This window comes from Pinus tabuliformis, chromosome 9 (genome assembly GCF_031772625.1).
Source record: "Pinus tabuliformis cultivar Carrire ecotype Pingquan chromosome 9, CPIR1, whole genome shotgun sequence".
In the NCBI taxonomy this organism is placed as follows: Eukaryota; Viridiplantae; Streptophyta; class Pinopsida; order Pinales; family Pinaceae; genus Pinus; species Pinus tabuliformis.
Window position 1 is genome coordinate 55,504,664 of NC_142307.1, and position 144,179 is coordinate 55,648,842.

The window sequence follows — 144,179 nt, forward strand, 5'->3', positions numbered from 1 at the left end:
TGTTCGCTATTAGCCAATTCCAGTCCTGCTTTCTGTAAGAGGATGGTTTAAGCCAAAAACCAAGATATTTGAACGGCTGCTCCATATTACAGGTGCAAATAGTTAATATTATATCTTTTTAATATTAAAATATACTTTGAATTATCTTAATATTGTCTATTTTAAAATAAGGTTTCCATAATTTTAATTTAATTATTAATGGTTATTAGGTAAATGATAGGGATTTACTTTACCACAGAATATTTTAAAATATAGATAATACTATATACAAACCAAATGTTAAGATTTATCTTCAAAATAGTTATGTCATTTTAATTAAATTGACCAATTAAAAAAATATCATATGAAGTGATTTATAGTTTTTTTGGATATGTAGTATTGATAAACCACTTCACTGACCCATAGTATTGTAACAAAATCTATTTACAAATTAAAATCTTCACAATAAAGTAAGAGTAAATCTCCATAATTAATAATATTGTTCTTTATATTTTCAAATATATAATTTCAAATACATATTTTTAACTTATTTACTAAAATATACTTCATCATATATTTCATATTATAATTTTTAAATTTTAACAATATGAAATTTATAAAATAGATTTTAAATTTTAACCATATATATTTTTTTAAATTAGTTCAATTGAATTTGTAAGTTGGTGAATTTTTCAATCGCTTCGACTAACGAAGGTCGTTAGACCATCATGGCTACTTCGTAAGCGAATATCGAATATAAATGTGGATGGTCTTTTGTGATATTATAATAAAGTGCTCATGGATGGTCTTTTCCTTTGTATTCTCTATGTCTATTTTCTATGTGTGTTGTATATTTTTGTGTAATATTGTATATAGTTTTCTATGTGTGTTGTATATTTTTGTGGAATATTTTATATAATGTTGGGTAAGGATAAGAGTAATAGCATTGATTTTCAAACTTATAAATTACGATAATTCCTGTAAAACAATAACAAGTTTTTCACAAAAATTTGAAACTTTTATTATTTAGAATCAGTTAATTATAATTGATTATAGTTGACATATTAGTATTTGTACCAATTATATTTGCATTATCAATATTTGATTATAGTTGACATATCGTCACTAATTGATATTATTTGATTATAGTTGACAAATCATCACTAATCATTAATTGCAATGTAAATTCTAAGTAATATTCTCCTAGATTTACACAAAGACTTTTCTGTGATGACACTTTGTCCAATTGAATGTTAACAACTACAATTAAAATGACAATAGTAAATTCAAAATCTCTAAGTTGTGTTTGCATTACATATAATTTATTCAAAGTTTGACTTTCAGAGACAACATTCTATTAGTGCGGGAAACCTACAAGTAGGTTTTAACATAAATTTTTTTTTTTTTTTATAATTATTAACCTCTTTGAATTTATTGTGTATTTTTTAAAATACATTATCCTAGGAATGAAATTTGGAAAACTTTAAAACTAATAAATTTTGTTTGCGAAACTATTCTTGCATTACTTTAAGTGATGTTTGCCAACTATTCTTAAATTACATACAAGTTCATTTAAGGAAGTTGTAGAGAGGTTACCAAGGGCCAAGCTATTGCATCCATTGTGGTCGTGTTGTAGAAGATGACCTACACTTGTTTTTGTTATGTCCCTTTTCCATTGTTGTATGGGAGGAAGTTGCTATCCTCCTCAAAATCCATGTACACGTGGATAGAGCCTCTATATTCTCTTGTCTCTAATTTTGGTCTTCACAACTGAAAGCATATAGAATCATCCCTCTATATGTCTTCTAGGGGAATTTTGCACTCGAGGAATGCCTACATATTTGAAAATGAACCCCCTAATATCTTGGTCACTTACCTCAAGATTGTTGTTTTCTTCAATGAAATTGGCCCATGGACCCTTAGGTTGTAGCGCCGATCTGATTCATTCAAGGATCTGGGGGATTCACTCCCTATATTCTTCTTCGATGGAGCCTCTACTGATTGTAGATGTGGATGTGGGGTCTCCATAAATCTTTGCCTTGAACGTTCATTTCATTTCTTTTGGCATGGTGGGAGCGGTACTTGTTGCAGGGCAGAGGTGGTTGCATTGTGGGGAGCCCTCCAATGTGCAATTTGGCTCGCAATTGATGGGATTAAGATTGTAGGGGATTCTAGGACTGTAATTGAAAGGGTTCAGGGGAAGGATTCTCTTCAAGTCCCATCTCTCCACCAATGGATGGAAAATATCTCGGCCTTGTTACCTGCTTTTAGAGACATGTTCTTCCTTCATGTGTTCCGGGAGAAGAATATGGAGGCGGGTGCTCTTTCTAAGTGTGGGATATCTTTACAGTCTAGTATGATTTTCTTTGAGCCCCTCATTGATGGAGTGATTAGAGAAGTTGGATATTTTGTGCACTAACTGGGTTGTCTTCTTACTTTTTTTCTAATAGGCTCTACCTGTTGTGCCTCTGTGAGGCATATGGAGTTTACATTGTAATTTGTTGTCATGCTATGAGGTACTCGACAGTTTTCCTCTGTTTTTTTATCCACACAGGTGACTATTAGTTCGTAGATCTGTTTCTTTTTTTCCATGACTACGCAATGAAATATGGAGTCAACCATCTAAATTTTCACATTAATATGTAACTCCCTCTTTTAATTAATCAATGAAGGTAGTCTATTTTTTTTTCGATTGAAAAAAAAAAGTTCATTTAAGGAATGAAAGAATCCTTGGAAGGGGGTGATAGAATGTAGGAATTGATAAACGCGTAGTGAAAGAGTTGGTTATTGCTTGATGCTCAGTACTCGTGAATCTCCCATTGCTCAAAACCTACCCATTTACACAAACAATTAGAAGCTATATTTATGAACACCATCACATTTTAAAAGGCCCAATGAGATTAGATAGAGTGGTTGTGCCTTGCAACATGAGGAATAGTGTTGTTAACTCTGCAGTGTATTTTCTTGCAGTATCTCTCTAACAATTTAACGAGTTACATGGTTCATATGAGTTTGGACACTTATTTTACCAAGAGAAGGGCAGGGCTCCAAGAATGCAGTGAAACACGTGAATTCGACTAGAGAAAATGACATATAATAACATTTTTCATGCTATTAAAAGCCTTTGCCCCTTATGAAACCGTGGTAAAACTTTTTCCCCTTAAGAAACCACGGTAGCAGAAACAGGGTATGCCGCTTATGAGAGCCTATTATAGCTTTTGTCCTTTACGAAATCATGATAACAGAAATAAGCTTTAATTGCTTGTTAACATCAATAATTAAGTTTTTCAAAGAGGAAAAACATAAAACAAGGGAAAAAAGAACAATATTATATAGTTAATTCAAAGCCTATCGTTACTTCAATTTGTTAATTTAAAGGTTCTCGTTACTTCAATTTGTTAATTTAAAGTTTCTCGTTACTTCAGTCATATTCTTAATAATGAGTTTTTTTTTTGAATTATGTTAAGAGTTTTTTTATAGTCAAGTATAGGGTGATGTTGTAGTGATGTAAATGTTTGTTTGTAAACATTTACATGTTCGCTAAATTAACAGATAAAAACAATATGGAAGAGATGTAATGTACTTAAATGAGTGTAAACATTTAATTCTTGACTCAATAAAAAAATATTTCAAACATTATAGGAGTCCATATTAAATTTAGAATTCCATAGAGAAATTCTTTATATATATATATATATATATATATATATATATATATATATATATATATTTCCTACCATAATTTAAGAAAGTCTTTCCACGAAAATAGATAGGATTCATATATAATTAAGCATAATATCTACCTATTATTATTTGTGCATTTCTTAACACACAAATAGATGATTGCTTCACTTAACATCTATTTTAACAATAAAAAATTCATATGTAAAATACATATAGAATAAAATAATGATTATGGATTACTTACAAATTTATATTGTTTTCAGTAGGTGGGAAAACTTAAACTCAGTTGTCAAACCAGCAGTGGGGACAACCATCTCTAGCTGCTAATGCAGGTTGAGTCGTCACTATTATTCAAGGAAAACCAAGCTACCCGAAATAGCTCGTTGGTGTTCCATAAGGGGAAGAGTTTCACTACTCCTAGATGCCTTTGGGTCTTGGGTCGTTAACCTGTTATATTAATGCACTATATAATGATTATTTTATAACTATTAATATATTTAATATAAATTAGATATTCACACATGATATTAAATTTGATACCTTACTTCTATTAAATTATTTAAATGAGATAAGATATAGTTAAAATGTGTGGATTACGTTACCTATAGGCTGTAGGTTTTTCAAGCCAAGGGTTCATGACTTCCTCCAAAGGTTGAGAAGGGTGTGTTAGATATTCCCTATAGTTAAATACTTTATCTTTGCTCATATTGAAGTTGTATAAACCCCAGTTAATTTCTTTTGGTCTACTCTACTTTACGTTTGCTCGCATTGAAGTTGTAGAAACCCGATTCAATTGGTTTGGGTCCACTGAGTAGATGCATGCTCGGTCTTCCATAGGCATTTCAAAAAAAAATTGGCAATCTTTATCATGTTTTCCATGACTATTTCAAGCATTCCAAGGTTCACTATCAATATTAGGAACTATCAATTAAAAAATTTATGCAATTGTACTTAAATTTTGATAATTCACACTAAATTCTATATTCATATCAAATAATGTTACATATAAATACATTTAGTATTGTCTCAAGGTAGGTAGACTATCTTGGACACACAATCACTTGGTTGAGAGAATATCTCAATTAGGCACCAATCTAAGAACATACTCCTTTACATAGTAAGAGTCACAACTAAGACAAGTAGGAATTAAATTTCCATGTCACCCCCTTAATGACTACTTTTTTGAATCTCAATATGAAAAGTCTAGTTGTGGTCAAACATGACAAGATAATATGTTGACGTCCACATAAAGGAACAACCATACATCAGAATGCATGGATGCCCACCGCTGCAACCGCTAGTCTACTATGATATCCTTTGTATACATGGTTATGTCATCCATTATCTACATACATGTCCCTGTACCTGTAAATCTACCTCCATCATCATCATGGGTTTTATCGGATTACCCTCAACCATGCCCACAAGGGCTCTCAACCACCAAGGCTCAACACAGCCATGAAGGCTCAATTCAGCCACCAAGGCTCACCACAAACCCAACTCAAATAGGTCGAGGGTTTTCACGTCTCACCCTTAACCATGCCAAGGGTTTTATCAATTGGCTCTAAACCATACCTACAGGAATCCTTGTCCACTTCACTCTCACAAGTGGTTTTTGGCTTACCACAAACTAACACTACAAAGTGGTTTCTGACTTACCACAAACCTACAAGTGGTTTCTGGCTTACCACAAACCTACACTTACATAGTGGTTTCTGGATAACAACAAACCTATAATTACAAAGTGGTTTTAAGATAACCACAAACTTTATGGGGGTACACATGCATCATCAGGCTTACATTACACACTCCAATTCTTGGAGTTACGAGGTACATACATTATAAAGACCACTACAAAATATCCTAGACTTTCTTACTAGTAAATGTATGTCACATATAATACACCATGAATCTATTCCACAAACTAACACTATTTCACACAAACTTTCACTTGTTTGTCCATCATCCTTTAATCGCTATTGTTTCTCCTTTAATTCATCTTTTGAAATTATTCACATCTTGGGCATATTTGTCTTTGTCAATTAAATCTTGGAACTCCATGCTTAACGTGTCAATATTTGTTAGAGTCACGAATTCTAACAAAATAACTTTACCTAAATTGAGTTAGCTAGGATCAATAATTTTATCCATGATTCCAAGACATAAAAAATAAAATTTTTGATTAACAAAACATTAAATTTCTCAATCTCTACCCACATTTGAATTTAAACAAATATTTGAAAAGCTTCATTTTTTCTTTCTCCATGCTCTCCGCACTAGTCGACGACTCTGCAATCACTTCTCAAATCCACACCGAGGCAATAATCTTATCAGTCTCCATGTGCCCCATGAATTGAGGCAAAAAAAATGGATGATGAATCCCACACAGTATTTCTTTGACTATTGTTGACCCCCAAGTGACATGTTTTGCAACTGAACGATGTCTATGTAGGCTATCTACACCACCGCAGATCAACTAACAACATCATTTACTTAAAACAATGATCACGCCATCCACTGTTCCACTGATAGTGTCTCCACATGGGAGACGTATTGATGCAGCCCAGGCAGCCCCTAGGCCACTCCTACCAGGATCTTTCTTTCACTATGCATGCAAACGCTGATGTAATCTTCCGATTTAAAAAAACCGTGCTTGAATTTTACACACACAGCTATGATAACCATATTCGTTTACACAAAACGCTTTTCCCAAGGGAAACATGTTGAAAATAACCATGCTTGAATGTATATATAGATACTTTCCTTTCCTTACCCTACACCGGCTTGTATGGATATATGCGCTGGTTAAAGTCTGTCTTCTAACCAAAACTCGAGGGTATATTTAGATTTGATTTACTTTAAACAAAATATAAACCAAATATGGCATCAAAATACCTGCATCCCGCTCACCATCGATAAGGTGTATACATAACTCGCATATATACCTCTGCCTCTGTTGTCCAGGTTCGGTCAACGTACACAGGCCACATAAATTGCAGTCCCAACCAAGAACTGACTTATATAATTCACCGTCCATCGGTTATATATTCGTTTCTGAGTTCTGAACCTCGTCCTTGCTTTGGTATGGTGCTGGCCCTTGTATCAATCACCAACAACAAACTGATCTCTTTGTGGCTCGACAGTTCCTCTTTTGCGCCGGTGACAAGTATCTATCCTCTGAACCGATGCTATAGATATAGCTCTGCATATAAATAACTTTGTTCACCATGCGGGTTTCGGTCAGCGCTGTCTGTATATAGTATATATTTTCTCTCTGCCGCTATAATTCGACTGTCACACAAGTCTTTAACACTGATCAGAGTGGTTAAGCCCTCAACCTCGATGCGATAGCACGCTGGAAAAACGCCAATCCACCCGAGTACCATACAACGGTTTCGCCTAGGTTGTAATTTGACACATACCAATACGCTTCCTTCTTACCAGCGCCTCATACAATTTAATATTATATAACATGCATACAAATTTCGCCGATGGATATACAACCCGGACAATGCATAATTGCGCATAGGAAAACAAAACCCATTATCACTTCATGCAAATTCAGTGTAGTCTTAGAATCTTAGAATCAGATATACGCAAACATATCCATATCACTTGAGTTCAATTAGCCATAATTACATAAACAAACAATCAGTTATATTCATGGCCAGATATGCACATCTATGGCCCTTTACAAACTACCCGAAGGCTTCCAAGGAGAACCCTTCCTTACTTCTCACACTCACTCCTCACTCTTCCTTCTTCTTCCACAATGCCTTTGAGGCTTCTTAATTTATTAAACTTAGCATGCTCTAAAAATCCTAACTAAAGCTCATGCAATGCATACATATGGCAAAAGCATCTTTTTGACTTTTATTCCATCTTTTTCCTATTCTAAAATAGAAAAGCTATCCTTATCTCTTAAAGTCCATATCCACTCCTTTATGCCTAAAAGCTCTCCTAGTTTTATTTGAAAATATCTAATTAACTAATGCATGACCCCTATTTCTATTATTTACAATAATTTCCCTTTTTGGCTGGATGCTCCCGCATCATACTCCCAAGGTAGAAAAATTCATGATCTCCTGATCATGTGTTCAGCTTTATGTTTGCCTGGATCCCATATCTTGTACTGCATTTTTGCATTTTCCGCTGCTTCTGTCTGTTGTTCTTCTCCAGGTCTCCACACTTTATGCTGCCTTGCTGCACTAGCTGTACTCTTGCAATCTTCTGTTGTCTTCTTGCTGCTTCTACTACTTCTTTTCTTTGCTGATGTCTTTTTCTGAGACACTGTCAGCATGATTCTTCTGATTAATTCAATTTCCTTGTCCAATAAATCTTCAAGCTGCTGATTTCTTGCCTCTATGCTGCTCTTTGTTCTGACTGCCACCCGATCATCCACCCTCTCTTGTTTTCTAGAACAGAGAACTTCTTTTTCCTTTAACTGACTGTTCAGCTGAGTCAAATGTTTCTCAGCACCGGCGACATTTCCTGCATTCACAAAACACATGTTAAAATTAAAATCACAAGGCATCAGTGCCTTACTTTCCTCTGCCAGTATCTCAGTATGTTATTCCATCCCAATCAGCACATCAGTATGCCGATTTGCCTTCACCATGAGACTGTTAACTAGTCCTTCCTTCTTACCATCTTCAGCTTTATGAATTTCATTCCCAAAGATTCTCTTCCCTTGTTTCTCCATCCAATCAGTCCTCTGTCTCTCCAACTCTCTTCTTTGGAGATCTAGTTTCCTATACAATTCAACAACTTCATTAGGAGTAGACCTTGGAAATTTCACAGGATTTTCTATACCTCCACTAGTTTTTGACCAATCATCAGCTGGTCCTTCTCTTTCTGCCTCAACATCCTGATTAGACTCCTTCTTCTCCATCTGCTTCTGAGATCTTGCTAACTCATTATCGATCTGAACAGCTTTCAGGTTCAATTCTTCTTGCACAAACTCTAAAGTTTGTTTATCTTCCTGTTCTGTACCTGCAAACATGCACAACTCATTAGTTTTTAAATCATGAGACTTTTCAGTCTTGACTGCTTCCTTCAACATTTTCCTTTTAATATATCTGCATGTGGGAATTTCAAACTCCAACTCTGGCGCAAGAACTCTAAGTCCCTTTTTCAACAAGGCAATCACAATTTGCTTCAACCTTCTCTGCAACTGTCGCCAAATCACTCTCTTTCCCTTCAGTGGAAAGATCCATTTTCCATTTTGATCTTTCTGCTCTTGCAACCATTCTTCCAGTACCTGCAATTGTACCTTCATTACTGCAATCTCTCTTTCTCGAACTCCTGCAGTCATCTCATTTCTTTGTCTTTCACCTGCAAACATCCACAAATTGTCAGATTTAAAAATATATGACCCTTTGGTCTTACTTGAAGTTTCAGTCTTCAAGCCTTCATCATCACTATCTCCCAGAAATTCTCCTTGTTCTGGTTCACAAATGTATTCTTCCATTTCAACTTCCTCTGGACTCATCTTCTTGCCATTTACCTTGGCATCCTCTTTCTTCTGTCCTCTACCGTGGCTTTTTCCTGAACCTCTGCTATGACTATCAGTAGTCATCTTCCTCGCCATGAGTTCCTCACCTATGAGTTGCATGAAGCCTCTGCCACAGCAAGATCTCTTGCTGCCATTTACTTGACCAATCCTTCCCTCCGGATCTGGTCTTTTGGTAATCATTGGTCCTCTACTGGAACCTTTCAAGCATTCTCCACTACTCTTTCAGGCTTCTCCCATCTGCAACTTTCTTCAACCTCTGTTGATTCTCCTTTGCAACAAGCCTCTGCAACAGCTAGTCCTCCTGGCTGCAATATTACCTCACTAAGCTTCTCCTTACTTAGTCTTTTGGTAAGCATGGTCCTTTGTCTAGAACCTTCTCCTGAGCAACACCTTTGCTCCCTCTAGGCTTCTGCAATCTCCTTCTCTCTCCTGAGAACACTTCAGTTGTCCTCTTTATCCAATTCCTTATTGGACTCTTTAGGTTCACTGCCACTTTTCTGCAACCATAAACTTCAATTACAAATTTCAAATCAGAAAATAATCTCACCTCTTAAGACCTTGCATGATCTTGTCTTCTGTCTTCTTCTGCTATCCTATTCACTTGTGGAGTTTTCATATTAGAAAAAAAATCATTTATCACACTTTCAAAGAAACACACTTCAGTTTTCAACTTCACTCATGAAAAAACAAACTTTCTTCAACAAAGTAAACCTGGCTCTGATGCCACCTGATGCAGCCCAGGCGGCCCCTAGGCCACTCCTACCAGGATCTTTCTTTCACTATGCATGTAAACGCTGATGTAATCTTCCGATTAAAAAAAACCGTGCTTGAATTTTATACACACGGCTATGATAACCATATTCGTTTACACACAACACTTTTCCCAAGGGAAACATGTTGAAAATAACCATGCTTGAATGTATATATAGATACTTTCCTTTCCTTACCCTACACTGGCTTGTATGGATATATGCGCTGGTTAAAGTCTGTCTTCTAACCAAAACTCGAGGGTATATTTAGATTTGATTTACTTTAAACAAAATATAAACCAAATATGGCATCAAAATACCTGCATCCCGCTCACCATCGATAAGGTGTATACATAACTCGCATATATACCTCTGCCTCTGTTGTCCAGGTTCGGTCAACGCACACAGGCCACATAAATTGCAGTCCCAACCAAGAACTGACTTATATAATTCACCGTCCACCAGTTATATATTCGTTTCTGAGTTCTGAACCTCGTCCTTGCTTTGGTATGGCGCTAGCCCTTGTATCAATCGCCAACAACAAACTAATCTCTTTGTGGCTCGACAGTTCCTCTTTTGCGCCAGCGACAAGTATCTATCCTCTGAACCGATGCTATAGATATAGCTCTGCATATAAATAACTCTGTTCACCATGCGAGTTTCGGTCAGCGCTGTTTATACAACTATAGCAGTCCCATTATATAACTATTGCAATCTTGAATTAAATCTTTAATAGCTATAACGCCCGTTCACTTGCCACGCTGGTCGAAACAGCAAATAGCTCCCACTTTCAAACGACGCCCTTCGAATCAAACCTGCGCAGACATTAGCTATATCCGCAGGTAGTTCTCCCTCCAATCGACGCTATATAACTCTTCTTGCCGCAAGCGAAGTTACCGAGCATCACGTTCCAAATCTTACTAGCGTGCCACATTCACACTCAATTCAGATTTCGTCGATCTCATCCCTCTTACAATAACAGTGTGGTAACAGATGGCAATTCTTGAACGCAACAACCGCCTCAGCAAACTAGTTATAGGTTGGTTTTGTGGCGAGGTTCTAATTAACGTTGAAGGCTATATATATCTCGGACAACCACGGTGGTAGTTAGAGCTCCATGTCTGCGCGCAGGCCTGAGTCCGCGTTTCAAGTGAGAGATAACCGGTGAGACCGGATTCTCAAATACGCAAGTCCACAATACGATCCTCCATATAAACAACAACAACAGTTATATGCTACTTCAAGGAATAGCAACAGTTCCACAATATACGCATGATTTCAAGCAATTCAATGTTATATGATGCCGAATTCTGCCACATGTGCAGAGCCCAATCTTAGCATTTGTAAAGCACAATTTTAAAATTATGTGTCCTCAAACACAGAACCATATCTTGGAAAACTCAAACATGCTACAGAACTGAATTCAACATATATTCACATAAAACAAGCATACACACAGAACTTTACATTCGTGGCCAGATCTACAATCTATGGCCCTTTTACAAACTGCCCGAAGGCTTCCAAGGAGAACCCTTCCTTACTTCTCACACTCACTCCTCACTCTTCCTTCTTCTTCCACAATGCCTTTGAGGCTTCTTAATTTATTAAACTTAGCATGCTCTAAAAATCCTAACTAAAGCTCATGCAATGCATACATATGGCAAAAGCATCTTTTTGACTTTTATTCCATCTTTTTCCTATTCTAAAATAGAAAAGCTATCCTTATCTCTTAAAGTCCATATCCACTCCTTTATGCCTAAAAGCTCTCCTAGTTTTATTTGAAAATATCTAATTAACTAATGCATGACCCCTATTTCTATTATTTACAATAATTTCCCTTTTTGGCTGGATGCTCCAGCATCACATATACCATGCTCGATATTCCTTTTTACTTCAAAAATGTAGGCTCACATAGTCTACATACTACATAAAAACGAGAAAATTTAGAAACCAATGAATTTGGCACAGATAACAGTGCCCTTTTTGCTAGATCCACACACAGATCGATGGCTATTCAACGTGAATATGATGGCTACAATTAGAACTCTTCACATCTCTTCATTTCATACCATCTAGAATTCTTTTATCCACTCATTTGCTAGATATCAACCTGCAGTCATGTTTTATGGCTTAATCATAGCAAAGAAAGACACTTCTCGAGCTGAAACACCCACACAGTCAATGCATATATAATGTATGAAACATTACATCTCATAATTCGATCGCCCTGCAACTGCAACAAGAATGGATTGTAGGCACACCAGAGGGACAGTGTAAGACAATCATCAGTACGGGTCTTGGGAAAGTGCATCCAACGCTACTGTGTGGAATCAAATGCTTCCCATCAATCTAGATTGCAGGCCAAAACTAGTGCACCATAATCCAATATCGATGATTGAGCACCATGCCTTGTGTTCGTCGACGAATTTCTCAACACCTCTCTAAGCAGGGAACAACATCTCTTATCCCACTAATTCATGGGTTTCACCAAAAAACTCAACCCAAAGACCTTTCCACTAACTCTCCACGACATATTTATAACCTCACCACATAGGTGCAATGAACAAAAGAAGAAACTCCACCTATGCCTCTTATTTCCTTCTATCTGACTAGATTCACCACTCGGCCACCATAAATTGGCCCTCCAAACGCTACACCCTGCATGTTTCTTTACACATTGGAAACATTGTATGTTTCCTCATTTCTTAGTGGTAACAACTTTACACACATCAAAATATTTACACTGCTGTGCTTTTTTCCATTGGTTTGCCCAATGCGTCTTGACATGATCTCTCTCTAGATGATTGGTTCTTCAACGTAACATTCTATAACAGTCAATTCAGGCTTCTACATCTTAGGCTTCAACATTTCGGTGATTTTCATAGACCTACAAATGTGTACCCTTCTTATAAAAATTAATAAGCATTCAAATGATGGATAAACATATACATGGGACCACAATTTGAAGAATTGAAATATCAAGAAATCGAAGGAAAAAAACATGGAGCTAGGGTTTATTCTGCGCGAGAAGGTGATTCTGGATGTGGCCGCCATTTTCGGTTCTTTGGAGGGCTCGAAGAGAGGAGAAGAAGCCCCTGGTTCATGGAGGAAATGGTTGGACTAGGCTGTGGCGGCTCCTCCTCCCGAACCATAGAAAATTTTAGGGGCGAATGTTCGCCCTTTGGCGAAATTAAGGGGTTTTAAATTTTTAGTGGGCAAATATTTTGTATCATAGCACATTTTTACAAATCACCTCAAATAGCCCACCTTATTTTAATGGAGACGGTAAAAGAGGTAAATTTAGCCCTTGAAACTAGGAGTTACAACCTTCCATTCGCCCATTTTCAAGAATAGGTTTTATTTAAGTGAATCCTATGGGCCAAATACCATATTTATAAAAGAGGTATGGTAAATTAATAAAAATATAGATAAATGAGAGGTATGGTAAATAAATAAAACATTTTTTATATTTACTCCATAAGTCACCTTATATACATGCAAGGGTGTAAACAAATAAAAATATAAGTAAAGTGGAGGTATGGTAAATAAATAAAACGTCTTTTTATACTTACTCAAAAGGTATGGTAAATAAATAAAAATATAAATAAACTAGACGTATGATAAATAAATAAAAACTATTTTTATATTTAGTCCATAACCCTTGTTCTATTTATGAAGTCTCAAGAAAGAGGTTTTATTTAAGTGAATCCTATGGGCCAAATACCATATTTGTAAAAGAGGTATGGTAAATTAATAAAAATATAAATAAACAAGAGGTATAAAACATTTTTTTTATATTTACTCCATAAGTCACCTTATATTTACGAACACTCAAAAAATGCGTTATATTTAGGTGAAACCTATGGGCAAAATACTATGGGACAAATACCATGGACTAGATTGTTATTAATACCATGCAAAAAAACATTATTAACCCTAATATTAGTATTAATAAAAATAAAAATGGCACATGGTATTGACCCATGGTATTCACCAAAATGGCACATGGTATTGACCCATGGTATTCACCTGGAATGTAGCCTATTTAAATGGGGGAATTAAACCAACATAGATCCATCTTTACTCTGGATCTACTAACCCCCGAGAGGTATCAAATATCGTGATATGCAAACTAGTATAGAGTGAAAAAATATTTGATCCCTCTCGGGGCTTGGTGGATCAAGAGTAAAAATGGATGTTGTAATTTAATGTATGTTAAACATTTTACCTTGGTTAAAATAAAAAATAAAATAAAATTCAACTATTAATTTTATTAATTTTTATAAATTGCTAATAGTAATTTTTAAGCTCCAGGTTTATGATAACCCATGGTATTGACCCATGGTAATACCATGGTATTCATGTGAGCATAGAGTCTTTAAGGGGGAAATTCTATCATCTTAGATCCATCTTAATTCTGGGTCTTCCAAGTGCTCAGAGGGATAAATAGATTTCATCCCCCTAAGAGTTGTAGATGTGGAGTTAAGATGGATATAGGTTGGTTTTTATGATAATGAAGATATTAAATAGACTTAGGAAATTATATTGTGAAAACATCTTAAGGTGAATGGTTAAAGCATAGACATTGGACAAGTATATTTGTATACTTCTGTTTTAAACTGAAACAAATCCAGGGCTAAAAGGAATGGATTGATTGCACTAGTCATCCTTCTATAACTTTCCAACATATGCTGGAGTAAACAGATTGTAATTTGGGTAATTTTTCTAACTGAAAACAGGAACATACTTGTGTATTGGCAGGGTGGTTACGAGGTCCCTAGAAGTGATGAATTTGAATTTTTCTTGGTTTTATATATAGTATTAGGTTTTTTCTCATGCTTTCTGTGAATGAAACGAGTGAATTTTATCCTACACCCACTAGTTTATCGATATGTAATTTCAGTAATTTTGATTTCAAAAGGCATTTTAAAGAAATGCAATGATTTCATTTGTGTATTCAATAAACACAATATTCTAATGGAATCTACATTTGTGGTTTACCTATATAGATTCCATGGAGAAGTGTTAGTGGTGTGACATCAATTGTCCTCAAGCAGAAGCTTTAGATTTACTCTTTTTGGAAGAAAATACTTTCTTCCAACATTTTTGAGTTCCATGAAAGATTTGAAAGTCCTAATAGTATTCAATTATGGGTTCAAGAGAGACATAGTATTCAATCTTGGGTTAAAGAGATCCGCATTGAATGATCTATCGGCCTTATCTTCACTTAGTTTAAGACTATTCACTTGGAGAGCCTGCATGTGCCCCCACTTCAAGAGCATAGTAAAGTCATGTAGAACTTAGAGAAGCTATCTTTAAGCTTTTAGTGAAGAATGGAAAAATGTCTGGGTTCAATAACAACCAGTCGAGCATTAAGCTTCCAATAATGCTAGATTTTAACCTGGAGCACTTTTGTGATTTGGAGGAGATGCCCCCTCGTATTTGTGACACATCTTCAGTTGTGAATTGGACTATTACTAACTGTAATTTCCTTCGAAAGTTACTGTTGGCTCCCTATATTACTAGTGATTACCCCATTACTATTGTAGTTATACCCCTTATTAATGTTGTTGTGCCCCTATTGCCCCCATATTGTTATTACTGTGCCCAATAGAATCCCTCTATTGTTATTTTTGTGGCTTTATATTATTATTGTTAGGTCGGCTGGATTATATTGTGACTCCTTAGACTCCTATATATAGAAAGGAGGTTTTGTCATTTGAATCATCAAAGAATTATTCATTTATGTAATGTAAAGGAGGTTGCCCCCTCGAAGAGGCTGAATTCTAAGGCGTTGATCTATCTTTTCTATCTTTTCTTGAGTTGGTTTCATAACATTTGGTATCAGAGCTTTGGATTCTAGGGTTTCGCTACTCCAAACAGGTCATCGTGGCATTTTCACTATAAATTTTTTTCTGCGATGTTTCAGAAGTTGCAAAAAAAACCCATTTGAGAAGAAATCGCGCTGAACCTCGGGTCTGAATTTTAGAGCTTTTCGCGCTATATTTGCGGAGATATGATCTGAGGAAGTTGGTCTTTTTGCAGACTCCTGAATTACATTCAAAACAGGTGACCTAGGGAAAATCATCATAACTTTTTCTCTATGGATCAGATTGAAATTTCATAAGAAGGTACAGAAAGAGGGTGGACTATAGTTTCTGGTATGCATTTTTCAGATCCAAAGGTCGAAACAGTGACGCGTGGCACATCATACAAGTTCGCTCTACTGAACTAGTCTATAATCAAGTCACTGTGGGATATTTCACATAACTCTTCCTTGGAAAATCCAATTTGGGTCAGACTTGTGGCATTGGAAAGAGGACACAGATGCTACTTGCAGCTTGTATAGAGTTCCAATCGAACTCGCATCAATACCAGTGCTGAACCATCTTGCAGGTATCCTTCTCGAACATTACACGGAAAGAGGACACAAAGGGCTACTGCAGGTCACAAATTCTGAACTAGATGATCAAAAAGTATAGAGATACATTAGAGGAAATATCGAGCTCCTACAAAGTGAAAAAAGGTGTGTAGATTTTCTTAAATTTTTGCTTAAGCTTGGTTTGAAAATTTATTTTGAAGGAATTCAAAGGGCATAATAGAGCATTATTATCGGTAACTGATGCCCCGAGGAAAGAAATGCAAACACCTAGAAAGGAACCTGAAAGCTCTAGCATGACTCATGAAGAAGAAGAAGAAATGCTATATGATATATCAAAATTACAAGAACAAGTGCAACAAGTGTCACTTGCACAAAAAGAAACAGAATCTAAGATGGATGGTTTACAGAAAGATGTAGAAGCTAAGATGGATGGTTTAAATAAAGGCGTAGAACCTAAGATGAGTGGCATGGAAGCTAAGGTGAATGGCATGGATGCTAAAATTGATGGCATGGATGATAAGATGGAAGAATTGAAGATAAATATGAATAAGTTGCTACAAGAAATGGTCACTAAGGGTGAAAGGGTGTAAAGGAAACTCATGATGAGAACAAAAGAAATGTTAATCATGATTCCATAGACTCTAATGTTGGATCGAAGACTCACCATGTTCCAAAAATCGATATGAGGAAGTTTGATGGCAAGGATCCCACCACATGGATATTACAGATGGAGCAATTCTTCGATCTCAATAATGTGCAAAACACACAAAAGGTACATATGGAAACTTTATATTTGGAACCAAATCAGTTTGTATGGTATCAATGGCTTTGCTCTCGTAAACAATTTATCACTTGGGCAATTTTTATGGAAGAATTGATAGCACATTATGAGGATACAAAAAGAAACACTTTTTTTAGCCAATTGATAAGTCTCAAACAAAAGGGTTCAATAATGGAGCACATTGAGGAGTTCCAAAAATTGAACATAAGGGTAAAAGATATTCCAGAGGAGCATAGGATTGATGTGTTCATAGGGTCTTTAAAGGATAATATCCAACATGATGTTCGCCTTTGGGAACCTGATTCATTGGAGAAGGCATTCAGGTTAGCAAGAAAAATGGAAAGCAAAATTATGGCAACCAGGAAGCATACCACTCACAACTATAAAGATGGAAGTTTTGTTGCCCCTAGTCTTCCACAACCTATAAGGTTGACACCACAACAATTGGAAGAAAAAAGAGAAAAAGGGCTTTGTTACAGTTGTGATAGCAAATACACTAAAGGTCATAAGTGTGCTGAGAAGAAATTATTCTACATAGATTGTGAAGAGGAAGAAGAAAAGGAGCAAGAAAGGTCAAAAGAAGAGGATATACTCCAGGAACAAAGCCTAGATGAAGAACAAATAAATCCGACCATATCTTGTAATGCATTGGCAGGAATTACCACTCCTCAAACCATCAAGATAGAAGGACAAATCAAGAAGAAAAAGGTAATAGTGTTGATTGATTCAGGAAGCACCCACAATTTTATTCATTGTAAGGTAGCAAAAGAATTGAATTGCTTCCTATATCCAGCACCAGAGTGTCAAGTGATGATTGCAAATGGAGGAACAATAAATTGCTCTGGAAAGTGCCATAATATCAAGCTATCCATGGGAGAATATGTATTGACTAGCCCAATGCTTTCCATTCCAATGGGAGGTGCTGATGTTGTACTAGGAGTCCAATGGCTACAATCCTTGGGTACAATAGCTTTTAATTTTCAAGAACTTTTCATCAAATTTTCTACGGAAGGAAAGGAAGTTGAATTAAGGGGTATTGCAGGGAAACCAGGAAAGATAATCAGCTCTAATGGTATGACAAAGCTTTTAAAAAAGGAGCAAAGAGGTGTAATTGCACAATTATGTTCGCTAGATGTTTCCACATCGGAATCATCTATTTCTCCAGATCTCCAAAAAGTCCTGGACAATCATTCCAAGGTATTTGAGACTCCCAAAGGTCTCCCACCTATGCATGATCATGATCATGCTATTCATCTGATTCCAGGAAGTGTTCCTCCAAACATCAGGCCGTACAGATATCCCTATGTCCAAAAGAGTGAAATTGAACGTATGGTTGCAGAAATGCTAGAGGCTGGTATAATTCAACCAAGTCAAAGTTCTTTCTCTGCTCCAGTAGTATTGGTGCACAAGAAGGATGGATCATGGCGCATGTGTCCGGATTATAGGGAGCTCAACAAGCTCACTATTAAAGATAAGTTCCCCATTCCTGTCATTGATGAATTACTGGATGAATTGCATGGATCAATTTACTTCACCAAGTTGGATCTTCGTTCAGGATATCATCAAATCAGAATGAAGACTGAAGACATTCTGAAAACAACATTTAGAACTCATGAGGGTCATTATGAATTTTTGGTCATGCCTTTTGGCCTTACCAATGCACCTTCAACATTTCAAGGTTTGATGAATTCAATTTTCAAACCATTCCTTAGAAAATTTGTGTTAGTATTTTTTGATGATATACTAATCTACAGCAAGTCTTGGAAGGATCATGTTGAACATGTTGACAGGGTGCTACAACTATTGGAGGAGAAACAATTATATGCAAAAAGATCCAAATGTTTCTTTGGAGTCCAGGAGGTGGAATATCTGGGTCATATTGTATCTCATGAAGGAGTTAAGGTAGACCCTAGCAAAATTAAAGCCATTAAGGAATGGAAAATCCCCACATCCATAAAGCATCTGCGAGGATTTCTCAGGTTGACAGGGTATTATCGCAAGTTTGTTAAGAATTATGGGAGAATAGCAGCACCTCTAACAACATTATTGAAGAAAGATGCATTTTCATGGACTCCGGAAGCAACAAAGGCCTTTGAACATCTTAAAGAGGCAATGTGCCAAGCACCGGTCTTAGCTACACCAGACTTCACAAAAACCTTTATTGTGGAATGTGATGCTTCAGGAAATGGAATTGGTGCTGTTCTAATGCAAGATGAAAGACCCATTGCTTTTGAAAGTCGTCCAATCAAGGGAAAGTTTTTAAGCAAAGCTATTTATGAGAAGGAAATGTTGGCAATACTCCATGCACTTAAGAAATGGCGACCCTACCTAATGGGAAGACACTTCAAGGTAAAAACGGATCATGATAGCCTTAAATACTTTTTAGAACAAAGATTATCCTCTGAAGAGCAACAAAAGTGGGTCACAAAGATGTTGGGTTATGACTTTGAAATCATCTACAAAAAAGGGAAGCAAAATGTGGTGGCAGATGCACTCTCAAGAAAGGATGAGGATGTGGAAGCATTGTTGTGTGCCATTTCTATTATCCAACCAGATTGGATAAATGAAGCAAGGGAGGAATGGAAGAATGACGAAGAAGTGTGGGCACTTATTCGAAAGTTACAACAAGATTCCAGTACGTCTGATACATTTAGCTGGAAAAATGATTCATTATGGTACAAAGATCGCTTATACCTCTGTAAGAATTCCCAGCTAAAACAAAAGATTCTTATGGAATTGCACACTTCTCCCTTAGGAGGGCACTCAGGATTTTTAAAAACTTACCACAGGGTTAAGAAGGAATTTTTTTGGGATGGCCTTAAATCAGATATTCAAAAGTTTGTGGCGGAATGTTTGGTTTGCCAACAAAATAAAGTTGAAACAATTAAGACACCGGGTCTATTACAACCTTTATCCATTCCAAGCCAACGTTGGGAGGAGGTTTCAATGGATTTTATCACAGGTTTACCCAAGTCTGAGGGAAAGAGTGTCATCATGGTGGTAGTTGACAGACTTACCAAGTATGCACACTTTTGTGCATTATCACATCCATTTAAAGCCAGTACAGTTTCTACTGCATTTATGGAAACAATTCAAAAGCTACATGGAAACCCAAAGATTATTGTAAGTGACAGAGATCCCATTTTCACTGGAAATTTTTGGACAAAATTATTTTCTTGTCTTGGTACTCAGTTAGCTCATAGCTCATCTTATCATCCTCAATCTGATGGGCAAACTGAGATAGTAAACAAATGTTTGGAAGGATATCTTCGTTGTTTTGTATCTGATAAACAGACACAATGGGTCAAATGGTTGCCTCTGGCTGAATGGTGGTATAACACTTCCTTCCATACAACAACAAAAATGACCCCATGGCACTTTATGGGTATCAACCACCATCCATCACATCATATTTAAGAGAAAATTCTAAGGTTCAGGCAGTGGAACATCACATCGAACATCAACAACAAGTCCTCCAACTCTTAAAGGATAACCTCGTGTTGGCACATAATAGAATGAAACAACAGGCAGATCAACATCACAGTGAAAGAAGTTTTGATGTAGGTGATTGGGTATTCCTACGGCTACAACCATATAAGCAAATGTCCCTCAAGCAAGCTAAGAAGGATAATAAATTATCACCAAAGTATTATGGTCCATACAAGGTGTTGCAAAAGATTGGTACTATGGCATACAAATTGGAGCTTCCTGCAGCTTCTCGATTGCACCCAGTTTTCCATGTTTCATGTTTAAAGAAGGTTATAGGCGACAAGCTCCCAGTTCAAACAATATTGCCAGAACTTGACGAGGAAGGAAAAATTATATTGGAACCGGAAGCAGTCACAGAAACAAGAACTCGACAGCTACGAAATCTATCAATTTCAGAGTATCTTATCAAGTGGAAGAACTTATCCGCTGAAGATTCCACATGGGATGATGAGAATTTTATGCAGAAGTATCCAGAACTACTCAAGCATTGAGGACAACACTTTTTTGAAGGAGAGGGGCATGTTGGGTCCCTATATTACTAGTGATTACCCCATTACTATTGTAGTTATACCCCTTATTAATATTGTTGTGCCCCTATTGCCCCCATATTGTTATTACTATGCCCCATAGAATCCCTCTATTGTTATTTTTGTGGCTTTATATTATTATTGTTAGGTCGGCTGGATTATATTGTGACTCCTTAGACTCCTATATATAGAAAGGAGGTTTTGTCATTTGAATCATCAAAGAATTGTTCATTTATGTAATATAAAGGAGGTTGCCCCTCGAAGAGGCTGAATTCTAAGGCGTTGATCTATCTTTTCTATCTTTTCTTGAGTTGGTTTCATAACAATTACCTGATGACTTGGGGAACCTCAACTCTTTAAGAATGTTAAGGAAGGAAAGAAAGTACATTATGCTAAGTTCTCTTATGCTTTTCAAGTTTTTCTTGGATATCTACAACGTTTCAGGTAAGAAAGTACATTTTGTTAATGAAAATTTGTCTTGATAGAAAGGCCCAATTTCAAATTCTAATGCTTTCAAAAAACATTGTATAACTGTAATGTTTCTAAAAGGAAAGCATATTTTTTCAATTTAAGTATCATGATCCCATATTCCAACTTATTTTTCAGTAACCCATTAGGATTTGTAGCTTTGAATAAATCCATGTCTTTTGATAAGATCCTCTTCCAAATTAGAACAGAGTTTCCTTTTGGCAATAACCACATACAATGTCTTGATTTTGTTATTGAGAAAATAGAGGCTGTGAAACAAGCTTGTGCCATACAAGGACTTGATTCATTGATTATGTATCAATTATGGATCTTGATGTAACAATGTCTTGATTTTGTTGCTTGAAAATAGAGGTTACGCTTTACTATTTCACAGAATTTCTTACAATATTTCCATAAGTATTGATTTGTAATCTCAGTCATTGAGGGATGACAGTAATGACAAAGGTAATATTCCATGGTTTGAAGTTACCCTCTTAGTAAATTTTTAAATATATCACCACAATTTAACTGTTAGTTAAAGGAATTTCATTTGATTTGTAAACAATTATTGCTTGATTTATAGATTTTCATTTTTTCCCTTTTTTATTTTTTTCTTAGATTTGGTATGAGATATCTTCCAATATTTGGGTTCCCTAGTTTCCCCACCATAGCTATGAGGTTCAGATGCTATCATTAAATATTCTCAGAATGTTACAACTTTTCTAGTAAGTGTACTTTGAAACATTGTTGTTGCTTTTCCATGGTGTTAATGCAAATAAGCACTACAACTAGTGTCGTTATTTAGATTGAGTGTCTAAATCTAGGTGGTCTTGTAATGATGGAGTGATTGTTTTCTAGCTACTAAGGCCATATGCGTTTTTATCTCTTGTGTTGTCCTCAGATATTCAAATTCAGAATAAGAATTGAGGTCTCGTTTCCACTGTAGATTGCAGTCAGTTTCTTGAACATAATATATAGTAGATTATATTTTACTAATCAACTGTGGAAGTGATCCCTCGCAGGAAAGGAAATTCAAAGTGAATTTGATTTCACATTGATTTTTCAAAACATCCACATAGGAAAGGAGATTCAAAGTGACATTGATTTCACAGTGATTTGTCAAAATGGAGGCAAGAGAAAAGGAAACTTTGTATTCAACAATGCTCTTAATTTCATATGTACATGCACAGACATATTAGTAGAAAATATTGAAGGGTTGCCTAAGTAATATTTTCCATTCCACTATATTCTTTACATCTTGTAAATAAATAACTTGGAACAATTCATTACACTATTTGCTATTCTTTATTAATCAGTGGTTAAGATTTTGATATTGAACTGGCTAAGATTTTTGTTCCTTCTGTGAAATTGCGTGTTCTATAATGCTTCTTTTCCATTCACTATGTATAGCATATAAAGTGTGTCTAATGGAGTAGGAAGATTGGAAAGTCTTGTGATCCTTGAACTATGTTACAAGGCAGAAACCCAATGGGTCAGGGTAGGTGCATCCCCACAAAGGGGTCACAAATACCAAAGTTGTTATTGGCTAGTGCCTTGAGCTAGAAAATTTCCTTTACCCTTGTATTAACAGTGAATCCAGAGAGGATTCTAATATTATCTTTATAAGATTTATATTAGTTAAGATTGATGACTAAAATTCATGAGACATGAGCTAGGATGTCCTTGCAAGGTGGTTGTTGATTACTGGAAGCTATGATGACCATTATGTCAAGCTAGGTGGTCACACTCCCTTGATCATGAGCACGATTGTGATCAAGATGGAATACTTCATAGTCTGGATTGATTGTTTAGTAGTGATAATTAGTGGGCTCATTCACAAAAGCTTCTATTTCACTAATCCTTTTTATAGAGTTGTCAGATTCAATTTCCAAAGGTTTTAATTACACTATAGAGTTGAGTTCTGAGAGAGTTGTGATTCACAATGTTAAGTATAGCAACTATGGCACTTGAATGAAGACAAGCATAGTAGATGTATCAGACTCTGTTATAAGCTTACCTGCATATTATAAGGGACTTGGTTGGCTTTTTTATAATTTTATAAACAAGTTCCATTTCGTGGAAATGTGAAAAAAATAGTGATATTGCCACCATGTGGCTCTTGTCATATATGGTTTTATACTTTTTCAAAAACTTCTCTAAGAGTTCACAATGCTAAGATTCACTAGGACCTTACACAGTTTTATTATTTAGTGAAAGACTCACCAAGATCTTACAAGATTTTATAATTGAGTAAAATATTCGCCATGCCTAGTGAGAGATTCACCAAAAAATTATATATACATATTATATTATTGATAAAATCACCTTCCATTTTTCCTATATACCATGGAGATTCGCCCATTTATTATACATATAAATTTAGGGGGGGTTCTTAAAATTTTCCCTGTCCCGAACTACCCCAAAGGCTTGTCATGGACTGTAGCAGCTGGAAGTCCTGGAATCACTTCTCGCTACCCCAGATGGGCTCGGCTCCCCGGTAGATGACGCAGACTCCTCTACTTAGGTGTTTTTGTTCTCAGGTTGTGGACCTAGCTAGGGTTTTGCTTGGCGACTGCCTAGGTTGACTACTCAACATGTTTCAAAGTCTCGCCTTCCTAGAAGGCATTTCCTTCGTCCTCCAGGTGGTTTCTACAACTACTGGGATTGCAGTTTGCCTGATTCAAAGCCCTCCCATGTACAAGCCGGGGTCCCCCTTGTTGCTGCTGACCTGTTGGAGCCAGATAGCAGGGGTCTGATCCAAAATACTCTATTCTTTCCGATACTCAGTGACTCATGATCTCCCCCCTAATGCACAGACAATAGGCAATATGCAGGAAGCTGGCTCCTCATCCTCGGTAAACCCTTCCCATTTTCAAATTTATATAAATTCGCCAAAATGGCCTTCCCTGACAATCTAGATTAGTGTTGCAAACAATGTTCTTTCCCTGAAACATTCTGTTTCACAGAAAGCTGGATATCCAACAAACTTACAAAATTTAATTTATGGAGGCAGAGCCTTACAGGATTTTAAGCAACTGCAGAATTATGATAGCCATCTGGCATCCACCATTGTCCTCAACCTAAGATTAAGTGGGGGATAGGGACCGTAATACATCCCTTTATGGATGGGAAGGTTTATGGAAGCAATCCTTTGAAATTTACAGAAGTAAAATCGAACCAAACATTTAGAGGCCCCTCGTTTAAACATATTCTCCAGGGAAAAGATTAGCGACAGAAAAAAACAACAGGAAGGTTCGGCCACCAACCCATACATAATGGAGCTAATGAACTCAACTTCGGAATTACATATAGATGATTCTGAAGTGGATGTGAGTTGTGCCTCTTTCGCATCACAAGCCATCATCTGCCAATTTAACTATTTTTGGCCAAAACCAGAGGAACTTTTTCACTGGATTTTGAGCAACTGGTCCCTCAATTGTGAAATACATCTTTTCTCAAAAGTTTTTTTTATTATAAAACTCCCTTCTCCTACTGCCAGAGACTATATTCTGCAGGAAGGGCCATGGTTCTGGGGATCGACTGGTCTTTTCGTCACCCCATGGTTCCCAGATTTTGATGCAAACACCATGGTTATTTCTAGAATGCCGGTGTGGATTCGCCTGCACAACCTACCTCTTGATTTCTGGAATAAACACATTCTCTCTGGTATAGGGAACAACATTAGGAAATATCTCAAAATGGATTCCCAAAGGTTGGAAGAAAGGATCTACACCTTTGCTAGGCTCTGTGTGGATGTGGACCTCAAAAAAGGTTTTTTGGATCGTGTTCATCTAATCCACAAGTAGATGAACTCGACTCAGAACCTAGATTACAAAAACACAGCCTTCATATGTAGAATCTGCAAACAAACTGGGAATCTTCAAAACATATGCCCAAAAGCAAGAAAAACAATGTCAGAAGGAAGAAAAATGGGAAACAACGGAAAGGATAAAACTTCTTCCCATCCCAACAAGAAATGGAGGAAGAAAAGGCTGAGGTGGACCTCCCTTTCCCTGGGAACAACTAGACATCACAAGCACCAGAAAAATAGGAAGAGTTCGATCAGGTACCCAAGGAAACTCAGGAAAATCAAGCACCAGAATCCTAGGGGGAACAAGAACCCATGGAATCACAACCAATAGTGATGTCAGAATCATTAGAACCAAGTGGGTACAAGAGGATACACTTGTCAGACACTTCAGACTCAAATAAAGACATCCACAAACCTAATGAGTCTCGGCTTGCTCTGGTCACTACCACTCAGCCGCAGGGGGGATGGCGCAAGGTTGAGAAGAAAAAAGGGAGGAAAATGTAGTTTTCTTCCCATTGTATATTAGTTTGTTTTTATTTTGATGCTCTTGCTTACCATTAACCATCGTCTGGTGTTGTTTGGTTATCGCTAGTACAACTTGTGATTTTATTTTTCTATATTAATAAAATTATGCTTTTTTCATTGGAAAAAAAGATGGATAAACATATACACTCTCAACAACAAACACACTTCCTTTCTATTTCCCTGGGCCCAGGAGAGGCCAAGGCCCACGCCCATACGGGCTCTGATACCAACTTAAAATTTGATAATGCACACTAAATTATATATTCATATCAAATAATGTTACGTATAAATACATTTAGTATTGGCTCAAGATAGGTAGACTATCTTGGAAACACAATCACTTGGTTGAGAGAATATCTCAACCACACACCAATCTAGGAACATACTTCTTTACACAGTGAGAGAGACAACTAAGACAAGTAGGAATTAAATTTCCAAGTATTGTTCAGGCTAACGAGCTATATTAAATAATAATAATCACATTTTTAAAATAATTGCATTGATTGCATATATTAAATGTCTTTATGTATATGTTCTAGGTTCGATAGTTTTTCCGGATTAAATTTGGAAGAAATCTATTAAAATTATATGTTCGATTGTGAACTTTGCACAATTTGAGTATTCTAAAAATCTTTTGGATGATAAATCTATTTATACAATAAAAACTAACTTTTAATTTAAAACAAATAAAAAAATGACTAAAAAATATTTTGCGAAATTCCAACCAAACACTCTTAAACATAAAACAATTAAATAACTATATTAAATTAATGTAGAATTATTTTATTTAAAAATATATATATATATTACAAACTTATTAATATTTAAAATATTGATAAATTATATCTAATATCTTATTATTATAGTAAATCTTATAGATAAGAATATAAAGGAGAGCATAACCTTTAGTATGACTTGCTAATAGGAAAGAAACTATGCATTAGTATTTTAAGTGTATGTCTAAAGTCATATTAAAAACAAAAAGAGTTGATGAACAAGTCTATCCTATGTATATACTTTGATGGTGTCTTGCATAAAAGTATTTTTAAAAGAGAATCAGAAATAATTTCATATCTTTTTGTTTTATAATGTGTTTTTACGAAGAAGTTCAAAAATATTGTAAACCTATTTATGAATTGATTTTTAATTATTTAATAATTATATAAAGAAATTTTAATTAAAATTTTCATTCACAATTTTTATTTAATAATATACCATTTTAAATAATAATAATTTTAAATATAAAAATAAGATAATGGATGGAATTTCAAATGATAGATTGAGATATATCCATCGTTTAAAATCATTTGAATCAATTCACTCATGAACCTTGATTTCAATATTACTTTTTAAATGATATAACTATTGTTTCTTTGTCATTGAAATAACAAATTTAGTTTTGTTATTATAATGTTTTGTTTTATATATATATATATTTTTTTTGATGTTTTAAAATTTTTATGAATAATCTTTTTAATATATATATTATTATATTATATTTATTTCAATCTTACTTTTGAATGATGTAATTGTTTTCAATGTTAATTTTATATTATAATTAATTAATTTATATATATATATATAGGCTCAAGAGGGGCCAAGGCCTACGCCCATACGATATATATATATATATATATATATATATATATATATATATATATATATATCCCTGGGCCTAGGAGGGGCCAAGGCCTAGGCCCATATGGTTCTGATACGAACTTAAAATTTGCTAATGCACACTAAATTCTACATTCATATCAAATAATGTTACATATAAATACATTTAGTATTGGCTCAAGATAGGTAGACTATCTTCGACACACAATCACTTGGTTGAGTCAACCACACACCAATCTAGGAATAGTCTCTTTTACATAGTAAGAGTCACAACTGAGACAAGTAGGAATTAAATTTCCAAGTATTGTTCAGGCTGACGAGCTGTATTAAATAATAATAATCAAAATTTTTAAATTAATTCAATTAATTGCATATATTATATGTATTATGTATATGTTCTAGGTTTGGGAGGATTTAAATTTGACAGAAATTTGTTAAAATTATATGTTCGATTGTGAACTTTGCACAATTTGAGTACTCTAAAAATCTTTTGGGATGTTAAATCTATTTCTACAATAAAAACTAACTTTTAATTTAAAACAAATAAAAAAACTCACTAAAAAATATTTTGCTAAATTCTAACCAAACACTCTTAAACATAAAACAATTAAATAACTATATTAAATTAACATAAAATTATTTTATTTAAAAATATATATTATTTTTATTAAATAACTATATAAAATTATTAACATAACATTTTAGTTAAATTTGTGAGGTGATTTATAGTGTTTATTGTTTTAAGTTGATTTTTTAATTTCAAACATAATTAATTATGGAATATTTTTCAAGTTTATATTCTTTAAATTTTAATTATAAAAATCCTTGAATATTTAATATTATATTTTTTTAATATTAAAATATATTTTGAATTGTGTTTATTTTAAAATAAGGCTTTCATTATTTTAATTTAATTATTGATAGCTATTAGGTGAATAGTAGGGATTTACTTTATTATGGAATATTTTAAAGTATTTATAGTACTATATACAAACCAAATACTAAGATTTATCTCCAAAATAGTTATGTCATTTTAATTAAACTGATTGATTGAAATAATGTCATCTAAAGTGATTAATGATTTTTTGGGCATGTGGTCGATAAGCCATGTCATTGGCCCATGGTATTGTAACAAAGTCTCTTTACAAATTAAAAATCTTCATAATAAAGTGGGGGTAAATCTCCATGGTTAATAATCTTGTTCTTTGTTTTTCCAAATAAACATATATTTAACTTATACACTAGCACATACTTCATTATATATTTCATGTTGTTAAAATTTAAAAATCATAAAATTTAATTTAATGATAATTTTAATTTAAAATGTTATTATTATTATTATTTTGGTCAAGTAAGAGTCGAACCTTCAATTAACCAAACAAAGATTACATATTGTACATGTCTTTACAAGTGTAAAGACCAACAAAAGATAGACAGGTTGAAAAAACAACAAATAACCAGGTTAACAGAACCCAAAACCTTACATACATAACCACAAAAGCTCCCTGGGCAAAAGTCCTAAATGAACAAACTGCTGCTCACTCCGTAATTCTCCTTCAAGTCTTACTACTCAATCTCCCCAAATCTTATCCATATAACCCCACCGTTGATCTACCTTTCAATTAGACGGTATATACTCACTCCGATCAACCGAGAACTACCAAGATCCACCGTCAATCTAGCCTTCGATCGGACGGTAGATACTCACTTCGATCAACCGTGAACTCCCAAGATCCACCGTCAAGCTAACCTTAATCAGACGATAGATACTCACTCTGATCAACCGAGTTGCACGTTGATCCTGCGTCGTTGATCTAAACCCTTTTTATCTGACGGTCCACAAGATATCACTTCAGAAACATACGCGGTAATTATCCGCTATCTGGACCCGATCTAGATTATAGCCTTGGTCTAAAAAGATATCGGGTCTACTCAACCCCTTAACCTCCGATCAAAATTGAACCTGATATCCATTCGATATTGAAGGCCATCAAAACCTATGGTCTATGGCCCTTCAACAAGCACACTGTTTAACACGTCCTCAACTTCCATAGTTGGCTAAGGCGAAAGTATTTACGATAGGATTGATAGTTACGAATCACACCAACACTTCATCCAGGTTCTAGGACTTCCGTGCTTGCCCACACCCACTAGTCTCCCTCTTGCTTATTTTCCATGATCTGGAAGTACCCCCTGTCTTTTTCCACCTGTGTATAACAACTGTCCCTTAATTTGCTAGAGGGTATAGAATCCATGTCGTAGCAGATATAACTCTCCTTGCACATCACGCCTTCATTCGCCAGACGATCAGCTAAAAAAATTTCTTTCCTTCGCACATGAACAAAATTGATGGTTCTTAGGGTTCACAAGTAGAAATGAATATGCTAAAAGACCTGCGAGAGCCTCCAGTGTTTCGACACTTTTCCAGGTGTCGTTCCATTACACATTTTCTTGGCCGCATTAATGACCAATTCTGAGTCAGCTTCAATGATGGCATTGTGTAAATTTAACTCAATCAGGCTTTCCAGGCACTGTTCTAAGGCCATTAGCTCCGCCATGTTATTAGTGGCAGTCCCCAGATGACTATGGAAGATATCCTTTATGCTCCCTATTCATCCCTTATGACACCTCCAAAACCAGCCATCCCTGGGTTGCCCTTAGAGGCCCCGTCTATATTGATCTTCAAAAATCCATGAGGAGGAGGCTGCCAGAAATCTTTACCAGTAGTTGTTTTACTCCCTCCCTTAACAGTTCCAAGGGGAACTAGAGAGTGGAGATCCAACTGCCTCAGAATGCGAGCCTCCTGGGCCAAAGGGGGGTCCTCAGGAATTTTCCACATAAGGGCTCTTACTGTATCTTTGATCTGTCTTAGAATTTTGGCAATGATATTCTGGGTCGAGCCTGTTTTGTTCTTGAAAATCCTGCCATTGTGTTCTTTCCAAACATCCCATATAATAAAGCCCAGAAGTAGAGTCCAAGCCTTGTTAATGATTTCATTACTGAAGAAGTCTTTCCTCCAATTCTTCAAGGTGTTGGTGATGCTGAGTCTGTCTTTGTCAGTTTTCCTAAAGACTGAGGTTGCCCAATCCCACAAGGTAGAGGTGAAGGGGTAGAGGTTTAGTAAATGCTCCATCATTTCTTCCTGTAAGCCACATAGATGGCATTTGGATGGGCCAAAAAAACCCCTTTTCAGAGGATTCTAAAAAGTGAGAATTTTCTTTTGGTGCACTAACCACATGAATAACTTGACTTTCATCCACTGCAAGTTCCTCCAAAGGTTATTCCAAACCTGTTCAGGGTTTGGATAATCAAAACCTATGGCCATGCATTTAGCTTCTTTGAGGTTAAAGTTTCCTTCAGTGTTTCGATCCCATTTCAGTTGGTCAAATGAGGAAGACACTAAAATCTTCCTCTTCTCCAAGTCAAGAGCAAGGAAGACTGTCTGGGCTTTCAAAGGGCTCTCTTCATTGTATCCATGATTCTTCCACATTCGCCATTTTTCATTATCCCTTTCCTGATCCCAAAAGTCACTTACCATGCGTAAACCTTATTATTGGTATCATTTTTGAGAGCAGTTAGTTCTTCTCTAAATAAATTTGGTTCCTGTTGCCAGTTATCCTCCCAAAATCAAGCAAGGTTACCAGCTCTGATCTCCCAAAAACTATGCTTCTCGACAATGCCTCTATTCTCCCAAGCAAGGTTCTAAATGTGGGAGCCCTTGATGAGCCCCGACATTCTGATATGATCCCTTTGCTTCCAATTACTTGCATATTTCTTCTTCCAAAGCTTGGCCCAAGGAGTTGTCAATTTCTTGAGCCACCTCCACCATAATTTTTCTCTCGAAACTCTGCTTAGGATTTCAGGGTCATGAAGCCCCAAACCTCCATGGGCCTTAGGTTTGCAGAGCTTTTCCCATGCTACTAGTGCCCACTTCTTTTTCTCTTCCCCATTGCCCCAAAGAAAATATCTTTGAGTACTTCTGTTTGTTGTATGACCCATTTGGGAGCAGGGAGAGCTGAAAGCATGAATATGGGTATAGCCTGCTGGGAAACCTTAGTAAGCACAAGGCGTCGTGCCAAGTTCAAAGACTTGCAGGTCCATTTCCTAAAGTTTATTAGTGACTGGTTCCCACACTCCCTTACTCCGAGATTTTTCAGTAAGAGGCATTCCAAGGTACTTGGAAGGTAATTCAGCCCTTTGAAACCCAAGAATTCTGGTGAGGTTCCTCTGAATAACAATGTCAGTATTGAAAAAAAAACCTTTGATTTGTCAAGGCTTAGCTTTGTACCAACTGCCATAGCAAAGTCATTTAGTATTTGTTTGAAAGCTCTGGCTTCCTTGACCGTAGGAATTCCCTGCAGCATTGTACCATCCACAAAATATTGATAAGTGGATACATCCCCATCTGGGGTAAGTTTCAGACCCTGGATTCTTCCTTCAGTATTTTCCATTTTGATCACTCTTCCTAGTCCTTCCATCATGAGAACAAAGAGGAAGGGGGAGAGTGGATCCCCTTATCTGAGATCCGTAGAGGCAATAAAGGTTCTAGATGGAGAGCCATTAAGCAAAATTGAGAAGCTGGCCGTGGATACAAGGGCCATAACCCATCTTATCCAGCTGTGGTTGAAGCCATAAGCTCTTAGCACCTCCTAGATGTATGCCCAACTTAGCTTATCATACGCTTTCGCCAGGTCCAGTTGCATGATCATACCAGCTTGCTTCTTGCTCTTAGAGAGTGTACCACCTCGTGAGCTTGTATGATGTTGTTGAGAATTTGTCTTCCTTCCACAAAACGAGTTTGTTCCTCTGAAACAAGATCCAAAAGAAGAGGCTTGAGTTTGTTAGCAATCACTTTGGAGATAATTTTGTACACCACATTGCATAAGGCTATGGGTCTGAATCTGTCCGGTGTCATAGCTTTTTCCTGCTTTGGAATCAAAGCTATGAAAGAGGCATTAAGAGCTTTCAAAACAGTTTTGGATCTCCTAGAGTCTTCCACAACTTCAAGGATATCTTGTTTGACAGTTTTCCAGCAAGCTTTGAAGAAATCCACATTGAAACCATCAGGGCCCAGAGCTTTCCCATTTTGCATCTCATTGATAACTTTACTAACCTCCTCCTCTGACACTGGCTTGTTAAGATTGTGGTTGTCTTCCCTGGTTACAAGCTTAGGAATGAACTTTGTGAATTTGTTGATGAACTGTGATCTGTCAACGTGAGGCTCCTCTGCTATGCTAAGGAAGTGTTGCACTAGGACAGATTCTATTTTTATGTGAGAGACAAGCTCTTTCCCTTGAGAATCTTTAAGCTTGGAAATTCTGTTATGGGATCTGTGATCCAAGGTTGATCTATGAAAAAACTTTGTGTTTCTTTCTCCTTCTCTAATCCACTGCACCCTCGATTTCTGTCTCCATAAAATCTCCTCTTGCATACACCGATCTTCCCATTCGTTCTGAAGAGAGTCAGCCTGAATTTTCCTTTCCTCAATAAAACCCTATGAGATGTTGATCTGATTAATCTCCTGGATTTTCTACTCAACTTATTTTTTGGATTTAAAAATATTTCCAAACTCTTGTTTGTTCCAATATTTAAGCCTTGATTTGATGTGTTTGAGCCTCTGCTATAGTATGAACATTTTGGTGCCTTGAACGGGCCTTTCTTCCATCCACCATTTGTCAATATTTTTGGTGAAATCAAGGTGAGAGAGCTAGATATTTTCAAACCTGAAAGGTTTGTTCCTCAGTGTTCCCATAAAAGAAGCTTCTAGGTGCACAGGCCAATGGTCCGAGCCTCCAAAGGGAAGTAATAAAGCTGACATATCAAGGCCTGCGATAAGGAGTTCCTCTAATATTATGAATCTGTCAAACTTAGATGCGACCTGAGAAGCCCCTCCTCTCTTATTATTCCAAGTAAAAATGCCATTTGTTGTTTCTGTGTCCACTAGCCCCATGTTATTCATGAAGTTCTAGAAGGCAATGGAGTCCCTGCCTAGTTTTCTTATACCACTTTTTTTCTTTGTAAGAGATCTGATCATATTGAAATCCCCTACCAGAATCCAGGGGATATCATGATATCTCTCCCTAAGTTCCTCAAGGGAGGTGAGAAGCTTTAGTTTGTCTTCTAATTTTTGAGGGCCATAGACGTTAGTGATCATGTAGATCTCCTTATCCCCCAATGGTTGAATCACCATCGATAGATAATTCCTAGAAGCTTCAGCATCTAGGATTCCAAGTTTTTGAGGATCCCATAGAGTGAGAATCCTCCCCGCCGAGTTATCTACTTTAACCTCTAGATACTCATACTTGATTAACCACTTACTGTGTATCTATCTGATCTTGTCCATCCAACATTTTTTTCCTAAATAAAAATCATATCTGATTTTTCTTCTTTTATTTGACTGCTAAGATTTCTTTGTTTCCTTCTACTTCTTAGACCCCTTATGTTCCAGGTTGTAAGCTTCATTAAGAAAGGTTTGTAAAGGATTAACTAGTAATATCCTTCATCTTACCTGAGTTAATCATAATTTTCTTACATTCGGACAACAGCTTGTTCTATTTTTTCCTTCCGCTTTTCCTACCCAGGTTCTTTGAATAAGTCATCGGTGTATCCTCCATCATTTTCACTCCCCTATTCTCCTAGATGTCATGGTTTCTTTTGACTCCAGAGCACTTGGTTTGTGCTCTCCAGAGGAAGAGCTATTGAACCCTGTCAAAATCCTCTTTAGGCAGATAGTCAACCCCTTTGGTGATTCCCTGTTCCAGAAAATTTTCTAGATCTAAATTCTCTCTCTCTAGAATCTCCTGCAGTTCATGGTCTTCCGTTCCTACCTCACTAGGGGTCATCTCATGGTCCCTACTGAGCTCCATCATGCTTGGCACATCATCCATTTGTTTTTTGTTTTCTGGTATATCCTCCATGTTAGCATCCCTTTCCTTCTCATTGGGATTATTCTCCGATACCTAGTTTGTCCCATTGATTTCTACTTCTTCTTCTAAGATCTTGAAACTATTGTGGTTTGATTGTCTGTCTTCAGTGCCTTTCTTTTGGTACCTCTTACCTCCTCTCCCTTTACCCCCAACCTTAGTAAAACCTTCGGGATCCTTGCCCGTAGGGGCTTTCGTGTTGTTTTCCAGCTTGTTCAATGGGCAGTCCCTATATAGGTGCCCATGTTCATGGCACTTACGGCACCTGAACGGGACATGTTCATAATCTACCGCCTACACCCATTCCTTGTCATACACTTCCAAAATGATTGCATCTGACAGTACACCAGATAAGTCCATTTCCACACATATCTGGGCAAAGGAGGTGTATTTTCCTCTTAGAGTATTATCTGAGATTTTTATAAAATGCCCTAGCTTGTTACTGATAGCCTTCAGAGACTCCGACAGTGAATAATCTAAAGGAATGGAGTAGAGTCTTATCCATACCGACACCGAGGTGAAAGTTTCTCATTCTGGGACAAAGTTCATTACCCATGGTCTCATGTAAAGACCTGCAGATGCGTAAAAATAGGGTCCTCCCTCGAACACTCTGTCTTTGTCCTCTAAGCTTGTGAACACTGCCGTGAAGAAACCCTTGGACCCTAGGTGAAGGTCTATTTTCCCCTTTGGTTTCCAGTGGTTCCTTATCCATGCTTGCAATGCCTTCTCCATCGGCCAGATCCCCATAAATTTACAAATAACAACATATTCCACCATGTGTTCTCTGTGCAGCTACAGCGCTGGGTCACTTAAGACGACTCGAGGAATAGTGGTCACCTTGGCTTTACATGTCCCTGATGTATTCATGGAAGAAACTTTCTGACTGCTACCCTCTGTCCTCTTCTCCTTACCAGCTTCCTCCTGGTTCTCTTCCTGTTCTTGAGGTCCGATGGTTTCTGATTTTTCTTTATTCGTAACCTCTGTTGCCACCTCCACTGGTTTCTTGAAACAATGGGATCCAACTCCCTTGTTTCTGTCCGCAACCACTTGACTGTGGGAGGGAGCAGACCTCCCTCCTCCATGCCCCACCATGGTAACGAGCTACACAAACCCTAAAGCAAAACCCTTAACCCCTTCTTCTCTCTTTCTTCCTCATTCTGCACAGATATAATAGTTCACGTGCATGTAGCATTATTATTATTATTATTATTATTATTATTATTATATGATTTTTAAAATTTTAACAACATAAGATATATTAAAAAATAAGTGTTTTCCTATGGTGAAATAAATTTATATTCTTTAAATTTCAACTATAAAAATTTACAAATAATTAATATTATATTTTTATACTTTTCTATGGCAGGTTATATTGTTTTTGTTTTTAGTCAAAAACAATTGACTTTCAATTAGTTTTGGAATTCTTAAATAGTTTTTGTAAAGTCCTTTAAAGTTTTGAAAAAAATAAATATTAAACTTAATATTTTGAAAATTAAATAAAGATTTTGAAATGTTTTAAATTTAATTTTCTATTTTTTTGTTGGTTTATATAGATGAAGTGGTGACACGTGCACATATTCCCATTATGAGTAGTTCCCCTAATATTTCTAACCTTACTTGTTAATCTTTGTTTTGCTACATTATGTGTATTTCCCCTCATATTTCTAAGCCCCCCTCTAGCAAAGGCAGACCAAGTAAAATTACCCTAGAGAGTCTTTATGAGTACATTGAATCTTTAGAAAGACGAAGAGAAGAAAGAGAAAACCATTTTAAACTAGAAATAACTACAATGCTAAAGTAAAATTACCCTAGAGAGTCTTTATGAGTACATTGAATCTTTAGAAAGACGAAGAGAAGAAAGAGAAAATCATTTTAAACTAGAATTGACTACAATGCTCGACAACAACCACAAATCATTAGAAAATAAAATAATCGCACTAGAAATTTAACTTCAAGGAATAAAAGGTAAAATTCAAGAAATAGAACATAGTAAACGAGCAATGGTTAAAGAAAATGACACCTTGAAAAGCGAGATTAAAAATCTAAAAGATTAACTACATAATAAGTCAACCCTAAATAACATAGAGAATAAGCTAGATATTAAACCCATAAAAGAGGAAATTAATAAACTAATTGTACTCGACCATGAGCATCACAGACATGCCTTAAACCGAGAATAAACTAGATATTAAACCCATAAAAGAGGAAATTAATAAACTAACTGTACTCGACCATGAGCATCACAAAAGGGCCTTCAACCTTACAATTACTAGTATAGAAGAACAAAACAATGAAGACACATTAGAAATAGTTAAAGAACAATTAAAAACAAAATCTCAAATTCAAACAATTAATTTCATGAATAAAGGTAGGAAAGATACTTGAGCATAAACATAGACTAATCTATGTCAAGGTTAGTTGTAATGAACATAAATTAGATATACTCAGGAAATCCCCAAGCCTAAAAGGAACAAGAATCTTTATAAATGAAGATCTCATTCCAGAAGACCAAGTTGAACTTAGGAAAGAAGTCCAAAAGGTCAAGGAGGCAAGAAAGATAGGGAAATGGGCAATCATTAGGAATAGGAAAGTTATTATTAGAGATAAAGTCTCAAGAATGAGTGATAAATAGGGACATGCATCACTTCAGATCCTCTTCTAGAATTGTCGTGGTTTTCCATGTAAAGGTCCTATGTTCAGTTGGATCCTGAGTGATATTGATCTTATTCTTTTAGTTGAAACTTGGGAGCATGACAAATCTAGGGTCCCTCACCTTGACGATTTCACTCTTTGGTCGGCTTGGAATAAGAAATCCTCTCGGAGAGGTTTTGGTGGTATAGCATGCTATATAAGGAACATTGTTTCCTCTCACATCCAACTTCATAAAATCGACCCCTTTAATCAATACATTTGGATCGAGATCTCTGATTCTACAGCTAATAAGATCTTTCTTTCAATATCTTATTTCTCTCAATTAAGTCTACATCCTTGAAGAAAAACAACTTGGATAAGAATTTTCCTTTCAGTACCTTAGAAAAAGACATCTACAACCTAAAGATTGAAGGTAATATCCTTTTTCTTGGGGACTTTAATGCTAGAAGTGATACTAACAAAGATACCATATTAAGTAACAACTCTAACCCCAACCCCTTGTGGCTCGATGAAGATAGTAACTTAGCTAATAAATTCAAGAGAAACTCCGAAGACATAATCGAGAACTTATTTAGCACTGAGCTCCTAAAATTTTGTAGTTCCCAAGACCTAATCATCTGTAATGATATTAACAAGTGGCCTCTCTTTGGTCAAATGAACCGTTTCCATGCGCTGGTTAGCAGTGTCATGGATTATGCGATTTCCAACACCCTTGTCTTCAACTATATTACAAACTTTGAGCTACTTAATGGGTTCGAGCCTGACTCTGGCCACAAACCCCTGTCTCTATCCCTCAATCTTGTTATGCATACCACCCACATGCAAGAGACCAGTGATAGTAAAAGACATACACTTCAATAGAAGTAATGTCGACCTTTTCTTAAGGGATTTAGAAAGGGATTTAGGCTCCTTGGCTTATAATAGAAACATTGATAAAATTTATTACCATTTTACTACTACCCTTTCCACTACCATTAGCAAGTTCTCTAATGAGACATCATATAAGCATAATAATAGAACATTCAATCCTTGGTATGACAAAGACTGTAAAATTTCTAGGAAAACGATTAGAGAAGCTCCTAATGAAATCACTAAGTGTTACACTAAAATTTGTCACCATGACTATTTGCAGTTAGTATGGCTCTATCAACTGTCATACTATCCTCCTTGGCAAGCCTCATACCTCTGCTCTCCATGTCAAACTTCAAGAAAGAGAGAAAGTCATTAAAAATCTATATATCTCTGGGTACGCAGTTTCTCTTAGCCTTACCTGCGTGTACGCACTCCAAATTCACAATACCTGCGTACTTGTACGCTCTGTATGTAAAGCAATGGGTGCGTACTCCTGTAAAGGTCAAAAGGCGCAAGTTTCACTCCAAAAAAGTTACTTGTGGTAATTTCTAGAGCATTCTAGAAGCTTGTTTGACGTGTATGAAGCGCCTCCAGATGGTTCATGTATCCCTACCAAAGAGGAACTTATCCCATCAAGAGGGGAGCTATACCATCCAAAGAGGGGCTTAGCCCATCGATGGTGGACCTGAATAACTTCCTCTAGAGCACTATAAATACAGGCATTGGGCCAGAGGGAGGGGAGGTTGAAAGCTGAACATTCCTAAGGGTAGATGCTGCTGGAATTAGGACTCCCTTGTAAAGCTTGAGAGGAGAGATTCCGATCCTTTCCTAGCCTTATTTGAGAGTGGGTGAGCTGATCAAAGTAAAGGAAAACTCTTGTTGGACCCTAGGAGGGACTTTCACAACACCAAGGCTCAGGTTGTAATGGTTCCTTTTGTTACCTTTTAATGCAAATGAACTTGTTTTTCTCAACAGATTGTTATTCATGGTTTGTTTCATACACTCCTTGGTCTATATGATAGATATGTATTGTTTTATGAGTTTATCAGGTGCTATTTAATCTTTTGGCTTGTTAGTGAATGCAGGTTTCGAAGAGAAGGAGGAGCTCATCCGGATCGGCGAGGCTGGACTACTACAAAGCGTTGGACTAAAGGTATGTTAAAGAGAAAGGTATTTGCAATGCATGTTTAGAGAAAGGTAGCTTTATTTGTCTTGTTTGTCACTAGAAAGCTTTTGCTTCTAGGGAGGTCGGTTGTGTCCGCACTAACGACTCTTTCCGCATGACAAAATGGTGACTCCACTAGGGAATCCATTGATGTGAATGTTTTTTCCTTTGTATGAACTTTTGATCTGAGAAAAGTCGTTTGTTTTCTGGTTTTTGGCTGTTTGACTGTGTATTTGGGTGGGAAAGCTTAGGGTTAAATTAGATTTTATTTTTCTTGGTTTTGCTAGAAGTACGCAGCCTCTACGTTAAGCACAGTGCGTACTTGTACGCACTGCAGCTTTGTGCACAGAGCGTGGCCGCACCTGTGCAAACAGGCTGCCTGCGTACCCCTGTCAAAAGCATAGAAAATTTCAATTTTTTCTTTTTTATCTTTTAGATTTTGTTTATAGCTTGTTCTTGCTGCCCAGATCCACTGGTTACCTGTCAGAAACTTTCCTTGGTTAATTTCATTGGCATTCCTACTTTAAGCTTTCATTAATTGGGTGTTTTGAGTCTCTTTTTTGAGAAATTCTTAATTTGATTTCCTTTGGTCATTACTTGGAGGTTTGTCTCAGTCTTTTCACAATTTTGCATCTTTTTGCTTTTGTAATCGCCTTTGAGTGTTTTTAGTTTTTGATCTTTGGAACTCTCACCCAATTTTCTCGACTTGCACTTGATTGGTTCTTAGATTACATTAGAATCATCTTGTGTTTGAGAATTCTCTTGCATAGATCACATTTGCATAATTAGAATTCTCATTTTCAGAATATTATTGAAAAATGTGCATAGATTACATTTGCATACTTTTCAAGTGAATTGTGCATAGATTACAATTGCATAGTTTACATTCTGAAAAATCAATCGTAGATTTAGATCAGTTTTCTTTGATTTGAATTTGCACAAAAATAAAAATAAAAAAATGGTTTGGAATTGATTTGCATTAGTTTTTCTTGATAAAATTAGTGCATTAGAGAATTTGTTATATTTTCTCTTAGTAATCAATTTTTTGCATTGTTGGAAGTGAATGGAAACTCTCTCCTTACTTTAGTTAGGATTCATCGAATTGAAAAGATTACATTATCATATTCGATTGCATTCAGTTGAGTTGGGTCATAACACCATTGGTTTCATATCCATTTACCCCTTTGAGTAATAACAGCCTTAATAACACAGCGCTTAATTAAAATTCATCTAGTAATTTTTACATTTCTAGGGCTCTGAAACACCAATATAGATTAGGCTAGTGTCTTAGAGTAGGAGAGTAATTAACTCTCCAAGACAGTAAAACCAAACAAGTAGCTCATCTTGTGGTAGGATAAATCCAGCTGTTACATTTATGCTCTGGGAAAGCTCCTCTTAAAGGAGAAGCACGAGACCGTGTCCGAACCAGTGACGGGATCACTCCTCCTTCATTGGGAAAGACACCAGATACGCACGTACTACAAACGGTAAACCTCGGATTATTGTCGAGGAGCTTGGGGTCACTTGTCGGTAAACCTTGGATTATTGTCAAGGAGCCGGCAAGGGGATTGAGCTTGTTACTCTGCCCTTGCATGCTATCGGGTCGTAGACTGTTCCCCCAGGTGTTTTTGTTGCTGTTGGTGACCTTAGTGACCATTATCTTTAGGGTTCTACCCAAGGTGATGGTGGAGGGAAGATCCCACTGTACCTGGAGCAGACGTTGGCTAGACTCACTTGGATTTTCTGGGGGGTTCACCTCACTCGAGACGGTTAAAGTGGAGGGACTTGATCCAGTCTATTCATTAAGCAGGTTGTCGGGGTAACTGTTCCACCCGCCACTTCTGTACTGAATTCTGTGATGTTGGATTTCATCACCAACTAGTGTTTTCGGTCCGGAAGGCTATTGTTTGTGTGTGGTTTGACTCCTAGATTTGATAGCGCGTGTTAATTTGTTTGTTTTTACTTTTAGAGACCATAGGTGTGAATTGTGAATTTTAATTGTTAGGTGTGAATTGTGAATTGTTAATTTTAGTTTTAAAAATTGTTAATAAAATTCACTGAAGTTGAATATAATGGCAAATGTTCCGGAATTTACCAACCTAGGAACCCCTCCTAACGAGAATCCTAGTACTTTTCCTTACTTTGGAAATGTTGTTCCTCCTGATATGGCTACTTTGTCATTACCTGGATTTACAATAGGTTTACCGATATGGTTATTTTCAACTTCGTTGGCCCAAAATACTCCAATTGTTCTATCTCAACCGGATGCTTCACCTCAACAGAGTTCACCATCTCAACATCACCAACCTTCTGTTGACCCTTTACCTTCTTCGCCTAATTTTTCTTCCTCCATTTCTTCCTCTTCGCCTGGTAAAAGCCTTGATGCTAGTAACCAGGAGGCTAAGCATAAGAAGAAAGGGAAGAAGAATAAGAAGAAGAAGAAGAAGCAAGATAAGAAAGAAGTCAACCAACCAACCATGGTTGTAGTGTTAGTTGTGTTGAGGAAAGTTCCGACATGCATCGTAAACCCAAATACCCTTGCAGGCTTTGTAAGGGTGACCACTTCCTTGTCAATTGTCCTGGTATTCCCAAGGTCTTGGAAGTATGGTCAGCTAAATCTCATCAACTTTCCATTGATCCATCAACCAGTGATAGTCAGGTTCCTGGGAAAAGGGGTAAAGTTAGGTTTCCTTGTAAGTTATGCAAAGGGAGTCATCAAACTCACATTTTCCCTCACATGGATGAAGCCTCAACATTGTTGGAAAACCTTACTGTTCCACAGCAAGAATTTCCAACTGGTTACCGTAAACTTTCTCCCAACCTACCGTCCACTGATGGAGTGATTGGTCTAAATTCAAGTACAGTCGATCACACTCTCCCATTGGAGAGTGAAACTCATGTCACTCAGGTTGATGATCCATTAGTTGATCAAGTGGTCGATTCAATTTCACATTCGGTTGATCCCACTTTCCATTTAGAGAGTGAACTTCATACCGCTCAGATTCTTCTTGTTACATCAGATTCTTCTATGCTGGGGGGCATTTCACCTGTTTCTACAGAACCCCCTCAAAGTACTGAGGTCTTTTCCTTTGATTGGAATATACTGACAGAACCTCGTCTTCCTTCCTCCATCCCTTTCCAAATCATTGTCAAGGCTGGTGGTAGGGACATACATCGTACTCAGGTAGATGAAGGTGCTTCTGTTAGTATTTTATCCTCAACTGTTTGGAAAGCTTTGGGTTCCCCTCAGCTTGCGCTTATTACGCAGAATCTGAAAGCTTTTAACAAGACCATTAGTGAACCTTTAGGGATCCTTCCTAAGTTTTCTATTACCTTGGAAGGTAAAACTGTCTGTATTGATCTTATGGTAGTTCGAGGCCCCTTGGATTTCAATTTACTCCTTGGGCGAGACTATGTTTATGCAATGAAAGCTATCGTATCGACACTCTTTCGCGTGATGTCTTTCCCTCACAATGGCAGTATTGTGACTGTAGACCAGCTTTCGTTCCCTAGTCTTGTCTCAACTACCAATAATATGACACCCCTAAATGTTCCTGATTCTAAAGTGGTAGCTACCCTGCCACGGGTTAATTATGTGGCAACTGGTCCCATGTTTTCAGTTACCGATGTAAGTGAGCCTCTCACTGTTTGCTCAGCTTCCTTTGCTTTAGATCCGGTAATTGACATGGAAAACTCTATGGGATTACTTGAACACGATGTTCTTATCCCTTTTGAGTCCCTTGACATGTGTTCCTTCCAGAGAAGTATTCTTCCTTCTGATGAAGACCTTTTGGAAGCCATGATCAAGGTGTGTCCATTGACATGTCATTCCTCCAGTTGGAAGCCATGATCAGTGATCGCGAGGATGGTTCTGTTCCTGTGTCAACCTCGTTAAAAAATGAAACAGGGCGTGTGAGGATAGTTTGTTCCCGTCTCAACCTCGTTAAAAAATGAAACTGGATGCTGCGAGGATAGTTTTGTCCTGTATCAACCTCGTTAAAAAATGAAATAGGCTGGTATGAGGACAGTTCTTTTCCTGTGTCAACCTCGTTAAAAAATGAATCAGTTGGTGTGAGGATGGTTTGTTCCCGTCTCAACCTCATTAAAAAATGAAACTGGATGTAGTGAGGAAAGTTCCTTTTACTGTGTCAACCTCGTTAAAAAATGAATCAGTGAGTGCGAGGATAGTTTTGTCCTGTATCAACCTCGTTAAAAAATGAAATAGGCTGGTATGAGGACAGTTCTTTTCCTGTGTCAACCTCGTTAAAAAATGAATCAGTTGGTGTGAGGATGGTTTGTTCCCGTCTCAACCTCATTAAAAAATGAAATTGGATGTAGTGAGGAAAGTTCCTTTTACTATGTCAACCTCGTTAAAAAATGAATCAGTGAGTACGAGGATAGTTTTTTCCTGTATCAACCTCATTAGAAAATGAACCAGGCTAGCATGAGGATAGTTCTTTTACTGAGTCAACCTCATTAAAAAATGAATCAGGTAGATTTTAGGATATGTAGGTAGATTGTAGAAAGTAGGGTTTTGAGGATAGTTCCTGTTACTGAGTCAACCTCGTTAAAAAATGAATCGGGTATGAGGATAGTTCTTTTCTTGTGTCAACCTCCTTAAAAATGAAACAACTCCCTTTTCAAGTTAAATATTGAAAGTAAACCTTCATTCCATCCATCTGGTTGAATGCAATGAAGCCTGGGGGGCATGTACCTCACTTTGCATCATTATACTGGGGGCATGCGAACTTTTTGAGCATATTTCCTTATCTTGTGTCAAGCTCGTTAAAAAATGAAACAAGGGTAGGTTAAGTAGGTAGTTTGTAGAGAGTAGTCTTGAGCATAGTTCCTTGTCTTGTGTCAAGCTCATTAAAAAATGAAACAAGGATTTTCGAGCATAGTTCCTTGTCTTGTGTCAAGCTCGTTAAAAAATAAATCAAAGTTTTTAGAATAAAGTTTTTGTTAAGTAGTTTGTAGAGAGTAGTTATGAGCATAGTTCCTTATCTTGTGTCAAGCTCGTTTAAAAAATGAAACAAGGGTTTTGAGGATAGTTCTTTTCCTGTGTCAGCCTCACTAAAAAATGAAACAACTCCCACGAGTCTTTCTAAGATCTTGAAAGTAAAGCTTCATTCCATCCACCTCATTGAATGCAATGAAGCTTGGGGGGCATGTACCTCGTTTTGCATCATTATGCTGGGGCATGTGAACTTATAACAAGCATAGTTTTTCGTTTCAAGCTTGCGTAAACATGAAACCGAATCCGAGCATAGTTCTTTTCCTGTGTCAAGCTCGTTAAAAAATGAAACAAATCCTCCTCTACTTGAGTCGAGAGTTTGACTAGATCTCATAAATGTTAAGTTGTATATTTAGGTTAGTTATTTCAGTTTTTTGCATAATTTTCTTACAGTTTTAGGTCGAGTCTTTCAAATGATCTCATAACTCAACCTTCATTTCATCCAATTGATTGAATGAAATGAAGCTGGGGGCGTGTGCTCTAGCAGTTATGCTTAGGGGGCATCAAGCATAGTTTTCTCTCTGTTTCAAGCTTGTGCAAAAATGAAACTACTTTGAAGCATAGTTTTTCTCTGTTTCAAGCTTTTGTAAAAATGAAACCTATCTCGAGTCAATTTTGGTTATTTTCAAGACTCGTTAAACTCATGAAAATCCCAAGATTATTTTGCTATTTTTCATTCTCGTAAAACAAATGAAAATGCCGAGTTCTTTCCATCTTTTCCTGCTCGTAAATTAAATTGAAAGTCGGCCATATGAGTACATTTTTATCATTTTTTCGAACTCGTTAAAACTTACGAAAAAGTGAAACCTTGGAGTTATCTTTTAAGCCCTTTTCAGACTCCTAAAACATGAAAAGATTGCCGAGTGTTTCTTTTACACTCATTAAAACGGAATTAAAAGACGGTCCCCTTATAGCCCTTTTCTGACCATAAAAACAGGAAAAGATTGCCGGATTTTTGTCGTTTCAAATTCGATACTGGAAATAAAACGACGTGTCCTTGATCGCTTTTTACTTTTCAGGTCAAAGACACTAATCATGAGAGTACTCCTTGGTCGCAAGACTAAGCGGTTCTCTCAAGTATTATTTTATACTTTTTCGGGCTTGGGAGACACAACTTTACGAAAAAGTTCAACCTGGAGTCTTCTTAAGTTTTTTCAGACTCTCTAAAAATGAAAAATGCCGAGTTTCTCCTATACTGGACTCGTTAAAATTTCACAGTAAAGGACCTGTTCGATTACAAACAGGAACGGACCACTCCTTCTTAGGTTCGAATCAAAACTAATTTGGACTCATCCGAAGGATGAGCTTATAATCAAGCATATGTTATCCTCCTCAAGCTTGTAAAAAATAAAGAGGTACTTGCCAGAAATGGTGGGGGAAAAGAGAGGAAAATGAGCCCATTTGTCTCAGAAGAAGCCTTATTACCAGTCTTGAACACGACACTTTTCATTCACCTGGGTTGGGAAATCCTTTGCCTCACAGTTGATCAAACCAAATTGAAAGTCTTCAGCCAGGTATTAACTTTGGGTCAAATGTCACCAAGCCATCTGTCGTGTCGTTATGTGTTCAATAGGTCTCTGCAATAAACATTCATCTGCAAAATACTCGTCATCCATTTTGACCATCCCTGAGTCAGTCCTTACAGCTACATTTCTTCAACTTGATCTATGATTTCGTGTTGTGGGCTTACCTGCAACGGGTCGCTTTCTATCGACATCAGCACATTATCTAGAAAGATGACCTAGGAATCGTCAGTACCTTGAAGTCTGCATGCATCAATGGCAGATTTCTCGTCTTTGACGACAGTTTACATCATTGACTTTCGATCGAAGGATTCCATGAAATGTTCGACATCAACTCATTCATTCACATCTCATGGATTGTACTGGGTACTTTGAGAACCATTGACATCACTGGTGGTCTCTCTCACGCTTGTTAACAGTTTACATCATTGACTGGTAATCAAGTGGTTTCTACCATGTTCGACATCAACTCATTTTATTCGCATGGATAGAATCGTACCTGTTCAGGAAGTAGAAATGAAGACCCTGGATCTAGTTTCCACCATCCAGGCTGCGAGGAGTTTTGTATTCATTATACAATAGACTAATCATAAACAGATGGCTGCATCCATACTGTGTCTACAAAATTCTATGATTATGATGTACTGCAGAATCATTCCTGTATCAGAGCAGTAGATAGTCAATTAGTTAAAGTTTTCAATCTGAGTATGGGAATGCCTACCTCAGTGATGATATGACCATATATATGTATTTTGTGTTGAATACTTGCAGGTTCCGACTGGGCTCTCCACAAGATAATCCTTGAAATGATAAAGTACTTCACCCTTCCTAGATGATATGAAACCCTTATCTACTACAGGCTTCGCACTTTAGGGGGCAATCTGTTACACTAAAATTTGTCACCATGACTATTTTCAGTTAGTATGGCTCCATCAACTGTCATACTATCCTCCTTGGCAAGCCTCATACCTCTGCTCTCCATGTCAAACTTCAAGAAAGAGAGAAAGTCATTAAAAATCTATATATCTCTGGGTACGTAGTTTCTCTTAGCCTTACCTGCGTGTACACACTCCAAATTCACAATACCTGCGTACTTGTACACTCTGTATGTAAAGCAATGGGTGCGTACTCCTGTAAAGGTCAAAAGGCGCAAGTTTCACTCCAAAAAAGTTACTTGTGGTCATTTCTAGAGCATTCTAGAAGCTTGTTTGACGTGTATGAAGCGCCTCCAGATGGTTCATGTATCCCTACCAAAGAGGAACTTATCCCATCAAGAGGGGAGCTATCCCATCCAAAGAGGGGCTTATCCCATTAATGGTGGACCTGAATAACTTCCTCTAGAGCACTATAAATACAGGCATTGGCCCAGAGGGAGGGGAGGTTGAAAGCTGAACATTCCTAAGGGTAGATGCTGCTGGAATTAGGACTCCCTTGTAAAGCTTGAGAGGAGAGATTCCCATCCTTTCCTAGCCTTATTCGAGAGTGGGTGAGCTGATCAAAGTAAAGGAAAACTCTTGCTGGACCCTAGGAGAGACTTGCACAACACCAAGGCTCAGGTTGTAATGGTTCCTTTTGTTACCTTTTAATGCAAATGAACTTGTTTTTCTCAACAGATTGTTATTCATGGTTTGTTTCATATACTCCTTGGTCTATATGATAGATATGTATTGTTTTATGAGTTTATCAGGTGCTATTTAATCTTTTGGCTTGTTAGTGAATGCAGGTTTCGAAGAGAAGGAGGAGCTCATCCAGATCGGCGAGGCTGGACTACTACAAAGCGTTGGACTAAAGGTATGTTAAAGATCCCCTGATTACTTGTATTTGCAATGCATGTTTAGATAAAGGTAGCTTTATTTGTCTTGTTTGTCACTAGAAAGCTTTTGCTTCTAGGGAGGTCGGTTGTGTCCGCACTAACGACTCTTTCCGCATGACACTAAGCTTAAGAATATAAGTATATACAAATATCTCATCAAGAGGAAGAAGAGGTCATATATTAATAAGAGACAAGAACATCTTCTCCACCTTTCTAAACTTGTTCCAAGAAAGTTCTAGCGGATTTTTTCGTAAAACGAAAGTTAATCATTCTATCCCCTTAGAAAATTGGGATAACTATCTTAAGAAGTTTTATGACTCTCCCGACACCATAGGTACCGTTGTAAACACTCCTACTAAAGAGGATGTATTTTCTCTAGAGGACGTTGAGTCTAGGGCTAATAAGCTCGCTAATGGGAAAGCTAAAGATATTGAAGGATATCAAGCTGAGATATTGAAAATGGGAAGATCTATCCTCATTCCTCATCTCGATAAGCTTCTCAATTTGGTTGTATAGCATGGATTCCCTCATCTTTGGACACAAAGCCTTATTGTGCCAATTTTTAAATATGGGGACAAAAGAGTTCCCTATAAATTCAAGACCATTATGATTAGCCACATCCTAGCTAAGCTATATGGGCTCATTCTTGAAACTAAGTTTAGCCTTTAGCTTGAAAATCATGGTAAAAGAGCTAAAGGACAAATTGGTTTTAGGAGGCATCACTCGATTATTGACCATCTTATCACTCTAAATATCATTGCAGAGGAATGCCGGAATAGTAAATATGATCTCTTTTGTTGTTTTGTGGACTTTAGAAAATCTTTTGACACTGTTCCTCAGGATAAGATTTGGAGAGACTTGAAGAGATCACGGTCCCTCCTAAACTAAGGATTGTTTTGATCCACCTCTACGAGACTGTCATTGCCAAGCTTAAGACCAACAGAGGGTGGTCTCAAGACATTAAATGTAATATCAGAGTTAAGCAAGGGTGTCCCCTATCCCCTACCCTTTTTGTCATATACATTGATAAGCTAGAGGAGTGTCTAGATACTACAGGGTGCAAGGGCACTGAGCTTGTTGGTATAATCTTTACTCTTCTCCTTTATGTTGATGATATTGTTCTTCTTGAAAAATTCCACGATGACATCAACAAGCAACTTAAGACTCTTCATGTATACTGCTCATGGATGTGTATGACGGTTAATACTGATGTTGGCTTGTTGGGGCCTGACCCAAGTTCGGAAATGATTTAGCCAAACAAATCCCGTTACTACTGGCTCTTTCTGCAACAATCCGCGGAGCGTGAACTGAGGTCTCACCCGAAGTAGTATGGGAGGGTGCTAGAACCATGTTTCCGCACCCTGGGGATGTCTGATGGGTAAAGTGGTTCGCGGTTCGACCCTGCGCGTACGTCGCTATGCACGCTTACTCGTACCTCGCAGCCTTGGATCCTGCCTTCGCGCAACCCTTTTCGGGGGCCAAGCAATGTTATTATCCAAATCCTTACTAGTAGCCTGATATTAGTTGATTAACTTATCTTATTTGTACGCTTTTAGTTAGACTTAATAGTATTCACAATTCATATAAGTGCGTGTAGTAAATAAACAGTATAATTGCAATTTAAGATCAAACATTTAATCACTCAGAATAGATGCACAGAGTTTGTAATAGAACCTTTATTTATTAATCCTTTCTCCAGTTACATACTCAACTCTACCCTGCGCACTCAGCTGAGCGTCGACTCTACTCGGCCTTTGCGCACTCAGTTGTGGAGCCTCTTCCTACTACTATGACCCAACACGCACTTAGACTCTTCTTCTATGCTTCACTATCTCATTCTATCCATTCTATTCCATCCTAATCTGATTGTCCTTACAGCTTAGAGCCCCGCTCTTAGACCATGGGTAGGCTGGTATTACGTTCAAACTTAGGGCAGACAACCCTATGACTCTAACATACATTCTGTGCCTGCAATTCGCGGGGCTTTACAGTAATATTACTCAAAACTTGGGCTTTGAGCCCCAAAACATGCTATGGGGAGATTCCATGCCCAACAGGCCCCCAACACAAATATCATGACTCGCCCTCGAGTCACTCTGTCGACGCGACGATCTTGGCACTGAGTACCTCCAACTGTTCTCATATGGTGTTGATGTCTGTAGCGCATTGAGCTGGTGCTTGCTGAACGTATTGCATCCTTTGTTCTTAGACCTCCATGGCCGACACGCTTTCCTGCATCTGCGCATGCATCCCCTGAATGTCCGTGAGTTTCTCTTCAATATTCACCGTGATTGTGAAGGCCTCGTTAATCCATGGTTGAACACGTGCTTTGAGAACTGCTTCCTTATGGGGCACAGCATCCACCTGCTTCTTTAATGCCTTGGCTTGCTGCATCCTCGCAAGTCGTTGAGTGAGGACTACTATCTGCGCAGTCCCTTTGATGTTGTCGTATTGTTGCTCGAGTTTGCATGCCTCCATCTCTATCCACTAGATGTTGGGATCCTCCTACAAAGTCGTGAGGACCTCTATTTCCTGTTCCAACATATTCGTATAGTCGTGCACTGCACCTCCAATATCTTCCAACCCTGCTGCAATAGCATTGGCGCACTGTTCTCTGATTTCCAGGGGAGTTGAAGGTTGCACCTTCAACCGCAGCTTAGCAATCTGGAGATTCAGATCCAGCTGCACCCTTGTCGTCTCTTCTCTCGCATCGTGGATTCCACTTGCCAAACTGTGGATCTGCACTTCTATCGGTAGATCTGTTGCGATGGCTAGCTCTGGGACGCATCGGTAAGCGTCATCTACCGTGTGCACCAAATGTTGATTCTGTGACATCAACTCGTCGCGCTGCAATTTGAGTTGTTCAATGTTAATTTTATGCTTGCTAAGAACCTGTATCGCACGACTCTCCCTGGCCCGCAGCTCTGCCGTTATCCCATCCTATAAGTGATATAGCGTTTCCTAAGGAAGGGTAGCTAGGTTAAGGCCAATGTCTTTCATCATGTTAGGTGACATCCGATCCATCGCATTGGACGACACTAGAGTTCCCTTTGGCAAAATTATTGTGTTTTCCATCCTTGCCTGTAACATTTATTTTGCTGCTGAATTTCTTGCTACAACGTGTGTTGACAAGGTGCCTTCCTGAGGTGGCCGCACCTGTAACTCCTGCAACTGCACCCTGAGGGCCCCCAACACAGTCTGATGCTCCTGCATGAACTCCTGAAGCACTTCACCTGTGACATCATGAACAATCTCGCCGATGTCATGGAGATCACCTTCGGTTAAGGTGATCGGGTCAATGGCCAACTTCGAGGCCTTGATATTCTTTCTTGGGCCCAATATCTTTGTGATGTGCAGCCTCTTTAATTGTGTGGACGCGGTCCCTGGGTCCGTGCTCCCTTCTGTTGTTTCTGTTTCTTCTAGCTCCTGCCCTGAGGACGTTGCTTGGCCCTGATCTTCCTATGTTGTTGCTACCTTTGCTGCCTACACTGCTACTATTGCTTCTGTGGCCTTCTTCCGCTCCGTGGCTTTCTGTGTCACTTCGCGCACTGCCCTTACCTCAGCTACTACTTTTTTTTTCTACCTCTTCTCTGCTAATTGAGTGATGCGCAGCTTAGCATCATCCTTTTTCTTCTGGGTTGTTGCCTTCTCTAGTTCTGCCAAGTTTGGAGTGCGCCATTCAGAAGGCCATGTCTCCAAGATAGTAAAAATTGTGACGTCAGTGGCTGCAAATGGTAGCTTCGTCCACTGCTTTGCTAGATCCTTTTACACCCTGATATAGATCTTGTGCATATCATCTTTGAAGTTTTCAAAATTCTGTAGACTATTGTACACCATAGGTGTCAAGCGTGACCTCCTATTGATCCACATCCGAATGCTCGCTTCCATGAGCAGCCAAAAAATTTTGATGTCGCGAATCCGTTTCGTGTCCTTGGTGGCCTGGAGTGAAGCATACTTTGCAGCCTTTGGTAACTCTCTGTGAATGTTGGGGAATTGACTACCCTCCGGTAGTTCTCCTGCTACTAGAAATATGGATAATAGAAACCACCCGTAGTGGAAGGTCTTACCTTGCTCCCGGGCTTCGTGAATAGTTTATCAAAAATTCCTCACAGAGGAATTCGGCCCAGTTGAACTAGACCCCCTTTGCGCACTGCTCGACCAGTGCGACCACTAACGTCGATACCTCATCAGCACGACACTTTCTCATAATTTTTTCAGCCAGGAGTTGGGTCACTACGTGCACCCCTTTGTTGTTGTTGTTGGAGATAACGTAGCCCCTCTTCTTCTTCTCCAGCTTATATTTCGCCTTCATGGCTTCCGCGAGAGCCAAATCACTACCTTTTCTGGCTATAGTCATGGGGTCTCCTCTAGCCATAGATACCCATCATGCACCAGGCAGAGCAGCTGCTTGATGATGAAAATGGTGATGGGTGCGCAGTAGAAATGTGGTATCCATAACAAGTGTAGCAACCTGGCCTTTTCCGCATTGCGCAGCCATTTCTGTGGCTCCAATGTGATCACCGCCCCCTCGGTGTTCTGCTCTATTAAGTTCCCAGTCTCTAGGTGTGGGAACTTCTCGCTATCAGCGAGGTCCCAATCTTCAAATTTCATGGTTGGTACGCGGCCTATGTGCGTGCCCTCAAATACAATGTTGTCTGGGAGGAGTATGGTGTGCAGTGAGCTTTTTGTTTCGTCCAAGTTCTTTGGTACTTTCGTTTTCCCTTTCCACAGAGCGACATATGCTGGCAGTTTTGTTGCAAAGCACAATGATTGGATATCCTCCTCCACTTCTTCTTCTTCTTCCACTATGGTAATCAAGGCCTGTAAGTCTTCTTCTTCCTCATTTGTTTCTATTGTGGGTACTTTCCCCTTCTCTTCCATGGATAACTTGTTGTGTCGCGGATGCCTCAGGGACATGCATACTGGACCGATTGCCTATTTATCCTTCTTGGGCCTCAGTGTTCGCGGTGATTTGGGGATTTCTGTTACCACCCCAGCACCTTTAGGAACATCCTCCATCATTTGGGTCTGCGCGGCCTTGTAGATGGTTACTTCTTCAATTCCCAACCCATCCTCAGTGGTTGTCATCATCTCTAGATGGTATTCTATCTTTCGCAAACTCAGGGGCTTAATGATCGCTCGGCTCTCAATGCTTTGCGCTTTGCTCAAATGCTCAATTCTCAAATGACTAAGTGTTGCTCACTAGCCAGCCCTTCGAGTTTTATAGTTCCCTTCAAATTCGAATTCGACCGTTCCCCCCACTTTTAGGCCATTAATGCTTTCTTGGCGACAAATTTTCCCAAATCTTGCCCATAACTCACATCTTAATTTCCCACCGCCTACTCCATTTGGCCTCAAATCAAACATCCCATCATGAATAGTGACACCAATGGTCACTTCCCAACCAACCCGCGTGGTAGCGTAGCCTTCCATGCACAGTCACGAACACTTTGATGTTCTAATTCTGTGCGCATCTCCAATATCACACAACTCCCAGGAAGAATATTTTATAGTCCCGTGCTCCCTTTCAACTGCCTGGAGTACTAAGACTATTCTTCCTATGGCCAGTCAGGTGGTTGCACCACCCGGGCAGGGCTCCATCTCGTCCTTCACTATGGTTCATGGAGAATCCTCATCTTTGATAGTGGTGATTGGCACTGTGCACTTTATTACTTGCAATGCGCTACCCTGGTCACTACGTTTGGCGATATGTGGTCCAAGCCAAGGCAACAGACTAACCAGTTCACGACAATAGTCCTCCAACTTTTCAATATGATCATATGCACCCTGCCTTTCCATCCTTGGTTTTTCGACAAGAAATGTTTCCTTTATTTTGTTTTCCAGCTTCTTGACCTATACGTCCATTAAAGCGGTTTTCTCCCTTAGCCGTACCTGATTTTTTCCAAGTTCACGAAGTCTAAAGTTTCCTTGTTAGATTACTTCCTCAAGTCTTATATGTTTTGTTTCCCGTAGCTATGTGATTTCTTTATTTCAGTCTGCGTGGACCGTCATATCTACGGGTGTTGTTATGCACAGACTTGAATTCGCATGCTCCACCGGGATTTCGATCCCTACTTCATACTTCAGCTTCGGAAGTGCTTGCGTGGTCAAAGTTTTTTACATGGTACTATAATACCATACAACCACCAGTACACGCAAGTCCCAGTCAATGCATCTCACATGGTGGACCTGTTGATGCCCCGAAAATCGTTGTATCAACATTGGGGGATAACCACCCGGTCCGGACCTTAGTACAGCTCCTTTTCCGTTTGGAATGGTGGCTCCGACTGGGGATAATGGGACCAGTTTCCCAGAAATGGATAAACGGAATGAATGATTGGTTGATTAATCTAATGATAGGTGAATAACTTGATCTATTGGCGAAATAAAAGAACTACTACTAATCCCGGGAAATATTGTACTCTTAAAGTGTAGCGCTTGATGATCTATATTTATAAACAGGCATGTAGACGACTCTATTCAATAAATATGGACTTTTATTCATTCAAGAATTACTTTGCTTAAATAGTTAAACAAAGGGATCAGCGCAATGTTGCTACACTTTATATATCATCGATACATATATGATCAAAGGAAAGGCATTCCATACACATCCAATAGTGGAAAACATACAGAAATGCTGTTAAAACACATACATATATGCGATAATAGCAAATGTAATCAAATAACAATTCATATGAAAAGAATGAATTCAGACATAGATAATAGTACCATATGAGCTGCTAGACACTCCCAATATCAATCGCTACTTGAGATTCTTCCTTCAACGCAGAAATACTTTCAAACAAAGACAGTAGTGCACAATTGCATAAAAGCTTCCTTGTCAAAATTAGAATAACTGGTCCAGTTTCATAAAAGAATATGGCTGAAGCACAATAGTGCAACTTCAGTCTTTAAGTCAAGTACAAAACTTTACGACCCTTTCCAAAACAATGAAAGGGTCTATAAATACTTAATTAATCTAACTATCTAAGAAACTGAAATCCTACTTAATTGGTATCAATTGATTTTGATCCTATTTTCTTCAGCAATCTGGCAGTCGGCGGCATGAATCATCAAGTAGGCTGTTTACCTTTAAATCTAAGCTGACTTATCGCAAGCATCGGCTCCACTTCGGGTGGTCTGTTGAGGCGAGAGCTGAGTTGTGCGGCATAGGTGGCATCCTGAATATCGGGGATAATATACCCGATTGCATCCGTAAGGCACTTGAGGGCGGCTCTCTGTGTGTGTGGTTTTACCAAGAAGAACCAATAGGTGTCCCAGGTTAAACTGTTAATTCCAGCAATTAATCTCCCCTTTTCCTCTAGATCTGGATAACATGATTTCTCCAATGTTTTCATCGCTGTCAATTTTCCTGGTGTGCATTGGGAAATCATGTTTGATAAGTAGAGAGTGTTATTGACTAATTCAACTACATTGCTTGAAGTTGATTTTCATCTTGAAACTGCCCTCTCTGCTTTCATTAACTGGGACTGCCATTCTGTAAAGAGTATATCTTTATGTGACTCTAAAATTCTGGGTAAATTCACCGCTTGTCCTTGATCAGTATCTTGCCAGTCGAGAAATGCAACTATCGTTTCTTCAGCTTGATCTAATTCAGTCCTAGCCTTATCTACTTTATTACTTATGGATGCCGCTAATTCACATAGTGGCTCTGCCTGGGCGATTTGTTGACATAGAAGCTTAATTTGGGCTACCAATGCAGTATTTATCTGTAGTGCTTCTACTCTGAATTCAGCTACTTGTGGAACGCCCTTTGTCTTTTCAAGCTGTGCTGATAGTTGAGCGATTTGCTCATCTTTTGATTTCATCATTTTCTCATTCGTTGCCTTCAATTGCGCCAAGGCCTCTGACAATTCTTTCTGCTTTTGGATTGTGCTGTGGTCAATCCTTTGTTTTTCTGCCTGCAATTGTTGAGTTAGTTGACTGTTTAATTGCTGCTGTATCAACAATTGCTGCTCTGCCTACTCTGCTTTTTGCTTTGCTTCAGTCAGCTGTGCCTGTAATAAGAAAATTTCCTGGTCCTTTGTTTTCAGTAAAAGACTCACCTACGATGCCTTATCTATTGTTGCCGCCGAATATGCTCCAGCATATTGTGACAATTTTGTCAGGTCATCAGAGGGGTCAAATTCCTCCTTCCAAACCACATTGCCCGTGACCGTCTGTTCTGGGAAAAGGGAAGGTTGATCAGTCCTTCTTCTTTTCCTTTGTCGTTTTACTATAGCTTTATGCCTTGGGCTGTAGAAGACATCCAAGGGAGGAATCTCTTCTACCTGCAAAATGATTTGATCGGAGGGGTCCTTTGGTATTATCTCTACTTCTTTTGAAATGGGTGGGCCGTTGGTTCCACTTAGAACCTGTGGTGAAATGGTTTCCTGTGTGTCTATTGCCTTCAAAGTTTCAGTGTCCTTTGAACATTCCAGACCACTGATAATAGAATCAAATTGCTACCATTCCTGGAGCAATTTTGGGTCAATATGAGTATCCACGTTTACTTCAGTGGTGGTCTGTTTCTGCTCTTTCATCTGGGTCTCTTCCCGCACTTTCTCCTGCTCTGTAGTCTGAGTTTCCTCCTGTGGCTTTTCTGGTTCTATTGTTGTAACCGGAGGCTCCTTTGACTGTTGTCGTTCAGGCTCGCTTGTCGATGTTGTTGGGGTTGTTGCTAATAGATCTAGAGGCAGAGTTTGCAACCTCTGTTCTCTAAGTCTGTTAAATTCAACCAACCCTTCATCTTGATATTTCATTCTGGCAAATGCCTTAACCTGCATTATTGACTCAGCGGAGGAGAACAGGTCATCAAACATATCTTCTTTATGATCAAATTTTGACAATTTGGCATGTTCTAGTGCATTATAGGCAACTTTGCTGGGATCAAATTGCCTATTAGGGAGAGTTGCTAGAGTTAATGATTTAATCTTTGTAGCTTCTTTTTCTGCATGTTTGAGATCATGCAAGGTATAGACACCGCATCTCAAAGGAAAAGAGGGCCAGCCCTGCTTCTTATTTTTCTTGAGAGTCTGTGTAACACTCTCAGCAATGATCTGGTAAGCGATTTCCCTTGCCAACAGTTTATCAGGTATGTATAAAGGGAGGACGTGAGGTTCGGCTTGGATACTGAAAACTCTTATATAAGTGAACTTCTCCTCCCCGAACCATCTCCCTACTGTTGTTAAATCAATCCCAGCTTGGTAGGAAATCTTGGGAGCAGGTTTATCAAAAATAGAATAATGAATAGGCAACATAAAGCCATTGAAGACTTGGTATAAATGGTGCTTATATGTTGTGGGGAAAAATGCCTATGCAGGACGATCCTATCCACCTAAGGTGTGACAGTGCCTTAGCAACAAACAGAGACATCTATTCTAGTATTCTTCCTTTATGAATTAAGAATGAAGAGAGATGGATGGACTAACCGGTGTCTTTCGTTTGTCCCTCGATACGGCTTCTCTTCTCTTGGAGAGTTCCCAGCTACTTGCCTTCTTGCTCGCCCAGCTTCAAGAGGTTTCTGCAAGATCACAAGAAGAGAACACTACACAAGACATGGATTCATATTCATAACTAGTTCAGGATTAGAAATAAACTAAACATACTAATGCAATCATACATCAAAAATACATCAGTATATATGAGAAACCAAGATAGCTTTATTGATGAATAACAAGGTTCAGGAAGAGATACAACCCAGAGGGCTCCAATCCAGCATCTCCTTCCCAGCAAATGGAATTCCTATCTTCACCCCCTTCAAAGCATTAAGCACCCAATGATTCCAAACTCAAACCAACAACAATTCTTTGCAATAACAAAACTCCAGCCTCTAGATCTCATGGAGGAGAGATCCATATATAGATGTTTGGAGAGAGGATGAGTCAGCTTGAGATCTGACTAGTGTCCTCTCCCTCTATCAGTTCTTGATTCCACTTGGAGGTTCTTGCTTCCACTTGGAGATTTGGAACCTCTTACTCATCACCAGTCGAATTCCCTGAGGCAAGTGTCATTTTGGAAGCTTCCTAGGTTCTGACACCTTGAGAAATGAACTTGCCACATGTCCACTCTCACTCAGCGCAGGTAGCCAGTGTTTCCTTTGACATTCAGTGCAGGTATCCAGTGTTGGCTTTGACATTCAGTGCAAATAGCTAGTGGAGCCATTGAAATGATCCTGAATTGACTTGTTTTTGAGCAGTTTCTGGTGGAGAACTTCTGTGAATTGCTATGGTTTGTTAGCCTTGTTCCTCTAGGGGTAGGAACAACATGTTTAGGGACTTTGGATCCCTTAGATTATGGACATTTCATGCTCAATGTTGTAAGGCACAAAAATGTCTATAACAGTTGCCCCCTAAAGTATGAGGCCGATTATCGGGTGAAATGCTTTATCAGGGGGATCCAAAGTTCATCCAATGCTGGGAGGAGACCTGTAATAAGATACAGTACAATACATTATTTTTGATACTGCTTTCATGATCTAGCCGAGGCAGGCATTCCCATGCTCAGCTTTATAAATTCATTTTCCTGTACATAGAACAAACAATCGTCTGATGGTAGACTGATAATTTTGATGAAATTATCATCCTTTGAGTAGGATGATTATCTGCTACAATGATGTACATGTCAATGTCTTTATCTTTCCTGAATATATATCGCAGCCCGGATGGATGAAACTAGATCCGGGGTCTTCAAACTCATTCGATCTTCACTCTAAGTACAAGTCGATCCATGTGAGAAATGTTCTGAAGTCGAACATGGAAAGACATCGCTTGATTACCGGTCAATGATGTAAACCATTAACAAGCGCGAGAGGAATCACCAATAATGATAATGACCCTCAAGGTACTGCAGTACAATTTACGTGGTGTGAATAAAGGACTTGGCGTCGAACACCACGCAAACTCTTTCGGTCGAAGGTCATTGATGTATACCTGTCGCCGTAAGTGAGAAACTTGCCATTGAGGCATGCAAGCTTCAAAGTACTGAAGGGGTTGTTCCTAGATCAACTTCTTGGATAATGAGCTGATGTCAGCTGATGTCGACAAGAAGCGATCCGTCAAAGGAGGGCCTTAATGAATCCCACATCAATGACACGGAACGGAGCTAATGATTTTGATGGAGGTGAAAACGATCTGTGACATATGATTCAGGGTGGCGGTCATGAAAGGATGAAGGATAATGTATGGCAGTGGATGGGACACGGTTGAATTTTCTGAACGACTTCTCTTGAACATATGGCGACACTAATGCGATGGATTGGTAGCATTACCCCAACTATGGATGGTATGGCGAGACCATGGATGTGACCGGTGAATGAAACAACCCAACCCGATTGTGGTACGGAGGAAAAGTGTCATGTTCAAGAGCGACTTGCTACCATCAAAGTTTTCTTGAGTTCTCCCAATTTTTCCCCAGTCATTGCTGACCAGTACCTCTTTATTTTTGTCAAGCTTGAGGAGGATAACATATGCTTGTTCTATAACCTACCCTTCGGGCAAGCCCATCGCTATATTTTAACGAGCCTAGCGATAGTGAAACGCGTTCTCGTCTAAAGACAAGTTTGTCGCTATTTAATGATTTTAACGAGTCTAACGACAAGGATAACTCGGTCCTTTTCATCTTTAGAGAGTCTGAAAAGGTACATAAAGTTAACTCCAAAAGTCCTTTTTCGTCATCTAATCCCTTAAGTCCGAAAAAGTATTAAACAATACAGAAGGGATGAGTTTTCGATAGTTTTAATGAGCCGAATAAAACAAGCGCTCGATCTTTTTGTGCAATAATCCCTCAGGTCCAAAAAGATTAAAATCTATAGGAGGGATAGCACTTCATGTCCCTTTAACGAGCTGGAAGGCCAAGGACTCGGCGATCTTTTCATATTTTACGAGTCAGTTGAAAAGAGCTTAAAGAAGACTCGTCTTTTGAGGAACGAGTGATAAACAGGGTTAGCAGCTGATTCCAGGTACAGGTTGGAATTTTCCAATCACGGAAGTGTCACAAGGATGGCTAGGTGAAATCACTCTTCGCAGCTGTTCCTCAAAATGGGTAAACAATCATATGGAGGTGAACGATCGGCCAATGGAAAAGTGGAGGTGATGGTGCAAACACGACCAAGGCTTTAATGGCTGATGATATTACATTCACAGTGGTTATTTACCATTAAGGTTCATTTTTTATTTTAAAATGAGATTAAATGCTGGTGGAAACACTTGCTCATTGCTTATGTTTATTTTTTAACGAGCATGAAGTCCGCGTTAAAATTGCTCGGATCTTGCGTTTATTTTTTAACGAGCATGAACTTTGTGCTAAAACTGCTCGATTATACCAGTCATATGATAAGAGTGTCTCATTGAAGATGCTATTTTTTAGGGAGCTTAGATCTTACGTAAGCTTTGCTCCGGATCCTTTCGTTATGCAAGTTCGGAAATGACTAATCCTACGAGTTTAAAGGGTTAGACCTACAGGTTTAAAGGGAGGACCTAAAAATCTAAAAAATAAATAGCCACCCCTTGTTTGCACTCCAAAAGGTTTGCATGCCCCCAGGCATAAAGTACGATTTCAAGGTTACCTCTACTTCATTTCCGTAAAAACATTCATTTCACCAAGAGAGGCCTACCTCTTTCAGGTTACCCAAAGATTGTCTCGTTAATATTTCAAACAAAACACTTCCTCGGCAATGTCTACCGAAGTGGACAAAGGTGAGCGACGTAGCTCGCCAACTCACATAACTTTGACAAAAGAATCTTATTCTAGAATAACCCTCTTCCTAGACGGACGGGGTACAGACTAGTCATATTCTCCTGCGGAAACCTACTCTATACCCAAAGTTTTCCTACCAAAGCAGACCAGGACGCATGCCCCCTGGGTTCCAGTCATATCCTCCCAGATTACTCGCGCTCATCGGGAGGACGGACCGTGGGTTGAGACACTTCTTGTGTGAAGAGACCATTTAGGGATGGTATATTACTATTTTCGATGCGTGATCCGGGAAATGAAAGTTGGTCCACGAGCTTGACCATTCTTCCTTCGTGCGGAAAACACATTACTCTAAAGAGTGAGGAGACGAGGGCCCCCATGCAATATATATAGTCTCGTCCAAGGAGTAGGTTATAATCCAAGGGTCCTTGAACAACCATCACGTTCATTTGAACAGTCTTCCCTTTCAATGTTATGGGCACATTGGGGAGGATCCCTAAAGGTCGACTGGTTCCTTTATCAAAGCCTGATAGATTTCTCGTTTCAGGAAAAAGCACTGGCGAACCAAGCACTTTCCAAGCAATAGAGGAAAGGAAACTCACAGATGCCCCCTCATCAATGATAGTGCCAGCCATTACCATTCTATATATTTGAACGATAATTCTGAATGGTATGCTTGCTGGCAACCGGGGTCTGCCTAGTTGGTTCCAGTCGAACGAGACAACTAGGTTGCTTGGTGGTGGGACCGAATAGACAACCGGGTATGACTCTGACGAAGTTCCTTCCTGCGATAAAGGAATGGGCAAATTGCCCCCTTGTTCGTCGGAGTCTGTGTTGATGAAGAGAATTTGGACGGTGTCGTCTTTATTCTCCTCTGTGATGGTAGCATTCGAAGATAGAGCCTCTGAAGGCAAAACCGGGTCAACTGCCGCCTCAACCTTTTGACTTTCATCAGGTCTGGATTCAGACGGTTCATCTTCAATGATAGGTGCCTCGGCTGACCACCTGGGCGGGCCAGCTGGGTTCTCAACTAGTGAAGGACTTGGCAGGAGTTTTTGATATCCAGGAGGAAGTTGCGCTCGTAAAATCGGGCGATCTTCCAGAACTCTTTTAGCCTCGTCTAAGAAGGGACAATGGTGGATGGCATGGTCGCCTTCACAGAGTTTGCAGGGAAATCTAGCTTTCCCTCTCTGTCCTGGGACTTCACTTTCACTAGTCGACAGTGAGCTGTCAACATGGCTATCAGAGGTCGACGCTACCGAATTGTGCAAACAGGGAGACCAGTCCCTTAGTATCCGAGGGATGTAGGGACAATCTCTGTGGAAGTGGTCTCCCTTGCATATGACACATGGTGATTTAGGCCTGGTCAGTGCTGTGTGTGGATTTTTGTCAGACGACACTTGTTTGCCCCCAGTCGCTTTTGGCTCCTTCTTCTTCTTCTCTTTCTTCTTCTTTTCCTTCTTCTCCTTAGGAACTTGGTTTCTTGTTTTACCAGTTCCGTCAAGCGAAGAGGAAGGAGGAGAGGAAGAATTAGATGAAGTGGAAGGCTGGTGGGCAACTCTGGTCTGATCTAACTGTTGACTCGATTGTTAAGGAATAGTGGTGTTCTGAACGACATTGGTTGAAAAGAGCCAGACCGGAAGGCCAATTGTCAGTCCTGGAAGTGACAATGTGGCCATATGGGGCGCACCAACATCTCCCCAAGAGGAGAAGGGACTAGGATTTCCACCAAGGGGAATTCCTTGGTTGGTGTGCTCCATTTTTTCAACCTAAAGATCAACGCAGGAATAGGGGTGATTGTTCCGTTTAAAATAATTTTTTAATGACGCTTAGACACAACTTGCTTTTTCAGTTTTAAAGAGTCGAGAAAAAGCTAAAGATGACTCTAGTCTCCTTCGATGTTTTAACGAGCCCGAAGTGAAAAATGCTCGGATGGACTTTTTCTGTTATAGAGTCTGAAAAAGGCCAAAAGAAACTGCTCTGGAGTTCTAGGCAGAGGGTGTGCCAAACTTTTCGCAAAACCGCAGAATACTTTTTAGGGTACGGCCGGTCGATCTTCCTGAATGCTGTGTTCAGTGCATTGCGATCAGTAGGGCAGCCGACACGGCTTCCTAAGGATAAAGGTTTTATGCCTATAGGGGTCTCCCAATATATACACGACGGTACGTGGGAGCACAATCCGTACTGGCGCTATCGTCCCTCAGGAGGAATCACCCACCATCCACGAGATCGACAGTCACCAGGCTTTACGACGCCCGAACATGTCTCTAGCCTAGACCTCTATGTTGTGCGTTATGTTGCAAAGCGTTGTTAAGTTCATTCAATTTATTTTAGGTTGATCTTTTTAAAGTTTTCCTTTCAAGGTTCACCACGAGATGTATGATACAATTCCTAAATGTAGTCTAAAGATGATAAGAAAGCTTTATATCTTTTCAACTTTGAAAATCCTAGCTACTAAGGGAAAAGAAAGACACCATCTTTTCTCAAAGAGCAATCAGCACACTCTAATGCACTTTTCCTAAATCAAACATGCAAACTATCAAGATGCAAATGCACAATGCAGGTGTTTGTTTTCCGCTTTCTTAGTATTGATGCCTACAAAGAAAGCTTTTTGCACAACTTTGAATTTGCTTTTAAATGACAAATACAAACAAGTTCACTTTTTCGAAATCAGAAAGGGTAGAAGAGATTACAACACTTAACGATTTTCGAAATAAACTCTTGTTTCAACACTTTAAAAGAGACAAACTCAAACCAAAAGCAAGAATGAATGTATAACCAACTGTAAACAGCCAATGAACTCTCTCCCAAGATCACAATCAACAGATCTGAATCAAAGGCTACAGGATGACTATTTCACTCGTGCAAAGGAAGACTGCAAATGATGCCACAAACACATAAAAACACTCACAGTCTTTTTGTACAAAAGGAGGCGGAATCTAAGCAGAGAAAAGGAGTTATCAGACCGGTACCTATGCTGGTTACAGGCTGCAAAAATCAGAGATCAAAACAAGGAAAAACAGAGCAGAGGACCCCAGCTGCACAAGGGCAAACTGGTTCAACGCAACCTCAACACAGGGGTTTTGACATTCAGTGCAGGTAGCCTTCACGGGACCTGCGTTGAAATGCAGAATCCCTTCACTGGATCTGCGCTGAAGGAGAAACTCTCGTTTCTCACTGGTTCTGGGTCACAGATTGCTATTTAATCTACTGTTTCAGGCCAAATAAAAGCAACAAGCAAGGTACAATCAAAGGGATGCTTTGAGGGAGTACTAAGATCTATCACAAAGGATCATCAAATCATTTGTGAGTCCATTGTTCAGATCATAGACAAGTCCAGTGATTGGATCAAAGCAGCAACTGTCTACTTTGCATCCGGGAATAGCAGATGCAGTTTGATTGTTGCTGTCAAGTCTATGAAACAAACAATGATAGAAACACAAATAAAATGACTAAACAAATCTCCCCAGCGGAGTCGCCAATTTGTTGTGGGGAAAAATGCCTATGCAAGATGATCCTATCCACCTAAGGTGTGACAGTGCCTTAGCAACAAACAGAGACAGCTATTCTAGTATTCTTCCTTTATGAATTAAGAATGAAGAGAGATGGATGGACTAACCGGTGTCTTCCGTTTGTCCCTCGATCCGGCTTCTCTTCTCTTGGAGAGTTCCCAGCTACTTGCCTTCTCGCTCGCCCAGCTTCAAGAGGTTTATGCAAGATCACAAGAAGAGAACACTACACAAGACATGGATTCATATTCATAACTAGTTCAGGATTAGAAATAAACTAAACATACTAATGCAATCATACATCAAAAATACATCAGTATATAGGAGAAACCAAGATAGCTTTATTGATGAATAACAAGGTTCAGGAAGAGATACAACCCAGAGGGCTCCAATCCAGCATCTCCTTCCCAGCAAATGGAATTCGTATCTTCACCCCCTTCAAAGCATTAAGCACCCAATGATTCCAATCTCAAACCAACAACAATTCTTTGCAATAACAAAATTCCAGCCTCTAGATCTCATGGAGGAGAGATCCATATATAGATGTTTGGAGAGAGGATGAGTCAACTTGATATCTGACTAGTGTCCTCTCCCTTTGTCAGTTCTTGATTCCACTTGGAGGTTCTTGCTTCCACTTGGAGATTTGGAACCTCTTACTCATCACCAATCGAATTCCCTGAGGCAAGTGTCATTTTGGAAGCTTCATGGGTTCTGACACCTTGAGAAATGAACTTGCCACATGTCCACTCTCGCTTAGCGCAGGTAGCCAGTGTTGCCTTTGACATTCAGCGCAGGTAGCCAGTGTTGGCTTTGACATTTAGCACAAACAGCTAGTGGAGCCACTGAAATGATCCTGAATTGACTTGTTTTTGAGCAGTTTCTGGTGGAGAACTTCTGTGAATTGCTGTGGTTTGTTAGCCTTGTTCCTCTAGGGGTAGGAACAACATGTTTAGGGACTTTGGATCCCTTAGATTATGGACATTTCATGCTCAATGCTGTAAGGCACAAAAATTTCTATAACATTATAAGAGGATTTCCATAATTTCTGATGGTATATGTGAATAGGCATGGGGTCTTGTGGTGTCCACCTCCAGCCGAGCACAGGAAATTCAGAATTAAAACACAAGGTATCTAAAATATAGGCACTGTAATAGAATGGGGGAATTAGCCTTTCAGTAATGCGGGTCTTATTCCTAAACTCAAGAACAGCTGTAGCTAGTTTATCTGAGAGAATAGTGGCCCAATCCATTATTTCACTGTTGCATGCCGCTTCCATCAAGGGAACCATTTCTATAGTGAAATTAGAAGAGTCGTGCAATCCCCACAATCTACACATCATTATTCCAGCATAACAATAAGGAGAACATAGGGAATCAACCGAGTACTTACCGGAAGACTCATGTTTGTGTTTTGCTGGATTTTGTCTCCAATCCCGGATGGGCTCGGATTCCACTTCATTCTCTTTTCGGAATTTCTCCAAAAATGCCTTGTTATACTTCTTCTCTGGCTCAGGAAAATGATACATTTGCCTTAAATCATCAGCCTTGAATGACCCGAAAATTCTCCCGTCTCTGGTGCAGAAGGTTCTGTCCATGATCGGGATTTCCTCAATTGCCCATCGCACTACATCTGTATATGGGAGAATTTTCTCCCGAGCTGCTATCCGATGAAGGAAGGAGTCAGCCAAGTCTTTTAAAGTACCCTCAGATTTCCTAGTTGAATCTGCAGAAGCTTGTACTGTTGTCACTTTAGGTTCTTCGACTTCAATCAGATTGTAGGTACTCTGCCAAGTAGTTCTGCCGAGGCCAGAACATGTAGTATCAGAAATCAATCCTTTCTTTTTGTTTGTGGGATCAGCGACAGCTTGTCCTGTGGCTGGCGCAACGGAAGCGACTGTGGTTTTCTTAGATTTCTTCCCCATTCTGCTTGAGTTTTCTTCTTTGGATGAATTCTGCACAGAAGTGAAAATGAACGTAACACAGAGAATTGGCAATGAAAACCCAATATGAGAAAGATAAATTGATCAATGCGTAATGAGGAATTAGCTTTTAAAATGGCCGCGAATACAATCTATAGGAAGATTTCAGGACTTATTATTACATTAAATGGCCGTTTAAACCTGCCAATCCTTTAAATGCCCATCATATCATTAATCGGCCGAATGATTCGTTTAAGCGTGCCTTGGATGTTTTGGCGGTTAAGCGCAGGTAAATCACCGTTCGACAGATCGAGCTTTTAATATGAATTGATCGTAATATCCCTTTGTCTTAACGGCTTTTTTGAAATCTGTGCTTTTGGCTTTATCGCAATCGGGCGTCGGGAAAACTTAACTCCTTATGTTGACACTTTTTGAAATCCCCGATCGCCGATAGCGATATCGCATCGCATCGGGAGTATGGGCGCTATATAAACATATGGATAGCATACCGCCGATAGCCGATAGCGAAATCGCATCGCATCGGGGTGAATGGCCTGGGGCGCTTTAAGAATGTGCATAGAACATTGCCGATAGCCGATAGCGATATCGCATCGGCGAAAACCAATGTGCCATTTACTTATGCTCCTTATGTCATTGCGATATGCGATCTTGCGATCGCTTTATCGCAATGATAAAAGATTGATTATTTGTATAAATATGATCAAAATGGGTTTTTCAAAAGGTTTTTATAATGTTTTTCATTTTGTTTTCGGATCTTTTTAACAATACAATATTGATACCAATCAAAACTAAAAGGGACCCATTTCATATGATAGTTTTTCAAAAGAAATAATGATAAGAAATGGGGGGTTGTTGTAAAGCACAACAATTGGCGATTCACTGGAAGAAACAGTTATCTCTGAAAAGTATAGAAATACTTAAACTTTTTCAAAATAGAATTCTCATTAAAGGAAAAATTCTAATATAACTAGGTATATTTGCATTCTAAATAAAATAAAACTATCTTTGCTAATTCCCTCTCTTGTTTAAAATTAGATACATTCTAAGTTCTAAATTGGTGTTTATTGGTTTATAATGATAAAACAGAGAACCTTTCCAAATCAACTTTTAGAATTGACTCCTTTGTCATAGGTAGAGCCTCTGCTGCCAGCAAACATTCATAGTTTCGACAGGGATACCTTTAAACCATATTATTGTCCATGGTCCCATCCACTTAAGAGTGCGATTAACAAAATGAATTCAAAACATGTTTTCACATTTTGTATTTCCTTTCATTTTCTGTTATTGCTCAGATAAAAAGCCATTGTCCTGGAACCACCCTTCAATTTCTTTCTTCGTTGGATTCCAGTGACATGACATTAGACATCCCTTATGCTGATCCCGGTCCCGACAACAGAACGATTTGTTGGCTTGTTGGGGCCTAACCCAGGTTCGAAGATGATTTAGCCAAACAAATCCCGATACTACTGGCCCTTTTAGCAAAAGTCTATGGAGCACATACTGAGGTCTCACCTGAAGTAGTATGGGAGGGTGCTAAAACCAAGTTTTCGCACCCTAGGGATGTCTGATGGGTTCAAGTGGTCCGTGGTTCGACCTTGCGTATACGTCACTACACGCACTTACCCATACCTCACAGATTGGGATGTTGCCTTCACGCAGCCCTACTCAGGGCCGAATAGTGTTATTACCCAAATCCTTACTAGTAGCCCGATATTAGTTGATTAACTTAGCTTATTTGTACACTTTCAGTTACACTTAATAGTATTCACAATTCATATAAGTGCACGCAGTAAATAAACAGTATAATTGCAATTTAAGATCAAACATGTAATAACTCAGAATAGATGCATAGAATTTGTAACAGAACCTTTCTTTATTAATCCTTTTTCTAGTTACAGACTCAAATCTACCCTGTGCACTCAGCTGCAGGGGTCTTCGCACTCAGCTGCGGACTCTACTAGGCCTATGCACACTCAGCCTCAGAGCCTTTTCCTACTACTACAACCCAAGACACACTTAGACTCTTCTTCTATGCTTCGCTATCTCATTCTATCCATTCTATTCTATCATGATCTGATTGTCCTTACAACTTAGAGCCTCGCTCTTATTTATACAATCCCATGGTCCGTGGACCATGGGTAGGCCGACAATACATTCAAACTTAGGGCGGACAGCCCTATGACTCTAACATAAATTCCGCACCCACAATTCAGGGGGCTTTACAATAATATTACTAAAAACTTGGGCTTTGAGCCCCAAAACATGCTGTGGGGGATTCCATGCCCAACAACTGACAAGACTAAAGTCATGATCATTAAATCCAAAAAGAGAACCCATGGTAGTTTCGTTTATGATAACTATTTCTTAGATAAGGTTTCTTCTTATGAATATTTAGGTATTGACTTTCCTCATCATCTCAAATGGAATTATAGCATCGAGAACAAGATTATTGGAGGCTGGAAAGCTTATTATGAGCTTGAAAACAATTGTAAGTCGGTTGATATTTGCATGTGGAGTAAAAAGAGGTTCCTCTTTGAGGCTCTCGTCACCCCTATTGTCTTATATGGATGTGAAGTTTGGGGTTGTAGTATATCCAGAGAGTCATGGAGAAAGATTAAAATGATTCAAAATCAATTAATCACATATAGCCTAAAGATCAAGGGAAATACTCCCGATCCTACCCTCTTGATCGAAGTTGGTTTGTCCCCCATTGAAAGTAAAACTATGTTTAGATATCTTATATATAAGAAGAATCTTTACAACATGGACCCCAAGAGGTTCCCGAAAATTGCTTCTAACTCTAGTCAAAACCCCCACCTTCACCTCAAGCACGGGTGGCATAAGGATGCCCAATCTTGGCTCGACCATTCGGGGATTAAATAGGAGATCATCATGGCAAGCAAGGACAGTGTCAAATATGCCATTACCTCCAATTGTAAGGACAATCTATGTGATCATAAGGAGATGGAGGGTAAAAGGAAGCTAATATACTATAAGGAGGTGATCAACCCCACCCTTGATAACCATAATTATCTCTATGTGTTAACCAACACTAATAAAATAATGAAAATCACTAGGATAAGAACTCATTCTCATGAGTTTCGAAGTGAAACTGGGTGGTGGTCTACTCCTAAGACGCCCTGGGAAGATAGAATTTGTCAGATTTACGATACTAAGAAGGTGGAATATGAAAAGCACTTTCTTTTAGACTGGTCGACTCTTACTCACATCTACTCTCAATTCCCTAACATATTCGACACTTCCAACCTTCTTGACTTAATAAGAGAGTGCAACTATAGTGATCATGGAGCACTTATTTCCCTTCTCTTTGATCATAGAAACAAAATTTTGAAGAATCGCAACTAAATTCTTTTTCTATTCTTGAGGTATGTGTTGAAGCCTCGAAATTTAGTGCAACAACATGGGGGATAACCACTCGGTTGGGGAATTGAATATCGTCCCATTTCCAGTTGGAATGGTGGTTCCAACTGGTTTAACTAGGCCCAGATACCTTTTCCCTATTTCTATTGGTTTAAGATGTTTCTTTAGTTACCAATAGGGAGGGACATTGGATCGATTCTTCTTGTTGATTAGGAAAGAGAATGACCCTTAAGCTATTTTAAGGGAACAACTTAACCACTCTAAGGTTTTGCCTTTTGATAAGAGGACTTCTAAAATGCAAGATTTTATGATAACACATGCAAGACTAAATCTACAATGTGATTAATCTAACCTATCTCGATTGAAGGAAATGAAAATCCTTCTCTCAATTGTGAGCCAGTTAACTTAACGAGAAAATAAGCTTTAAATAATTTTAATTAAGATGGAGGAATTAAATCAAGGAGATATCTCACAAGATTTAATTCCTCATTATCATAAATATTAACAATTAAACACTTAGTAAATAGTTATATAAGAGCCTATTGAAAACATACCCAATTCCTTATTTATCATATGCATAAGAACTACAAATATTCATGGTGAATTACTGAATTAGTTCAAATAAGACATCATGTATACAAGCAAACAATTATTATCCTAAATCGTAAGATAGCTTACCGATAAAAAATTATAACTATTTGTTCCTATGCAAACTTCAGTTTTCATATTACATCTAAAATTAAGCATGTAGAATAGTCTAAGCAGACTTTTAAATGAATTAACGTCCAAATTTAAAATTAGTGCATGAATCCAATTATTAACTCATACATTTGAAATATAAATTGAAAGACTGACATAAGAATTTATTTCAATTAAATTTTGTAAACAATAGTTCTAAACATCATTAACTGAAATAATCCTTTATTAATAAATGAAATCAAATTACAGATCCTCATAGTATGGCAATAGTGCACAATCCTATGGGGCATGTAATCAATCTCTGCTTGCAGAAAACGTCTCCTCCTTACAACAGTAGTGCATGATAAACGAGAGTTTCTTTACCAACAGATATAATACATAGCTACAACATTATGAGCTTTCTTCCCTGGATTCGTATCCTTTTCTCATGTATACTCATGCTCCTTTTATAGACCTTTTAAGTTTGTTTGGCTTCCTTGATTCCATGCTCAAAATCTTGCCTTCTCCATGTGCAATCCAAAATCCACTCCATCAAATACTAATTATATCTAAAATAAAATTTGAAAACTAAAAATTAAAATTAAAATCCAAAATAATCAAACTAAAACTAATTAAAATCTAATTAATAATACAATTAAACTAAGTCTATAAGTTCCCGCCTTACCAACCATCAGTATTATACTAAGGCTGACTCAAAATGCAATATTATTTTATTTTAAGTTAAGTTTTTAAGACATAAAAGTTAATGCAAGGTGATATATATATTTTTTATTTTTATTTTTATTGGTATTCTTTACACTACGCATTAATTTCTACTAAATAACTAACCCATGGTAATATTAAACTTCTTATTAAAGCTACAAGGTCATGGTTCGTCAAGATCCAAAACTTACAACCATAAGTCTAAAATCACATTTAAATGATAGAGTCTTTAGTGGGATAAATAATATCAATCTTTACAAACCACAATTTCCAATAAGCTAATTGTTCATTCTATTGCAATTAAAAGTGTTTAAGAGTGACTAATTTGATTTTGTTCTAGATAATATGTCTATAGATTCTTTGGTAAAACAAAGGAAAGAAAAACAAGATAATTCAAATTCTAAAGGAGTGGTTTCCAATGATTGTGAATTCATATGTGAGTTAAAAATTACAACAATTCACCTACCCAATTTTCCTTCCATGGATTTTTAATTCAATGGAATCATCATGCTTATTCTTTGAGATATTTCCCAAAAAACACCTTGGTTGGAAATCCTAAATTCACTTAGTCATATTTATAGACAATTCATAGATGTAATTAGCTACAACCATTGAAGCATTATGTCAAACAATTTCCAAGCATGAAATGTACAACCATTGAGGCATTTTGTCAAACACTTACAACCATAGCCCTTAAGGTGATTTCACCACAATTAACTAACATGAATATAAGATTACATACCTTCCTTTTCACTGTCAGTAATGCCATTAAGTGAACTTAATACATAAGTAGAACTGTCATCCATCTTCATCGCTGCATATACAAAAATTTAAGCACATAAATCACTATAAATATTTAAGAATTTTTAAAAATAGCTCCCAGCGATGTAGCTACAACCATTGGAGAATTTTGAACAATGGTTAGCAATCACAAAACAAGTTGCTAACTATTAAACTATCAAACAAGCAGTCACAAGTTATTTAAACTATCAATGTATTAACCATTGAGAATTTAATATAATAATTCTGAGTTTATATAACAAGCTGGTTTCATAAATAGAGATTACCAGGTAAATCACAACTACAAAAAAACAACAAAACAAACCACGAAGCAGCAGTAGAAAATCTGTAAAATATAGCAGATTAAAGAACTAGATTCTAAAACTCTGTTTTTTGAAATCAAAGTTGGGGTGACATGGCCAAAAGGTACAGATACCCCATGAAGTGAAAATGAATCAAAACCAAAATGCCCAATAACGTGATTATTTAAAACCACAACCAAAAAAAAAATCATACTATCTCATTTATCACTCTTGTAAAACATATAATGTGAAAACTTATCTATAGCTGTAAAAAGAGAAGGAAAAACCAAATTTATGTTATTAATATCTTTTCATAAAACTCATGGTAGCCTGAACGCTTCAGCCATTAAGACATGATATCAATCAACTTGCAATGAAACTGTGCACAAAAAAAAAACATACATAAAATAAACTAGAGTTATTGCAAAATTCCTTCAACATTTAGTGTGCAGCATTTGATATACATCTAAGTTTCAGTCAACAACCAAATAACAATGAACCATGTAATGAACTACAAAAAAAACACAATATAATGTTGTCAACATACCTAGCAATGAATTTATACAACTCAAAAAAATGGGAGTATGATCCAGCTTCAATGAGAGTATGCTCCAACTCCAATATCCTTACCAACTCATTGTGAACCACCCAGTTTTCCTCCCAACCATATCCAGGAGAACTTCTCCCCATGGAACCCCCGAGCTGCAAAAGTTCACAAGCCAACAATAAAGAGACTTGCAAGGCAAACTAAGGAAGCAAATTTTCACTTCCTCTCAATACAACTCATGGCCAACCTCAACAGCTAGAGATCTTGGGATTTTAGTAAGAATTTCATATTTATTTTGGAAGCAATTGGCTACTCTACGTATCTCTCCATCTCACTATTTTCCTCAAGTCTCTTCCACTCTTGGCATCATAATCCACACACCCAAGTGAGAATATATGAGACCCATATATAGGAGGAGCAACCAATTCTTGTCATAAAGGAGGAGTAATGTGCATGCATTGTATTCCATTTAGAGGAGTGTAACTTACGCCATTAAAGAGAGTGTAACATATGCATTAAAGAGAGTGTAAGAGGAATATTTTATGACATATTTTTAATGAGTGAAAAGGAATATGACATTCTTTGATGAGTGCATAAAATAGAGTGCAATGTATTATTTAAAAGAGAGAGAGAGTGTTACATAGAGTCATGAGAGTCATGAAGGAGAGGTGTGAATTGATTGAGGATATGAAGTCCTTGTAATTCTTTTTAAATAACAATATCGTAGTCTCATAAAAAGATAATAATAATAATAATAATAATAATAATAATAATATTGAGGATTCAATCAAGATTGACCTATTAAGATTGATTAATGATAAGTTAAGTCATTTTTCTTCAACTCCGCTTGATTACCAATTTATGCAAGGTGATTTATTATTTTTGGAAAGTCGTGTTTGAGACGCTGGACATGCCTTTCTATTTTTAGAAATTCATTCTAGAATTGTGAGAATGGAATTTTATTTAAGGAAATTCATCCATGAGTGGTATTTTTCTTCTGGACAATAGGGATTCCACACCCCTATTTCATGCATCTCCATGCCTTAGTAGATTGAGGACTCCGTGCCCTGATCTACTCCAAAGATCCAAGATTCAACAACTTGATCTTTTTAAATATCCAGGACTCCGTGCCCTAAATATACAAGACTCCACGTCTTTATCTTTCTTGGATTTAGTATTCCACGCCCTAAGTTCCATGCCCTCTCATCTACTGTGCTTTGGAACTCTGTGTTTCTCCTTATGGTATTGATTGTGCGATTTTACCCATCTAATGATTCATTGGTAAGGCCTTGTTCAAAGAGCTGCAAACATTACAATCTCATATACCAAAGGAATCAAATGAATTTCATAATGAAATTAACTTAATCACATTTTACCCAAAATGGTGCATGGCTTCCACAATCATTTTGGTTTTGAAGAAATGACTTCCACATTCATTCATAATTGAACATCCTTGTTGGAAAATGACTAGGTACCCTACCACATATTGCTTAGTACAATATTAGACATATATAATCACACAAATCATGTATCATCTGTTAGCCACCTATATCAATAGGTTTCATATTTCATGATTGGTTTCAAAGGTCCAAATATGCTCTGCTTTGATAATGCAAAGATCCCATATTTTTCATAAGGAGACAAGGTATGTATATATCTTGATAAGGATTCAATTTTGATGGATGGTCCAACAGCCTAATCTGGACCATGTCATGTTTTAAATTTTCAGTTGTAGAATAGAGAAAGAAGTTTGTCCAAACAGTTTAATCTTGGCAGACAACTAGCTTAGGTAGAGAAGAAAAGGTTCCCAACAGCTTAATCTGGGACCTTGGAAGAAATAAGGGCAGAAGTAGATAGAGAAACAAAAGAAAAAGCCAAGGAAAAGAAAAGGCAAGCAAGGGTCTGCAAGTCCAAGTGCACCCTCCAAGAAGAAATAAAAAATGCTAGGCAAGTAGCTGGGTAAGTAGTTGGGGTTGCAGAAAGGTTATCTTTACCATTACAGATGTGTGAATTATGTTTTCCAAGGCAAAATCTATCAATGGACAAGGTGTTCATCTTCATCAAGTTACAGCAAGGAGCATGACTAACCTCCCTCTCCCCCTTCATTTCATTGCTAACATCCCCTCTTCAGCTAAGATCCATGGAAGAAGATCATGGTTTCATGGTGGTTCTTGTTCCTTTATAAACCACATTTCCTGTGTAAACTTCTTTTCATTTTGATCTACTCTCTAAACTAAGTGAGTTTCAAACAAACTTAGTGATATCCCCCTCATTTGCCCCCTTCATCCACATTAACCCCTAATTCTACTATATAACTCCCCTATCTTACCCTTTTCCCTAATAGTATTAACACCATGGTGTATAAACCCCCAAATTTTTATAAATACCCCTCCCCTTGGCATTATAGCCATATGTTCTCTGAAAAGGGATCAAAATGACATCTGGTCACTTTGATGAACCTATGCCATCTCTCTCTCCCTTGCTACAGGTCAATCTACTCATTATACCCCTCATTTGCAGAAAAAATCATGTAAAAACCCATTTTACCCATAAAACCCTGTGAAAATGTGAAAAATGCCCAAAAACCCACTTTTTCCGCCTAAACCAAAGTCGGGCGCGTATATTTGATTTTTCAAAAATACGTTTAAAAAACATTACAAACGCCTAGACCGTGACCTTTTCCGCCTGGCGCGTTTTTCAAAAAATATCATATTTTATTTAAACCCGCCCGTCCGTATCCACCGGTCAAGTCACTCACCCGTCCGCCGTTGGATCGGGCCCATCAGATCCGACGGCCCACAGCGATATCGGGTCGGACCCGACGTCCCCCCGTTACCACCCGAGAAGATGACGAAGGGGTACGTCAGGCCTGTGCCACGCGTCCCCTTCTCGCTCTCTCGGGTCAGAGTCTGACACTAACCGTGCCGTATTTAAGCCGCCCCGAGAGACCGTGACGGTTACAGCACTTAACCGTAACCGCCACGGCCCTAGCCGCCTGATAGTTGGCCCACCTCAGCGCCACGTCAACTCCACGTCACCTCGCCTATGCCATTTCCTCCGTCCTTTGTCCACCCCTCCGCCAACGTGGCTGCCACCTCATCGTCCCCCATGGATCAATGAGAACCCGCCACGTCACCCGATGACGTCAGCTGACGTCATCCGACCCTGACCCACCAATGACGTCATGCTGACGACATCACAAAAAGGCGCCAAATTTGGGAAAAAGTCTATATTATGGCCAAAATTTGCGCTTCTACGTTCTTTTCGCTCTATTTTTTCTTGCTCTGTTGCATGCCGTTCGCGTCCAATTCCTCGCCAACCTGCTAAAATCAACTAGGCGACCTCAAGAGTACCATTCTTGCCTGCTCATACAACCTCTGTTCGCTGTTCTACCAGGTATTTTTCGTCATTTTCCTCCGTACGCCTGCAGTTGTCTATAAAATCTCACAGGAAGCTTAAAAGGACATTAAACTCATAATTCACCGGTGAATTCCTCTACAGAACCTCTGTTTTCAACCACCACCTCGAAAAACACTAGCTGAGCCTTAAAATTCCCAAATTTTGTCAAAACAATTGAGAAATGCTCGCGCAATCGTGAGGCAGTAGTTATATCCTTTAAAAACTTGCTACAAGTGACAGAGGGAGGCCTGACAGTATTGCAGCCCCAATTCAAACAAAATTTCACTTGCTCTTGGATTAATTCCCCTCTGATACCTGTAACTCACCTGCATTGTGATAAATCACCCCTGAACTGGTTTGCCTACTTCAAACAGTTCAATTACAGCTTAGAAGACTTAAAAACACCATGGAGACACCAATTGCACTCAATATCAAACCACTGAATGCCCCTCAAAGAGAATTGGAGTGGAAAGCATTAGGAGATGTGGATTACCAGATGATGGAGTGGTTTAGAATGGGTTCTAAATATAACATTCATATGCTCAATGAACTAAAAGCCCATCACCTCAGTGGAGCTGACATCCTGGGAATTTGGGACTCCAATCTACCCATATATAACCTTCCTCAGGCTATCCCTTTGCCTGAATTCATTTACAGATGTCAGGAGTGATATGACCCCTGTCAAAGAGCTGTTTTGAGCCCCACTGGCTCAATCCTATTTCAAATTACCCCTGAGAGCATCAATGAGATGCTACACTTCCACACAACAAAGTCATTGGCCCATCTCTCCATGGAGCACCTAATAAGGAAGGGAACTAAGCTGGCAGATGATCAGATCATCAAAATCAATCAGCTGTTTGTCACACCAACCTCTGAAACCATCAGAACTCCTCCCATTGGATATGAATACTTAAATGATTTGGGCAAAATGATGGTGGATTTGATCAGTTATGTCCTGGGGTTCAGGGGAGTGGAGGATGTGGATGACAGTATAATGGCAATGCTGTCCATATTTTCACCTGGAAGGGCTCCTGCCATTCACTATGACTATGCCACATATATTGCAGACAGGATCCATGAGCAGCTAATAAATCTGCCAAGGGAAAGATTATTTAGGTATGCCTCATACATCTACCATTTGTTTCTGTTCTACCAATCAGATAGCTTCCCACTCCTCTTGAAGAAAGTGAATGCCCAGGGGAGTCCAAGATCAGTTGTCTTCTGGACATCAGTTTTCCACTGCAGCTCAGTGTCACCATATACATATAATGAGTTTGTAGATTTATTCATTCACCCAGCTTTGACACTATTGTATGGTGTCCCTCCTCCAAGATTGACTGATGATATGAGGAGAGTTCTCCATCTGTCTAAGAAATACAGCATTGGTGATTGGTACTTCTACCAACACCACACAGTGATCAGGATATCTGGCTGTGTGTTAAAGCCATATAGATTGCCCAAGTATGTCCCAATGAGACTGTTTGCCTTGGAGTATTTCAGGCAATTCGGAAATGCTGACTGCCATCACTTTGAAAGCAAGAATAAGAAAGTACAGCTGAAGATAAGGAGCCAGCTGGGACCTTTCCTTTACAATAAAAGAGAGGAGGGATGGAAAGAGGCAGACAGAACCCTAGAGGGCCTCAGATTACAAACCAATTTTTCTTGGGTACCCTATGACCCTAATCACTTCATTTCACTGAGAAGAATCAAATATAAACTAGGAACCTATGCACATGTGAGGCAGCCCGAGATTGAGCAGTATGCTAACACACTGAGATGGGCAGAGGGCACCTTAGAAGAGGAATTTAGTGAAGAAGAGTTGTTAGAAAAGGAAGCCAGAAATATTCAAAAGAATGCTGATCTGGAAAATTGTGTACAGGTTCCCCTCACATACAGAAGGCAACTTGGGACAGCAACTTCCTCATCAACAACACAGCAGGCTGCCGAGGATATTACACACAGCAAGGGCAAAGAAAAGCAGGTGGAACAACCACCTCCTTTAACAGAAGAACAGGTAGAAACATTGCTGCAAGAACAGCAAGAAGAGATGGAAAAGCAAGCAGAAGGGCTGCAGCAAGAACAGCCAGGGCAGCAAGAGCAGCAGCATCAAGAGCAACAAAGGCAGGAGCAACCTGCCCAGCAAGAAAAGACAGTGGAAAATCCTAAAACCACTGAGCAAATAGTGCCTCCAAGGCAAGATATTACAGCTGAGGCATCAATCCTCCAGACCCCTCAGAGGGAGGATACATTCATCCTTAGGAAAAGAGACAGGGAGACTCCCCCCACAGCATCAACAACTCATGGGGAGAAAAGGCAAAGAATAAACCCCTTCTCTGAAGAAGAAATGCCAATGGGGCAGTCCTTTGGCATAGTTCCACCTAGCAGGGAAACATCAGCTAGTTCCTTCCAACAGGAACAAGATAGGACATTGGGAGGAGAGGTCAGCTCCTCAAGGCAGCAAAAGGAAGGTGGACTTGGCATTAAGCAACAGTTCATCGAAATCAAAAGGAGAAATGAGCCTATCAGGATACAGCTGTACAATCATCTGCTGAACATGGCTCCTACAAATCAACAAAGGCTCATGTCTGCCTTTGATCTACAAGAAGGCAAAATGATCATGAGTCATTTTATGCCAACAGCACTTCAGCCACAATCTGCTTCAGATTATCTCAGGACTAACCTGGAAGTCCTTGCTAAAGACATCCACCCGATGGACAAGATTGAACTACACAAACAAACGGGTGAGATGGTCTATGCTTCATTAGCAGACCAAACCTTAGACAATTACAGGCTACATAATAGCCTTAATAATACAGCTGCCCAGTTGGAATTGGAGAAGGCATCATCCCAGGCAAAAGACAACAGAATAAGGACCTTAGAGGACATTATTATAGAGATTGGGCATGATCCCAAAGATATCAAAGGCATACAAGAGATCCTGAAATTGAGGGATGCAGATTTGGCAGCTTTAAGAAGGAAAATCAAACTCCCAGCCACTATTCACCCTCAGACTGACGATGTAGCCCAACAAAGACATGATGAACGGGCAAACACTCTGCTGGTAACCCTGTACAAGCAGCTAATGCAAACACAGGAAAAGCTAGGAGAGGCAGAAGCAGCACGGGCAGCATTACAGGCCACCTTGGCACAAAGAGAAGAAGGGCAGACTTCCCAACCTCCTCCTGAAACTATCAATTTGGAAGAAGATGCCACTACTACTGCTCCTCCTTCTCAATAAACAGAAGCAACAGCACCGACTACATCAACAGCTTCACCAACAACAGAGCAGACTCATAGTCTGGATATGCAGAAGCTGCAAACTGAAATACAAGTCCTGGAAGCTCAAATGAAAGAGCTCAATGAAGTCAAAGAATCTCTAGCCAGTGTGAATGACAAGTATGATAAAAGCAAAAGAAATGTGGCTGAGAAAGAAAGGGATGTCAAAACTTTAAAGAGAAGAATAACAGAGCTGGAAAAGGAGCTCACACTGGACAAGGTAACTGCTGAATTAAAAACTGTGCTGTGGGCCAATATTGGCCAATCTATTACTGACCAATGGCAGTATATAGAGACCATCCACGAGCAATTAGAGCTCATTCCAAGAGCACGAGCAGAAATTCACAAAGCAAGGGCTACTCTAGGCAGCACGCCTGAAGTAGCAACAAGGATGATCAATGTGCTCAACCACAAAACAAGCAGTCAGTTGGCTGCCATAAGCATATCTAACAGAACTGAGCACATCCAGTCGATCAAAAGGGTTCTCACACTCAAGAATTTGGTACAGACATTAGACAGAAGAACCCAAGACATGCAGACCGAGGTAAACAAATTTATGGAGAAGTTTCAGGTGTTGGAAAGCAGAGGGCTCCCTGGTTTACTGAACAACGCAGGGAGATTATACACCCATGACCAATATGCCAAAAGGGTCAACACCTTTGCCACCAGCCAGATCAATGAAAGGCCCAGCAGCTCAGAGGAAACAGGGCCAGCTACAGGACAGACTATCTACAACAAGGTAGAAAGTCTATTTTTCATAATGAATGAGATCAATCATCTTTTTGATGCAGCTCCCAACTTTTTCAAGTACACAGAAGCAGAAGAGACCATGGGTGCAATCCTAAGGCATCAGTTACCTACTCAAGAATGGTGGACCAATGCTATACAAACTATTTTGTGAACAGCGTGCCATTCAGCAACTTTTTGCTCATATGAAAGGTAAAAACTTCCATACACAGGACAGCTGCAAAGGGATCAGCATACAGTCAAGATTAAAAGCTGAGCCAACTCAGCAGAGATTTCGGCCAAAAGGAAAAATAAAAGCTACAGGTGTCCAGGCCGAAAATCTACAGCAACGCAGCTCCAAGAACGCATTATCACAGCAGTTATGCAGGTCACTCCAACCGACTTAGTAGCCTCCAAAGGCTAAAAATATCTTCTGACAAAGCATAAAGACACATTTACTTTATATTCAATGCTGTAATAACTTTCTGATTTTAATATCTTAAGAGTTGTTGAGATTATTAAATCTGAGATAACTTAGAACTCAGATATTTTTTGTAAAGACCGAGAGTATATATTTGCCCCTCGCATAAGTTTGAGGGGTTGTTGTTGATTTCTCCTGAAGAAGCTCTTATGCTGTAATCTTTTCAGAAGTTAATAAAGAAAGCAATGGAATTTCTCGGATTTCTGAGGTGTTGGATGCGTTCTGGTGTCTGTTGATAACTGCTGGATTCCTGTGTATTTCACCATACAATAAGTCTCTGTATCTCTCTCTGTCAATTAGTTGTTGTGTTAAAATCCATATATGTTATCTGATTTTCAATACTAAGCAACAAAGAAAAAGAATAACTTTCAGGATTTACTCACTGAGTACCCTGAGTTCAATCTGTGTTGTTTATGAATGTTTTCTTCAGCTGTAATCTATATAAAGTGTAATTCTTAATTGCTGCACTTTCAGAATACACCTTTCACAGTGGCCTTTGTCACAGGAATTCAAGCTTTGCTCCTGTGCAGTGTGTTCACTTTCACCTCACCAACTTAATAGAAAATTCTTAATTGCTTTCTGTTCGTTGACATACATCACCATTTAAGCTAATTTTGTTTGTCTGTAATACACAATAGGCCCTGCAGTTTGAACACCACCAATCCCGCGTATCAGATCATTTCACAACTCCAGACTCCATTGCCCAATGGTATTTCACTATCTAAACATTATGTCATAAGACCTGAAAGAAATCCTTCAACCAAAATATAAACCAAAACCTGAGCATAATAGCTAGCCTAAAACACCATCATAACAGAGACAAATCATAAAGAGAGAGCCCTCTCTGATCACAGTTTGGCTAGAAGCTGTGATCCAAAGATTGGTTAGTGGTTACCCCGGCCGTATTCCCTTGGGAGTCATAGGGAACAACCTGGGTGATAACATCATCCATAAATCATAATTAACCATCTATTCCACATAACCATGAGCATCCATGGGTCTATGTGTCTCAATCTTGGATCACCATCCATGTCATACACCTGCTTCATAAATGAGATACAAAAAGAGAAACATATGTATAACATTTACTTAATCAAAACCATCAAATATAGATAATCAATGATACCACATATAAGAGGAAATATAACTATATAAAACATGGTTCCCCAATCCAGTGATCAATCTTCCATACATAAACATAAAAGGAAATATAACTATGTATATAAAATATTATTCTTCAATCAAGTGATCAACCTGTCATATATATAACTCGTCAAAAATCACCCTTGATAGGAGTGATGAAACTATACTAGGAAAAAAATAGGACACTAAATACTCCCCCTCTTGGAGTAAAATTGGCCCGAAGTTTAACTAAAAAAAAAAGGAAATTAAAGACGCATAGAAGATGCATCTTCCCAAGTGGTGGAACTAAGACTATACGGGTCCCATTGGACCTTTACTTCGTCCACCATGCGACATCTGAGCTATCAAGTACGATGGTCCAAAATGAAAACTAGCTCTGGCTTCAAAGTCCCTTCGTCCATTACCTGTAATTGATCCCAATCTAAAATGTGAGAAGAATCATGAACAAAATTACATAGTACCGAAATATGAAATAAATCTTGCATACAATGAAAAACTTGTGGTAAAGCAAGACAATATGCCACAGGTCCAACCCTTGTGGTAAAGCAAGACAATATGCCACAGGTCCAATATGATCTCAAAAGGCTCAACGAATTGAGGAGAGAGCTTAGATCCTTTCCCAAACCTAATAGAGCCTTTTTGAGGTTTTACTAGAAGAAAAACAAATTCCCCTTGTTTAAAACTACGATCCACTCTATACATATCAGCATAGCTCTTCTATCTATCGTGTGCCTGCTTTGACCTTTGCCTTATACGACACACTTGTTCTTCCATTTTTTGAAGCATTTCAAGACCTACCGAGATTCTGTCCTCTAATCTATCCCAACTTAAAGGTGTTCTGCATGGTCTTCCATACAACAACTCATAAGGTGCTATACCAAGGGAGTGACGATAATTTTTATTGTAAGCAAACTCCACTAGAGGAAGATAATATTCCCACTTAGATTATTGATCCATTACATACATTCTAACCATATCCTCTAACACTTGATTTACTCTTTCAGTTTGGTTGTCAATCTCTGGATGATAAGATGTACTAAAATTTAATTGTGTGTGAAGGGCTCCTTAGAAACTAGTCCAAAATCTTCCTGTAAATATAGAGGCCCTATCTGATATTATTTTCTTAGGAAAGCCATGAAGTCTAACCACCTCCTTGATAAATACTTTTGCTATTTCATATGCCTTGTAAGTATTATCTCTAACAGGTATAAAATGGGCACTCTTAGTAAGTTTGTCTACCACCAACAAGATGGAGTTATGCCTTTTGGTTGTTTCAAGTAATTCAACAATAAAGTACATAGATATTTCTTCCCATTTGGATTCAAGAATGTTATGCGGATGTAACAATCCTAATGGACGACCGTGTTCTACTTTAACTAGCTGACATTCCAAACATTTTGCCACAAAATTTGCTACATCATTCTTCATGCCTTCCCAAAATAATTTTTTCTTTAAATCAGCATACATCTTCTGGACTCCCAGGTGAACCATATACGTTGCACGATGAGCTTCTTTTAAAATGAACTCATGAAGCCCATCTTGATCTGGAATTACAATCTTTTGCATGAAACTCACCATTCTGTCGCCATCACAAGAATACCCTTCTACCTTGCTTTTCTTAGCCCCCTCACTAGAAAGATAAACTTTAACTTCCTTACACCATTCATCTACATCTTTTGCCCTCAATATGCACTCCCATAAATCAATCTTCAATGGAATTACTGAAAGATTCGTGGTCTTCGACTAAGTGCATCAGCTACTTTGTTCATTGTACCCTTGATGTAAGTTATGTCAAAATCATATTCACTTAGGGGTTGTGACCACCTTTTTTGCCTAACATTTATATCACTTGAGTAAATATATGTTGCAAACCTTTGTGATCTGTTTTCAATTCAAATTTATTTCCCACCAAATAATGTCGCCAAAGTCATAAGGCATGAACTATAGCTACTAGTTCTAGATCATGGGTTGCATAGTTTTCCTCATGTGGCCCTAACTTCCTAGAAGCATATGCAATCACCCTACCATCTTGTGATAATATTGCACCCAATCCGTCTTTTGAAGCATTGGTACACTATAAATGGTTTATCCATAGCTGGAACCTTAAGTATCGGAGTTGTAGTCAAACATTGTTTGAGCTTGGAAAATTCTTACTCACACTCATTTGTCCAACTAAATCATACTCCCTTCCTAAGCAATGAAGTGATTGGGTTGGCTATCTTTGAAAACCTCTCCACGAATCTCCGATAGTATCCTACCATACCCATGAAGCTACGTATTTCATGCACATTAGAGGGTGTTTTCCATTCTGAAATTGCATCAATCTTTGCTGGGTCAACAACAATGCCTTCACTGGAGATAATGTGTCCAAGATAATGGATTTTTTATTGGAAAAACGAGCATTTGGACATTTTTGCATAAAGTTTATTTTCTCTTAAGCATTGTAACACCAATCTCAGGTGTTGCTCATGCTCTTTTGGGGACTTTCAATATATTAGGATGTCATCAAGGAAAACTTGTACAAATTTGTCCAAGTAATTCCGAAATACACCATTCATCAAACTCATAAACACTCCTGGGTTATTAGATAACCCAAAAGGAACAACCACGATCTCATAATGACCAAAACGAGTTCGAAAAGAAGTTTTGGAAATATCCTTTCTTTAACTCTAAGATAATGATATCTAGATCGAAGATTGATCTTATATAATACGGTGGCTCCCTTCATTTGATCAAATAGATCACCAATGCGAAGCAAATGATATTGATTTCAAATAGTTACTCGATTCAATTGCCTGTAGTCAACACAAAGCCAAACATGTCCATCATTTTTCTTTAAAAATATCATTGGAGCTCCCTAAGGTGAAACAATAGGTCTAATCATACCCCAGTCCAATAACTCTTGAAGTTGCACTTGCAACTCACGAAGTTCAAAAATAGACATTCGATATGGAGATTTTGATATAGGTTTGGTACCAGGCTTTAACTCTATGGAGAAGTCAATCTCCTTCTTTGGAGGTAAACTAGACAACTGCTCTGGAAAGACATCGGAGAATTATGAAAGGAAAGGATATTGTTCAAAGGATGAAAGCTCTCCCTCATTTAAAGTCATTACAGCATACATTTGACATCTTTTACTAAGGCTTCTCTTCGTCTGCAAGAATGAGATAAGTCTTAAAGAAACATGTCTCCTTTCTCCATGGATAACCATAGATTGGCCCTCATCATTCAAAAAATGAAGCGTTTTGCTTCGACAACTAAGCACCGCCCAGTGGGCTTCGAGCCATTCCATCCCAATTATCACATCATAGTGACCAAGTGGCATCACATAAGGATTCACATTTGTGACACACACTCCCAATTTTAAAGGGCACTCTTGCACTAAGCATTCAACCTTTCGAGACCACCCTGAGGCTATCTCAACCTGATCAAAATCATTTTTCTCTATTGCCACCAATTTACATTTCAATAAAGCATTAGGAGAAATAAAACTTTAAGCTGCACCAGGATCAATCAAAATAGTAAAAACCATACCATTTAGCTTACCATATGCTTCAATCGCTGTAGATTGATGCTCGACCTCACAATTTTGTACAACTGCATGAATCTTATGGGCTCTACCCATATCTCTAATAGTGGCTTGTTCCTTCTCTGATTGCACTTCAATCTTCTTTTCAGGGCAATCTCTCTCATAATGAGGTCCTCCACAAGTCCAACATCCATTAGTGGGAGTAGTTTTCATAAATTTGACCCTTTTATTAGGTGATTCTTGAGTGCGAGCATTACTTTGTTGAAGATGTTGCCTTAGGTTATTGCTTTAGTTGTTAAAAAGTATGGTTCTTTTAAAATCCCTGATGATGTGAACCACTTGACATATGTCTTACATATTGGCCTTCCTTTCGAGGAGGTTTCCCATGGAATGATAGATTTGTGGTTTTATCCCCACCTTTGTTCCCCAATAATTCTTCCTCAGCTATAATTGCTTGTTGCACTACCTCATGCAATGTAGTAGGCATCAAAATGTGCACCTTTTCCTTTATAATAGGATTCAACCCATACAAAAACTTGTTTACCTTGAGTGCTTCAGTATTTATATGGGTAGCATATCTAAGCGATTCCATGAATCATGCTTCATATTCAAGGATTGTCTTAGTTCCTTGGTTAAGATCATGGAACTAATTCAATTTCCTCTCCAAGTATTCAACATAAATGTACTTTTCTCAAAATTCCTCTTCAAATCATTCCCATGTCAAAGTAAACATGGAGTATCCCAATTGGGATTCTAAGTTCCTCCTCCATAATAATGCATTCTCCTTAAGTTGGTATATAGCCAACTTTGCCTTTTGGTTTCTATAATAGTTCTGCAACATAAAACATAGGCACATGTTTTCCAACCAAGCTTCTGCTACCTCCCCATACTTGGTACCTTTAAAGATAAGAATCTTAACTTTTTCCAACACTCTATGTAGATCTCCATCAAATGGTATTTCTTGCCTCTCTGCTTGAGATGAAGAATTAGGCACGGAAGGATTTCCCCCAACCCTACTAATCAAGACTTTAGTCATCTTTTGGAAAGATCATATCATATCCCTTACTTCCCTGATGGATATTTGCTTAGATTCTTTAGCTTGGGAAGGTGGAGATGAGACTCCCTTCCTCCTTGATGTTCTCTCCATGATTACTTATCCTGACCAAGGAAAAATTTAGGTAAGTAAATAAATATTAGCAGGAAAGCCCTCGGTCCTAGAGTTTTAACTTGGCTCTGATACCATATGTAAGGTCCCACCTTACCAACCATCAGTATTATGCTATGACTGACTCAAAATGCAATATTATTTTAATTTAAGTTTAAGTTTTTAAGATGTAAAAGTTAATGCAAGGTCATATATCTATATTTTATTTTTATTTTTATTGGTATTATTTACACTACACACTAATTTCTACTAACTAACTAACCCATGTTAATATTAAATTTCTCATTAAAGCTACAGGGTCATGGTTCTTCAAGATCCAAAACTTACAACCATAAGTCTTAAAATCACATTTAAATGATAGAGTCTTTAGTGGGATAAATAATATCAATCTTTACAATCCACAATTTCCAATAAGCTAATTGTTCATTCTATTGCAATTAAAAGTGTTTAAGAGTGTCTAATTTTATTTTGTTCTAAATAATATCCCTACGAATGCTTTGGTAAAACAAAGGAAAGAAAAAAAAGATAATTCAACTTCAAAAGGAGTGGTTTCCAATAATTATGAATTCATATGTGAGTTAACAATTACAACAATTCAGCTACCCAATTTGCCTTCCATGTTTTTTTAATTCATTGGAATCATCATGCTTATTCTTTGAGATATTTCTAGAAAGACCTTAGTTGCAAATCATAAATTCAATTAGTCATATTTATGGACAATTCATAGATGCAAGTAGCTACAAGTGTTATGTCAAACAGTTTGCAAGCATGAAATGTACAACCATTGAGGCATTTTTTCAAACACTTACAAGTTACCATAACCCTTAAGGCGATTTCACCACAATTAACTAACATGAATCTAAGATTACATAACTTTTTCTTCATTGTCAGTAATGCCAATAAGTGAACCTAATACATAAGTAGAATTATCATCCATCTTCATTCCTGCATATACAAAAATTTAGGCATATAAATGATTATAAATATTTAATAATTTTTACAAATAGCTCACAGCGATGTAGCTATAGCCATTGGAGAATTTTGAACAATGGTTAGCAGTCACAAAACAAGCTGCTAACTATTAAACTATCAAACAAGCAGTCACAAGTTATTTAAAAACTTAATGTATTAACCATTGAGACGTTAAAATAAGAATTCCAAGTTTATATAACAGGCTAGTTTCATAAATAGAAATTACCAGGTAAATCATAGCTAAAAAACCAGCAAAACAAACCACGAGGCAACAACACAAAAAATTTGTAAAATATAGCAGATTAAAGAACTAGATTCACAAACTCTGTTTTTTGAAATCAAAGTTGGGGTGACATGGCCAAATGGTACAGATACCCCCTGAAGTTGAAATGAATCAAAATAGAAATGCCCAGAAATGTGATTATTTAAAACCACAACCAAAAACAAATTCCTACTATCTCATTTATCATTTTTGTCAAACATATAATGTGAAAACTTATCTACAACTATAAAAAAAGAAGGAAAAACCAAATTTATGCTATTCATATGTTTTCATAAAACTCACGGTAGCGTGAATGCTTGAACCATTAAGACATTATGTAAATCAACTTGAAACGAAACTGTACAAAAATAAAATAAACTTACATAAAATAAACTACAGTTATTGCAAAGTTCCTTCAACATATAGTGTGCAGCATTTGATATACATCTAAGTTTCAGTCAACGACCAAATAAGAAAACCATGTAATGAACTACAAAAAAAAAACACAATATAATGTTGTCAACATACTTGGCAGTGAATTTATAGAACTCAAAAAAATGGGAGTTTGCTCCAGCTCTAATATCCTTACCAACTCATTGTGAACCACTCGGTTTTCCTCCCATCCATATCTAGGAAGAAATTCTCCCCCTGGAACCCCCGAGCTGCAAAATCTCACAAGCAGTACCAATAAACAACAATAGAGAGATTTGCAAGCAAACTAAGGAATCAAATTTCACTTCCTCTCAATACCACTCATGGCCAACCTCAATAACTAGAGATCTTAGGATTTTAGTAATAATTTCATATTTATTTTGGAAGCAATTGGCTACTCTCCATATCTCTCCCTCTCACTATTTTCCTCAAGTCTCTTCCACTCTTGGCATCATAATCCACACACCCAAGTGAGAATACATGAGACTCATATATAGGAGGAGCAACCAATTCTTGTCATAAAGGAGGAGTAATGTGCATGCATTGTATTCCATTTAGAGGAGTGTAACTTATGCCATTAAGGAGAGGTATGCATGCCTTAGTTAAGGAGAGTGTAACATATGCATTAAAGAAAGTGTAAGAGGAATATTTTATGACATATTTTTAATGAGTGAAAAGGAAAATGACATTCCTTGATGAGTGCATAAAATAGAGTGTAATGTATTATTTAAAAGAGAGAGAGAGAGAGTTTCATAGAGCCATGAGAGTCGTGAAGGAGATGTGTGAATTGATTGAGGAGATGAAGTTGACTTGTAATTCATTTTTAATAATAATATCATAGTCTCATAAAAGCTAATAATAATATTAATAATATTGAGGATTGAATCAAGATTGAACTATTAGGATTGATTATGATAAGTTAAGTCATTTCATTCAACTCTACTTGATTACCAATTTATGCAAGGTGATTTACTATTTTTGGAAAGTCGTGCTTGAGATGCTGGATATGACTTTCTATTTTTAGAAATTCATTCCAGAATTGAGAATGAAATTTTATTTAAGGAAATTCATCCATGAGTGGTATTTTTCTTCTAGAGAATAGGGATTCTGCACCCCTATTTCATGCATCTATGTGCCTTAGTAGATTGAGGACTTTGCTTCCTCATCTACTCCAAAGATCCAAGATTCCACAACTTGATCTTTTTAAATATTCAGGACTCCGCGCCCTAAATATACAAGACTCAACGTCTTTATCTTTCTTGGATTTAGGACTCCATGCCCTAATTTCCATGCCCTCTCACATATTGTGCTTCGAAACTCTATGTTTCTACTTATGGTACTGATTGTGAGCTTTTACCCATCTGATGGTTCACTGGTAAGGCCTTGTTCAAAGACCTGCACACATTACAATCTCATAGAGCAAATAAATCAAATGAATTTCATAATGAAATTAAGTTAATCACATTTTACCCAGAATGGTGCATGGCTTCCACAGTCATTCATAATTGAACATCCTTGTTGGAAAATGACCAAGTACCCTACCACATCCTGCTTAGTACAATATTAGACATATATAATCACAAAAATCATATATCTTCCATAAATTAGAATTAACTATCTATTCCAAATAACCATGAGCATCCATGGGTCTATGTGTCTCAATCTTGGATCACCATCCATGTCATACACTTGTTTCATAAATCAGATACAAAAAGAGAAACATATGTATAACATTTACTTAACCAAAACCATCTAAAACATATTACCAATGATACAACATATAAGAGGAAATATAACTATATAAAACATTGTTCACCAATCTAGTGATCAATCTACCATACATAAACATAAAAATAAATATAACTATGTATATAAAACATTATTCCTCAATCAAGTGATCAACCTGTCATATATATAACTCGTCAAAAATCATCTTAATAAGAGCGACAAAACTATACTAAAAAAATAAAGCACTACAAAATCTGAAATAAAAATAAAATAAACTCAAAAAATAAATTTCAAATAAACTTAATTAATAAAATATACTTATATTAAATGCAACCAAAACTAAAAACTGAATCAAAATAAAGTCAACTAACATAAAACTAAATTAAATAATTAAAAATAAAGTTACAATTAAATAAAACAATTTAAGCTAAAAACACAGATTTAGGTTTACCTTTTTTCTTATATTATTAGGTCGATTCCCACCAATGATCATGCCATATAATGGAGAAAATGCCAACAGAAGCGAGCGAATAATGGAAACAATACAAGTTTGACTTATCTGTCATGAAGTTATCATGCTTCATTCCTGCAACACAAACAATTAAATCAAATAAAAAGGGCCATGGTTATGTAGAAGGACATGATATATAGTTATGTTAAAAATTCTTTACACATATTTACATGCTTCTTATTTTGTTTTATTATATACATTTTAAATATCTACAAAATATTTTAATTATACGTATAACCATAAATTGTATACGGTATGTGTTACATATAAAAGAGTGGTTTTGTATTATTAAATATATTTACAATATAATACATATGTATTTTATGACGGGTTGTAATATGGGTGTTTTAGTTTAGTTTTAATATTTTTGTCTCAATTCGTTTATTATTTATAATGTATATCAAAATTTATTTACAATATGGTTAAAGAAACAGTAACTAATGATCTATATTTTTATTGATACAAGTGTCAAATCAAGTATAAAAGATAAAAACCTATAAGACTTAATTTGAAATGCAAGGGAATGTGGCAACCAAAGGTGCCACATTGCTTTCTTGTGACTAGTAAGAGAATGTTGTTATGATTGTAAAAGCTAATCACCAATCATACAAAGAGCTTATTGCAACAACAAAGACATGATAAACCCATGAAAATAGCACAAAGTCAAGTGGCTAAAACACAAGCAATCTTCAAACAAGTGAAATTTGCAAAAAATTAATCCAAATGAGGTCAAACAAATTTAGATAGATATATAAGGACAATTCAAACTCATTTAGGCTATCCACATTCTCAAAATCTAATAATCATATTACCAAGTGATTAGTTAAAAAGGGTCCCCATGTGAGATTTATAAGTGAAAAATGGGGGGTTATGTTTTACCACAACAGTATGATAGGCTGCATTAGTATTAGTGGACGTTAGTCATCATCATCATCATATATATTTTAAAAATAAAAAATAAAAAAATAATTATATGCCACCAAGTTTCATCATAGTACACATATCAATGTCAATATTTATGACCAAATTTCAATCAAATCTCGTGAGTAGTGAATATTTGATTTGACATGTTATCATTAAAATATTTTATAATTAAAATGTCATTAAAAACTTTTATTGATTTGAATTTTTTTTTACATGGTGGGAAAACCTATCATAACTCAGTTGTCAAACCAGCAGTGAGAACTGTAGAACACATGAGACTGGAAACAAAATTAAATGTATATTAATCAATCTCAAAGAATTATGTACATGTTGTACATATAAATACATATAGGAAACAATTGAATTAGTTCCGGGAGTTCTTGGACTCCAATAACTACCCAAACTGACCCAAGGTTAATCCTGAGGATTAGCTATCTAACAGTCCCCCTTAATCTGAAGGGATATACCAAAGTCCAAGAACGAGAGCTCAAAATGAAAAAATGCATCTCAGCCAAGAGATGAATGTCTCTCAAAAAATGGTTTTTAAGGATGACCATAAACAAATATGGGAGAACTCAAGACATCAACCAACACCAACTTTGGAACCTTCATAGAAGTTCTCAGAACAACCAAAAATGTGATTTTAAGGTGACCAAAAACTCTAGAACTATCACAATAGTTCCTCAAACAATTCCAAACATGGAAGTGCTCAATCAACTCGATCAACTCAACTCTGACTCAGGCTCGCTTGACATCTCGAACTCGAACTTGTAGCAGACCATAAACTATTCCCCCCTTATCAGATACAAGGTGATAAGTGCTCTTCATCACTGCAAGGCTGGTCATCACTCTAGAATATATTCTTCGATATGTCGTGTAAATCTTCTTTGTTGTTTTGGTCCAATAACAAAAGGCAATCCATCCAAAATTTACCTTCTCTCTTGCATTAGACTTCTTTCTGGAACATCTATTTGTATGATGATTTCTCTTTTTGCAATGCTCACACGAGTGAAGATCAAAACACCAATCTTTCATATGTCCAACTATGTTACACTATTGGCATCTATCAACTTGTTCTGGAACAACACGTCCAGCAATCGAGCGCTTCGGAATTGTATCAGTTTAGCAAAATTTGGTATGTGAAAAGATGCATCTAGAATATCCTCTTTGTAACCCATACTAGTTCTCTATTTATTGTGTCTAATCTCTTGCCATGGCCTTATGAAATTTTTGGGAATATCAAGCTTCTCATAAGAACTTTCAGTTGCATTTCCTTTTGAAACCACTGCATTACTGTGAGTATTTTCTGATTGATGATTGGACTCAAACAAACTATTATTTTGAACAAAAACAGGTTCAGGATTCTTCTTTTTTAGTTCTTCTCACTAAAACTGGGATTCTAGCTCCAAAAATTCAATTTCTCTTTTTGCATTTTGTAAATAGGAGTTGATGTAAGAAAGCATGTCCTTGCCGACTTGGACACTATTATGAACTATGGATGACATTAAACCAGTGCGTAATAACTACAACAAATCATCAACTTTGGTCATTTTCTCCAACAATCAACTTTGAAAAAAGGGGTTTCGACTACCACTGAAATGCACCCAATATAAAGAAATTTATGATGAATTAACTGAGTGTCGGGTTCAACCGAAAATTCACTTGTTTACAAAGAAGATTCAATAATAAAGAGATTATATAGCTGCAACTACACAATTAGGAACTTTTACCTTTGCTCCATACAATGAATACCATGAAAACTCAAGTTTGTTGTGAGTTATATCCAATATGCATGAGTTGCAAATTTATCAAATAGTGACATGCTCAGGGTTTCCAACCATTGGAAACCGAAATTGTGTTCACAACCTCCAAAAATATCTCCCAAAATTAGCTTTAAAAAACATATCTTTCAAAATTGTCTCTATAAAAATGTGAATTTGAGACATTCAATAGACCAAATAACTATATGAATTTAACCAACCACAATGTCATTTTCCCTTCTTGATTTTATATCCATAAACTCTACCTCCAAAAATATCTCCCAAAATTAGCTTTTAAAAAGTATCTTTCAAAATTGTCTCTATAAAGATTTGAACTTGACAGCTTCAATAGACCAAATAACTATATGAATTTCACCAACCACAATGTCATTTTCCCTTCTTGTTTTCTTTATCCTTACTTCACATAAAAATTACTTTTTATATTGGATCCTTTCACGTAAAGTTTGTTGGTTGACTTTAATCTTTTTAATAGTGAATTTTACATGCAAACATTATGGTGACACCCTGAGAGTTACTCCTTACTCTTGGGTATTTTTTATTCCTTTCTCAATTTAAATAAAACTTTCATAGTTTTCTGAAAGATTAGCGTTCATATTAGAAATTATTATTTAAATAATTTCCAAATTTCACCACGATTTAATGTGAATGCCATTTCTTCCATGCTTACCAACTTCTTCTACGTTATAACTCTCTCTACTGCAAGCTTAGCATAATTAGTTACTCACTGGTCTAAGATTTAATTTTAAAATTCTCATTGTCCCCTTCACACTCAACTAGTCTAAGATTTCACTGCAAAATTCTCACATTCCCCTTCACACTCGGCTGGTCTGAGATTTCGCTGCAAAGTTCTCATAGTCCCCTTCACACTCGGTTGATCTAAGATTTCGCTACAAAATTCTCACAGTCCCCTTTACACTCGGTTGGTCTGAGATTTCACTGCAAAATTCTCACAATCCCCTTCACACTCGGCTAGTTTGAGATTTCAATGCAAAATTCTCACAGTCCCCTTCACACTTGGTTGTAATCTACGTCCACCCAATATATAAACTGACAAAATCTCTTTTTTAAATCTAGGACAACTAGAAAATTGATCACTCTTCAATTAAAAAATTAATTCAAACCACCATTAAATATATATCTTTAATTTTAAGTATGCTTCAGAAATCCTTCAGTAAAAACTTTGTATCCTTCAAAAATATTTTAGTAAAAACTCCGGTTTGCAGTAAATATAAATATCATCCTTCAGAAACTTTACTTACTGTGATTAAACTCCTATTTTTGTTTACTTTCGTAAATGAAAATACTATCCTTCAAAAATTTTACTGTGAATGCAAATACTATCTTTCAGAAATTTCACTTTAAGTAAACTCTCGTTTGACGCAGTAAATGAAAATAAAGCCTTCCAAAATTAAAATAATGAGCGACCCTTGGGTGCATGGAACTTAGACTTTTAGCAAACAATCCAACAAGTATTGGTATTCAACTCAATATTGGAATTTTTTATTGAGAACAAGAAGCACTCAAAACTCCAACATGTATTATAACTTCCAAGGATATGTTAAAAAAAACTTTATACCACTGAATTTTTCCAATCTTCTTTCATTAACTTTATACCGCTGAATTTCTCCAATCTTCTTTCATTATGATGGAAAGTTATAAAAATTACAAAGAGTCAATAGTTTGGGTGTCCCATTGGGCTAACCTTATGTTGCATTCAACTATCCTCACAACCTTCATGCTCCGTGTCTCCTTTACGCCATAGACTTCAAATACATGGAGTTTAGAAACAACTCAACTAGGGCTCTGATAACGTTCAAATTAACCTTTGAAGTCTCAGATTCATTCTATTTGATAGAGAAAATTAACCATGCTCTCATTCAACAGAGCATCTCACCTGCTCTGATACCACTTTAGAATACATGAGACTAGAAACCAATTCAAATGTATATTAATCAATCTCAAAGAATTATGTACATGTTGTGCATATAAATACATATAGGAAACAATTGAATTAGTTCCCGGGAGTTCTTGGACTCTAATAACTACCCAAATTGACCCAAGGTTAATCGCTAGGCAATGAAAGAACACAATAAAAGAGCATCGTATTAATGATAAAATTACTTATTTATACATGTGAAATCTAGGTACGAGATAGTTGTGTCTCGGTAACTTATTAACCGTAAAAAAAAATGTAAAACTAATTATATATTATACAATAACAATCCCGAAGGATTAGCTAACATTCCCCCCTTAATTCGAAGGGACATTTGACATATCGAGTAACATTCTGAACTTTTCAAACTTTTCACATCCCAGTGGCTTTGTAAATATATCTCCAATATTCTCTAAAGTAGGACAATGTGTTAGATGAATAACTTTGGCCTCTACATAATGTCGAATCAAGTGATATTTGGTGTTAATATGCTTGCTTCTAACATGAAACTTGGGATTCTTGGCCAACTGAATTGTAGAAGAGTTGTCAACGAGTAGTGGAGTTGAAGCCTTTTGTTTCTCCCGCAAGTCTTCAAGTATTTTGTGAAGCCAAATGATTTATTTTGTAGCTTGAGTTGCTACAACAAATTCGGCTTTGGTGGTAGAATAAGTAGGAACAGATTGCTTGCATGATCTCCAACTGATGGTTGCTAATCCAAGACTCATCAAATAACCAAAAGTAGGGAATCCATTCTCCTTATCTCCATGAAACTTAGAATTTGAATAGTCAGTGAGATGGAAATCTGCAACTTTGGAATATTTGATGCCATATGTTCGAGTGCCTTTCAAATACTTGATCACTTGCTTTGTTGCATTCCAATGACCTTCACATGGCTTATGCATGAACCTGGAAAGTATTCCTACAACAAAATATATGTTAGGTCGAGTAGTAGTTAGAAAATTCAAACTTCTAACAAGTTTCTTGTACTTTGTTGGATCTTCAAACATAGTTCCTTCATTGGAAGTAAGATTCAAATTCTGCTCCATAGGAGTAGCGACAAGATTATAATTGTGCATCCCAAATCTGTCCAATAGTTGTCCAATATCATTTTTCTGAGAAATGAAAATATATTTTGGTTTATGATCAACTTTAATCCCTAAATAATAATGTAATAAACCCAAATCTATCATGTCAAAAAATTTCAATAATTCTCTTTTAACGGACACTATATAGTCATCATTGTTTCCTGTGATCATGAAATCATCTACATACACAACCAAATATACAACTGACTTTCCAATTTTCTTAACAAAAAGGGTTTCATCATCCATATCAAATAACTTATAATTCAACTTGAGAAAGTGTTCAATTAACTTTTCTTACCATGCACGAGATGCTTGTTTCAGTCCATATAAAGCCTTCACTAACTTACATACCTTTTTCTCTTTTCCCTTGGCAGCAAAACCTTGAGTCTGAAACATATAAACATCCTCCATCAAATCACCATTCAAAAAATTTGTTTTAACATCCATATGGTGTATCTTCCAGCTTCTGAGCTGTAAGAGAAAACAAAGTTCTAATTATGCTCCATTTTGTTGTAGGAGCAAATGTCTCTGTGTAGTCAACACCTTCCTTCTGAGCGTAGCCTTTTGCTACAAGCATTGCCTTGTATTGATCAAGCGAACCACCTACTTTGTATTTGATCGTATACACCCATTTGCAACCAGTGGGTTTGACACTTGTATGAGGATCCACTAACCTCCAAGTTCCATTCTTAATAAGTGTATCGTATTCCTTTTGCATTTCATTCTTCCATTCATCAAAATTAGTGGTTTCTTCAACACAATTAGGTTCTCTAATTGTACAATGATTGAATTCACTATCATGAGAAACATTACTTGAACCACCTTTAGAAGAAATTCTTGTTTCAAAATCATCATAATTGCTTGGAATTTTTAGAGAACTTGTAGATCTTCCTAAAGGTTGTTGAAGTGTTTGTGATAGTTGTTCATCCTGAAGTACCGGTTCATCAGGAATACTTTCTCACCCTATAGAAGCAACACTATCCTCCAAGTTTTCTTTAGCAGAAACATCCTCATGAGTCAAATATGGAAAACCCACTGGGTGTTATCCACGAATGCAACCATCTCTAGGTGTTATCCGTGAATGCAGGTTCATTCATCACCATTATTCAAGGAAAACCATGCCACCTAGAATAACTCGTTGGTGGTCTGTAAGGGGGGAAAATTTCACTCCTTCCAAATGCCTTTGGTCTTGGGCGGTTAACTTGTTTCCTTAAATCTGAGAAAGACGAGTTCTTAGCCAAGCAGAAGTCATTTTCGGGCATACTCCAGACCCTTTGATTTGACATGTTATCATTAAACTATTTCATAGATAAAATGTATTAGTTTTTCTTTTTTGTAAAAATGTATTTTTTACAAGTCAATATGAAAAAGATGTGTAACACTTATGTTCACATAGATTTTACATATAATATTAAAATAAATTAATAATAAAAGAATATTTCAATATTTATTAAAAGTAAATTATTTTAATATCTGTCTAAAATAAAATATTCCAAAATCAACTTTATCTAAATAATATAAAGATAGTAATGGAAAACAACTTTTTTTTTTATTTAATTTCATTCAAAATTGTTTTTATATCTTAATACTATGGAGATATATCATTTTTTAAATGTTTAATATAGAATTGGAACATGACATTTAAAAGAAAAAAATCAATATCAATTATATATATATATATATATATATATATATATATATATATATATATATATATATATTATTGGTGTGTTGTTTAATATGAGTGAGGTGTAATTTTTATCATGTTCAACAAGGAGTTGGCATGTGTGCACATGCACTTGCACATGTATAGACTCACATACTAAGAATTAATGTAAATCTATTTTAACTTTGATCCATCATGCATTGATTTGTAAACAAGAGACTATTCTACAAGTTTCACTAACACATTTGCGGAAATAACTTTTGATCTTTGTGAAGGAGAAAAAAAATATTAAATTTACGCAAAATTACTTGACTTAGAAGCCCATTGAAATGGTTGAATTCCCAAATAATATTTTAATTTTACACATGTTTCATCTCAAGCATCATGTGGAAGCAAGACAAATGTTTTATCACTCAACATCCACAAGAGGAATGCCTTATCACTCAACCAAAAAGACCATATGATGCTTCCATATATTTCTTTAGTAAATATATTTTATTAATATTATTCATGGTTGTATAATTTATTTTATTTTATTTGTATAATACACCAACACACTTTTGAAGTGAAATATCTTTATAAGGTTGTCAAAGGATTTTGATTTCTAAGGTACATTTAGATTGTTGAGTATATATAAAAGTTAACATTTCAATTATCATATTTATTTGATTTTAATTTGGAAGATATTCAATATTAACTTTTTTCATTTTATCTTTTCCTTAAACTTATGGATTTGGTTAAACTTATATGTATTTATATAAAAAAGATATAAATATGTAACTACATTTTTATTTTTTCTAATTAATTAAGTAATTAAAAGTTAATATTTTAAATTTTATATACAATTATGTTTTAATTTTATAATTAATTCTTTTATATTAATTTCAAAAATATTTTCATACAAATTAATTATTTAAAATAATATTAAAAGTTGAAATTTTCTTAATTAATTATTACTATATATCAAAATTTAATTTAAAAAAATAATATTTCTAAAGTATTTGTATCATCAAAATAAATGGAATTATATAAATTATATAATTAGTAATCATATAGAAAGTTGTTATTACAAATGAACATGATCTCTTTTATGATATTTTTAAAAATATTTTTAATATAATAAAGATCAATTGCATTATTAAATACTCAATCACATATTAAGTTGGTTGATCAAATTCACTTGTTGATATTTCTAATGGAATAAGAAAACATCTTTTATGATATTTTGATTACAATTCCCTATTAGATATAAGAAAAATTTGATTGAGAAATCTACCTCTGAAAAGGCCAAAACATATAATAATTCAACTAAACTTTATCTATTTATTTATTAGTATAGATATCCCATATAGATCCATAGTAGTACAACCACATTAAAAATATTAATGTGGTTGATATAGCCGACTTCATAAATATAACAAACAAAAAACTATTGCAACACGAAGAATTCCTTACCAATGCACACATTTACATGATTAACCATGTATAAAAAGGTTATGGGTCAACCTTAACTTGAGAAAAAATATAATTACACACCTTATTGTAAAATGAGGCATTTCTTTAAATAAAATTTGCTTATAAATAATCTCAAATCCCTAGGAAATTGGTGGGCAGGGAGCAACTTGGTATGGATCTATTTTTAAAATTTATTAAAAGTAATGGACCATTTTGCTAAATAAAATTTGCTTATTTATAAATGAATGTTATAAATAATAATGAGGAACTTATCATGGAGGAGCTTATTATAATTGGAATAATTTCAAATCCCTAGGAAATTGGTGGGCAGGGAGTCACTTGGCATGAATTTAATTCTTAAAATTTGCTAAAATTCAATGCAACCTAACAACACTACAACCCTTGATAAGCATTAAGACTAAGCATATGCTGAGCATATTCCGTTGAGAATCAATCTAGGTAGTCAATTAAAAAATTTAAAAAAAGTCAACAAATCCTCATCCATCTCAAGTTGAAATAAAAAGCCTTCTGCATTTAAATCATAATTTAAAAATATTTGTTACAATACCAACTTTTAAACCTTTAAGCTCATAAAAAATCAGAATGCTTTATGATTGGATTTATTAAAAATAATTCAAATACATAAATAAAATTTTAAAGCAAATCAAACAAATTTTTACATTTTAAAAATTTTCATCAACCAAATTTAATCTTATTAAACATTATTGTATGTGTAAACTAGCGGAATTGATAACTAGGATAACCCTTAAATTATAAGTAATCAAGAAAATACAAACAATTTTAATATTTCCTCGAGGAATCCAATATTTTTATGAAACCGATAAATTTAAAAAATAATAATATTAGTATTTCTTGTTTATAACTTAAATCTTTTTTTTTGGTGGTCTTCCTTTCTTCTGCGTGTGACCATAATCGCTCTAACCTCCATCCAGATGGCAGGCATGGAAGACGTTGTCGATTACACTGTGGACACTAATCCCCACGAAGAGATTTGGACTCGCCCTTGCGCTGTGTCGGGTTCTGACTCTTTTGGATAACATTTCTGCCTTCTATCTGCTCCGAACCCTACTATGCACCATCCGGGGCCATCTGTGGCCCACCTGCCACCCTATGTTGACCTCGGTTCTACATCCGGCCTTGACTACCCTCCGCTTTCATCAACAACCCTAAACCTCATCGGAACCTACCTACACACTTCCCCCTCTTTCGAATCACCGCTGCCTGACCTTCCCCACTCTTTTGCACCATTTGTTACCCCCATTTTTTCAGGCATCTCACTTCCCGAGTCTTCTATCCCCCTTTTCTCCTCTCCATTCGAAAGATCCATACCAAAACCTTATTGTCCCCCTTTGAGTACCCCCATCCCTTCAGGCTGTTTCAGCACCCCTGTTCCTAACCCTAAATCTACCCCCCCTACTCTGCAGAGAGTTAACTAGAGTATTCGGGGCCCATTCCGTGACTATCTGATGACCCGAAGATCTGATAAGGTCAAGAAAGGGCAGTGTTTGAAGGGTATTGACAAGGACATCAACCTCTCTTTGGGGGAAGACCTCACGATGGGAAAAGTGGTGGACACTACCAACAGAGTCCTGGTGGGTCATGTACATGGGTGAAATTACTCAGCGGAGCGGCTTCATCTTTGGACCATGTAGATTTGGGGGTTGCTCCTCAAAGAACTTCCCACCATCCGAGTCCTCATGTAGGGGTGGTTTGTGCTAAGGTTCCACAGGTAGGAGTACACGAACTGGATTCTCTCAAGGTTCTGGCACATTGAATATACACCGATTCTATTGAAAAGATGGGATCCCTTATTTGACCCTGAAAGGGAACAACTTGGTGTTGGGCTGATATGGGTTCGATTACCTGGGCTTCCTATGCAATTTTGGTCTCTAGATGTCTTCAAGCGCATTGGTAATGCATTGGGAACCTATTTGGAGCATGACCAGACCTATGAATCAACTAGCAACATGACGATGGCTCGAATTATGGTCCACTTGGATACACGGGAAGGTCTGGAGGAGAAGATAACCCTCCATTGGAGGCATTACTCGCACAGGAAAAACCTAGATTATGAAGGTGTTCCCTTTAGGTGCAGAAGATGCCACAAGGTTGGGCATCTATACAAATATTTCTCGCTTATCTCGCCATATTCTCCCCTGCATCCAAGGGCAAGAAACATCTACAGTCCGAAGACCCAATCATGGATGAGCAACCTTCAGGTCTAGATAGTCCAATTGTTAACACCTAATCCTCATGATTGGGTGAATATAATGTAAATAGATAAATAAGTAATATGAACAGTCATCAGGAGATGAAGTGAATAGTCTCTCCCTCATGTACATAATGAAGACCTACCTGAAGGAATAAACACGAATCAATTTTTGGTTGAGGAGTTACTGCCTGGTCTGACATGGTATCAGAGCCAGCTCCCAAAATAGTTGTAACTCCCATCTGCCTACTACTCTCTGTCCTCTGCCTACTACTCACTGCCTACTACTCTCTGTCCCCTCCACTGTCGCTACTGTGTGTTGTACGTTGGTCTAACATTGGTATGTGTTGATGCTGCTCCATATCTAAAACCTTTTTCTGTATTGTCCGTCTGCTCCATATCTAAAACCATTATGAACATTGCTCGTTACTATGCATTGAGACTGCTCATATCTAAAACCTTTTTTTGTATTTAAAATATTTTTAGTATCTTCAGAGTCAAGCTCGGCCGCCTGTATAAGATTGGGATCTGAAAACTATTCTAGTCTGCCATCTCTTCTGGTCATAAGTTCTTTCACCTCATCCACAACTGGTGTTGCAGGTAATACTCTGTTGTAAAAATGGATGTTAACTCATGAACGAGTCATTAAGTTGCTCAGTATGGTGATTAGAGATTTTGGGTGCAGTTGGGTTTTACTAATCCTTATATTTCTTTTAAAGTTCATCTCCACACTACATGGTTTTCTTTTCAAATATGACATTTTGGTCCGAGGGTAAATTGGAAACATTACCCTCACTTAGGTTTATGCTGCTCTAGCTTCTTGTCGCAAAGCTTGTCAACTTGCGATATCGATGCAACTTAGTCATCGCACAGCCCTCCTTGTTGCTGCTTGGATATACACACACGCTATTTCGAACCAGAACCTTAATCTTGTGTAAGCACCGGTGTTTGTGATCTGTTATGTTGAATTTTTGGGTTGCGATTCTTCACACTGATAAGATTGTCTTTTCGCCCATTGATTAAGAGCAGAGTTGTGTAGGAACTATCTAAGTTTTTAGATTGTTCCGAATAGATAAATAGAACCGTGGGTTCTAAATTTGGGCTTGAACTTCCAACCACATGCGCCACCCCTGGTCCGCGCATCAATGTCAGCGCCACACTCATCACCACGCTGAATGTCCACCAGTGGAAGCAGAGGAGTGGCTCCATGAAAATTCGGGCCCAATGCTGATGCATCCAGCTACTTTATAGATAGCGTTTTTCTCAAACTATCAACTCTCCTTGTATTTTTTTTGCAATATGTTTTAATACATATTAGAAAGCTAGTAGCGTATGTTGATATTGTGCAAAAGTCAAAGATTACAAGATAGGTTTCAGATATGTGAAACCCATGTGAATTTGATTTGATGTAATATTAGGTTCATGAGCTACAGTGCAGTTAATGGTTTCCATGCACTAGCATCATCTACCCCTCAAATATTTGGGAATCGGCTTATAGAAATTTCAGTGTAATTATCTATGTTTTGGTATGCTGACTGCATGGTATTGGCATCCATATTGGTATATGAGGAAGAGATTTGAAATATTTTGAGAATGTCGATCTAATCTATGTTTTATATTTTCATTAAAGACAAAGAAAATACATGGAGAGAATGCCCTTTTGAAATATAATTTAAAAAAAAAAATTACCACCAAAAGTACAATTTTACTATATATTGGTAGAAGTATTTTTCTATCAGTAGAAGTAATTTTTTTTACAGAATGCATTCAATCATATCCATGGTGGGAATAGTTCTCACTGGCAAGGAGAACTATCCTGAATGATCCTGGTTGATAAATCACACCCTCATTTTCAATGAGTTGTGGAAAGGAGTGTGTGTTGGAGACGGAGACAATGAACTAGTACAACCTACCTCAGACAAAAAGCTCGTCATTTGGGAAAACAAGAACGGCAAAGCTTATGCATTAATCGCAGCATCTGTAAATGAAGAGGTGAGTCACCATATTTCATCATATTCAACTACCTTTGAAGCCTTACAAAAGCTGAAAGAACTCTATGACTCACATTCTGCACTTGAAGTTGTTCAACTCATGATTAAACTCTTCACTCTTGAACTGCAAAATAATGATCCTCTTGCTCTTACATCTGAGGTAAAGTCTATAATGCATCATATCAAATCCACTAAGGTTGAATTGGATATTCCTCTTATCACTTTTCTCAAGGCACTTTATCCTACTTACTCCAATTATCTTGAGTCATTGCAAGAAAATGGAAATCTCAAAGATATCACCTTTGACTCTCTTGTGAAAAAGTTTGCTGAAAGAGAGAAAGCTTTTGGAAAGAAGATAGCCCCTAAATCTTCTGAAGAGGATGTGTGCCTTACTCATAAAGAAAAGCATCCTACTCAAGATTTTTCAAGAGGAAGAGGAAGATATTTCAGAGGCAAGGGGGGTAGACATTCTCAAGGAGAAAAGGAAGATTTGCATGGCATTCACTACAAAATAAATGGATCACATGATGCCTCTACATGCAAGCTACCATGGGACAAAATTGAACAGAAAAGAAACCAACAGAAAGGAAAAACTGATGATACAGACAAAGGTAAAGCACCTGAATCTGCTCACTATGTTGTGGCACAATGTAATATTGGAGTAAATGAAGATTTATTTAATGCTTCACTTGCTTCTTGGAAAAATTATTGGTTTCTTGATTCAGAAGCAACCTACCACATGACTCATAGAAAAGATTTTTTTGAAAAATTTGCTGACAATGTTGATGGAGCAGTATACTTTGCAAACCAATCAAAAATCAAGCCATTGGGGCTTGGCACAATCAGGCTTAAACTGCCTGGTCTTCTAGACTTTCTTCTGCATCATGTTTTATATCTCGCACAGCTCAAGAGAAACTTGTTGTCCTTGGTCCACATCCGCCAGCAAGGTCACTCCATTCATATGTTTGATGGCAAGCTTGAGGTAAGAAATGCATATGACCACTCACTTGTCATGAGGGGAATAGAAGAAGAAAGGCTTATCAAGCTGCAAGGAACCTCTGCTCGTGCACAAAATTTCTCATACAATTCTCATCATGAAGAAGGTACACTTCCATCAAGTTTATTATGGCATGCTAGATTTGGACATTTGAACTATGATAGTCTCTGCTTGTTGAAGAAAAATGGTGTTGCTGGTTTTCCTACAATTCCTAGGAAACTTAAGTAATGTGATGCTTGCATCCTAGGAAAGCATATCAAACAGTATTTTCACGATTCATATTCAAGAGCACATAGAAAACTTGAACTCATTCATTTAGATTTATGTGGTCCAATGCTTGTTCCTTCTGCAAATGGAAATAAATATATGATGACATTTATTGATGACTACACCAGAATGTGTTGGGTTTATTTATTGAAGAACAAATATGATGCTTTTCAAACATTCAAGAATTTTCATAAATGGATTGAAAATGATGCACAATCTCTTATTGGATCTATTCCACTAATAATGGAAAAGAATACACATCAAATGAATTTGAAAACTATCTTCGCCAACATGGGATCAAACATCAAACAACTGTGCCTTATAATCCCCAATAGAATGGTGTAGCTGAAAGAATGAATAGGACAATATTAAATATGGTAAGATCCATGCTCTTCTTCAAAAATGTAAAGATAATGTTTTGGGCTGATGTTGTTCTATGTGCTGCATATATAAAGAATAGATGTCCATCTAATGCTATTAGAAACAAGACTCCTTATGAAATGTGGTATGGACATGTTCCTCCGGTAAAGCATCTCAGGGTCTTTGGTTCCACCTGTTATGCCTTGATACCAAAGTTACATAGAAAAAAACTTGGTGCTACAAGTCACAAGTGTATCTTCCTGGGGTATTCAAACACCTCCAAAGCATACCATCTCTATGCTGAAGTAAATAAAAAGTTTGTTGTATCTAGAGATGTAATTTTTCTTGAATCATCCAAAACTGACAATGTTGTTGAGCGACAACTTGATCACTTGGATAGATTCACAAAAGAAAATCATTTCAAGAATTTGATAATCAGATTCCACATCTTGAAGGGGGGATTCCTATACTAGATCAACATGTGGAATCTTCTTCTGAAGAACTCTCTCCCCCACATGAAACTTTAACAACAAATGATGCTTTTAGTGATGTGATTGATAGAATTGGGAGACTCAATCTTGATTTAGTCCCAATTCAATCAACGGAGCAGCCTGGACCATCTGAGAAAGGTCCCCCAAAGTGGCTGACAAAGACACTTGAAAGTGTTCATCCTGATGAGATTGGAAAGACGGGAACTAGAAATTCAAACTAGCAAAATGGAGGTGATGTGGATGACTCTAATTCACCTGTTGATACAGATGTTTCTTATGATTGTGAATTGAACTTGTCTACAGATTTTGAACCAACTTCCTTCAAAGAAGCTACTTCTCATGATGAATGGAAAGAAGCGATGCAAAAGGCGTATGATGCCCTCATAAAGAACAGCACTTGGAAGCTGGTTGATCTTCCATTAGGAACCAAACCAATTCGTTGCAAGTGGGTCTACAAGAACAAGTATAGAGCTGATGGCTCACTTGAAAAGCACAAATCTAGGCTTGTGGAAAAAGGTTTTGCACAAAAGGGAGGGGTCAATTATGAGGATACTTTTGCCCCCATAGCAAAATGGGCTACCATCCAGACACTCTTTGCACTAGCAGCTCAAAACGGTTGGAAATTCCATCAAATGGATGTAAAAACTGCTTTCTTAAATGGAGATCTAAAAGAGAATGTTTTTATGTCTCAGCCTGAAGGATTTTCTATGAAAGGACATGAACATAAAGTATGCAAACTTGTGAAATCCTTGTATGGCCTCAAACAAGCACCGCGAGCCTGGTATGAAAAACTAACTGAGCATCTTCTGAAACTCAATTTCAAACATTATGATCTTGATGATGCAACTTTATTTGTCAAGAAAGTTGGAAAAACAGTTGTATATCTTGTGGTATATGTAGATGATCTTTTTATGACAGGGAACAATGAAAGCTACATTGCATCCATAAAGAAGGAATTGGGGAAAAGTTTTGAAATGACTGATTTGGGCTATGTTCATTACTATCTTGGCATTGAAGTAACCCAACATCCGAAGTCCATATTTATTTCTCAAAAGAAATACATTGGAGATCTGTTGAATAGGTTTGGCATGACAGAATGCAATCCTCTTACTACTCCAATGGAACAAAACTTAAAGCTCACATCTATTGAAGGAAAAGAATTTGAGGATGCAACAAAGTATAGACAGCTTGTAGGAAGTCTCCACTACCTAACTACTAGCAGACCAGACATTTCGTTTTCTGTTGGAATCCTCTCCAGGTTTATGAAAAAGCCTTGTGAGGGAAAGTAGTCTGCCGCAAAAAGAGTTCTAAGGTACTTGAAGGGAACTCAAGACTTTGGAATCAAGTATACACAGGTGGACGACTTCAGCGTGATTGGATACTCTGATTCAGACTTCGATGGAGACAAAGTGTTATGCTCTTAACCTGCAAAATGATACCCAAATACAGAATATGCGAATAGAAGATACCCAGAACACAGAACAGCAATGATTTTATTATTCAGAGAGTAAAGTTCACTTGCCTCTTCGAGGGGGCAACCTCCGATAGAGCAGAGCTCGATTACAAAATAAGACACGATACTCCTCGCAGAGAGTCTCTATCCTTTATATATGACTCATACATGCAATACCATGGGTCAATACCTTGGGTTTTATTAATACCATCTATCTAATACTATGGCCCATTTGCAACTAACTGTGGTCTCGTCATTAATTGCAGGTTAACCACTTACAATTATTAATATGGGCTTTATTGACTCTTGACTATGACGTGATCCCATTACATAAATAAGGGGGTTAGGGTGGGACTCTAACATGCCCTCCCCCTTAAGACTAGCCTTGTCCTCAAGGCTGAAGCTGCGGAAACTGCTGAAGAATAGTGGCTGGTTCCCAAGTTGCATCTTCCGGAGAGGTGTCTTTCCATTTGACGAGGACTTCCTTAATCATGTGGCCGTGCAGTTGCTTGTCTCGTGTGTCTAGGACCTGTTCGGGTTGAAGCCAGATGGACCCTTCTTCGTCCAATTCAGGTAGACTGGTCTGAATTGTGCAATTGTTCCCAATCACTTTCTTGAGGCATGAGACATGGAAAACTGGATGGATTTTTGCAGTAGGTGGCAAGGCCAACTTGTAAGCCACGTCTCCAATGCGCTGAAGTACTTGATATGGTCCGTAGAATTTGGGAGATAGTTTCTGACACCCCTTGTCTTTGAGTGATGTTTGCTTATATGGTTGTAGCCGTAAAAAGACCTGATCCCCTTCTTGAAATTGGCGCTCTGAGCGATGCTGGTCTACCTGTTGCTTCATGCGGTTCTGAGCTTGATGAAGATTCTCTCTAAGATGGGCGAGCATGGTTGCGCGGTGTTGTAGGAGTTGATCCACTGCTTGTACTTTTGAGCACCCCTTGAGATACGAAGTAGGTGAAGGCAGGAGTTGACCATATACTGCTTCATAGGGAGTCATTTTGGTAGTGGCATGATAGTTGGTGTTATACCACCATTCATCCAGAGGTAACCACTGTACCCAAAGGTGTTACTTTTCTGAAGTGAAACACCTAAGGTAGGTTTCTAGACATTTGTTGACGGCTTCGGTTTGACCATCCGTTTGCGGATGATAGGAAGTACTGAGTTTTAGTTGAGTGCCTTGTATCCTGAAGAGTTCCTGCCAAAAATTACTGGTGAAGATCGGGTCGCGGTCGGACACAATAGGAGTGGGCATGCCATGCAATTTGAAGATCTGATCCATGAAAGATTGAGCGACCAAAGTTGGTGTAAACGGGTGGGGTAGGGCGCAGAAATGAGCATACTTCGACAGTCGGTCCACAACCACCATGATGACTGACTTGTTCCCTGACTTTGGAAGACCTGTAATGAAATCCATAAAAACCTCCGTCCAAATTGATGCCGGAATGGGCAATGGTTGTAATGTGCCTGGTGTGTTGACGGTTTCCCCTTTTTGGCGTTGACAGACATCGCATTCTGCTACGAAAGTAAGGATGTCCTTTTTCATGCTTGTCCAAAAAAATGATCTTCTGGTGTGAGCATATGTCTTCTGAAAGCCTGAATGTCCTACAATGGGAGATGAGTGCAATTCTGCCAAAATGCAACTTTTGAGGGTGGATGTTGGTGATATTACGACTCTGTCCCCGTAGCGAAGAATATCATCCTGCCACGAGTAGCCCTTGGTGGAATTTGGATCTACCTGCAATTGAGAAATGAGTTGGGAGAGCCCGGGGTGTGAAAACCATTCCCTACAAGCCTCTTCAATCCATTCTGGAATGGGGAGGGAAATTGCTAGCAGAGTACTTTCCTCAAATTGGCGAGATAATGCATCTGCTACACTATTGTCTTTCCCTTTCTTGTAAATGATCTCATAATCATATCCTAGCATTTTGGCGAGCCATTTATTTTGCTGTGGGGAGGATAGGCGTTGCTCCAAAAAATATTTAAGACTATGATGATCTGTGCGGATTTGGAAACGTCGCCCCAATAAGTAAGGTCGCCAGGTCTCAACTGCATGTAAGATGGCCATGATTTCCTTCTCGTAGGTAGATTGGCCCAGATTCCTCCCACTTAGTTTTTGGCTTGTGAAGGCCAAAGGTTGCCTCCTTGCGTTAATACTGCCCCAATACCTGTACCCAAAGCATCACATTCAATGACAAAAGATTTGGTGAAGTCAGGTAGTGCTAAGACTGGAGTGGAACACATGGCATTTTTTAGAGCTGTAAAGGCCTGTTGTGCTTCCTCATTCCAGAAGAATGATTTTTTCTTTAGGGGTTGGGTGAGGGGCTTCGCTATGTGACCATAGTTGCAGAAAAATTTACGATAATAGCCTGTGAGACCCAAAAATCCTCTCAAGCTCTTCAAGGTCTTAGGTTAAGGCCATTCTTGCATTGCCTGGATCTTTTTGGGGTCCACCTTGACACCTTCACGCCCCACAATGTGGCCCAAATACTCAACTTCTGCCATGCCAAACGAACACTTGGACATCTTGACAAATAATTTATGCTTGCGGAGCAGTTGCAAGAGTAGATCTACATGCTGAAGATGTGCGGCCCAAGTACAACTATAGATGAGGATGTCATCGAAGAAGACAAGGACGAATTTCCTGAGATATGGTTTGAGAATGTGGTTCATAAGGCTCTGAAAAGTAGAGGGGGAATTACAAAGACCAAATGGCATGACCAGGAACTCATAATGGCCTTCATGAGTTCTGAAAGCAGTCTTGGGAATGTCGACTTCCTTCATGCGAATTTGGTGGTAGCCTAAGCGAAGATCCAGCTTAGTGAAGAATTGAGCCCCATTGAGTTCATCTAGCAAATCGTCAACCACCGGGATGGGAAATTTATCTTTGACTGTCAACTTATTAAGGGCCCTAAAGTCTGGACACATCCGCCACTCCCCATCTTTCTTGAGCACCATGACCACTAGGGATGAATAAGGACTAATGCTGGGACGAATGACACATGCTTCCAAAAGTTCCTTGATTATTTTTTCTATTTCATTCTTTTGGGTGAACGGATATCTGTATGGGTGCACATTTGGGGGTTGGGCCCCTGGAACCAAGGTGATGCTATGATCATGTTCCCCTCGTGAGGGTGGAAGCTCATGAGGCTTGTCAAAGACCGGCAGATGGTTATTTAAAATCTGTTGCATCTCAGGATGAATTGGCAGAGGCTTGGTGTCGACTGCCTGGATGGCATTAAATTGAGCTACAACTCCATGATTGCCCTTTTTTAACAATTTTTCCATCCTATGTGAGCTGATGATAGAGGGGGCTCCCGCCTGGAGTCCACGGAGGGTATGTGTGTAGTTGTTCTGCTTAAAAATCATATAAAACTCCTGGAAATCCATTGTGATTGGCCCAAGAGTGCGGAGCCATTCAGCGCCGAGGACAATGTCGCAACCCCCCATGTGTATGGCAAACATGTGGGTTTTCAACTGATAATCCCCCATTTGAAGTTTGACATTTTCACAGCGGCCTTCACATTTCATTGTGCCTCCATCCGCAATTTGGACTTGGAAGTTAGAAACTGCTCGTACAAAACAATGCACTGCTTCTGTGACTTTTTGATGGATGAAATTATGTGTACTTCCACTATCAATCAAGACTACTACTGGGCGATGTTTAATAAAACCTCTGATTTTGAGAGTTTGAGGGGAAGAAATCCCTGCCAAAGAATGCAACGAAATAACTGGTTTGTCAGAGACATTGTCCTTTTGGTTGTCTTCTTCTAGCAGCTCATGTTCCTCAAGTGGTGGATCTTCCTCTATTGAGCTGTAGTCAGTGGCATCAATTTGAAAAAATTTGGGCTCCTTGCATTTATGACCTGGGGAGTATTTTTCATCACAGTAGTAACATAGGCCTTGCTTTCTTCTTTCAGCCATTTCCACAGGTGACACCTTTTGGACCTTAAGTGTTTGAGTCGTGTTGTGAGCCTATGGGGGGCGACCTTTAGCGGAGAAATTTGGGCGACTGTATTGGACTGCTAAGGCACGTTCCATGTTACGAGCTACCTTGCAAGCCTATGTCCATGTGGGAGGGTGGTGCAGTAGGACTTGGGCTTTGATAGCTTCTTTAAGACCGCTGATAAAACATTCTGTGTAGAACACATCTGAGAGACCCCAAGTGCGGAAGGCTAAGGCTTCAAAAGCTGTAATATATTCATCCATTGTACCAGTCTGTTGGAGCTTAGTAAGACGACTCAAAAAAGAAGATTCCTGGTCAAAGCGGTCTTGAAGAGCTTTTGTGAATTTGGGCCAAGTCCTAAAAGGTCCATTGCAACATTGATGCCATTCCCACCATTGCCACCTTTCATTGTCCAAGTACATGCTCCCCACCATAAGCTGATTCTCATCATCTAAGATGCGATTCAGATTGAAATACTGCTCCATTTGGGCTATTCATGCCGACGGGTGAGAACCGTCAAATTTATGCATATCCAACTTGGGAGGTCGCTGACGGGGTTGTTGGTGGGTGTGCCAGACGTGAGGAGAGTGGCTATACTCACCCTCAATGTGTCCATTGCCATTATACACCTCCTCGTGGGCTTGCTCCTTGCCCTTCTGGAGCATGCCCTCGACCAGGCTATTTAGTCAGTTAAGCTGAACGTGGATGGTTTGCATGGAGTCTTCAAGTTTGTCCATCCTTTCATTGGCCATCTCTTGAGCTCTAGTTTCTACCATACACCAACCTGATTTTTTTTCTTTGGAAAGTTGGGACCGCCTAAAAAAATTTCACTAAGAATTGAATGGTACCACTGTGCTCAGCTCGTCGTCCTGATTCTGATGGGATAGATCACCAATAAACGCCCCTTCCTTATCAATACTGCAGTTGCCAATTCCTCAAAATGTCAATGCGGCCAAAATTCCTGCGAAAATTGTACCCCGGTATAGGAACCTTTCACAACGATTTCGATCTGGTGGATCTGAGATATCTGAATGGCGGATCGGATAGCTCTGGGCAGCGGAACAGACTGCTGCAGTGGATCTGATGGATCTAATATATCGGAATGGTTGATCTACGAACTCGAGACTGCGGGACTGATGTCTGCTTTTGCTGCACCCCTTTGCACAAGTGGATCTGGAAGAGATGATCTGTGATCCCCTGATAGAAAAGGGAACTATGGTCTTAAGGAGTCCCAGGTGCGATAGATCGCAATATACATAAGGTTCTGGCAGTAGTACTCGGCCCAATGTTTCAGGGCTCTAACTAAGGAGGATCGACCTTACCCTTAGCCGTACAACCCAACTACCCTATCGTACGGGCGAGTAATCTCTCCGAGTGCTGTTCTCAATGTACTGTAGCCGCAAGACGACTGACGGTTTATCTATGGCGAGGTTTCAAGGGAGCCTAAGGGGCTTCCGATATACCCAGAGGGTACGTGGAAGACAGTTCGTGCGCGGTTCTATCTAATGCGCTACTACTCGAAGGGGTACCCACAGGGGTTGCAAGGGAGTCCAACAGACGTGACCACCTCTTGTATTTCCTGCGTGCATGCCTCCCCAAATCCGTAGGTTTATGCACTCAATGACAGATCCTGTGGTTTAAAGACGCCGGAACACATCTCTAGCCAAAAAAAAAAATTGCTAAGAAATGGAGATCCCACTGGCCCTGGAAAGTGCTCTGATACCACTTGTTATGCTCTTAACCTGCAAAACGATACCCAAATACAGAATATGCGAAGAGAAGGTACCCAGAACACAAAACAACAATGATTTTATTATTCAGAGAGTAAAGTTCACTTGCCTCTTCGAGGGGGCAACCTCCGATAGAGCAGAGCTCGATTACAAAATAAGACACGATACTCCTCGCAGAGAGTCTCTATCCTTTATATATGACTCATACATGCAATACCACGGGTCAATACCGTGGGTTTTATTAATACCATCTATATAATACTACGACCCATTTGCAACTAACTGTGGTCCCGTCATTAATTGTGGGTTAACCACTTACAATTATTAATATGGGCTTTATTGATTCTTGACTATGACGTGATCCCATTACATAAATAAGGGGGTTAGGGTGGGACCATAACACAAAGAAACCGGGGTATCTGCTTCAACATATGCTATGAGTCTTGGATCAGGAGCTGTCTCCTCGAGATCATGCAAAAAATCAGTTCCAGCAGATTCCACAACAAAAGCATAATAGGTGGATGCAGTTGAAAAAAAAACAAAAGAAATTGTGTGGCTCAGGAAAATTCTTGAAGATTTGCAGGTAAAACAAGTACAATTAACTCCACTCATGATTGAAAATACCTCTGCAATAAAGTTGGCCAAGAACCCAAAGTTCCATGATCAAACGAAGCACATCAATACTAAATATCATCTGATTCAACATCATGTTGAGGCCAAAACAATCCATCTCCATCATTGTTCCACTAATGAGAAACTTGCAGACATCTTCACCAAAGCGCTTAGAAGAGAAAAGCTTGAACGATTTAGAATGATGCTTGGACTCACCAACATCCCTTTAGATTAAGGAGGGGAATGTTGACACCTAATCCTCATGATTGGGTGAATATAATGTAAATAGATAAATAAATAATATGAACAGTCATCGGGAGATGAAGTGAACAGTCTCTCCCTCATGTATATAATGAAGACCTACTTGAAGGAATAAACATGAATCAATTTTTGGTTGAGGAGTTACTGCTTCGTCTGACACCAAGGCTAGTGGCTGGGGAGACTGTTCGGCCAACGTGCTTTACCCAGGTTCTGCCTATCTCCTCGCCCATGACTAGGTCCTGGTCTGCTGCAGCGGCCACTCCATCTTTGGGTATAGATTCTTCCCCTTTTTCCTCTGCTCTGAATATTATTAATTTTATTTTTTCTCTAGCATCTACTACATCTACTCCTTACATGGTCACCACTCCCATCACTTATACCATTGACCCCCCTCTGACCATCTTCTCCACTATGCCACCGGCTGTACACATTCCTAGATTTCATCATCCCCCTGTTTCCCCATCTACTTCGGGATCCCATTCATATAACCTTTGCCCATGTCTTCAGGCTCTTCATGAATCATTGGTATTAGGAATCTCATCCTGTAAAGTCGACCCCAAACCCTCCGGGGGAGGCTCTCCAAAGTCTCCAAAGCCATCAATATTGTTGGGGCAGATGTGGCCCAAGGCAGACAAAACACTATTGAAAGGGTACTTAGAGCACAATACACCCTTGTAAGTGTTCCCCCATGAAGTGGGTATCCTTTAATTATAGGGGTTTAACTAGCCCTTCATAAAAATTAGCTCTCAAGAGGCTCATGGGCTGTGAGCCTTGTGATATCATTTTCCTATAGGAGACCCTTGGTATGGCCAAGCAGATTGTTAGGACCCTACAAAAAATACTGCCTGGATGGATTTTTCAGGCTTTGTATGTCATCGGGCGATCCGGGGGTATTGCTCTTGGGGTTAATCCCGAACCATCAAGATTATCTCTGCTTGGGGTGGTCATGGGTTCCTAGATATGGATATATTTTTTGTTGAACTAGGAAGGAATCTCCAATTATGAATATATATGCACCTAATCATAGCAGACTGGACTTCTGGCATAAGATTCTCGAAAACCCCCTGATTGATCACACTACTATAATGGGTGGAGATCTAAATTTCACCATTGGTCATGAAGAATCCTGGGGCCATCATTCACAGTTGGATCCACTCTCGGATCAGTTGGGATTTCTATTGGAGTAGCACCGCCTCATTGATATCCCCATGAACAAAAATATTCCTACTTGGCACAATAGAAGGATAGGAGATGTGACACTAGGTAGGAGAATAGATCAGTTTCTCATTCATGAAGATCTAATAACAACCCTCACAAATTACAGACAGTGGGTGGGATCGGGAGGGATCTCTGACCATTCCCATATCTATCTGGAATTGGCTAGCTCCTCAAAGAAACCTAGGGCACACTTTAATTTTAACTTGACCTGGTTAAAGGATTCTGAATATCTCAGGTTTGTATCATGATATTGTAGAGATAATCCCCTAGCAATTGATCAAGGTTTAGCCGAAGGCTTCTGCCGTAATCTGGTAAACCTTAAAAGACTATCTATTGGCTGGGCTAAGGTGAAAAAGGCCAGGGAGGAGTAGACCCTCAGTGATATTGAAAGACAACTAGATTTGCTAACGTATGACCAAGGCATAGGGTTTACCTCTATTGAAGCTAAACTACGCCTTACAGGATTGGAAGCCCAGATATCCAAGATTCGGTTGGTTCAGGAAGAGACATGGAGGCTCAGGAGTAGAGCGATATGGCTAGAATCTGGGGATGGAAACACTGAGTTCTTTCATAAATTTGCCAATGGAGGGAAGGCATGCAATACTATTTGGCAGATGCCTACAGAACAGGGGCAGACTGCCAATACTTATAATCAGCTCTCTCAGATGGGAAACACATATTTCAAGCAACTATTCAAAGCACCACCTAGTGAAACACTTGCAGACATAATTCGTATTATGGGGCACTTCCCTATATTTGTGGATCCAGACACTAAGGAGGACCTTATTAAACCAGTTACCATGGGGGAACTGGAGGGCACCCTGAAGTGGTTCAAGAAGGATAAAAGTACGGGGCCGGATGGATGGTCTGTGGAATTCTACTTAACATTTTTCGACATTATTGGCCTGGACCTACTCAAGGTGATTGAAGATTGCTGATCTACGTGTAGAATGTATGAGGCCATAAACTCTACCTAAATAGCACTAATCCCAAATAGGACTCCCCTCTATCTTCTAGTGACTTTCGGTCCATCTCACTCTGCAACTGCCTTTATAAAATTATTGCCAAGATTATTTCCAATCATATCAAGCTGATCTTATCTGACAATATACCTTCCAAACAATTTTCCTTTCTCCATAATCATTAGATTCATGAGGCCATAGGCACAGCCTAGGATGTCCTCCATTCCATAAAACAAAAGAAGCTGAAAGGTGCCATCCTCAAAATAGATCTCTCAAAGGCCTTTGATCGTGTCAGTTGGCTTTTCATAAGGATGATTCTTACTCATCTAGGCTTCCCTATTCTTTTCATTCGATGGATCATGTGTTGCATCACATCTGTCTCTTTCAGTACCCTAATTAATGGATCAACCTCCAATTTTTTCCATGCAGAAAGAGGTATCAGATAGGGTTTCTCACTATCCCCGCTACTCTTCCTAATTGTTATGGAAGGTTTAAGCAGGCTGATCTTATCGGAAAAAAGGTCCGGGGGGATTAAGGGACTCAAGATCACGGATCAATGCACTCTTCCGCACTTGTTATTTGTGGATGATATCTTGATTTTCCTCAATGGTGGCATACAAGACAATAACACTCTCTCTAAGGTGCTACATTTATTCTACTCTACAACAGGGATGGAAATCAACGGGCCCAAATCACCATCACCCTTTCTGCTTGTACCCCTCAGGAAACTCGTCATGATCACCTTAAATTTTCCTTCCAGAGATCGTAGCTAGAGGATGGATTGAAATACCTAGGCTTTAGGATTAAATCTCATGGATACAAAATTATTGATTGGACCTGGTTAGTCACCAAGGTGGAAAGAAGATTGAACAATTGGAGTCATTGATTACTATCTAGAGTAGGTCATCTGGTGCTCATAAAATCTATTATTGAAGCCACCCAGATCTACTGGATGTCTCTAGCCTGGATTCCTCAAGATATATTATCCCAGATAAAAATATTATGCTGTCATTTCTTATGGAGGGGGAACAAGGAAGGGAAACCCTTTGCTTGGGTTAAATGGAGCAGAATTGCAGTCCCCAAAAAATGGGGGGGATGGGGCCTCAAGAATCTCTTTGCATTTTCACAGGAACTTGCGGCCAAATTAGGTTGGCTCCTCCTGAAGCACAATAGCCTATGGTTGGAGGTGGTCACCTACAAATATATCTAGCCTCACTATATTATGGAATGGATTTTTGTTATGAGACTATCTCACAAAAAGATAGAAAAGATAGATTAATGCCTTAGAATTCAACCTCTTCGAGGGGGCAACCTCCTTCACATTACATAAATGAACAATTCTTTGATGATTCAAATGACAAAACCTCCTTTCTATATATAGGAGTCTAATGGGTCACAATATAACCAAGCCGACCTAACAATAATAATATAAAGGCACAAAAATAACAATAGAGGGATTCTATGGGGCACAGTAATAACAATATGGGGATAATAGGGGCACAACAATATTAATAAGAGATACAACTACAATAGTAATGGGGGCATCACTAGTATTATAGGGACCTAACATGCCCCTCTCCTTCAAAAAAGTGTTGTCCTCAACACTTGAGTACTTCTGGATGCTTCTGCATAAAATTCTCATCCTCCCATGTGGAATCTTTAGCAGATAAGTTCTTCCATTTGATGAGATACTCCAAAATGGATCGATTTCGTAGCTGTCAAGTTCTTGTTTCTATGACTACTTCCAGTTCCAATATAATTTTTCCTTCCTCGTCAATTTTTTGCAATATTGTTTGAACTTGGAGCTTGTCACCTAAAAACTTCTTTAAACATGAAACATGGAAAACTGGGTGCACTCAAGAAGCTGCAGGAAGCTCCAATTTGTATGCCACAGTACCAATATTTTGCAACACCTTGTACGGACCATAATACTTTGGTGATAATTTATTATCCTTCTTAGCTTGCTTTAGGGACATTTGTTTATATGGTTGTAGCCGTAGGAATACCCAGTCACCTACATCAAAACTTCTTTGGTTGCGATGTTGATCTGCTTGTTGTTTCATTCTACTCTACGCCAACACAAGGTTATCGTTTAAGAGTTGGAGAACTTGTGGTTGATGCTCGATGTGATGTTCCACTGCTTGAACCTTAGAATTTTCTCTTAAATATGATGTGATGGATGGTGGCTAATAACCATAAAGTGCCATAAATGGGGTCATTTTTGTTACAGTATGGAAGGAAGTGTTATACCACCATTCAGCCAGAGGCAACCATTTGACCCATTGTGTCTGCTTATCAGATACAAAGCAACGAAGATATCCTTCCAAACATTTGTTTATTATCTTAGTTCGCCCATCAGATTGAGGATGATAAGATGAGATATGAGCTAACTGAGTACTAAGACAAGAAAATAATTTTGTCCAAAAATTTCCAGTAAAAATGGGATCTTTTGCCACTTACAATAATCTTTGGGTTTCCATGTAGCTTTTGAATTGTTTCCATAAATGCAGTAGAAACTGTAATGGCTTTAAATGGATGTGATAATGCAAAAAAGTGTGCATACTTGGTAAGTCTGTCAACCACCACCATGATGACACTCTTTTGCTCATACTTGGGTAAACCTGTGATAAAATCCATTGAAACCTCCTCCTAATGTTGGCTTAGAATGGATAAAGGTTGTAATAGACCTGGTGTCTTAATTGTTTCAGCTTTATTTTGTTGGCAAACCAAACATTCCGCCACAAACTTTTGAATATCTGATTTAAGGCCTTCCCAAAAAAATTCCTTCTTAACCCTGTGGTAAGTTTTTAAAAATCCCGAGTGCCCTCCTAAGGGAGAAGTGTGCAACCATAAGAATCTTTTGTTTGAGTTGGGAATTCTTACAGAGGTATAAGTGATCTTTGTACCATAATGAATCAGTTTTCTAGCTAAATGTATAAGATGTACGGGAATCTTGTTGTAATTTTCGAATAAGTGCCCACACTTCATCATTCTTTCATTCCTCCCTTGCTTCGTTTATCCAATCTGGATGGATAATAGAAATGGTGCACAACAATGCTTCCACATCCTCATCCTTTCTTGAGAGTGCGTCTGCCACAACTTTTTGCTTCCCTTTTTTGTAGATGATTTCAAAGTCATAACCCAACATCTTTGTGACCCATTTTTTTTTGTTCTTCAGAGGATAATCTTTGTTCTAAAAAGTATTTAAGGCTATCATGATCCATTTTTACCTTGAAGTGTCTTCCCATTAGGTAGGGTCGCCATTTCTTAAGTGCATGTAGTATTGCCAACATTTTCTTCTCATAAATAGCTTTTTGTAAATACTTTCCCTTTATTGGACAAATTTTGAAACAAACGGGTCTTTCATCTTGCATTAAAACAACATCAATTCCATTTCTTGAAGCATCACATTCCACAATAAAGGTTTTTGTGAAGTCTGGTGTAGCTAAGACCAGTTCTTGGCACATTTCCTCTTTAAGATGTTCGAAGGCCTTTGTTGCTTCTGGAGTCCATGAAAATGCATCTTTCTTCAATAATGTTGTTAGAGGTGTTGCTATTTTCCCATAATTCTTAACAAACTTGTGATAATACACTGTCAACCCAAGAAATCCTTGCAAATTCTTTATGGATGTGGGGATTTTTCATTCCTTAATGGCTTTAATTTTTCTAGGGTCTACCTTAACTCCTTCATGAGATACAGTATGACCCAGATATTCCACCTCTTGTACTCCAAAGAAACATTTGGATCTTTTTGCATATAATTTTTTCTCCTCCAATAGTTGTAGCACCCTATCAACATGTTCAACATTATCCTTCCAAGCCTTGCTATAGATTAGTATATCATCAAAAGATACTAACACAAATTTTCTAAGGAAGGGTTTGAAAATGGAATTCATCAAACCTTGAAATGTAGAAGGTGCATTGGTAAGGCCAAAAGGCATGACCAAAAATTCATAGTGACCCTCATGAGTTCTAAATGTTGTTTTCGAAATGTCTTTAGTCTTCATTCTGATTTGATGATATCCTAAACGCAGATCCAACTTGGTGAAGTAAATTGATCCATGCAATTCATCCAATAATTCGTCAATGAAAGGAATGGGAAACTTATCTTTAAGAGTGAGCTTGTTGAGCTCCCTATAATCGGGACACATGCACCATGATCCATCCTTCTTATGCACCAATACTACTGGAGCAGAGAAAGAACTTTGGCTAGGTTGAATTATACCAGCCTCTAGCATTTTTGCAACCATATGTTCAATTTCACTCTTTTGGGAATAGGGATATCTGTATGGCCTGATGTTTGGAGGAACACTTCCTGGAATCAAATGAATAGCATGATCATGATCACGAATAGGTGGGATACCTTTGGGAGTCTCAAATACCTTGGAATGATTGTCCAAGAATTTTTGGAGATTTGTAGAAAAAGATGATTTTGATGTGGAAACATCTAGTGAACATAATTGTGCAATTACACCTCATTGTTCCTTTTTTAGAAGCTTTGTCATACCATTAGAGTTTATTATCTTTCCCGGCTTCCCTGCAATACCCCTTAATTCAACTTCCTTTCCTTCCACATAAAATTTCATGAAATGTTTTTGAAAGTTAAAAGCTATTGTACCCAAGGATTGTAGCCATTGAACTCCTAGTACAACATCAAAACCTCCCATTGGAATGGAAAACATTGGGCTATTCAATACATGTTCTCCCATGGATATCTTGATATTATGGCACTTTCCAAAGCAATTTATCGTTCCTCCATTTGCAACCATCACTTGACACTCTGGTGCTGGATATAGGAAGCAATTCAATTCTTTTGCTATCTTACAATGAATAAAATTTTGGGTACTTCCTGAATCAATCAACACTATTACCTTTTTCTTCTTGATATGTCCTTCTATGTTGATGGTTTGAGGAGTGGTAATTCCAACCAATGCATTACAAGATATGGTCGGGTTCATTTCTTCTTTATCTAGGCCTTATTCTTGGAGTATATCCTCTTATTTTGACCTTTCTTGTTCCTTTTCTTCTTCCTCTTCACAATCTATGTAGAATAATTTCTTCTCAGCACACTTATGACCTTTAGTGTATTTTCTATCACAACTGTAACAAAGCCCTTTTGCTCTTTTTTCTTCCAATTGTTGTGGTGTCAACCTTATAGGTTGTGGGAGGCTAGGGGCAACAACACTTCCATCTTTATAGTTGTGAGTGGTGGGCTTCCTGGTTGCCATAATTTTCCTTTCCATTTTCTTGCTAACTTGAATGCCTTCTCCAATGAATCAGGTTCCCAAAGGTGAACATCATGTTGGATATTCTCCTTTAAATTCCCTATGAACACATCAATCCTATGCTCCTCTGGAATATTTTTTACCCTTATGTTCAATTTTTGGAACTCCTCAATGTACTCCATCATTGAACCCTTTTGTTTGAGACTTATCAATTAGCTAAGAAAGGTTTTGTTTTTTGTATCCTCATAATGTGCTATCAATACTTCCATAAAAAATGCCCAAGTGACAATTTGTTTACGAAAGCAAATCCATCGATACCATACAAACTGATTTGGTTCCAAATACAAAGTTGCAATACGTACCTTTTGTGTGTTTTGCACATTATGGAGATCGAAAAATTGCTCCATCTGTAGTATCCATGTTGCAGGATCCTTTCCATCAAACTTCCTCATATCAATTTTTGGAATATGGTGGTTCTTTGATCCAACGTTAGAGTCTATGAAATCATGATTAACATTTATTTTGTTCTCATCATGAGTTTCCTTTACTACCCTTTCACCATTAGTAAGCATTCCTTGTAGAAACTTTGTCAAATCTGTCTTCAAATCTTCCATGTCTGTCTTCAAATCTATCTTCAAATCATCCATCTTAGCTTCCATGTCATTCATCTTAGCTTCTACATCTTTCTTTAAACCATCCATCTTAGATTCTGTTACTTTTTGTGCGAGTGACATTTGTTGCACTTGGTCTCGTAATTTTGATATATCATGTTGCATTTCTTCCTCTTCTTCATGAGTCATGCTAGAGCTTTCAAGTTGCTTACTAGGTGTTTGCATTTTCTTTCCTCGGGGCATCAGTTACCGATAATAATGCTTCACTATGCCCTTTGAATTTCTTCAAACTAATTTTTTAAACCAAGCTTATGCAAAAAGTTAAAAAATCTACACACATTTTTTTTCACTTTGTAGGAGCTCAATATTGCATCTGATGTATCTATGTAATTTTGGATCTTCCAGTTCTAAAATTGCGACCTGTAGTAGCCCTCTACGTCCTCTTTCCAATGCCACCAATCTGATCGAATTTAGATTCTCCAAGCAAGAGTTATGCACAATCTCCCCAAATGACCTGATTATATACCTTTTCAGAAGAGAAAACTTGTATGAAGTTCCAAGTGTCATTGTTTTGACCTTAGGATCTGAAAAATATACATAGGAAATTACAGTCTATCCTCTTTCTGTAACTTCTTACGAAATTTCAATCTAATGCTCAAAACAAAAGTTATGACTATTTTCCCCAGGTCACCTATTTGGAATGTAATTTGGAAGTCTGCAAAAAGGTCAACTTCCTCAGATCATATCTCCGCAAATATAGTGCGAAAAGCTCTGAATTTCGGACCCAAGGTTTAGAACGATCTCAACCCAAATGGGTTTTTTTTTAGCATCAGAAAAATCGTAGAAAAAAGTTATAGCGCAAATTCCACGATGACCTGTTTGGAGTAGCGAAACCCTAGAATCCAAAGCTATGATACCAAATGTTATGAAACCAGCTCACAAAAGGATAGAAAAGATAGATGAATGCCTTAGAATTCAGCCTCTTCAAGGGGGAAACCTCCTTTACATTGCATAAATGAACAATTCTATGATGATTCAAATGACAAAACCTCATTTCTATATATAGGAGTCTAATGGGTCACAATATAACCAAGCCAACCTAACAATAATAATACAAAGGCACAAAAATAACAATAGAGGGATTCTATGGGGCACAATAATAACAATATGGGGACAATAGGGGCACAACAATATTAATAAGGGATAAAACTACAATAGTAATGGGGGCATCACTAGTATTCTAGGGACCTAACAATTTGGCTACCTTCTTGGAACAAGCAAGGTATATCAATGATTTGGAAAGCTGTCATACACACCCTTCCCATTATAAGAAACAATCTTACTTGGCGTATTGGCAATGGTTTGGTTGTTCGCATTGGGGCTGACCCATGGACTAGTTGCGGCAACCTATACAACCTTCTACCAGATATGATAGGATTCCTAAACCACAGAGGTGTGATTTCCATAGCACAGATCGGGGAATGATTGAATACATCCATATTTCAACAAGCTTGGCTATCAGCTGAAGACCTTGGCATACTGGATCACTGGAGCAGGACGTGGAGGAAATTCACCGATGCCTTAAAGGAATCTTATGTGAGGCTCAGCGACAAAGTAGATGAGCTAATATGGGCTCTTGTGGTGATGGGGACTTATTCACGAAAAGATGGTCATCCTATCATACATGCTACCCATAAGCCCATCTCATTGGAAAGATGGTGGTGTTGGATATGGAAGTTGAAAGGACCGTCACACACTCGTCTCCTGATGTGGAAGATAATCATGGACAAGACTCCAATAGGAACAAATATTAGAAAACTCTCCTTCTAGGTTCTATCCTAGTGTGTCCTATGTCGTAGGGAGGAGGAACAACCACCTGTTCCTATCTTGCACCATCACTCAACATATCTGGGAATAGGTGTGGCCTGTGCTTAATATAAATCAATGATGGGAGGGAGATAGTATTCTGACTGCCTAGAACAACTGATGGACTGAAGCACCCACCCTGAAAGCCCAAAATATCCCTTTAATTATGTGCTGGAATATATGGATATGCAGAAAAAACATCATTTTTCGCAGCAAACAAATTCGATGGCCTTTCACTATCCCGAAAATATGTAACAATTACAATGAAATTCTGGATGATGAATAGATTGTCTCAATCCATACAATCATTCCAGAGGCCATAGATCAAGCTCACCCATGGGCCTACTTTGACGGCTCTACACAAGACTAGGGGTGTGGGGAGGGGGAATTTTACTACACTTATCTGAGACACATATTTTCAGTATTCGCATGGGTTTGGGTGTTAGCACAAACAACTTTGTTGAGCTCCTATCGCTTCGACATCTTTTATACTTTGCATTATACAAAAACTGTCGACATTTACAAGTTTTTGGGGACTCTAAGATTGTCATTAATTGGTTCAACTACATTACTACTTTCCATGTTCATTCACTTAGGAACATATTGGATGATGAATTGTTGTTAAAATCTCAATTTGATCAGATTTCATGTTCTCATATTTACAGGGAGTGCAACCAACTTGCGGATAAGCTTTCTAAAGAGGCAACACACCATCCAAGAGGGGAATGGTTGATCTGTGAGGAAAGACAGGAGCAGATCTACCATTTTTACCACAGGCCTTATTTTGATCAAGACCTGCAGACAGTTGATAGGCCCTAACTTATTATATTTTTATTTTTGAGAACTGAACAGAGACTGTTGGTCATGGAATCCCTCCACGGCATGTTTTGGAGCTCAAAGCCCAAGTTTTGGTCAAATGTAATGTAAAACTTTGTGAATTGTGGGCACGGAGCGTGAAGTATAGGTTAAGTCATAGGGTTGTCTACCCTAAGTGTTGTAAGGTAATGAAATGTCATGTCGGCCTACCCATGGTCCTCAGACCATGGGATTGTATAAATAGAGTGAGGCTCTAAGTTGTAAAAAGAGTAGCTAAGAAGTGAAGGAGGGAAGATAGAGCATAGATTAAGAGTCTAAGTGTATTGGGTCGTAGTAGTAGGAAGAGGCTCTGCAGCTGAGTGAGCAGAGGCCTAGTAGAGTCTGTAGCTGAGTGTGCAAGGCAGTGTTTAGTCTGTAACCTTGAACGAAGACTAATAAAGAGAAGTTGATTCCAAATTCGGTGCACTTTCTTGTGTATTGCATTCTTTAATTTTATACTGTTTTGTTTATTGCGCGCACTTATATGATTGCTGGATATACTATTAATTATCATTATTCTTACACATATAAATTAAGTAATCGAGTAATAGCGGGTTAAATAGCAAGGAACTTGGGTATAATACGGATCTTGCCCCAAGTAGGGTTGCGCGAAGGTGGCGTCACAGGTTGCGAGGGACTAATAGGTGAGCGTAGCGACGTGCACACAGGGTCAAACCATGGACCGCCAGAAGCTCATCAGACATCCCCGGGATGTGAAAACATAGTTCTAGCACCCTCCCATACTACTTCGGGTGAGACCTTAGTCGGCACTCCGCAGACTGTTGCCAAAAAGGCCAGTAGTACTGAGATTTGCTTGGATAAATCACCTCTGAACCTGTGTTAGGCCCATATAAGCCAACAAATGGTTCTTTTGCTGGGACCAGGATCTGCATAAGGGATGTCTGATTTCATGCCACTGGAATCCAACAAAGAAAGAAATTGAAGGGTGGTTGGACAAGAAGATTCACGAGTTCACAGCACAGGAAAATAGAAATCCACAAGTAACTAAGGAACAGTGGTTGGAGCGCTACTTTTATATGGAAATCCACCAAATTTTCTTTGCATCCTTTCCTTCTGAGCTGTATGAGTGGATTGTAAAGTTAGCAGAATAGAAGTGTCAGGAGATAAGATCACGTGAGCTGTGGACCATTGGATCGACTGAATTATACAAGGATTTAACACTAAGTTCATGGTAGATGTGACCATTAGCTACAGTGAGGTGGAGTGACGTTTCCTCAAGGGACCGCGAGGTAAGTATATTAAATCTTTGAACACTTGGATTAAGATGCTATTGTGTGAAAAGCGGGTTATGCGAATAAATTAATGTTTGGGACTACGCGAAGTGGGAAGGTCTATAGAAGCAGAAGTAGTGAAGAATTGGAAACCAGTCCCTTAATTTCCCCCCACGGGAAAGCGAGGAAGAGCTCATGAAAGTCTCTCTGAGAAGCGTGATCAGTCTGATAAGGCAGTGAATTCTACGGCTACCACCTCCACCTACACCACCACCCATCTCACCCTCCTCACCTCCATCTCCACCCACGCCATGTCTGCCACCACCACAGTTTAGTATGGCGACTGCGATCAAACTACTGGTATTCGGAGGAGTGGGGAATGAAGATCCAGACCAATTCTAGTTTGTGGTAAGAGAAGTATGGGAAGCACAAGGCATCATGGATGACAATATCAAGAATGATATGCTGGTGAGCACGTTGTAGGATCGTGCATTAACATGGTACATCAAGCATTCTAATGACCATCCAAACGCAAGAATCGCAGAAATCCAAACCCCGTTGAACAGGGAATTCAGTAGGTCAAAGTCAGAAACACAATCAATCATTGGGTTTAAGGCGATCGCGATGCTCCCGGGCGAGACACCCTGAGATCTGGTCCAAAGATTGAAGGGCATGATTTGTGAAGCCAACATGACATTGAAAGATGGACAACACCAGGCATGGTTTGTAGCATCACTGACACTGCACTTAAGGATGATGCTGTCACAACAAGAACTTTCCACCCAGGCCGAAGCTTTGGAGATGGTGATGAGATTGCATGAGACCCCTATACAAGACCCTGGTTTGGGAATCCAACAAATCCATGCACAACTACAAAATCTGCGTCTGGAAATTCAAAGTTTGAAACAAGACAGGACACCTCGGCTAGAGGCACGCAAGGAGGTATGGTGCATAAAATGCAAAGACCATGGGCATGACAAGGACCATTGTCTAGTGTTAGCAAATTAGTTAGCAAGAGGAGGGCCAATTCCATTAAGACCTAAGGCATTATGGTGTGTGATCTATCAGATAGGAGGAAAACAAACTACGGATAATTGTCATCTATTACAGAAGTATACGCGGATGTCCCAGCAATTTCTCTGTAACTTCTGCAGGTCGGTAGGCCATGATGAGCGCACTTTCATAAGCTACAAACTAATGATGGATCAGACTCCTACCTACAGGGTGTAGACTGAAATGTGAGCCCTCGACCCGAATGCAGGAATGGCGCATGATGGATTTCAGCGACGTGTTGAGGTCGAGGTGGAATGTGACCAGGAAGGGGTCGCAGACAGTTAATTTGTTATAATTACGGAGGGACAAGGCACTATGCCCATGATTGTACAAACCGAACAAGGACATCATGTTTGTGTTGTACTCATTTTGATCATGAGGTAGAAGACTGCCCTACATTGATAGCAAGACTACATGAAAAAGGGGTACTTCAGCCCCCTCTAACTCAGAATCTACAAATGATGAGGTCTAAACCGCGCGAAGAAGACCCGAATGTAAACATGATGCTCAGGAGCAGTATGGCCACTGACGATGATAAAGGTAAGCAGTCAGACGAAAGTGTGTGGGTTCACAAGGCTCCTACAAAGGAACCCGAATTTGATTTAGAATGCACGAAGGAGACATTCATGGAATCTAAGAAGAGCTTCAAGGAGGCCTCCACTTCAGGTAGTAAGGATCAACTAGAACCAGGGATGGGTCCTTCAATGCTCACTACCTTTCTGGAGACATGCATGAAACTGCGACGTGACAGCAAGGTAGTAAAATGACTACAGGAACTTATCGCTAGGTGCACGGGGTCAGGAGAACCGCGCGTGATCCGGAAACTTGGAAAGCATGCATTACACACAGGAAGGGAAATGAGGTTGACTGTGCAAATCAGTGAATATGAAATGGATCAGGTAATCGTGGATCTCGGATAGGATGCAAATCTACTGCCAAAACAAACATGGGAACGCATGGGCAGACCTATGCTACAGTGGTCTCCTATTCAATTACGAATGTCGAACCAACAGAAGATCTTGCCCATGGGAATATTGCAAGGGGTAACAATAGATATTGAAGGTGTGAGCACGCAGGCGGATTTTGAAGTGATAGATATTGTCGATGATAGTAATCCCTATCCCGTGCTACTAGGAATAGACTAGACCACTGATATGAATAGAGTCATAAATCTGAAGAAGCAAAAAATGATCTTTGAAAAAAGGTCACTACGCGTAGTAGTACCGCTAGATCCAGCCAAAGGAGAATGATACACTGAACCAGTACGTGACAATGATAGTGATGATGATATCAATTGTATTTACAAGATAACCGCATGAGAAGAGGATTGGGTGAATCTGACTCCAGATGGAAGGATATCGTGGGAGCATGAAAGCTCTTGCACTTCAGATTTAGACAAAGAGATAGAGCGATGGCAGACTTGGTTGCGTGAATTAACAATGCTTAATTGCAACATGATGGTTAGATCATTATGTTGCGTGACAATAGAAGAAAGGGATTTGTTGAAATATGATGGGTTGACAACGGTGGGTGAATTCCTGAGAAAATTTGAAAGCGCAGTACGAGAACAACAATGGTTCGATGTGTTATCACTCAGGTTTTTTTCCTTAGAAGTTATTAAGGAAGGAACGTCCTGAGGTAACCACAAACCAATCTTTTAGACTCAGGTCCTAGCCAACCTAAGTCCAGAGAGGGCTCTCTCTTTATGATTTAACTTTGTTTGAATATGATTTCAAGCTAGTTCTTAATGCTCAGGGTTGTTTTGTTTTGATTTGGTGGTGGAATTAAGAAGACAAATGGGTAGAGAAAATATTTATGCCATTGGGCTATGGAGTTAATCAAGAAAGGGTTAACTGGATTAGATTTATTACTGAGGTAAGAGTCCATAGGGCAGGCTAACACAACAAGAGCAAATCTATAGGTTTAAATGGATGAGAGTCCTAACCAGGGCTAAGGGCAATGAAGAATCCTTAACAGGGATTAAGATGAGGAAGGGAAGGATGGCCAGTAGCAAAGGGCAATGAAGAATCCTATACTATGGGCCAAAGGGGGGTAAACTACGGAAGTAAGGAGGCAATTAAGAATCTCCAGACCAAGGCAGTTTAGAAGAAAACATAAATAAAGCAAATAGTTAAAACAGAGAGCACTTAAGCTAATTCTGATGATATCATTCCTTGTTTGCTTTTAAGATTTTATAAGAAACACACATGAATATTTCATAACATAAAGAGAATACAATATTTAAACATGAGAAAATGATACTTATTTGTTCCAGATGTGCACAAGAATTGAGTGAAATGTCCTTAGCTTTATTTCATAATCCAGTAAACCAGTCCAATCTTGAGTACAATAGCTCCTTAGCTTACAACAAAATGTCTCTAGAAATTCTTTTTAATCCACCCTAATTACTTCAACTTGTGAAGTTTTTATACAAAATTTGATACAGAGTATCTCATAACTATATGAGAATTAATCTAGGAAACAAAAATTATCTTCAACACGAAGATAGAGATAGATGGAAATCCATTTGCTTGTTGTCCTTTTATTTGTGCATGTGCTGGCTACTAGAATTAGGATTTGGCTGTTGCAGTTGCCTTGGTAATTATGTGTTGGATTTATTATTCTCTTTAACCTACTGATACTCTTTACCTGTAATGATTGACCCTGGATTACCTATTTTCTCCTGGCAGTTGGGATTACCTCTCTAGATTTACTATAGTAACTTATAGTAAATCTGTCAAACTGGTCCACCATTCAATATCTGGTAATTTTATTCTGATCATTTTCCTGTAGATTTCATCGGCCTCTGTATATTTGGAAAAATTGGATTTGCTGGTGAATAAGTGTTTAATTTCATGTTCTATGTAGAACAACTTCTCCAGGCCATCATAAAGTACCTTTCCTGTAGGTAAAGCATTTACTCCTGAAGAACTATCTTGGCTCTTGGACTGTTTGTGCAATCTGTCAATGTAATCTTCTTGTGTCATTAATTTTTCATGTATGACCAGAGGACTAGGGAGTCGTTTTTCTCTCAAAATGACATATTTTGACATGAAATTGTTGATGTCTGCTTGAATGCTTAGGCATCTTGTTGGGACTCAGAAATGTCATATTTTCATCCACCTTTTTCTTCACTATTCCTTACATTTCATCATCCCAATAACCTTTTATCATATCATTTTCATAAATACATTTGGGTTTCACCTTCTTATTTTCCATTTTATTCTTTTTTGTATTACAAGTGAATTTATGATTAAATATTAGAAAATGTACATATTTTTATATATATCTCAAGAATATGCGAGTTTTGTGATGTGTAGGAAATATGTGAAGAATTAATTCCAAGAGACTTCTCAAATATCTCCTACACCATATTAAGGAGATAATTATGCAAGCCTATTCCTAAGGAGAAAATCATGGAGGATTTGGTTGGCATATCTTATCCATATCTCCTCCACCATATTAAGGAGATAATTATGCAAGCCTATTCCTAAGGAGAAAATCATGGAGGATTTGGTTAGCATATCTTATCCAAGATATGTGAGAGATTTGTGGAGGATTCAAAGGGATCATATTTTGTAATAATGGGAAAGTAGTTGAAAATGCTTGAGAGATTTGTGGAGGATTCAAAGGGATCATATCTTGTAATAATGGGAAATTAGTTGAGAGTGCTTGAGAGAATATTGGATATGTAATTATGAGATGGTTATCTTCCTCATGTATATAAGAGAGTTCTCTCTCTTCATTTGAATAATAATGAATAATGGAAAGAATGGAGATTAGCTTTAAGAAATAGTTTTGTAATTATGAGAAGGGAATTCCTAGTTTTTCATCTTTTATTGTTATGCTTCCATGATTTGTAATTTGATTCTTCTATTATAATTTGAGATAGTTTTATTGTTGTGAGCTCACATATGTTGTTTGTCATTCAATTCTTCACATGTTGTAATTGTTCTTCCCTTATGCAATTTGCTACTTTCCTAGTTAGTGTTTCAATGCCTTCCTAGATTAATTTGATTTCAGTAATTTAGATTAGATTAGATTAGTTCCACTTCAGTCCTGCATATATAGTGCATGTGTCTCATAAGTCTACGAACCTCAGATTGACAAATTGAATAGCTGGGAAAATACTACAACAGAATTAAACGATAATATTTTCACCCAACATTTTGGCACCGTTGCCGGGGAGGCACAATGGATTGAAGTTTAGTTTGAATTTTCATGCAAGTGTGTTTAGACATGTTCCTAACTCCAAGGTGTTAAGGCGGTAAGACGTCGGGAATAGCCTACGCATCGCATTCGAGATACCGTAATGGGCTCAACCTCTTATGGATCAGGGCATGTAGGGAGTGTTTACATTTATGCAAGTGTGAATTTCAATTTTTGCAAGTGTGTTTGATTTTCGCAACTGTGAAGAGTGTTTGATGAATTCATGGTTCATGGTTGTAATTGAAGAATTCAATTACTAAATTAATGAGCAGTCCTTGTAAGAGGGTTTAATTGAGTATTGAATTCAAGATTATCTCTGTGGTCTTTGTTTTTAATAAATTCAATTTTTAGTGTGCTGATTTGGAAGAGTTTTTGTGAACTAAAACCTTGTAAAAGGATTAAAAGCTCAGAAAATTATTAGCACTTTGTTTTTAGTTTGTAAGAATTCCTTTTTCAACATGGTTTAACAATGAGTTTCAGCTTGGAACTACTCACTCAGATCCTAGCAAAAGTCGGGATCTCTTCTTCCCTGGAAAAGGAGATCTTGACAAGAATTGAAAGCTCAACTACTCCCCAAGAAATAAACAAAGATTCAACATCTGAAGAATCCTGCATTTCTGATGGCAAACAATCATTCGAACAGGAGATCGAGGAAGAAGAACAACATATTAGAGAAGAAGAATAGGAGTTACAACATGATCTAAGTGAGAGAAACTGTGCCTATCAAAGCTTTATCGAACAATGGTTCCAGGTAAGTACTAGATTAGATTCATCTTTTTATTTTTATTTAGTTGATTTACAGATACAACAACTAGACTCATTCACTCTCGAATATTTTCATTTTTCATTTGAAAAATTGCTACTGAATCTATTGTTGTTACTGCTACTTGAGTGGCTTCATTGGAAGTTTAATTACACGTAACTAATTTTTAAACTCTAATTAATATAGAGTAGGTAGGCTTTCATTTTTAGTTTTTTCTTTCATTTTTAGTTTTTGCTTTCATTTTCAGTTTTTCTTTTACCTAGAATAAGTATGCTCTCCTCCACGCTTAGTGCGATCGCAAGGATCAAAAAATAGGGATGATTTAGACTAATTTCAGGAATAAATAAATTCATGTTTTGCAATAAAACATCTTTCAATACGCAAATCATTGTGTCCATTTGTTAAAAAAAAATAAGTCTAGAGAAAGTTTAGTTTCTTTCTAAATTTTAGTTTTTCATTGATTAAAAAAAAAGAAAAAAAAATTAAAAACTAACCATTTTTGTTTTTGTAAAGATAGGGTTAATTTCATTTTTTTTAGACATTTAAATTAAAAAAAAAAAAACAATTCATATACAATGCATCATATAAAGGGTTGAGAGGAAACACACTGCATTGCAGGCCCAAGAGGGAAAAAAAAATGAACTTCATATTGCAGGTCCGAGACTGTAGATTCACCAACGCCATTCTGACGACCTTAGCACGCTCGGTAATGCTAAAATAATGAATAAACACTAATTTTATTGGGTTGCAGAATAATATTTACAGTTTTTTGCTGTGAAAAATATGGATGGCGCTGGGAAAACAACGATGGGAGCTTGAGCTCAAGAATTTATGAAGTAGACTTCAATGTGTGCATCCAAACTGTAGCTAAATTGCTCGATCAACTCCATGCTTGAATTGCTGGATAACATTGACGCACTTTCTGTCATCAATAACTACAAATTTCCCATGCCATGAAGTGAGGAGGAGATAACAATTTGATCCAAGAATGGAGGCGGTAGTTTAGCCAGATTTCAGCAACTAACTCCCGATTTCTCTACATGCACAAATTTGATACATAATTGAAAGAATGATCTGGGCGTAGAAGGCAGAGGGATGCTTTTGGAAATCTGTCCAGATTCCCTTTACCGTTAACACAGATGATACAGAGAATTTATCACCACTTTAGTTGCCGCTGAATAGCCAGCACTGCATGGAGGGATTCAACGATTTTGTAGTCAATATTGATAACTACATCTATATGGTGGGAATCATTCTAATCAGGCCCTCACACTTAATCCAGCAAGTTGAGGATAACTGTTTGGCTTTCAATCCATTCAATGAATGGATTGTAGCTACGGGCTCTACAGACATAACTATCGACAAAGTTCTTCATACTTGTGCACACCACTTAGAAGAAGTGTTCTGCTGCATCGACCTTCAGCTTGATACATGATTTTCCCCAAACTTCAGATGATGCATTTGAGGTAATACGCATTTGCATTTTCAAATACGTGTGAAATGGGTTTTATATCAGAAGATTTGATTGGGTTCGATTCATAACTATCAAATAACACCCATATCTAAATAATACTGCAGACAGAAATAAATTGCTCCAAGCGCAGAAAGCATCATTTGTTTGGAGTGATATCAGTTGAATACAACATTGTTGTTTGAATTATTGAGTAATGAAACACTATGCTTTCGACTTTTGTTTTTTAATTTGTTATTTATTAAATAATAATAATAATAATAATAATAATAATAATAATAAATAAAAATAAAAAATAAAAAATAAAAAATTGCCCTCATTCATTCATAAACTAACTACTTGTTCCCGAAGAAATACAAAAGCCTTTTCAAATGTTTTAAATCAATTTTAAACCAATAAAAACATTTTGAAAAAGTATTGCACAATCAATGAGTACATTGCATGGGGACATGCAATATTTCTAGTTGGGGGGAAATAAAAGTATGTTGGATTTTTTTGTGAATTTGTGGGCAAAAGTTAGGATGCATATACTAACAAGATAAATGAGATTGGTGTTGTGTAGGTCAAAGAGAAGCTTATGCAGAAAGCTCAATATTACGATGCGACACCCTTTTCATCCATGATTAGTGTAACTTCAAAAAATAATTAAAAAAATAAAAATAAAAAAATGGACATTTCATAAATTCCTGAAAATGAGCTAATTTGTTTTTGAGTCACTTCATACAGGAATGATCGATGGAGATGGCACACAAAGGTGACAATTTTTATGCAGGAATGGTGCTAATAATTGAAGACAATCTAATGCAAAAGTGATTTTTAGAAATCACAATGAAACATGCATCATTGGACGCTTGAAGGAACTAATTCTTCACTACACATATCATGACATTTTCCACTACAGAAAGATCCTTTTGCGTCATGACTACTCACCTTTTTCCTTCCAAGTGCCTAAATCATCCCTATGTTGTAGCCATCTTCCATTACCTTATCTTTCACGACTTCATGCACGCCTATTTTTCTGAATCGCATACATTCCTTTATCCTTTTCAATTTATTTTCGCCTTCTAGTTTTCCTTTTTAATAAAACTCATTCCCTTTCCATGATTACATTGCCTTGTTTTCCTCGCCATGCTGATCCACACTGCTTGTCCATGAGTTCTTTCCATTTATAGTCCTAGCAAATCTTTTTGTACAAACTCGCGTTGACTGATGTGGGATTCCTTAAGACCCACCTTTCAACAAGTCTTGCCCCATCGATATCAACACCTTATCTGGGAAATAGACTAGAGGTCCTTTTGAGTACTTAGAGGCTTTCATGACTTAATGGCAAGTTCTCTCACTGACGATCATGGGAATACATCAATGTCCCTTGATATTCAGATCTTGCAAATGGCTCGACGTCAACCCCTTTATTCACATTTCGCAAGATGTACTTGGGTACCTTGGCACTCATTGACATCAATGGTGAGTTGCCTCGCATTGGTCAACGGCATGCATCAATGGTCAGTAATCCAATGATTTCTTTTCATGCTCGACATCAACACATTCTTTCTCATGATTAGAATTGTACTAAGAAGTTTAGTAGCAGGTGAAGACTATACACTTTTTCACGACCCCCTCAGCAGTTACAGCAACATGAATTCTAATCTATGAGAGTACCACAGTTCTACTTTCAGCGTTTATCTTTTCCATGATTCAGCATCAGCCATTCAGATTCCTTCATTTCTCAGGATCCAGTTATAACAACATCAGTCACATTTTCCTGATCCAGCAATAGCAGTAGCTACATTCCTACTGCATAGTTCATCATTCTTGGGTAAGTAGAGGTATGTTTTTTTCTAATCTTTAATCATGCAATTCCTTATATGATAACTTGAATATTTTGGAAAATTCCCTCACCATGCTACATTTCCTTTCATGAGCCATGTCAAGTTGCATGAGGATATGCAACCAATTCAATTGCGGGGGGGGGGAACTATATTCACTACATATTCACTACCATGATTCTATTTCTTCACCACTATCACTCCATTTTTCTCATTTACCATTCACCAACATTTATTTTCCAATGATACTTTGTTGCACTTTGCTTCATACACAATATTGGCATGCTTCATTAATATTACAAAAGGGATTTCTTATGCACATTATGATTTCCAGTGAGTGTTTACATTATTATTGAAGAAAAGAGAACAGAAAACGAAATGAATGTTGTTAACACAAGAACCAACATTCTTTGTATTCATGGTTGTCACACAAGAACCAACCATAAGAAAATGTAAGTTGTTACTCATGTCTTTCACATATCCTGGAAACATTCATTATTAAAAGACATCATCATGTAAAGCCAAAGTTCAAGATGCCAAATGTTCTTAAAGAGACCCATGCATGGTTGCATGAGGACATGCAACAAGTTCAGTTGGGGAGGATGTTGGGACTCAGAAATGTCATATTTTCATCCACCTTTTTCTTCACTATTCCTTACATTTCATCATCCCATTAACCTTTTATCATATCATTTTCATAAATACATTTGGGTTTCACCTTCTTATTTTCCATTTTATTCATTTTTGTATTACAAGTGAATTTATGATTAAATATTAGAAAATATACATATTTTTATATATATCTCAAGAATATGCGAGTTTTGTGATGTGTAGGAAATATGTGAAGAATTAATTCCAAGAGACTTCTCAAATATCTCCTACACCATATTAAGGAGATAATTATGCAAGCCTATTCCTAAGGAGAAAATCATGGAGGATTGGTTGGCATATCTTATCCATATCTCCTCCACCATATTAAGGAGATAATTATGCAAGCCTATTCCTAAGGAGAAAATCATGGAGGATTTGGTTAGCATATCTTATCTAAGATATGTGAGAGATTTGTGGAGGATTCAAAGGGATCATATTTTGTAATAATGGGAAAGTAGTTGAAAATGCTTGAGAGATTTGTGGAGGATTCAAAGGGATCATATCTTGTAATAATGGGAAATTAGTTGAGAGTGCTTGAGAGAATATTGGATATGTAATTATGAGATGGTTATCTTCCTCATGTATATAAGAGAGTGCTCTCTCTTCATTTGAATAATAATGAATAATGGAAAGAATGGAGATTAGCTTTAAGAAATAGTTTTGTAATTATGAGAAGGGAATTCTTAGTTTTTCATCTTTTATTGTTATGATTTCATGATTTGTAATTTGATTCTTGTAATATAATTTGAGATAGTTTTATTGTTGTGAGCTCACATATGTTGTTTGTCATTCAATTCTTCACATGTTGTAATTGTTTTTCCCTTATGCAATTTCTTGCTTTCCTAGTTAGTGTTTCAATGCCTTCCTATATTAATTTGATTTCAGTAATTTAGATTAGATTAGATTAGTTCCACTTTAGTCCTGCATATATAGTGCATGTGTCTCGTATGTCTACGAATCTCGGATTGAAAAATTGAATAGTTGGGCAAATACTACAACAGAATTAAACAATAATATTTTCACCCAACACATCTTTTATCCAAATTGAGCATTAGGTTACTTTTAGTAAGAACCTTCTTAATCTCAATAATAGTTGTCATTCTATCTTCAATTTCTTGTTCATCTAGCTGGTGCCTGTTTCTACTATTCAAAAAGTCTATCAACTGGTTTGCTTCTTCAGGCTTGTCTCCCAGTTCTTCTTTTGTCTTCTGTATGACTTCAATGGCTGTTTTGACTAATTTAGTTTGCTCGAAAATAACTTGAATGGAAGGCCAAATATCATTGATGGAATCAGTGATATTGGTCCATAATATATCCTCGATATCTCCCAATGGCTTTTCTAGTGTCAAATCCTTTTCAAGGATTCTTATTCTTTCCACCATCCTTTGGTTTTTTCGAGCTTCTTCTTTATTTTGAATCTGTGCAAGTTCACAACTTGTTTCCAAGCTTGTTACTTAGTCTCTGAGCTTCTTCAGTTATGTGGCCTATATGCTCATTTGTTCCATAGCCTTAACCAATTTATCTGTTCTTTCTGTTGTTGTCCCTGTACTAGTTGATGTACCTGTGGCTGAAGTAGTACTTGCTAATGGAAATGTTGTTGCTGTTGGAAGTGTTGGTGCCAAGGAAGCTGCCAGAGTGGAGGGTACTACAGTGGAAACTGTAGGTTTTACAGTTTGAGGAGTGGTGGCCAGCTCATTCTGCTTAGACCGTATCAGATTTTCCAATTCTTTCTCAGTTTCTTTTAATTGATCATTCAACTTAAGGACTAGGTCCATAAGTTCTTCCTCATTTGTTTTTCTATAACTTCAGCAGTTTGAGGATGGTGAAGAGGAGGGATCTTGAGTTGCTTCTTCAGTGCAGCTATATCATCATCTTTCTTCTTTATTAATTTTTCTGCTGCTTTGACATCCTTGGGATCATGTGCCAACTCTATGATCAAGTCCTCCAAAGTTTTTATTATGGTGTCTTTGACCTGAGAAGAGGCTTTTTCCAATTGAAGCTATGCAGATGTGTTATGCAGTGAGTTCTGTAATTGATGAGATGTGATTTCTTTGTTGGTCAATGTAGAGTATACCATTTCACATGTTTGTTTATGCAGCTCTATTTGGTCAATTGGGTGAATATCCTTTGCCAAAACTTCAAAATCAGTTTTCAAATAGTCAGCCATTGATCTTGGTTGTTGCACAGTTGGCTTAAGAAAACTCATCTGCATCTTGCCTTCCTTTATATCAAAGGCTAACATCAGCCTTGTCTGGTTGGTTGGAGCCATTCTAAGATAATGAGCATAGGTTTGAACCTTTAGTTTCTCATTCCTTGCTTTGATCTCTTTATAATTTTCTTTGATATCCTAGCTCTGACCAGAAGGAGCCCTGAAGGAAGATACTTCTGTGCTCTATTGCCTTTCTAATACCTGGAACTGTGAGGTGGATGGTGAACCTCCTGAAGGGATAGTGTGCCCACTTTCTGTCCTTTCTACCACTATGTTTCCTGTTGTTTCCTCAGTGTACTCTTGTTATGCATGTTATCACTTAGAATTGTAGTCAATGTAAATTGCAGTCAATGTATGTAATGTTGTCCAAAAAATTTCATAGTCAAAAAAGAGTTGTCTAGTGGTTATGTTCCTATGTGTGTTACTTAGGGATCATGTTTTAGAAAGGTATTGATGTGAGTCATTTTCAAAAACCGTTTATCATCCTCTATCATAATTGTTTAAGGCATGTCTTGTTTTGTTTGCGTCATTGGTCCTTTGCGCAGTTTCGCAGCGCAGTCTGATTGGCCAATTTGGCAGCGCAATAATGTTTCTGCCTTTTCGTAGCGTGTCAATAATCAGCCATTTCGTAGCGCATTTCGTTAATTTTTAACTGTCTGCGCTACTAAATCGGGGATTCGGGGATTTTGCTGCGCGTTTTCTTGAAATGTCAAGTCTGGGGGGATGAGTCATTAGGTCCGTCCATATATTGTCAGTTGATGTCCTCTCCAGGTCATTATGGGTCATCATTCCGCCATGAGGTTCAGAACCACGCACATAAATATCATTCAAAGTGATTTTATGATGTATGGTAGTGTTATGATATTTGTTATTAGTGCGTAAACTGACTTGCTTGTATGACAAGACTGTTGAAGCGCAAAGGGAGCCCGAGTTTTCATTTAAAAGGACCTGTTTGCAAGCGAGCCTGCATTCCAAAGTTTGAAGTTGCATTCTGAGTTGAAGCTGCTGTTAGTTCTCTGTCCGAAAGTTTTCAAAGTAAAATGGAGAAAAGGGAACATCGATCCGGTAGGTGCCAAAGAACAGAACCGGAGGGGCTTGATATTACGTTAAAGGATGAAGGTGTAGCAAGAGCTTTTAAAAGTGCTGGTTGCTGGAGGTTTTGTGAGAAGTTGCAAGGAGGGCACGCAGAGGTAACAAAAGCTTTTGCATTGAATTTTACTGGTTTAAACTCTAAGGTGTCAATGCTAGAATTCCCTGTACCCCCAGAAGCCATTTCTAATGTGACTGAGATTCCTAGAGGTGGACATGAATGGTTCAAAAATTTTAAATTCGACATGAGCCCCTGTAAGGAATTTTTGAAGGAGCCTTATGTAAATGAGGATCTCACAAAAGCTGTTCCAAGGAGTTACGTGAAGGAACATTTTGCCCTGCTCCTCACATGCATCCAAAAATATTTAACATGCGAAGGGAGGTATAACAAAGTTTATTCATATCATTTTAAACTTTTGTTACATTTCACAGGCAAAGCATCAATAGATATCCCTTTCTACTTGTTCAGAAGCCTAAGTAAAATGTGTGATAAAATTCAGCTGAAAAAAGATGACTGTGAAACATCACTGTTTCATCATGGTTTGGTGAAGTTGTTAGTGTTAGATGGTTTGCAGAAGATTGGTAAAGATTGGGACTCCTTTATTTTTATGGCTGGCTTTCAGAGCAAGACAGGCCTTACTCCATTGCCTGTTAGGGAAAGAGAAAAAGCAATTGAAGAATCTACTCTTGCTGAGCTCAGAAAGGAGGTGAAAGATCAGAAGAAGTCCAAAACCAAGTTGAAGAAACCAGTGAAGCCTTTGGTGATCAAGGAGACACCTCAATCATCATCAAAAGAGAAGGTCAAACAGAAGAAGGATGCACCTGCATCAAGTGAAGTTGAAAAGGTATCAAGAGTAAAAACCAGAGGTCAGTTAAGCAAGGAGAAGGGTAAGTCAATTGTTGTTGAAGAAAGTCCTATGTCAAAAGCTAGTTTAACTGATTTACTTGAAGCAATTGAACTTGAACAAGATCAATCAGTGCAGATTGAGCCAATGGAGTTTGAGCAGGACCAGCCAGTGCAACCAATGCACATTGACTTAACCCAATCCTCACCAGAGAGCATGAAGAAATCAAAGGCTTCGAAAAGGTTACGGTTTGAGGAGCCTAGTGAAGAATATGTGTTCAAGCCACGGAGGCCAATTACAAGAAGACAAATGAAAGAGGCCGAGAAAGTGCATAAAGAGGAGGCAGCTGTAAAAATGCCTAGTACAAAGTTTCTTGAAGTTTTGACTAAAACAGTGCATGCAGCCAAGAGTAAATATAAGAGTAAAAAGGTTATTATTAGCCAAGGGGGAAATGTCATAGCTATCAAGAACCAGGCAGGAACAACCCAGGAAAAAGTGGCTCAGATAAAGAGTTTTTCTAGAGAACGTGCAGTGAGATATGCTAGTTATAGAAGGGCTGTATTAAAAGGCATCACAAGTCTGCTGGGGCAAGCTGACTCAAGGTCTGATGTATTTTCATGGATGGTACCAGCACTTAAGCAAGCAAAACTCATAAGAAAGCTGAAAATCAGCCTGAGATCAGAAAATAGGGCTTTGAAGAAAGAGGTTAGCAGTTTGAAGAAGAAGCTAGGTAAACTAGCTCACTGACTTAAGAGGAAAGGTGCTTTTCAAGTTTTGATAAATTTTGGTTCAGCTTCCATCATTTTGAAATTATTTAGGTCCCCAACACCTGTATAAAATGTCTGAAGAAATCATGAGTTTAAGCAGAAAGCGCTTCAAGATAAATATGTTTTGTTTTGACAAAAACAGTAGTTTCGTAGCGCGCTACGAAACTACTGTAGATGCTGTTTTATAAGAAAACAATGAATTTGATGATGAGGTCAGCGAATTTTGAAAGGAATGCCTCGAGGACAGGAGGGAGATCATACAAGGCTATCATAGCAATTCAAACAGTGACAGGTGTAAGTTTTGAAGAAAAAGTGAAATATTTTGCTTTTTGCTTAAGTTTTCTTAAAGGCACTTTATGACCGAATTACTAGGGTTCTGGTAGGGTTACCGGGATTTTTGGTTTGTACACCTGTTCAGTCCACAAGGCATCCAGATCATGAGGCATATGGTGTTATGCGTTGTTATTGAAGGATTAAAGAGCTTGGAGCGTGGTCTTTAAATAAGTGAAGAAGAATGGAAGACAGGGACCGTGAAGATAGGGTACTCATCTTTACTAATTAATGAGCCATCTGCACAGCTAGCACCCGAGACCAGCTCGTTCAGTGAATGTTCCTCCAACATATCTCAGCCACAACAGAAAATGTACAGCTGTCAAGGATCCAAGAAGAATCATGCATACGAGGAGATAGAGTTGGACTTTCAATGTAATTAGGACTCTATGCATTTACAGCACAATACCTTATGTATTTAATAAGTTTGTTTAAGAATAGATAAGGTTAGTTAATGATAGACCATCGAGCTCTCCCCTCATGCTTGAGGAGGAGACTCAAGGTAGTTTTAGTTTTGGTTTTCCTATATATAGTGAAAACTCTGATGTAAGTAGGGTTGGAAATTTATGAAAAAAAAACAGAGTTCTTATATCAGCTTATGTAAAAGACTTTTGACAGTAATAGAAAGATTACTTTTTCTTCCCAAGATTCATCTTGTGTTCAATGCTCAGAATATATGTGATTTTTTCATTATCCTTTATGTTTTACAGCTCACTAAATATGCAATCACTCTGAATTCACTTAGTGCTCAGACTTCCTGTGTATATTTATGAGTTGAGGTTCTTCTTGAGAAATGTTCTGAGTGTTTAAACATTATATGCCTTGGCTTCCATGATTGAGTAGTTATTAGTTTACTGCAGAAGTGTTTGACTCCATGAGCCCAATGGAAGAAGTGTTATTTTGTTGTTACAACCAGCTTATTTTCATGTACTGTTTGAAGAGTTAGCCATCTTTTCTAGTTATTGATTCCTATCAAAAATCTGTGAGAGAGCCCTCTCTGACTAAGGAGGCTAAGCCTTAGTCTAAAGCCTGGTTTGAAATAGTTGCATGAGATCTTGCTAAGTAGCAGCCCTTAGTACACGATTTTGTGATAACATTTTGGTGCGTCTGCCGGGAGCCTGATGATTACTCATTCCCGAAGTTTGAAGATTGAATTTCTGAAGGTAGCAGGAGTTCAAAGTGATTTTCGAGGCTGCATTCTACCTTGGTGACTCCATTGTTTCTTAAAGTTTAAAGGTGGCTTCGAGAGGAATATATACAAGGAGCAATCCTGACCCAAACCCACCTAGTCCTGTGGAGAATCCTAATATCATCTCAAGGAGTAAACAAAGATTTTCTGATATACCAGGTACTTCAAGCATTTCAAAATCTTTATTTCCTGAGTTTTCTAGAAGTCCTGAGGATAAACTTGTTGATGATAAAGTTCAAGAAGTTTTATTAAGGTCTGAGAATGAAGAAGAATTGATTGGTATCATTTTGGATTTACAAAAGAGAGGTATTGATACTTCATCTCTAGTATCACAAAAAGATAAAGAGGAGTTTTGGGAAATTGTTACTGCTGAATTGTTATTAGAGGAAGAGGACTTGAAACAGCTCAAGGAGCTTGACCCTTTTGAAATTTTGCTTAACTCAAAAACTGGTTTACCTCTCCCAAATTGGAGTTCTTTTGTCAGTGGTTTACAAAGCCCCAATAGTCCTTTCCGTACTCATACTTTGTCTTCTGCCTCTACTAGTCCAAACAGCCCTCAGACAACATCTCATACTAGTTCTGGTCCTTCTGGTCATACAGTACCTATTGTCACTGTTCCTCCATTCATTATGGCTGTACCTGCTAGGTATGCTCCCCTAGCTCTCCCTGCCGTTTTACATGATCTTCCTAATAAATATGCTGCTAGGATTCCAACATGGGGAGGAGATGAAGACATTACAGCTGAAGAACATGTGGATAGATTCAATGATTTTATTGATAGGTATGAAGTGGATGATGAAGATGTAAAACTGAGATTGTTTGCTCAGTCTTTCATTGGGGAAGTCAGGAAATGGTTTAAAGCCTTGGGAGCTGGTAGCATTCATAGTTGGGCTGAGTTTGAAGATAGTTTTCTGAGGAAATGGGGAAATAGAACTAATCCTGTTCAGGCCCTCACTGAATATAATAATTTAAGAAGAGCTCCAGATGAGACTGTTCAAAATTTTTCTAAGAGGTTTAATAAAATTTATAATTCCATTCCAGCACACTTGAAACCTCCTGGAGCTTTGGCACAGCTAAGATATGCTGAGTCTTTTGATTCAGATTTCTCTCTTCTACTCAGAGAAAGAGAGTCTGCTAATTTGGCTGAAATGCAAAATGATGCTATCAAAGTAGAGGTGAATATACTTGCTGCTAAAAAGTCCAAGATGGCCAAGGTTAAGAAAAAGGAATGAGGTGTTTGAAGGCCATCAACAGAATCAGAATCGAGTCAAGAGAGCTTTTGACAAGAAGATTAAGGATGTTACATTTCAGATTAATGACAAAGTCTTGAAGTGGGAAGCTAGAATTGTAGAAAAAGGTAAGCATGGCAAATTTGAGAATTTATGGAAAGGACCATATCTGATTTCTGCTTTCCATGGGAACAACACCTATATTTTGCAAGAAGTTGATGGATCATCATATGCTGGAGGACCTGTTAATGGCAGGTTCTTAAAGCATTACAATCAGTAAAAGTCTACCAAGTATCTCATGAGCATTGTATATAACCATTTTGTGAATGTTTTCTGTTAAAAATAAATGACAAGCTGAACAAGAAAACTTTAGCCCGAGGTGAAGGCCCACAAAGTTTGAAGGGAATGCTTGTCAGCCGTGTGGGAGTGTAATAAAATGGACAAAGGCACTGGTTCTACGAGTTCTTAGTGCACTACAGGAGCACACTATCCCAAGTGGAGCCACTGTTATCACTTAGAATTGCAGTCAATGTATGTAATGTTGTCCAAAAAATTTCATAGTCAAAAAAGAGTTGTCTAGTGGTTATGTTCCTATGTGTGTTACTTAGGGATCATGTTTTAAAAAGGTATTGATGTGAGTCATTTTCAAAAACCGTTTATCATCCTCTATCATAATTGTTTAAGGCATGTCTTGTCTTGTTTGCGTCATTGGTCCTTTGCGCAGTTTTGCAGCGCAGTCTGATTGGCCAATTTGGCAGCGCAATAATGTTTCCGCCTTTTCGTAGCGTGTCAATAATCAGCCATTTCGTAGCGCATTTCGTTAATTTTTAACTGTCTGCGCTACTAAATCGGGGATTCGGGGATTTTGCTGCGCGTTTTCTTGAAATGTCAGGTCTGGGGGGATGAGTCATTAGGTCCGTCCATATATTGTCAGTTGATGTCCTCTCCAGGTCATTATGGGTCATCATTCCGCCATGAGGTTCAGAACCATGCACATAAATATCATTCAAAGTGATTTTATGATGTATGGTAGTGTTATGATATTTGTTATTAGTGCGTAAACTGACTTGCTTGTATGACAAGACTGTTGAAGCGCAAAGGGAGCCCGAGTTTTCATTTAAAAGGACCTGTTTGCAAGCGAGCCTGCCTTCCAAAGTTTGAAGTTGCATTCTGAGTTGAAGCTGCTGTTAGTTCTCTGTCCGAAAGTTTTCAAAGTAAAATGGAGAAAAGGGAACATCGATCCGGTAGGTGCCAAAGAACAGAACCGGAGGGGCTTGATATTACGTTAAAGGATGAAGGTGTAGCAAGAGCTTTTAAAAGTGCTGGTTGCTGGAGGTTTTGTGAGAAGTTGCAAGGAGGGCACGCAGAGGTAACAAAAGCTTTTGCATTGAATTTTACTGGTTTAAACTCTAAGGTGTCAATGCTAGAATTCCCTGTATCCCCAGAAGCCATTTCTAATGTGACTGAGATTCCTAGAGGTGGACATGAATGGTTCAAAAATTTTAAATTCGACATGAGCCCCTGTAAGGAATTTTTGAAGGAGCCTTATGTAAATGAGGATCTCACAAAAGCTGTGCCAAGGAGTTACGTGAAGGAACATTTTTCCCTGCTCCTCACATGCATCCAAAAATATTTAACATGCGAAGGGAGGTATAACAAAGTTTATTCATATCATTTTAAACTTTTGTTACATTTCACAGGCAAAGCATCAATAGATATCCCTTTCTACTTGTTCAGAAGCCT